This window comes from Telmatherina bonti (genome assembly GCF_933228915.1).
Source record: "Telmatherina bonti genome assembly, chromosome: 4".
In the NCBI taxonomy this organism is placed as follows: domain Eukaryota; kingdom Metazoa; phylum Chordata; class Actinopteri; order Atheriniformes; family Telmatherinidae; genus Telmatherina; species Telmatherina bonti.
The window spans coordinates 32077371-32221549 of record NC_136622.1 but is presented as its reverse complement, the minus strand read 5'-3'; the positions used below and the strand labels follow the sequence as shown (position 1 = coordinate 32221549).

At 40.6% G+C, this 144179-nt stretch overlaps 8 protein-coding genes across 12 annotated transcripts; 4 read left to right on the top strand and 4 right to left on the bottom strand.

Moving 5' to 3' along the window:
• Positions 1–26397: 26397 nt before the first annotated feature.
• slc52a3-1 (solute carrier family 52 member 3-1) lies at positions 26398–28132 on the bottom strand (the record flags this gene model as incomplete). Its single annotated transcript, XM_079238639.1, has 3 exons — positions 26398–26610; positions 26842–26965; positions 27126–28132. The coding sequence occupies 3 exons, from the start codon at positions 28130–28132 to the stop codon at positions 26398–26400; spliced, it is 1344 nt and encodes a 447-aa protein (XP_079094765.1).
• A 9761-nt stretch (positions 28133–37893) lies between these two features.
• On the bottom strand, positions 37894–40152 carry LOC306755316 (ubiquitin-conjugating enzyme E2 variant 1-like). 2 transcript variants are annotated; one of them, XM_079239661.1, is made up of 4 exons: positions 40107–40152; positions 39055–39203; positions 38617–38742; positions 37894–38204 (listed from the first exon to the last, which is right to left on the bottom strand). In XM_079239661.1, the coding sequence occupies exons 1-4, from the start codon at positions 40126–40128 to the stop codon at positions 38058–38060; spliced, it is 444 nt and encodes a 147-aa protein (XP_079095787.1). In that variant the 5' UTR covers positions 40129–40152; the 3' UTR covers positions 37894–38057. The 2 variants fall into 2 exon arrangements, with proteins under 2 accessions (XP_079095787.1, XP_079095786.1); XM_079239660.1 differs by having other exon boundaries at positions 39055–40124.
• Positions 40153–41306: 1154 nt separating this feature from the next.
• peds1 (plasmanylethanolamine desaturase 1) lies at positions 41307–48157 on the bottom strand. Its single transcript, XM_079239659.1, has 6 exons — positions 48005–48157; positions 45364–45483; positions 45196–45287; positions 44972–45116; positions 44660–44872; positions 41307–44559 (listed from the first exon to the last, which is right to left on the bottom strand). The coding sequence occupies exons 1-6, from the start codon at positions 48138–48140 to the stop codon at positions 44438–44440; spliced, it is 828 nt and encodes a 275-aa protein (XP_079095785.1). The 5' UTR covers positions 48141–48157; the 3' UTR covers positions 41307–44437.
• Positions 48158–54847: 6690 nt separating this feature from the next.
• On the top strand, positions 54848–56209 carry cebpb (CCAAT enhancer binding protein beta). The gene has a single exon (XM_079239870.1). The coding sequence runs from the start codon at positions 55002–55004 to the stop codon at positions 55887–55889; it is 888 nt and encodes a 295-aa protein (XP_079095996.1). The 5' UTR covers positions 54848–55001; the 3' UTR covers positions 55890–56209.
• A 21085-nt stretch (positions 56210–77294) lies between these two features.
• Positions 77295–86672, bottom strand: ptpn1 (protein tyrosine phosphatase non-receptor type 1). Its single transcript, XM_079239930.1, has 9 exons — positions 86472–86672; positions 85658–85748; positions 84837–84937; positions 83317–83415; positions 83062–83199; positions 82029–82238; positions 81720–81881; positions 81431–81591; positions 77295–78993 (listed from the first exon to the last, which is right to left on the bottom strand). Exons 1-9 carry the CDS (start codon positions 86526–86528, stop codon positions 78696–78698), a joined length of 1317 nt encoding a protein of 438 aa, XP_079096056.1. The 5' UTR covers positions 86529–86672; the 3' UTR covers positions 77295–78695.
• Positions 86673–88919: 2247 nt separating this feature from the next.
• Positions 88920–102959, top strand: klhl12 (kelch-like family member 12). Its single transcript, XM_079238886.1, has 12 exons — positions 88920–89393; positions 90642–90868; positions 92037–92190; positions 93685–93902; positions 96087–96236; positions 96348–96462; positions 96555–96661; positions 96748–96943; positions 97033–97191; positions 99204–99302; positions 99374–99560; positions 101995–102959. The coding sequence occupies exons 1-12, from the start codon at positions 89336–89338 to the stop codon at positions 102119–102121; spliced, it is 1797 nt and encodes a 598-aa protein (XP_079095012.1). The 5' UTR covers positions 88920–89335; the 3' UTR covers positions 102122–102959.
• Positions 102390–109825, top strand: tuba5 (tubulin alpha 5; the record flags this gene model as incomplete). Its single annotated transcript, XM_079238573.1, has 5 exons — positions 102390–102425; positions 106387–106612; positions 108120–108268; positions 108780–109460; positions 109532–109825. 5 exons carry the CDS (start codon positions 102390–102392, stop codon positions 109823–109825), a joined length of 1386 nt encoding a protein of 461 aa, XP_079094699.1.
• Positions 109826–112716: 2891 nt separating this feature from the next.
• Positions 112717–136242, top strand: kdm5bb (lysine demethylase 5Bb). 4 transcript variants are annotated; one of them, XM_079239504.1, is made up of 28 exons: positions 112717–113014; positions 114410–114487; positions 114879–115001; positions 115099–115269; positions 115654–115710; positions 116552–116689; positions 116783–116876; positions 117213–117331; positions 117561–117719; positions 120203–120322; positions 120419–120577; positions 120748–120929; positions 121039–121201; positions 121293–121412; positions 121755–121949; positions 122181–122362; positions 122984–123108; positions 124159–124309; positions 124396–124510; positions 125387–125742; positions 126275–126413; positions 126514–126693; positions 127861–128022; positions 129905–130390; positions 130468–130552; positions 130624–130832; positions 130900–131166; positions 135322–136242. In XM_079239504.1, the coding sequence occupies exons 1-28, from the start codon at positions 112829–112831 to the stop codon at positions 135457–135459; spliced, it is 4659 nt and encodes a 1552-aa protein (XP_079095630.1). In that variant the 5' UTR covers positions 112717–112828; the 3' UTR covers positions 135460–136242. The 4 variants fall into 4 exon arrangements, with proteins under 4 accessions (XP_079095630.1, XP_079095629.1, XP_079095632.1 ...); XM_079239503.1 differs by having other exon boundaries at positions 117561–117737; XM_079239506.1 differs by lacking the exon at positions 115654–115710.
• Positions 136243–144179: the final 7937 nt, after the last annotated feature.

Genomic DNA, 144179 nt, shown 5'->3' with positions numbered 1-144179 from the left:
TGTACTCAATTTAAGATTTTTAATAATTACTTAGATTTCAGTTTTTGCAGTGTACACTGTGCGCGTAAAGGGATGGATATAATCAGCAGCGATGCAAGGCAGGATGGATCCGTGCTTTCATGTTGTTTGGACCAAATTGTGATCCTACTATCTGAATGTGGAGCTGAAATAGAAAATCATCAGACTAGACAATGTTTCTCCATCTTCTATTGTCCAGTTCTGCTGAGTCTGTGTGAATAGTAGCCCCAGTTTCCTTTTCTTACTGACAGGAGGGAACCCGGTGTGGTCTTCTGCTGCTGGAGACCATCTGCTTCATGGTTGGACATGTTGTGCATTCAGAGATGCTACTCTGCATATCTTGGTTGGAAAATCATCCAAACTGCACTTTCTTTTTAACATAAGTTTACAAACTTGATTTTGTTTAAATGACGACAACTTTTCATTATGAAATCAGATCAGAAGCCATACCATAAAAATACTGCATTATTAATAAATGTCATTAATGCACTGATAATATTCTCTTTAAGCACTCATCAAAACAAACCGTTCCATCTGTAGAGCTGGTTTTTCTGATTTAAGGTTTAATGATCTCAAACAGTGACGCTAAATTATGCTATTGAAACAAAAGTCATAAAAACATTGTGTTTTGCTTTCCCTGTGTCTGCTGCCCTTCTTTGTAGTTGTCTTTAGTAGTTTGTGGGACAAAAGCCTAAATATTTCATCACAATTAAATAATTCAACACCTGTGTATTCCTCTGTGGTTCTCTACCAGCTCTGATCCAGTCACTTCAAGACATCTTTTGTCGATGGAGAGCCCCTCAGCCTAAATGACACTTGGCCAAATAGCACTTAAGTACATGCTCAATATTTTAACAGGGTCATGCAAGGAAGCTGTGGAGTGGCTGAGCTGTTCCTGTTACACAGAACAGGTGGATTGTTTCGCCTGTTAGTGATCGAGGAGCTTCTCCGCCGGGTCTAATGATTGACTGGGAAGTGATTGTTGTATAATTACAGTCTGAAAGTCAGTGGATTTGACAGAATTGGACATTTAGCTGTTTGTCTGAGGAAAAAAAGAAAAGCTAATAATAGTCAGGGTTCAATAAAAGGAAAATATTCACTTTATGCAAATATGTTTATCCCAGCACAGTGTCTACTGTCATTGTATGGTTTATTATGTGCAACAGCGCGTTACACCCTTAAAGGTCATATTATTCCTTTTACTTTTTATTGTTTAAGGTAAAGTAGATTTACTTTTATGCTGAGTTAAGGCGGTTAAAGCTACTTTACTAGGTAAAATATTTGACGACCCATTCTCATTTGTAAACAGGACCAAGAGACACCAGTAAAGAGACAAAAGACAAAATACGGAAACACATCAGATCATATGATAAAAACAGATATTGTACAACAGCGCTTCTTAAATCAAATCTGTTGGGTTGGGTGTGTAAAAATAAACACCTGCTGATGCAGCTTGTTGCCTTCTATTCTGATCTGAAGAGATGAAGGAAAAAGACTTCAAAACTTCATCCGACTGCTCATTCTCTTGCATGTTATTTATAATTTAATTAAAATATATGCCTCCGAAAAGACAACAGTACATAAACTAAATATAATCAATCAACTCCTGTGGCAGAGAGTAATAAATCAAAGTCCTCTGTTTAATAAACCGGACAGCTTTTGGGAGGATGAGCCCATTGTCAGTTTTGGTCTTATCGTAGGATTTGTTGACGGTATAAAATTATTAGATGTCTCCAAACATCTGAACATGTAGCCCTAAAGTCAAAGACTATATAAGTTAATAGATTTTCTAGAAAGTACAGTTTATGCCTGTGGTTCTTGTAATCAAATTTACTGAAGCAGCCCCCGGAATAAGCGTCGAAATGGCCATTTAAGAAGCCCTGATTAACGCTTTGTTGATGTGAAAATGAACTTATATACACTTCATTATAAACCCGGCAGACCTCAAGGACCCAGACTTTTATGAAGCTTAGACCAGATGTCATCCAGCCACAGCCCCAATTAATCTCTGGGCCTTGTAACACGCCCTAAGAAACAAAAAAAAACTGATTGGGTATGGAGGGCAGAGACAGTGAGTAGAAAGCGAGGGTGAGAGATGCTATCCGAGGAGCAGCCGGCCCTGGCGAGTCTGCAGAGGGTGAGATAAGAGGGGGGGTGGCTGCGGTGGAGCCTGGGTCTCAGAGTGGAGGCTGAGGTTATTCATTGCTTTGCCGTGAAAGCTTGAGAAGATTACCCAGAGCCTGGTTGGCAGTGATACAAGGGGGACAGGCAGAGGAGGCCCCCTCTCACCCCTTTGTTCCCCATCCATCTGCTTGAATCTCACAATGGCTCATCAGGACCAAGTAGGGTGGAGGGGTGGAGCAGAATGGGAGGCTTGCAGAATGGGAGGAAGTGAGCGGGTGGGGTGGAGCTGAAGCAGCGGCCGGGTGGTTGTGTGTGGGGGGGGGCAAGCAACCTGCAAGACACTGGGAGGTAATGTGAGGCAGCGGAGGGAGATGGAGGCTAAGAGGAGGGAGAGATAGTGCAGGACAAGGAATGAATCCGCTTGTTGAGATTGAATGAATGGTGCTGCAGCTGACAAGCTCTGACAGACTACATTGGGAAAGGCCGGGGAGGCGGGTGTTCACATTGTTATTTTCTGGGAGGTAATGGGCTGGCTGCTGCTCTTCACTCTGAATAATCAGTACTTTGGTTAGACTCAGACACCACTTCAAACCATGATAAATACACCACTCAAAACCCCTTGTCACCAAGAGGATGGCATTTGTCTCTAAATGCCTTGACCACCATATTTATCTTGTTGAGGAATGATCAGATGATGAAGGGTGTTTCCTTCCATTACACAGGTAATTATAGGTGTTTTTACATGGGGGGAAAAACACTAGTCGCTACTTACCTTTGCAGCAGGGGGCTTTACAGTTCATCATGCTGCTGATGGTGAGTAATGGTTGTAAACTGAGATGAATCCAGTTTATGCTCATGATGTGTGCCAAGGAAAGGCTCGTGCACAGATTCAGCAAAAATCCACTCAGCTGTTTGGTTATTTTACACATTTATTTATTCTGTATAATAACACTTCTACTGAACCTGCTACTGCTATTGATGATTCGGTGCATGCATTTCAGAGTGCAGGGTTGCTACATGCCTTTCTCATGGAAAACAGGGCAGATTTTCTTCTTTATTCCATCTGCAGTTGTTTTAATGACACTTCATCATGATGCAAGATTTCCCTGACTGATGCATCTCAGTTTTTTCATCTTTATTTGGACCAATTTTGAACAATCCAACACCATTTTTGGGATAAAGCTGCTAAATGCTGCAGACTGAAATCCTAATGATTTATAGATTCAATCAGGGTTTTCCCGTATTTTTCCATATGCATCCAATCAAAGCAGGTTTAGATTCTGTCACCGTCTTGTCTCGGCAACCCCTCCTGAAAAACTGACACTCAGGTCAAACCATCTTTTGATTGTTCTCAGTGTAACTAGTTCATGTGTGACTGTATGAATAGCTAGAGGCCATTACACTGCTGAATATGAATAGCAGACCAATTACTCTGGCCCAGATGGAGCTGTGTGCTCCGCGGAGAACACCCTATCCTTGGCGTGCACCCATGCACATGCACTCAGAGAACCTGCACTCTCTTGGTACTAAATGCAGCAGCGACATGATGATGGCTAACAAGGTGCAAAAGATGGATTTGATGTCACTTTTTGGAAATTGATGCTTCCTCGTTGTGTTTAAAAATAGTTTCTTGTCGTGTTTTTATGATTTGCTTTGTGACGACAGATAACACTCAGCCTCAGAGGAGAAAACCACACACTTTCAGCATTTCCTTCAACCAAAATTGAGTAAATGGATGTTGCATTTGATTCTCCCTTCATCCCAGAGGAGCTTTTACTGGGACGTTCCCAAAAGAATCCAATCTCAAACCAAGCCAGTGTAGCTGGCACTCTCACACACACACACACACACACACACACACACACACACACACACACACACACACACACACACACACACACACACACACTCCCACAGTGGACATATGGCCAATCTCCCATCGTCTGCTGTGCTATTTACGGCTCAGTAGTCTGTCATTTGCTTTGCCTCTCAGAAACCAGTATGACACCTGTTTGAATTCTCAATAAAAGGCTTTTTTATGTCTGGGAGAAGGCTGTTGTCGCTTAATCTTGCTCTGTACATCACTGCTGATTGGCACTGTGCCTTTCTTGTGACTGACAGCAATGTGTTTGTTTTTGCTGATGACAAATTGTGCTCACGACTGTCAAGTCATCTATCAGAAGTCAAAGAATCAGAGAATCGTGGAAGCATCCATGTGCATCTGGACATGAATTAAAGCAGCACTCCATTTCCCCTTTATGCACAAACAACACAACTCAGATGTATCATTTAGTGAGAACAGCGGGGGAATCAGCAATGTGCGGTCCAGCCTCTCATCTTTTTTTAAAACTGCACATTAAATTTGTGAAGAATATTCAGACAAACTTGTTAAACTAAAGGAAAGTTTCCTGCTTGGATCAGAATTCTCCAGTTATATGAGTTATGTAAGTAGTAGTAAATCGCCTCCAAGTGACCAAACAAGTGTCAGCATGACATTAGATTATATTTATTGTGCTATAATATCCTGCCTGTGATAGCTTGGGCTTTGTTCAGGGTGTAATCTACATATGATAAGCAGGTATGTGAAATTTATGGATGGGCAGAGGGAAGATTAACTTCAGCTGATAATCACTTCCAGCGCTGGATTTTTTTAAATAAAAAAACTGGCATTTCATTGTAATCAGTTTGAATAAAAACAGGAAATAATGTTGTTTTAAAGGTATTATCCTTCTAGTTAGTAAATATAACTTGGAAAGATTCAGAGCAATAGTTTATTCAAAGCACATAGCAGCACTGTCACTCCTGAAGGAGATTTTTTTTGCCTCAATCAGCAAAGACTGCAAAGGCTTTACAACAGGTTTTAATTAGTACACAATCAATAACGGCATGCAGATTTTTAGTCTAAGGTGATTACTTCATGCCTTCCTGCTTAACCGTGGGCCTTTTTTAAGATTTAAAAAAAGAAAAAAGCCAGCTGTGCAGAGTTTAAACTGAAAGGTCATGACTTTATTGCACATTTTGACCTGAAAACCAGGAAAAACTTTCTTTTACATTTCTGGAGCTTCCTTTTTATTTTTTTAGGGGCTGGAAAATGGATTCAGTAAAATGAAAATCATGATTTTTTTGCTTCACAATTTTAAAATAGATTGTTTTGTTTAAAAAAAAAAATCAATTTTTTAAAATAAATAAAAATAATTCATTATTTATTTTTATTTATTTTTTTACTTGTATACTTGGGCACAGTAGCTGCAAATTGATGACTACTGTGCTGTTTTTTCCTTAAAGTCAAGTAAAATGATCTGCAAAAAAAATCTTTTTACATTTTTGTTTTGTTTTTAATCTACAAAAATCAGCAATACTGAAGAATTGTAAGAATCGCAATTTAAATCAAATCGACACCCAAAAAAGAATCTAATCGAATCGGCACAAAAGCATTTCGTCACAGCTCTATTATTTTTACTAAAGATATTCTTAAGAGTTAATAGTTTCTGAGACACATTAGCTGCCTTTTAGTCATAGATTTTACAGCTAAACATCAGATAACCTTCCTGTTATTTGTAAACTGCTGACTAGAGAATGCATTGTTTATACATGTAAACAGTTTTTCAATGTGATAAAGTTTAATGGACTCACAGAGGGCAGCATTTCCCCTGCAATGCTCACTCAGAGGCTGAAGACATGAATAATCCTTAACCTCACACTTATGCAGCTGATCAATAACAAGAAAACAGTTTCAGTCTCTTTATTTGCAATGATACATTTCTTCATTAATTTGACAGCAAGTCTTCATCCTGAGATCAAAGGTTGTTTCCAGAGAAAAACAGATGTCGGCTTAGAGCTCTGTGGACCACAGGGGGGCCAAATGCACAAGGCCCAGGGGGGTTCGTTTGCCCTGGATGTGGAATCATCTTTTGTGAATGTGCTGAAATGCCTCCTTCCTCCACCAGTGTTTAATCTCAAAGACAGCCACAGGAATGATGCACAAACAGAAAATAAATGAAAAATGCAAATGGAAGCTGCGGAATAAAGCTCGTTGTTAGAAGAGAGTTACAAGATGAAAGGAAATATTTGTCTGAGTTCAAAAGATGTTGATGGAAGAAACAAACCATTTTGTTATTGCCAGCTCTATTCTGCATGTTCAGATTGTTGTAAGCCTTTATTAATGATTTCTGAGCTAAATGCTAACAAATCATGCGAACATGTTTGCAACGACAGAACCAACAGGCTGATTTTAGCAGGTCTGATGCTTATTATGATAATTCAGTGGGTTTCTGGCATTCAAACGTGCTAATTCATACTAAAAATGTCAAACAACCAAGCTTGATCCAGAAATGTGTCCGGAGCAGCACAAGCCTTTTCTGATCCAATGGCCTCATCAGCTAATCTGTATAAACAGGAAAGGACAATATTTTGCTACTGGAAGCTTCCTGGTTTCCATTTGTTGTTTGTTTGCAGTCTGTGTGGTACAGACGAATGCTGTTTGACTGCTTTTTGGTTGCCAAAAAGGTGTTTGGAGCAAAATACAAGGAGCCTACCAGCTAATGTAGATTGTTATAGTTAGCTGTTATCATATAATTTATCCTTTACAGGTTTATTTTCCCGCATACAGTGACCCAGGAGTGTCCACACACACACACACACACACACACACACACACACACACACACACACACACACACATACACATACACACACACACAATGACAACATTTAAAGCCTGTACCTGGCACATTTCCCATTGAACATCATTTTAAATATATAGGACAGAGTGTTGCATTAATTTAAAAAAAAAAAAAAAAAAAAAAAAAAAAAAAAGGCAAATAAATAAATATCATTTACAAAATATGTTTTGAGTTAAGAAATTAATTTAACAAAAGATGTTCTCTTAAAAAAAAAAAAAAAGCAACCTCAACCAGACCCTGGTAAGTCTGGATGATGCCTTGCTGACACATTTCATCCCAAAACTGTCACGAAGGGGTGGTGGAGGTGGACCCAAAAGCAGGATCTGGAGGCAGGAAGGCTGAATGTAGATGTTTATTTCCAAAGAAAAAGACGACACAGGAATGCAGGAAGCTAACAAAATGAACCAGCAATGAGGAACAGAAACCAAGGGGTATAAATCCACAGGAACAAAACGAAACACAGGTGAAGTGAATGAACTAAAGGAGACCAGGTGAACTAATAAACAGGAAACAAGACATGAGAGAACTAAACAAGAAAAGCTACAAACAAAAACAGGAAACCAGATCTAAGATACAAAACACACATCATGACAGAAACCTTTAATTTAGTAAATCCAGAAAGAAATCCAGGCTATTACATGTATTTACATGTAAAATGACATGTACATATATTTGTAATACATGTCTTAATTTTACAGAAACAATCTTTAAATAAAGAAACACTGACTTTTAAAATATTAAAATCTACCTAATGAAAATATTATTACCAATACTACTGCGAGCATTTTAAAATGAACCAATAATAATATTAATTTTAGCTTTTTATAGTTGTTTCTAAGTACAAGAAAAGTGCTCATTTGAATTTTGTTCTTTCTGTGACTCATGTTTCCGTTATACATGTTTCTATTGATTCCTGCCAGTGTTGTCTCATAAAAAAGTAATGATTAGTGTAAACTACAGGAAGATGACCTTGAAGATGCACATCACCATCATGCTTCCTCAGTTAGCTATTTTAGTGCTGCTGTATTACTTTTATTTTTAGGTTAAATTTGCCAAGTTTTTACTTAAAGGGACATCGTGTGAGAATGATTCCTGTTGTGTATCGCGTTCAAACTAATAATGCAATCGAGCACCTTGCCTTTTCGAACAGGTATCGCCTCGGCAACACTGATGAAGCAGTGTCCTCCCACACCTTCATTGAGTGTTCACTCAGGTGAAGAGGTTTAAACACTGGCTTTCAGTAGCGCTAAAGCCTGACTAAAAGCCCGGTGGGAAGACTTTTTAAGCTGCATTTCCTGTGACAGAAAGCTGCTGTTTACCGTGACTTTAAGAACTACTAAAACCACGTAAACATACACTTCTGTACCAACAAAGCTGGTGTTTTAGCGGCTATTTTATGAGCAACACTGTCTAATAAAACCAATGAAAAAAAGTTAGCTTTTTGGCTAATTTAGGCAATATGCATGATTTACTTGAGGAGAAAAAAGCTGCAGCTTCCTCATCCCTTTTAAAATCTTTCTCCTTTTTGAGTTCCTTTCATCTGAGGAAGACTAGCATCACTTTAATCCTCTTTTTTGGCCATGCTGCCTTTCAATTGTCCTTTATCTCTTTATATGCATTCAAAAACATGACTCCTGCATAGCTGCTGCATATGCATGCTCCTGCATTTACTGTACGCTGGCTCACAGGGAAACAATTCTTATTCTATTGGGGATATTTGTCCCTTAATGGCGGCTGTAGTTTTAAGGTAACAGACTGTCATGGTGCTGCCCTACTGGTTTACCCATCGTATGTATAAACAAATGTAAAATTCTTTGCTGAAGAATGTGTCAGGTTATTCACAGAGGTCATAATACACCAATGATATCACATATAGAAATGCAGACATCACTTATGGCCCATAAACAACAGAAGATGTTGCACACCTTCAGCTGCATGGGCTGACTCACCTTTTCAGTAAAACAAAAGGATCTCCTTGTTTTGAAACATCTTTTATCTGCCATCTCTTCACCTACACTGGCGTCCTTTTCTGAGACATGATTGGTCAGAGGCTGATTATCAATCACTGCAGCGGTGTGTGCAGTGTCATAAACGAAAGATATGAGACCTCCTCTTCCTCCATCCCTTTCTAATTCATTCAGCATGTGTTGGCTTACACAGTCGACACTGCAGCAAATATACTTATGTGGCATTTCTGCACAGAATGAGAGTCCCGTTGCATCATTAGGCCCTGCACACAGTGCGTCCACTGTGCTTAGGCCTTTAAAAAGCTTTAAAATGACCAGTGCACAGAGATATAAGTCCTGTCTCACATATTCATTATCTGGATATCCGCTGGGTCCACTAGAGGCAGAGAAATATCAGCCATTTTCCTCGGATGCATGGTCATTACATTATAGCCGTTGGGCTCCCAGACTGCTATAAACAAGAAAAGCCTGTCTGCTCTCCAACTTACAAGTCACCCTTTGGAAAAAATTGATCTTTGAGTCTTAAATGAAGCTTCGTGATGTGGATCCAGAGCATGCAGCAGTGAAAAGCCACAGTCTGAGCAGGACACAGGAGGACTGAAACTGAGCTGGTGCACCATGGTGTGTTTGGAGCAGAAAGCAGTGGTGTCAAAAGTATTCACATTCATTACTCATGTAGAAGTATAGATACTCAGGTTTAAAAAGACTTCTGTAGAAGTAAAAGTACCAACTCAATGTTTTTACTTAAGTAAAAGTGTAAAAGGACTGATTTAAAAAAAAATACTTAAAGTATAAAAGTAAAAGTAATGTTTGTTTGCTAGTGTGAAAAATACCATTAAAATACCATTAAAAAGTAACTCTTAAACTGTGGCGCAGTTAACATTATTTTAAAAGTTATAATGACTATAATGTTATATCAGAATGTTAATACTGAAAAAGCTGGGAAGCGCTACATGCTTTTAGCCACATAAATTCTGATGAAAAATTAATGCAATGCAAAATACATATGTATATATATATATATATATATATATATATATATATATATATATATATATATATATATAACTACTTTTATTTGTATTTTTAATTGTAAGAAGTAGAAAGTACAGATAATTGTGCAAAAATGTAAGAAGTAGAAGTAGAAAGTCGTCTAAAAAATAATTATTACATTAAAGTATAGAAACCCAAATTTCTACTTAAGTAAGGTAAGGAAGTGATTGTACTTTATTACTTGACACCTCTGGCAGAAAGGGAGGAAACAAGCTGTCAGGTTATGAGCGTGTAGACAGGACAGACAGAGTGTGTATTACATGGGTAATCCCTGGGTTAGGTGGCTAGTTAAGTGAAATGCAACACAGCGTGGATGTAAGATTATTATCTGCATGCTGCACCAGCTGATTGGTCTCGGGCATGCAGGTAAAACTGACCAGAAGGCCATGATGTTGTCAAGTATTTAAAAAAAGGGAGGGGGAAAAGCATAAGTTTAACCAAAAAAACCTGTGGGAAATGTTACTACACCTGCGTTTCCATGACAGTTTTTTGCCAAATTAACTTGAAATTTGTAAAATGTCTACATACTTCAGTTGTAATTTGCAGGTGTTTCTATTGAATGGTGTTTAGCAAATAAGCCGCAGTTCTTATAAAATCTTGTTGCGTTGAAGAAATTTTACAAGAATTGTGGCTTGTAGATGGTAGCCACGTAGTGTCATTTATTTATTAATTTTTATTTAATTTGCACAATCTCACATCACAACAAATCTGAAAAAAAAAAAAAAAAAAAACACCTTAATGCACCACCATGATAGAAAAGTAGCAGGAAGAAGTAAAGTCTTACAATACCTGCCCCCTTTTTCAAAAAAGCAAAAAAAAAAAAAAAAAACAATAAAACACACATATAACTGGTCAGTCAGGCAATTACTTGACAATCAATCCCCATACTTTAAGAAAAAAATATACATCATCATCAAGTCATTGATAAATAATCACACTCTTTAATAAATAGCATAATAGAGTGTTTCCATTGCTGTTATTTCTTGGAATATTTTGGTTTTGCACAATTCTCAGGGTAATGGAAGCGCAGCGAATGTGGAACAGTTTTATAGTGATTCGTCCCATACTTGCAGAGTTTATTCTACCTGCAGATAACAGCTAAAGAAGGAGTGAATGATCTTAAGGTATTTCACAGGAAACATGACTATTTGAGCCACTGGTGGCCTTTGAGGTGATGTTGGAAACACCAGTCATTTCATGGGAATGTTTATGCAAACTGTAATTGTTATAGTTTCTGTGATTTTTCACAGTTGTAAAAACTGATAGACAATCCATCAGACTTCGTCATCTACAATCACAGTGCTGAAGTGCAATTTAGTAGCTGCTGCTTTAACTATTTTCTTATATCAAGCTGTAGTTAATATTTTAATCTCTGCTTGAATCATTGAGATTTTTGCAAACAAAATACATGAATACAATTAACCCTTTATGGGGCAAGTGACTATTTTTGATCACTTCGTTTTCTTTCATATTCAGTATGAAACTTTTTTTTTTGTTATTCTAACAACAGAATGGAGGTCTTGCATACATACCAGAAGGACAATTTAAGGTTAAAATTTCTAATTTCAAGGTATTTCATTGAGTTCCCTTTAAAGGGTTAACAAGCATACACAGTAAAGGATAATTGGTGTTTTGTGTTACAATATACAACAGTCACAACTGCTACTTATGTAAAAACATGATTTCGACATTACTTTGAGTGTCTTTTTTAAAGAAATGTCATATTTTCATTTAATAATGTTGCATACGTTATTGATAGGACTGTGATAAGATGATAAATTGGTCAGGAACTATTTTGACAGGTTTATAATGTTTTTAATGATAAATACACAAGTGTTAAAAGATAAACTGTACAATGAGGTTGACGGGGTGAAAGTAGACTGACTCCACGAGAAGCGAAAACTTTTTTTCTTTTTCGCAACGCTTTGAGAAGATATTTACGTTGTTTTGTTTCTTGCGGACGTGATTTGAAGACAGTCTCGACACATCAGGCTTGCAGAAGTTTTTTTTAATTGTGCGGCTTCGAGAAGTATCGTGTGATTGGTTGGACATTTGAGGTGGGCGTGGTTAACACGGAAAACGCATGAAGCGGAAAGCTGTCGCTGCTGCTTTTTTTTCTGTTGCAGTAAAGACGGATTGTTTTGACAAAACAGCTGATCAAGGTGATGAACATTTTTACAACATGTGGCATTAAAACCCACGGACCCAGTCGCATCCACAAGCCGCTCTGCTGAGGATGAAGTTGCTTGTTAAACATGATGTAACCGGGTTTATTACACATAGAGCGCACATCGCCGCCCACAGTGATCCCTCCCCGTTGCAGACAAAGCTTCTCGTGGCCTCAAGAGCAAGAATGAAGCTTTCGCTTCTCATGGAGGATGTAACAAGCTCTAGCCATGGGATTTTTTTTCATGTGTTACATCTATCGATCTATCAAGATATCTAGAAGGAAAAGTATAAAAGCAAGTTGCAAATAATAAATAAAATAGCGATAAAAGCAGGAAGGCCATGCTGTAAAACCTTTATTGCTTGTTGCATAATGTTTCCACAGTGTGAAATTAGTGCTTAAAAACCTCTTGCATCAGCATAACAGGGTAAAACTAAACAAAACAAAAAAAGAAAAAAAATCAAGGTGACATTGCAGCAACTTTTCCTTGACCTCGATGATGAGTAGATCCGCAGCTTCCTCTCCATTGTATTGCATTTGGAAGATTGTGTGGCCACCAACACAGGACACTGTAGTACTGCAACCTATTATGAAGGGTACGGGAAGCAATTCTCAGGTTTAGTGTCACCCTCAGGCCACAGAGTGCTGAGTCAGTCGCCAGTGACAAGGTCTCCTCGCCCTGCTTTCACCCTGACAGCTGAATTATTCATTAAAGGAGAGGAAAGCACAGGGGACCCTGCTAATTTCTCAATGGGGTTGTTGGCCGTCCTCACAGCGCGCTGTGCAACAAAAAGACAGGTTCCAGTTTGAAATGATCTGTGAGTATTTTATTCAATATATTTATGAAATGGACATCCGCCGCCATCCACACAATTAGAAGTGCTCTCAGTGACTCATTGACTTGAGGCAGAGCAGATGGATCTTGTGTTTCCTGAACAGTTATGGCGTTAGCTGCTTTCAAGGACACTGAATGGCGATGTGTGGGAGTCTGAATCAGACCAGCACAGATTTATTGAGTGCACTCACACCATCGCGTACATCCAGCAGCAGCTCGAGCTGTTTTAAAGGTTGGGGACTTTGCCAGTTGTCGTCATCAAAGAGAGTGTGTCTATGTTGGTGTCCTTTCACAAATGGCAGTGAGCCAGTGAGGCATGCAGAGGTTAACTTAGCATATGACATTCTCTCTAGAAAACAGGTCCCCATAACGAACTAAATCAGGATAAACTGGAAGTGCTCAAAGAAAGGGGGGTCTGGGAGGCGGAGACACTGTGAATACGCTGTCAAAATCCAAAAAAAGCTGATAGCAATTAGAAGAAACTACTCGAGCCAAACATCACACTGACCTAATGCACCACAAGTTGAAAAACACAAAGCATCCAAACAAAGCAACAACGCAACACATGCTTCTCTTCCTTTTCCAATTAAATATTTATCACCACCTTATCTATTATGTACATCAAATATGACAGATTCAACACAGAACAACCCTGGATCGGGTTATATATCACACATCTATCAGCAAGGTTCAATATTGGCAAGGTCAATGGTATCAAAAAACACATTCCTAAGAGCTCTTTGGAGGCAGATGTTCTTCACTGTAATGCACAGCTCGGATACATTATGACCCATCAAAGTCACCCGATATAAGGAAAACTTTCCATCCTTTCAGATAAAGCTTGATTCAAAGCATTTGTTTGAATGAAAAACACTTTGCTGCTATTCTTGCAGAATATATAGCTTTAATGTGTGTTTTTTTAATTTGTTTGTTAAGTTTGATTTTAAAAATGTATTCTGTGCTGTTAGAGGTCCAACACTTTCTCCTAAACATGTCAAGATATTCAGCAGCTTTGAAAATGGCAACACTTTACTGCACAGTGACATTTTGTTGCATGAATAGAGTACAGAAAGGATTGTTGTAGTTTAACAACAGAGCTTAAATGGAGGAGAAATAGCTGAAAAGAAGGAAGGATCAAAGAACAATTTATCTGGTCTTCCCTGCAGCTGCTGCCCCTCCAAACCCACCACAGAAAAGTGGGAGAAAATGGGGGGTAAATGTCTTTATTTGTGTTTTTTTCATGCTGCTGTAATTTGCAGCTGTGATCACACATTTCTGATTCCATTTCATCATTTTCAGGAGCATAAACCCCTCCCGACATTTATTATTACAACAAATTATTTCCCTTTCTCTTCTATCTATCTATCTATCTATCTATCTATCTATCTATCTATCTATCTATCTATCTATCTATCTATCTATCTATCTATCTATCTTATTAACACCTAAAACAGGAAAAATAATACACAAAGATAAAGAAAATAGGAAAACTTTATAACAATTAAAAGATAAATAATTGAAATAAAAAATAAATAATAAATAACCAATATTAAAATAAATACATAAAATAAGAGTAAGTAAAAGCAAATCGATAAGTAGAAAAAACCAGTTTGATGAATAATAAATAAATAAACATATAGGAGGGGTTTGTTTCCTGCCAAATATGCCAAATTTTTATCCTTTCCTTTTTAATGTCTTTCTTTTAGTGTTCTTTTTAAGTTTTTGGGTATTTTTGCTGCATTTATTTTTTCTGTTTGTATTTTTCCTCTTTAATGTCTTTCTTCCTCTCCTGTACCCTGCAGGCTCCATCTTCCATTAAAAAAAAAAAAAAGGGAATAAATATTAGAATAAATATTAGTTTTATTGCCCATATCTTTCCAAACCTTGCACCCTACATGGAAGCAGTGAGTATTTTCCAAACTACTTTATCACCTTTGTGCAAGTGTCTTGCTATTTGGTCTTCTTACCCACCTTTCCTTCTTCACCGTGGGTCATGTAAACCCATCACACGTGTTTATTACATTTTTCTAACAGGCTCATTCCCATTACTCTTCCTTTTAGAGGTCTTCTTTGAATTTCCATGTAATAAGACACTGAATAAAATATCTTTCACTCTCACACATACAGATGGATTCGTTGCTGGAGGCTTGCATGCTAACCATCAAAAGCTTTTCTTCCTGCTGGTAATCTGGATCAGCCATTTTCTGCAGACTCAGCGGAAATTAAAATCTACACAGTGTCTTCCAACATGTTAGAAAAAACATCTTTTCGGTCTTTTTAGATTTCTACATCTGGTTAAAGAGAAGATCAAAGCCATGATATGCTAATTTTTTTTTTTACAGTGTGCATGACTGATGCACCCCCCTCGTGCTCTAATACTACCTCTGGTGGTACTAATTGCACGTCCAGATTCCTGTCACATTTGTTTGTCACCTTTTTCTACTTTAAATATCAGTTCCATCGATGCAGAGAAAGTGAGAGACCCAGACCTCTGGGAGCAGACGTGTCAACAGGCGCAAAGCTGCTAATCACATATTTTCTGCAGCCTCCCACTTCCAACACACACGTGCACAGGAATAGATGCGGACCTGTAACCAAGCACACTCACCCGCAGCCGCACTTCCTCACAGCAACAGATGGACTGCCTTGAGGCAGAGCCTGGGAGACTTGTGTGAGCGCGGAGATGCCAACTGATTGCTAAGATCAGGTGTGCGTCTACACAAAGGCACCTTCTGCTCTTTTCAAGTTTCGTGGTTAGCTAGCCTTGGGACAAACACAGACACAAAACAACAGTGGCATCTGTGGCAGGTAATGATCCCCTCACCAAAAATCTGGATAATGACATACCACGACCATTTGTTGCAGTTAAAATCACTGTTGCTCATTCGGAGCTCCACATGTGTCCTGCAGCAACATGTGCCGAGGCTGTGTGAGAGGCTCGGTCGGGTTACAGCCATACATCAGCAGTCAGCCGGTGTTGGATGGGAGCCAGAGAGAGCAGAGCCAGATGAAACGCTTTCAGCTTTTATCTGCTGCATCCATAAACTGGGCAGCGCACATTGCAGCAGGTCAAAGGTAGATTAGAGCATGCAGCATTTCCTAATGAGCATATTACTGCTTTATTAGCAGTTTCTGTTCATTATCTGAAACGCTGTTACAAAAGGTTACACAACAGCACATTTTTATACAAACATTCTTCCTAGAAAAGGCATCATTTCTTTCTAAAATGTTGTCTCAATAAATGTGTTTATGTTTGTACCGCTGTATATGCTCATTGTATTCAACAGTCGTAAAAATCACCTAAATTCTCCTCAAAAACAAAAACATCTCTTACGCTTCAGAGATGGACACTGAGGCTCTCTGGGTGTCTTGTGGTATTTTGCATCAGGATTTAGGACACCACCATTGTGTCTGGATTGGTACGAAACAGTTCATTTTGCTTTTTTTTTTTTTTTTTTCATTTCCACAACCAAGTCATGGGCTGGATGTCAGAATATGTGATCCAGCCTTGCATACTTTTTTGTAACCTTTCTAATCTTCTCAGTCAGACCCAAAAGGGTGAAGCTTGAATCACTGTTGACTAGTCAAATGAGTCATTGCTTCATGTGCAACTCGGCACTAAGAACAAAGTAGCAACAGCACCATGTTTAAATATACTGTGGATTTTTGTGTTGTTTGGAGCCATATTTCTTTAAAAATATGACACAGACTGCTGGATGTCCACCATTCTCACCCTTTGTTTCTGTTTCGCTGCTGTGATAACAGGCTGTAATGTGGCTGATGCTCCAACCAACACCTATTCCAGCAGGTAAGGGTTTGGTTGGCTGTGGAAACACAACATAGATCCAGATTTAGCGAACCAAGCTGTCCCGCTGTGACTCTGACCTGTTGGTGAAAACATGGCTTTTAATTCCAGATTTTTGGCAAGTTTCCCCCGGACAGCTTTTTGCAGTGTCTAGGGAATGGCTTGCAGCAGGAAATGCTGCTGCTGGTGATTACTTGCTCAAATGGGAGCATTTGCTTACACTTGACTTTTACGGTTATTGTCAAGCTTTCAAAGTGTCCTCCTCCCTTGCACATGTCCTAAGACACTCACAAACAATGCCGTCAACAAAAGTGTCTTTCTTTAAAGGCGTTGAATAAACTGAGTAACAAACATACTGACCAGTTCAAGACAATGACACGGCTGTAGATCAAAACAGAATAGTGTTGGTTTTAAGATAATCCTGCCTCACTTAAAGGCCACAGTCAGATTCATTTCATTGTTACAGGAAGGTACAACAAATCAAATACATTCACCTTCTCCAACAGCAGGCAGCAATCAATCACTTGGATTGAAGGGGATTGAAATAATCAGATTTGAATATGTTACATGTAAGCTCTACGGTGAATGCTGATGTGCATGAAACACATTGTTAAGATTAGAGTGTCAGCAGTTGATGTAGCACAAATAATCTGAATTATGCACCAAAACAGATACATTAGGCTGAATGGGAAAGATCAGAGGAAGTCATTTATAAACATGTGTTATGACACCAGAACATATGTAATAGGGAATTATGTTGTTTTTTTTTTTTTATCTTACATATAGATGAGAAATTGGAAGTCTACTATACTAAAGTACCTTTTTTTAAAAGTTTTTCTTGAGTAAATGTTATTGCAGCTCCACCACTGTGTCCACTTTCAGTGTCATTGTGAAAAAGCACCTGCTTTTATATGTATATGTATGTGTGTGCCTGTATGTGTGTGTATGTATAAATCTGTAGGTTGTCTTTCTCTTTGTTTTTGGGTTATTTTTTAGTTTTGTTTTTTTTTCTCTCCCTTTTCTCTCCCTTTATCTCTTTCACTTTTCTTATGAGATGTTTTTTCTCCTTTCTCTTTCTGTCTTTCGTCTGTCCTCTCTGGTCCAGCAGTACAAACTCTACAATTCAAACAACAACACAAAATAAATATAGAAATAAAATAAAAATTCAGAAAGTCAAGGGGATCATTATATCTATAAAGCTTCCCTTGGCAGAGAAAATTTGCTCAGCAGAACACAGCATCCAGACCATCATTCTGCTTGCCTAAATGCTGGACAAGACAAAAAAAAAAGAAAAAAGTAAAAGCACCTGCTTGCATTAAACAGCACACTGACAGTTAGCCACCAGCTCACCGGTGTAGTGGAGCAAATGGGAGCCACATATTTCCCCTGAGATGCTGGTAGAAACCGAAGCAGAGCTAAAAGATAGCACTACTGCAGGTGGCTTCATGCATGATTGAACTAATAAGCTACAAAATCACTGTTTGATCAGTTGCAGGTGTGTTGTTACATCAATAGCTATGTTAACATTCAAAAAGCTTCATGTAAACAGAGAGAACTGATCAGATTAAACTCATTCGGACCCATTTTCTTTCTGATTGAGACGGCTGTGTTGTGTATAAATAATCCTTACTGCATATGCCTCTTACATCAGCTGTATTGCACTATTTGCTTTACTTAAGAAAGTTGTTTTTTTAAACAGTGAGGTATCGTAGACGACAAGACAACACTAAAACAGAACTTGACATTGACATGGTTGTAAAGCCCAACCAAAACGAACTGCTGAAAAGTCCATTTTTTATTCCGTCTTTATTTGGTCCTTTAAAGAATTTTTTTTTTTTAAAAAAACAAAAAAAACAAAACTATTTATTTGTTGGTATATTTACCATTTATTACCGTGTGGTAGGTCAAAATAATTGTAATGTGGTCCTTTGCTTTCTGGTGTCCACCAGAGGAGAGGAGATTCGTATCAAATGGTGTACAAGAGGGTTGTGAGTCAAGTCTCTATAATAAATGATGCAAATTATCTCCAAAACTGTAGGTATCAAATATGATACAGTTGGGTTTACAGGGTTAAAGCTGGGGTAGGTAATCTTGCTCAGAGACATTTTAGTTTTACTTTGGGTGAAGTGGCTCCTCGTCCTGATAGTCTGTACATTTTGTAATCATGAACAATAAGAAATATAGTTAGACCCCTCAGTTTACTGTAAATTTGTAAAAATTCTGACCAATCTAAACGTTCAGACCGAATTGAAATAGTTCATTTCTTATATTTTGTAAGCTTCTTTTCCCGGCTCCCCTCCTCCCCCTCTAGCAGCACATACCTGATAGCCACACCCTGCATATAAACAGCGTGTTAGGATGAAAATACAAAGTAGTGAAGAAAAAACTCGGAAGGCAAACATGGCTGAGAAAATGCAGGAAGGATTTCCCGACCCGGATCGGTTTATTTGCCTCCTCCTGCTAAACAGCCGAGAAAGAGAAAATCGTTGGTGGAAAAAGCTGCAAATTAAAAAAGCCTTGGATCACGCAAGGAGCAAAACCAGAGGGGGAGGAACCAAGATAGGATGCTACTTTTACATCTTTCTCGCTCCCCGACATTACCTGCAGCTTTAAAGGATGTTTAATTATGAAGGGGGAGGAACTGACAAATTGTACGATGGCAGTAGGAGTGTGTTTGTTTGTAAACTCATGCCGTGAACAGAATAACGGTGCACGTCTGGTCAGAACTGGAACCCGACAGAAGAAATGTTGTGTGTGTAAACATGGCTGGTGTTACTTTCCCATAGAAAGTCTAATCTTCGTGGATTAAGTCAGATGTCGGTGGATCTGTGTCAGATGAAGCAGTTGTTCTTCTACTTGCACGTTAAAGCAACAACAGGTGCATGAACTGTTGATTTTCACCATTTTTTTTCCCCCAAAGCAAATGAGAAAAGCTGTTCCATGCAGGAGTTATTTCAGCTGCAGGATCTGACTGAATCTGGAACGTAGATGATGGTAATCACGTTGCTACCAGAGAAGAGCACAATGCGAACAACACACACACACACACACACACACACACACACACACAGAACAACCTGCTCAGTAAAAGCTTTGCTGACGTGTTGGAATACGATCTCCACCTGGCTGTGAGTGATCCCATGTCATGTTTTCCCACAATGCCGCTGCGGCAGGGCTCAGAAGAGATTCCCTGGATTCAAACATCAACCAACAGGGTCTCCCACCGAACCCCTCTCCTCTTCTTTTGCTTTAGTAAACACGATAATAGCAGTGCTGTGTTGGTGCGGGCTCGGTGTTAACACTGTGGCTGTCAAAGGCCATCATGCCCCTTCAAAGGATGATGGCTCTCTAAAGTGGGCTCTCTCAGTGGCAGCCATTTTCCACTTGACTGGCCCCACACATGAAGGGGGACTGGTAGCCCCTAGCAGCTGGGCTAGACTGGTCTTTGGGGGTGGGGAGAAGGAGATGAATAGGTTGGTGTAAGAGCAGGGAGCTAATGACAAGATAAGATGGGCGTCTATATGCATCAAGAGGTGTGTTTGGCATTTTTTTCTCTGAAATAAACCATCTAGTTTTCTATCCGAAACGCTCCTAGTGATGTCCATGTGTGGCTTCACATTTCAGCTGACCCTCTCTTTGTTGCTTTTCATCACATAACCGACTCACTGGCATCAACATAAAGCGTTATTTTGCAAGATGGCTGAATTTTTGTCGCTCTTTGGAAAACCTGGCAAAAATCTCTTGCACTCCTTAATGAGAAGCAGGCTGCCAAAATGTCATCAGCATCTGGGAACCAAAGCCCACTGAGCTGCTGTAATATGAATGATTATTCAGGGAGCGCGTTCGCGCGGCCATATGGGCTTTGTGTCAACACCCAGAGTCCAGTCAAGTCTCACTCAAGACTGAGGGAGCAGGATGCATTTTCATAAATCACTTCTTGACACCACATCAAGGTGATGTGGTTTGCAGTCTGTTGCCTGTAGACGCTGTTTGCATTGACAAAGCAAAAAAAACAAAAACTCCAACAGGATATAAGTCACTCAGTTGCTCTTAATGGTTTAAAAAAAATTGGAAGCTCATTTCCAAAGCTTTAATGATGAGCCAAGAGAAACGTATGCAATCATATACTCATAGTATTTATCCAGAATATGATGTAGAGGACCCTGCCTTTGTTACCCCACCCCTAACACGCCGGCTTTATGTATGCACGGTGTTGAGGTAATAATTAGCTCACTGCAGCAGGGTAACAAGTTTGCACCCCCGTCCTGCTGCGCTGCTCTGTAATTGGTCCCCTCATGTGGCACTGTCGGCCCCCCAGAACAAAGGGTTCCCAGAGGGAGAATCTATGCTGACCCATGCTGAACCCACCACAACAATGACAGGCAGGAAGCATTTACATATGCTGACAGACTTGTCTCTTCCTAGGGTGGAGTGCTAGGCACTTCATTAAAGCAACATCAATACCTGCTGATAGAAAACGAGGAGTGGGCCTGTGTGCATCACTGTCTGCTCCTAGACACTGTAGTGAAATGACATAGAGCTGTCACATCTAATTTCAAATAAATGGATGGCATTTATTAAAGCGAGTATGTGTGGAAATTGATGGGTGAGAGGCAGTGAGATGTTGTCTGAGCCATGCCTGTCTGCATGCATCAGCAAATGGTTTGCCCACAAGCTGTTCACCTGCACATCAGCTGCCAAAATCTGTGAGCCCCCCAAGCAAATTTCCATTTTTCGCCAGCTGCTTTTTGTTATTTTAGATTAAAAAAATTTTTAAAAAGGCTTTGCTCTCTCTGTGTTTTAAATGTTGTGTCAAAGGATAACATGCTCCTGGGTGAACCCTGCATTCATGCTTTAGAGAGAGAGAATCATGCAAAGTCAGACACAGGTGACTTATTTGTCGATTCAGCAGCCGTGGTGCAGGAGTGCAGGTGGGTTCATCCATTCATTGCATCACGCTGCTGTGAATTCATTCGCTTATCCAGTTAAAGGAAGGGTAAATCCTCCTTCCATTTGACACGCTGCTCATTTAGCTGAGAGGCACAGTGGCTGGAGGGAGGGGAGGGGGAGCTGTGTTGATGTTTGGGAGAGAGAGAAGGGGGGGGGGGGTGCTCTTTGGGAGGTGTTGACCTGAGCAGATGGACTTCTCAGTGCCGTAGTAAGTGAAGTCTTCACATGGCAGAGGAGACTGCAGGATCTCACAGGACCGGGACACAGCATCCAGGTGGCCGTGGCCCCTCCTGACCAGCTGGAGGAGCGATGGGACCATCTGACACTCGAAGGAAAATTATACACTTTTTCTTTGCTGCTTTGTTATGTCTCGACACAAAAGCCCAGAGCCAATCAAGGAATTTAGCTAATCAAGCGTGGAGAAAATCCTTCGGATTGCACACAAGTAGTCAAGGTCATGATCACACCAGAAGAATAACACTGACAGTCCGAAGGCTTTACACTCGCATATCAATTTCAGAACATAAATGAGGAATATGTTTGATCATACTCTGAATCTGCGTCAGCAACGTGTGCAGTGATTTCTGCATGACTTCCACGTATTGCAATGCGGATTCAGCAAATCCAAGTGAGAAAGTCCCATCTGTGCTTCTCCTCCACTGATCCTGAGCCCTGGAGGCTACATAGGGCTAATTGTGGCCCCATTTTTCCTTCCCTGTCTTTTTGTTTTTACTCAGTGTTGGGGTCAGGAAGCTCCCTAGTGACCAGCGGAAGGAGCAACAGCCATCGGCCCCCGCTGAGCCAAAGTAATTAGAGCCCTCCTCCTCCCTGTGCTTCCCCACAGACCTGAGCTGGGGAACCTCTCCCTCTCCTTCTGAAGGGCGCGGAGGCCAGAGAGGAGCAACATCTGCTGGCAGGAAACCTCTCTCTGGTTCCCAGAGATGACCTCTGTCCTCCTCGGAGGATGTGCAGCAGCATCTTTAATAGGGATGATGGGAGCTTTGAACAGACAGTTCTTGGGACCATTGTGGCTTTTTTCCTCTTGTATAACTTTGTTTCAGTCTGTTCTTTACTATTTCCACTTTCCAGTGTTGATTTGTGAACATATGTGTCTGTAATGTAGTGCTCAGCAACTTATCATTATTTTTTGATTGATTATTATTAGTATGCATTTTGAATGATCTAAGCAGATTGTTACTGTGGTGGTGTTGATGACGTAGTTCATCTTCTTTTCATCTTCATACATTTTGGTATTTCTGTCCAGCTGCTACCAGCCTCAGGATGAGGCCCTGTCAGCTGGTAATAAGTCAAAGCTGGGGGATGGCGTGATTAATTGGAAAAAAGAAGGAAATAGATATTTACTTCTCTCTGAGAATAGATACTTCTGTTTCTTCAAACTCAGTTTCATCTGAGAAGTTTGGAAGGGAAATTGACTTGAAACAGCTTTTTCTAAGGGGATCACAAGTGGTTGTAAATTCTGACAATATTGTCTTTTTTTAAGCTCATTACATGGATTCTCTGCACAGTGTCTGTAGATGGGTGAAATAGTATCATTAAGTAGTGTCATCCATACCGAGTTGCAGTTGTAATATTTAGCATGCAGGGAGGAATATATTTAAACTCCTTCATCTGTTTTCATCTCCACAATGTGCACTTTATGTTTCATGAGCAATACCAGTACATGCAGCGTGCTGATGTTTCAGAAGTGTGCTTGTGACATCTAGTGGCCAAAGGACTTTACAAATTGATCTATTTGACACAATGAAGTATTAAAATAACAAAGGTATAAGATGAAACACTTATACATATCATGATGGAGTTTGAAAATACAATTATAATTTAAAATCATGATACTTTGCAGCAGAAATAAATAAATAAATAGAACTAAACTGCCTGTCCAAAAAAAAATTAATAAAATTCACCAACTGAATTTAGCTGATTAAATGGGTAAATGGCTCCCAATGGTTAATGACTGCAGGGATGATGATGTTTCAAGTTATTTAACCCCAACTGATGCAGTGAGGAGCTTCTCATTTATGAGACACGTGTTGTGATCATGGAAAAGATGTCCGTTTCAGAAGGGTCAAATCACTGGCATCAAGTAAAGAAGATGCTGAAACTTCTCAAAACTGTCCAATACTTGATTAAAATCTGGAAGGTGAAGAGGGAACCATCGTCTCCCAGAACGAAATGTGAAATCGTGAATAATTGAGATCTGCCACCTGGTGAACATTTGGTGATGTCGTTTTGCAAAATAGCAACAATAGGACTTCCGACTTTGTTCAAAGCTGGGGTAGGTAATGATGGGGAGCTACAAAGATGTGAAAGTAGCGCCCGTCTTGGCTCCTCCCCCTCTGGTTTTGCTCTTTGCGTGATCCAAGGCTTTTTTTCTCACCTCTGCGAAGGAGGTTATGTTTTTACCGCCGTTTATCTGTTTGTGTTCAAGATAACTCAAAAACTTATGAACAGATTTTAATTAAATTTTCGCGAGTTGTTGGAAATGTGAAAGGAAGAACTGATTTAGTTCTGATGGTGATCCAGATCACTGTTTGGATCCAGGAAGTTTTTAAATGCTGTGGCGGAGGTTTGCGCTCTCCGAGTGCTTTCCTAGTTCGCAGCTTTTTCCACCAACGATTTTCTCTTTCTCGGCTGTTTAGCGGGAGGAGGTAAATAAACCGAGCCGGGTCGGGGAAATCCTTCCTGCATTTTCTCAGCCATGTTTGCCTTCTGAGTTTCTTCTTCACTACTTTGTATTTTCATCCTAACACGCTGTTTATATGCAGGGTGTGGCTATCAGGTATGCACTGCTGGAGGGGGAGGAGGGGAGCCGGGAGAAGAAGCTTACAAAATATAAGAAATGAACAACTCCATTTCGGTCTGAATGTTTGGATTTGTTAGTTTTTACAGATTTACAGTAGACTGAGGGGTCTAACAATATTTCTTATTGTTCATGATTACAAAATGTACAGACTACTATCAGCATGAGGAAAAACTTCAACCAGAGTAAAATAAAATGTTTCTGAGCAAGATTACCTACCCCAGCTTTAATAGTAAACTTAGGAGAATTTCCATACAAGCAATGTAACGGGAACTTGAAAGATAGGAACTAAAAAACTGTTTAGCCTTAAGAAAAAACACTTATAAATTCGGATAATCTGGTGGGAAAAAAGCTTCAGGTAGGATGAGACATCATTTTCACACGTGGAGACCAGACAATACCCCGTTGAGAATCTTTGGGATGTGCTGGAATAGACTTTGCTCAACAACCGACTCTCCCATCATCCCTACAAGATCATGAAGGAAAATTCATTTATGTAACTTAATGTTATGCAAAGAGCAGTTTGATTGCTGTCTCATGTACATGAACTGAATTTTGAACATGTAAACATGAAGGAAAAGACCAGATCAAGTTGTCCACACATTCTTCATGAAATGTTCTGTCTTCATTTTCATGCGCTGGTTTAGACAGTTTCCCTTCCTTAAATTCTTAAATTCCCATTTCTTGTCATCGAGGCAGATTTCCACACTTCCCAAATCTGGTTTTGCAGGAGGTTTGTCCTTCCTGTTAAAAGGGAGTTTTTCATCTCACTGTTCAGCTGTGCCTGCTCAGTGGAGGATTGTGTCCAAAAGAATATTCAATACAACCTGTAGGCTTGTTTAGCCTTTTTTTTAAAAAATCAAATCAAACTTTACTTACAAGCCTTACTTATATAGTTTTTGTGATACACTTTTTGTATGCATTTCAAAGTGTTTTAAAACATTAAAAAATTTCCCACTTAAGCACACACACACGCGCGCAACCATATACGTAGCCCAAACACACAACCCCAAAATAAAATCTACCAAAATAAAACCACCTTCAGGTTTCTGTCTCAGGATCTGGCTTGACATTGCTGTGAGGAAATAATATCTGGGAATTTCTCCACATCAGGAGCCGTCTCATAAATGACCACCAGTTAACATGAAATGCCAGGCCGAGATGGGCCGGGGCCCACACCACAGCCAAAAGGCTGCAGTGCAGAAAAATAATTGAGTTGTATTAGCTGGATTATAATTGGGCAACAATTAATTCCAATTTTGTGTATCTTTAAAACTGCTTCGAATTGCTTTTATTGTAAATTTATTAAGCAGAAATAGATTTAACTGAATCTAACGCTAACAGATTATTATCTTAAAGGTGCAGCATGTAACCAAATCAAAGGACAATGAGAGAAAAATTTAAAATATCATGAAAAAGTATTTTTCAGCTGTTATCTAATCACTTTACTTCAATAACTTATATTTTTATTCTCTTTGAATGACTCTTTAATATCTACTCGCTGTGGGTTACCGGCACGGTAACCGGTGTTTATGTTCAACATTATGAAGTTGTTTTCTGTGATGAAGTCTTTGCTGTACCTGAGGCAACTGGATCCACTCATAGATGAAAACATGTTTATGTATGGAAGAATTTTGGCTACTTACAGCCACCATACATGCACAACTGTGCTAGGCATTCGCAGTGAATGCTATGCCCATATTTACCACTAGATGTCAGTAATTCTTACACACTGTACCTTCAATGTCAAACACAAGCTCAGTTATTAATTGGACTTTGGACAGAGCAAGACCGTCTGTTTATCTTTGTTTCTGGTCCTTATGCGACAGAAAGATAAGCTTTTTGAAGACAGACTTTATGGTGGAAATATTTTTTTTTATTTAACTTTTATCACAAAATTAAATAAGCATACAACCCAAAATGTAAAAACGTTTTTCTTCAGCTCCTCCCCAGTGACAAGCGGTTCCTATATCGGCTGTCATGATGGACACTGGGTGTTACAGAAGTCTCCTGACTTAAACAGCTTGTAGATGTTAACCAGCGGGAACATGGTGAGGGATCCAACCAGTGAACCCATCTGCCCAGCAGCTCCACACCAGACCAGAGCACTGTGGCTTTGGTCTCTGAGAATAACACCCACCATTACCTTGATGTAAGACAGCGTTCCGGTAAAGAAGAGCCATGACAGCACCTGGTGAGGACAAAGGAACAACGTGGACTCACTTCACACACTTATCTCACTGATAATCTGGGAACATTATGATGTAATTAAAGTCTAAAAACAAGTCAGGATCTCACACTAACAGCCCAAATAAGTTACCTCATCATCAGTTACAAAAGCTAACACTAGGGAGTTGTACTTTGCCACGTCTCTGATAAAAATCACAAAGAAATAACAGGACACAGTTTGTGCTTGACTCACTATAATCGCCTCTCCCGCTGCAGACCCGTGAAGCAAAGGACACGGACTCATCGCTGCCATAGCCATGTTATAGCTCCCAAAGCCCGTCCCCATTACAGTCAGCACACCAAGAAAGATCAGGGACCTGAACACAGAAAAGGTCTGTAAGTCACAGTCTCCTCATGCTGTTATGAATAAAAGATAACAGGAAACCTCTCTGTCCTGCAAGTAACAGTGAAAAACCTTGTGAATTTATTGTTTTCAGAGAAGCACACCATTTAAAGACAGGTCTACAATTTCTTTACCTGTTCTGGAAGAACATTGCAATCGTGCAGGCCACTGGGTTGGCCACCGAGGCCAGAGCTGCAGAAAGGTGATAAGCAAGGTTTCCGTAAGGAATGCAGGAGAATGTCTGTACAGAGGGCAGCAGGCCGTTAGTCGCAGCATTGACCCACACCACCAGAACGTAGATGAAGGTCAGCTGGTACATGGAGTGTTTTGGGCCAGCCAGCAGATGGCCGCTCTTAGCCGCTTCTTCCTCCTGGCTTTTCTGACCTCCTATGTCGGTCTCTAATCCTGCGTTGTCCAACCCGGAGCTGGCGGACGCTGCGACATCTGGAACTAGGTTTTCTGTGGACAGCTCGAACGTCCGAGGAATTCTGTTCAGCGCAACAAAAGCAGCCAGGCTTATGCACATCATGATTGCTAGAAAGAAAAAAAACACTTCTGTGGAGAAGTTTGGAGGGAGATATTCTGTTTGTAACAACCACGTGTCCGTGCCTGTGTGGTTTCCTGCAGGCTGGGAGGAGTTGACACATTTGGCCATGCCAACACCTTGTGCCAAGGCGACCACACCAGGGATGAAACCGCTCAGACCCTCTCCGATGAAATAGGTTGTGACGTATTTTGCCGGAAGCTGCATCATAAAAGGGAGGAAGGTAACTGAAGATGTGCAGTCCACTAGCGATAGGAAGAACGTGATGATGAAGAAGGCTGTACTATGTGGCGCCCCGGCTACAACGGTAGTCTTGTCCCAGAAGAAGGCGAGGAAGATGCAGGCGAGGATGCCGATGGAAAGGATGGAGTAAATGACGACGTGCTCATTGAGACGACCTGGGCACAGTTTGTGCATGAGGGTGACCATCAAAGGTCCCAAGTTGGCCAGCTGGATGATGACTGTCAGGTACGAAGGCAACTCCCAGCCTTCAGGGAGAGCGTTGACAATGAGTGGAAGTTCCACCCAGAGACCGTTAACTGCCACCCAGGAGCCGAGGCCAAAGGCGCAGGCCAGCATGTGCACAAGCAGAGCCATACTGCAGCAGGTCCGTCTGAAGGGATAGTCACACCTCTGCTGTGGGTCATACCTGCACAAACACACAAGCTAAGTGTTAAGTTAAGTCTGAGGGTCTTAAAACAATCACTTCAAGGAAAAGGAAAAGCAGAATAAGCTGTTTGATTATTCACAAGTTTTTAGCTTCATCCAACATAAAATCAGGACTGTTAATTAACTCTGAAATAAACTGTCTGAGGTATTTATGCACCTAGAAGTGCTTTAGTAACAAATGAACCTATTATTGTTCTTATTATATGTGGAATTATGTATACAGCTCTTTCCTTAGGGCATCATCACAAACTCATTATGAAGCAGATTTGTGGGGTTTCCCTGCAGTTACTTTCTTTTAATGGAGCTGGGTGAGGGGTCATTGGGTTTTTGGCAATTATTCCTGAATCTGTGTTAACTCTTAGTTACCCAGTCCTGTCTTTTTACTGGAGTGTACAGACAGCGAGCTAAAGGAGAACAAGGAAAACATGCTACAATGCAAGTAAAAGGCATTAGTACATCAAGTTATTCTTTACATTTTATAATAATTTAACCTCATGGGAAGTTTATATGTTGATATTTTGAAAACTTAAGCAGCTGTCAAATAAAGAGAGCTGCTGGAAACAAATGATAAACCAGAAAACTGGTAATTTTGTTTTGATAGTTCAACATGTTTGCCTTTAAAGTGCTGCTTATTGCAAAGCAAACAAGTTCCTGAGTCATTTCAGTTCACACCCGCTTCATGTTAGTCATATTCAGCCGGTTTCACATCCCTTCATTCCTTCTTGGGGAATTCAACAAACCGTTGCGGATCTGTGACTATCTCCGCATGACTTTTTGGATTGTCTCGCCTCAAAACATTATGTGGTGATAGTAACTTCAAGAAACAGACTCAATAGCTGCTCAGATAACAACGCAGTTGGCTCGTCTAATGAAATGAACCTTCAGAGGAGCAGAAACCTTTACATTTACAAGGACGTGGGATTTATTAGAAGTGGAAATGTACTTACAAGTTGCTTCAGTTCCTGAAGGCGCTGAGCAGGACTCACTGTCATCGTACATACACGCTGGCGACACAGCTCTTCTTCAGCTCCTGTTGCACAAACACATAATGAGACTCACAAGGCCACTGCTGGGTGGGTCAGAGTCCAATGATCCGCTGTGGGCAGTCTTCACCTCGTTTCTCTGCAGTCTAGGTCAAGTCTAATTTGACAACAACTGGAGGTGGTCTTGACATTTTGCCTCGCTCACATCAGACAGTACATGTTCTGTTTGCTTTATTTTGACTAACTTAATTTGAACTATCAGAAAACCACTTCATAGTCTCTGTTGTGTGTGTGTGTGTGGGGGGGGGGGGGGGGGGGGGGGGTAATGTATCAGGACAAAGCCAAAAGGCTCACCTTCATAGATACAGCTCTGCTTAGGGGTCAAAAATTGTATCCCATCTTTCTACATTGCAACACACTTATGTGAAGCATGTGATGATGAATTTAGTTTACTTTTTTTGACACATAATTAAATAAAATGTTCACATTAAAGGTGGAGTATGTAAGATTTTCAATATTAAAACAAAAAACAACTAAAAAAATAACTACAATTATAATTAGATAGTTTTTTTAACATATAGGTTCCAGTCTGTCCATATTTGATGCGTTATTAAATTACAAGTTTAATTAATGACAAATGACAAAAAGCACTTTTTTTTTACTGGTAGGCAAACATTTAAGAAGGGTCTTTGTCATTAATTAAACTTGTAATTTAATAACGCATCAAATATGGACAGACCTACATGTTTTTAAAAAAAACTATCTAATTATGATTGTAGTTATTTTTTAAGTTATTTTTTTTTTAAAATATTGAAAATCTTACATACTCCACCTTTAAGCAAATACACTTAAAAATCTTCACCACAAATGAACAAAAAACCTTTCAGAGCTCATCCTAGACTTCGCAGAGTCAAACCTTTTCTTTTAAACTTGAGTAATTTTTTTCCACATCTATATAATATGGTGGAAAATTGTAATGTTAAATTGCTAAAAATATAAATAACTACAGGATAAACAAAGTTTATAAGTAATCACCAAACTGCAGTTTGAGTTTTGTTACTTACAAGTTTTCCTCTTCCTGTCATTTTTTATATGAGATGTGAGGTATCTTCACTTCCTCTGTGGTCTCAGCTTTCACATCATAAACATACGGTCTATGTTTCACACAGAGCAGATCCAGTTCAGAAGATGCTTAACCTGCACTGCCCCCTATCGGCTGCAGGGGGAATCCACAGCAGCAACTTCTAGAAAGCGTCACTTGAACACATCCAGCAATGAACACACGCATTGATATTGCTGTTTTCACATCTTCTGAATCATTCTTGCTCAGCAATAATCATAATATGTCCTGATTTACACCTTCTAGTTGACTGTATCAAACCCAGTAAGACACTTTCATACATACCCACTTCCAAAAAAGTTGGGACACTATGTGAAACGTAAATAAAAACTAAATGCAACGATTTGCAAATCTTATAAAATCTTATTTTAATCACAAATTAACATAAACAACACATCATATGCTGAAACTGAGACATTCTTAAATTTCATGGAACATGTTTTAATTTGATGCAGCAACACTGAAAAAAGTTGGAACTGGGGAAACAAAACGCTGTAAAATGAACTGGCACCAGTAGATAACAACTGGAGGACTGAACGACATGTAATTAGGTCAACTGGCATCGGGTCAGTAACATGGCTGAGTAGGAAAACCGTTTATGACCCTGTGGTGGCATCAGGCAGTTTTTTATGGAGCAGTAGCATATCAGCTGTGGACAAGGAGAGACTAGATGGATTGATAGGAAGTCGGCTCTGTACTAGGACGCACTTTGAACACAACTGAGGAGGCGGCAGAGAGGAGGAAGTTGGCTAAGGTGTCATCCATGTAGGACAGGGGTCCTCAGTCCTGGTGTCATGCGAGTTTTAGACGTTTCCCTGATGCAAGACGACTGATTCAAGCTAGTTACACGTTGATTCGAGTCGGTTTGTTGGAGAAAGAACAACCTGAAGGACTCCAGCTCTTAAGAACCAGGATTGAGCTCCTTCAGGGACAGACTTCTTCACCTGTTTGAAGGTGCACGACTGGAGATCCTTCCTGCAGTTAGGCCGTATAACAAGCACTACTCCTTGCAGACCACACATACACATATTGACACAATAAGAAGTCAATAGAATTCATTCTTGTCCATATTGTGAATGGAAATTTTTTTTAATATTATTCTGTATTTTCTTACTTTTTAATCTTTATTTTAATATTTTCAAGGCTTCGCTGTTTCTGTTCTGTTACTGTTTTGCTGCTATAATGTCCCAAATAAAGTTTATCTCATCACTTCTCCTAAATGCAGCATTTCAGAGAAGCGGAGCCTCTCGGATGTAAAGATGGGCAGAATTTCATCAGTCTGTGAAAAACTGCATTAAAATATGAAGGCACCAATACTTAACAACATTCCCCAATGTAAAATTGTGACAACGATGAAGATCCCACCATCTGCACTTTATGATATATCAAAAGGAATCTCTGTGTGCAGGGGGACATGGTTGAGGTTCAACCTTGTGTGGTAATGCATTAAAAGCAGGGATGACTCTTGTGGAAATCATCGCAGGGACTCAGGAACACCTGCAGAAATCCGTCTGTGATCACAGCTCACATTGCGACCCACAAATGCAGGTTAAAAGTTCTGTCATGCACAAAAAAAGCCACATGGGAACATGATTCAGGAAGGCTGCAGCTCATTTAAAATGGTCTGAGGCAAAGTGGAAAACTGTTCTGTGGTCAGATGAATTAAAACTTTAAATGATATTTGGAAAGCAGACTAAAGGGGAGAGGAAGCATCCAGCTTGTTGTCGGGGGAATATATAAAAGCCTGCATCTCTGCTGGTATGAGATGGCATCACTGCCTGTGACGTGGGCACCTTCCATATCTCTGATGCTCTGGCTGGAAGCAACATTAAAATTTTACACAACATCCCAACTTTGTTGGATTTGGACTTGTCCTTTCTTCATGGAAGAGATGTGGGCTTCATGTAAAAAATTAAACAGTATCTTAAACTGGATGCATCTTACTGAGAGCAGCTAATAAAGTGAAGCTTCATACATGCAGATACACCTGAAAGTAAACACCACAGTCAGTAAAAGGCAATGTCTTTTGGACATAATGATTTATACATCTTTCATTTCTAATGAATCTGCATTATGAACATTGCAGGTTGTGTTATTTAAAAGAAACATATTCTTTCATATGAACAAGGATCTAATAATCACTTCTGGGAGAAAAAAATTCACTATAATGAAAACATTTCTCTTATATTCCAATTTAGTGCTGATGAGTAACTTTGCAAGATCTTTGCCTGTCAGTTTTTCTTGTTTTAATACAGGATCATGTGACTTTTAGATCAAAAATAGAACGTACTGAATCAACCAGAATCAAAACCAAGTTCAAAGAAAACTGATTTTCTAAATTTAGCAACAATCCTTAAAGTCCTTCTCCAGCCGTTATTTTTTGCTGCAGCTGAGAGGCACAACTGAAGCTGATAGGGACACCGACAGTTTCACAAACCTGAGTCAACCGGATGATGATATTCGTTTACAAATGACTCAAGTTCGAGATCAAAATCAGTCTTAAAACGGACGTTTTTGTCTGTAGTTTCAAGCCAGTTAAACACATTCTTTTAGAAACATTTTACACTCTGCAGTCAAAACAGCAAAACCACAAGGCGTCATCCTCTGCTGAGCTGTGTGTATAAATAGACGCATTTCATCCACGTAAAGTGGTGCACTGACTGCCAGACTGGGGGAAGCAACACAGGTTGCTCTGCTGTTAAAGCTGAGCTGCATTACACGCATGGATGGCCATTTTCAGAAGGGACATTTTAAACTTAAAGTCTGACATAATAAATAAAAATAAAGTTTTATTATATCTTTTATTGTTGCTCTTTATCATAAAAAAAGAGAAAAATGTTGGATTTGAACTTTTTGATTTTACTTTGCACAATAATCGGAACAGTTCATGAGACCCAAACCAAGGAGTAGAGAAGACTCAGCTAGATTTACTTCCACTAATTTTCATAAAATTTATTAGTAAGTGAAAGAATTACTCAATCAAATGGTAGATCAGGGAGTTAAAGCGCTGAAAAACATATTTGATCAGGAGCAAAAACTGACGTAAATGAATAAGAAAAGATGTCAGCAGCATTAGCCTCTTCCTGCTATTCAGAGAACAGAAGTCCTGACATGAAACATAAACTCTGCCCTTTAGCCTCTACCCTCCCCATCAGATCAGAGGTTATAAAAATGTATTTGGTAGGGAAACTTACAAGCCTTTTACAAAACAAAACATAAAACATGAACACAGTAGCAAAAAAAATAATTAAAAGAAGACCGATGTGGTTTATGATGCCTGGAAGTACAGCAGCTGCAGGAATGTTTGAACTGAGACATTTTCACCCTTTTTAGATGTTATAACTCTACTTGTGGGCTCGTAGCTCAGGTGGAGAAGCAGTCGTCTTGAGCCGGAAGCTTCTTGCTTTGACAACAGGCTTCCAAAGTGTCCTTGGTCAAGTCACTGAACCCTGCATTTCCCTATGAGTGTGTGTGTGAATGAGTGATATGTACTGCAAAGCGCTTTGAGTGAACATGACTGGAAAAGGGCTGTATAGAAGCAAGTAGGGCTGTGATGATAAGTTTTCATCCCGATTCGATTCCGATTGTTTTGGGTGCCAATTCTATTTAAATTGAGATTCTCACAATTCTTCGATATTGACGTTTTTTGGGTTTTTTTTAAATAAAAAACAAAAAACTCGTCATTTTTCTAGTTTTTAATGAGGAACACAGTAGCCAAACCATCATTCTGCTGCTATAATGCCCAAAAAGACAAGTAAAAAGATCAATAAAAATGACAAAAATTTCATAATAGATTATTTTTATTTATTTAAAAAAGATAAATTTTTTAACAAAAAAAACATTTTTAAAATTGTGAAGCAATAAATACCAATTTCCGATTAGATTTTCCCACCCCTAAAAACAAGACCACTGAGTGACATGTATAGAGTGAAAATGAGCAGAGTGTGTGACTCTGCAGTCGCTATGAAAACACCGGCATTATGTAAGGATGCTTTATAGACTATTTTTATGCAGCCCCCTGAATTAAACCTAATATCTGCTTTTCAATTAAATCTCTTTTTTTCCCCCATCGAATCCAATGAAGTGATATGCAAATCATGAAAATTATGTTACTGTCTAAATATTTCTGGGCCGAACTGCGAAGGAGAGGAGTAGCCCTGAGAGCGTCCTGTCACTGGAAGCTGCAGGAATTTCTGATTGAAGACATACGTGCATTATGTTGAATTAAGTGTACAATAACTGCTCTATGCCTGTCATCTGGATGTGGTGTTTGAGTACTTTAATCTGTGAACCTGGATCAAAGATGTCAAAGCAATCCCTGCCTTTGTTTTTATCTGTGCATGTCTGAAATCTGCCTCTACTTCTGTTCCTGGATCTGGTTGGGTCTAAATGAGGATGAATCACACTTCCATGTAAAATACAACATGACAACATTCTCCATGTAAATTTCTCATTCCCTCCACATGTGTTGAGACTCACAAAAATAGAAACAGTGTCATGTGCAGCTACTTTGAATTCCTGTACATGGAGTCTGCACCTTACCCCTCAATCACAGACCCCACAGAATAATAATGTATTCAATCTTCATTCATATGGCTATGTCTCTCTCTCTCTCTCTCTCTCTCTCTCTCTCTGATGGGGGAGCTGAGGAATGGATTTGCTGATAAAATGTTGATATAAATGTTATATAAAATGTTATTTTATTGGCCAATCAGGTGGACAAAAGGAAAGAAGTTGACCTTAACAAGCCAGTCCGACAGACTCAGGAAGGTCTTCCTGGAATTTCCTTTGGAGCCTTTTTTTACATAAATGAGAATTTGATTTGTTTTAATTTAATCTAAATGAAAGTGATGAGACATATGTTTCATTTGCCTTTCCCCCCCCCATTTTACTGAGAGTGATGCAAGCTCATAAGTCTCACTGGTGGAACTGGGTTTCTGTTTCTGTCACACCACACCTTACAGTTAGTAGCCTCAGTTACCATGGTTACTGAGTGGGGACTTATAAAACCCACACTGATGTAACACAACTCTGATGTGCCCGACATGACAGTGTAGTGAAGACAAAGCTAGTGCCTTGTAGATCTCCTCAGACTTGGAGGATTACTCCATCCAGCCGGATTATTTTTGATGTTTCCAGAAGCGCCGGTGCTGTGAGAGCTGCCTCGACTTACCTGCAAAGCGCTCAGGAGCAGATCGTCAGGACTTCTTTACAACTCCCCTGTTCCACTTGGCCAGATGTGCAGCTAAATTCACGCTTGCATGACTTTCAGGTGGCTCTTTTACAGGCAATGTGGGGCATTAAGTACAACTTTTTACCTTGTTATAGTTGAATAGGAGGAAGAAAGATCAGAAAGAGCAGGTGGTGAGCTGAGTCTGTCTGGGTGATCGTCATAAAGCAGGTTTCTCTCCACGACCTCACCACTTTTATAAGTCTCAATACATATGGAGGGTTTGTGTTATTTGTCGTGAACCCAAATAAATTCATTCCATAAATTTATTTATGGAAACCCTCTTGAGATGTGACATCTCGTTCTCGAGGGGGACCAACACAACATAACAATAACAAAGTTACACATAAAATAACAAAGATTGTGACACAGGACATATTACAAACAATACACTAAAGACTAACACCTAACACAAGACAATCATGATAGAAATTGATTCAGTTCACACAACCCTTCCAACTCACTCCTCTCACCTCCCCATATTATAATATAAGGAATAAATATTATGAACAGTTAGATATTGAACATAAGGAAAATTACAGACACAGTGTTTAAATAGCTTTAAATCAGGTGTCCACTTCCAGTCCTCGAGGGCTTCAATCCTGCAAGTTTTAGATGTGTCCATGATACAAAACATCTGATTGAAACTAAATTTCTCTCCTCAACAGCTTGTTCAGTTATATACAGTCATGTTGAGCAAAAAACCTAATACAGGTGTGCTGCGTCAGGATACACCTTGAAGCTGCAGGACAGCGGCCCTCGAGGGCCGAATTTGGACACCTTTGCTTTAAACTCCTCGGTTGAGAAACCAAGTGCAGCAACATACCACCCTAAATGTCACCCACCTTGCATATGAGCGCAGCGGTGGGCCAAATGCAGGAGATCTGGATATAATGTGGGCTCATATTGGCTGCGTAGGTTCTAAGGTAACGCTCGGTTGGAGTAGCACTGACGGCACATTCTGGAGCCAGTCTGGTGCTGAAACTGCAGAAATTTATTCCTGTTTTTTCCTTCAAAACTTTTCTGTCAGATTTTTAATGCCGCCAGCCTTGGTAGATGTACGCAGTCTTGGACTGTTCCCATCGCTGTTTTATTTTTCTGGTCAGTTTGTGTCATTTTATTGTAATTAAACTCATTTTTTGTCATTTCCATTGATCCATTTTATATTTATTTTTTATGTTTATTGTAGTTAGTTTGCACATCAGTAGTTTTTCTTCATAGTTTGGTTTCTTAGTTGTCTGCCCTTTACTTTTTCCTCTTCATTTTTATTGAACATTGTTTTAAGACATTTAACATACAGCAACATGTCTTTAGATCTGTTCAAATCAGTTGTAAATCTTTAGTTAAGTGTTGTTTTTCAGTCTTCTAGTCTTCATAAAGTTGCCTTTCACTTAAAACAGTCTATATCAACAATCCTTCCCTGAAATATTCCGTTTACCATTTCACTTCGATATGCTGCGTCTTATTCACCTGCAAAACCAATTTCACATCATGATCAGAACTTCCTGAGTAGTTCTGCATGCGTGACATGCTGTGTATTTGCTGAGGGCAGCGGATAACTGCAGGTGTTTATATAAACACTGATCTTTTCTTCAAACTTGCGTGACAAGCAACATGCGAGCACCAACACAGATTGATCTACACCACCAGTGCATGAATAAAGATTTATGAAAGAAGTGAAGAGAGTAAAACAATCCATGACTGTCACATAAAGTTGCAAAGACAGTTTCACAAGTCAGGAAGCTGCTCTGGTATACACAGGACTGAAAGAGGTAGTGGGTTTCACTTCTCTCTTCAAGCAAGGTATAAATGCAGACCTACAGTAGATATGCATCTTAAGATACAGTTGTACACATTTACGACCATTTATGAGATGGTTTGGGAGGGAAAAAGCTGCAAGCCCATGTCAACACAGAAGAAAATCTTTCATCTGGTCACATGACAAGACATACTTATTGCCACATCATTAAAAATCTTCTGGAAACGGGGTTCACAAGTTCACCATGGCGGAGAATTGTCTTTAAACCATACATTTTGTGAGCTATGCAAAATAAAGTGGGAATTTTCTATGATACAAAAAGGCAGCACACAAAGAGAAACACTCAATAAGATCATTTATGGTTTGTTTTTTTGTTTTGTTTTTTTACAATCTGCATTTTTTTTCACAAATAATAATTTTTAAAAAAAAAGAGAGATAAGATGTACAGTATTCAAATTATCATCTCTGGTGTGAACTGACGAGTCAAGCTCAACCAGAGCTCCAGTGATAGAAGAGGGAAGAGGGTCAGGGGCTGGAATGACTTTCATCAAAGTATTTGTGTGCATGTTTGGATGGAGATATGCATTTTCATGTATGTCCAAATCTATCTGCTTCTGTACTTTTAGGTTTTCTGCTGTGCGTGTCGGCAAGATGCGGAATGTCACATGGTGGGGGGTTGGGGAGGGGGCGGAAGCTGAACAGAAAGAGGAGAAATTTGGGGAAGGAGGATGGGGGGAAATGGAGGCAGAAGTTGTAGAAGCTCAGTTGGTGTAGATCTGGCCCTCAGGCGGCTGAGGAAGCTTCATGTTTTCCTTGCATGTCATGAGGCGTCGCAGCTCCAGCAGCACCATCCGGATACTGTAGGAGTTCTGCCACTTGGCCAATGCAGTCACCGCGTGCATGTCAACCTGCAGGACAGGAGCACGGGTTACACTCTGAAAAGCTCATTTAACCTGCCATGTAGGCTTTAAGACTACGTCCACACATAGAAGCTTGGATTAAATATCTTTTATACCCGTTTTAAACAAAGCACCTAATTCTTTTTTTCTTTTTTTTTTTAGAAATATTATATAAATAATACAGTAACTATATTGTTATCCATCTAGCTTTAACCTTGTCCTTCAGGAATTTGCTGATCTGGACTAATCAGACAACAAAACACACATCATGCAAAAAAAGAAACCTCTTTTTGTGCCACATTCCGGTTTAACGCAATGTCATCTTTACTCAATGTATGTATTTACAAATTATGTGAAAATTTTCCAAAACAAGACATTCAAATCCAGATAAAAGAGGAAGTGTTTTAGAAGAGTTACGTACCACACCGCTGGAAGTGTGCACGCCATTCAAGTTTATCTTTGTCACAAATCTGACAAACGGTGGTGACTCGGGATAACCTGGCCCACATTCAACTTTCAGATTGTACATCCTGTTTTCATAGCTTGTCTGTGGGCAGAGAGGTGTGAAAAAGGAAACAATGAGCGAATAGCACACAGTGTTCATTATATACAACAGTGTCATGATACCTCAGATAAACTCAGTTAAAAGATTGTTTAAACTCCAGGTGAGATTGAAAAATAAATAAATGACCCCTGAAAAAGAGTCTCTGAAGTCCTTTTCATCAGATGGACAACATGTCTGATCACTGACAGAATGCATGTACAGATCAAACCTGTGCTCTCAGTCACATAACAGCTTGGCTTAACTTCTTAAAGGCTTACAGTTTTCTTATTGAAGTGTTAAAATGGCATCACTGACCCTGGGAGGACCAAGGATCACTCCTCTCCATCGTGTTAAGGTCATGTCCTCGTCATCCTCCAAACCCCAGCTCACCGTCCCATCTCCAACACCTTTCTGACCTTCCTCCAGCTCCTCCAGGAGCCGGAAATTGCGTGGGACTTTAACGCCTGTTTGTGGACAAAAAAAACACACACACACACACAAAGCAAAGCGCTGACATTCAGACATGGCAGATCTAATCAGGTGTTTCCAATCTAAACAAAAAGTTTGCCTCCTTCGGAGCAGTGATTTGCAGAGATGATGCTGGATAACAGGAGAGGATGAGCACCACCTTTTGTTACTGGTGTCCTCTGGCTGCGGCGATGCTGCTGCATCATTTGGCCTCTGCAGTAAGATACGTCGAGGCTGCGCCTTTAATAAAGCAATCTAAACAAAACAGCCACACTTGCAGCTCATGTCCACACCTCCATGTCAGGGTTTCTCTATTACTGACAATCAGCAAAGCCAGAAAACGTACAGTCATTGTTGACATTTAGCATCTATGCAGGAAGTACGAACACGGACCCACAATGCCATCTGAAAAAATGCCACTTACGTATGTTTTTCCTCCCCTTTCTTCTTAATATACTTATATATAATATATAGTTAAAACTAATGTTGCCAATAAGCTAAGGTTATAGCAGGGTGGTGGTGTTGTGGTTCACCAGCGTAAAATATAATAAATTACATGTTAAAATAAGATCCGTCAACTTCAGCGGAACCATACGTCCACATAAAGACGAATAAATTATCACGCGGCTTTTAAAAAGGTTAAATATTTTGGTTATTTTGTGCAGAATTTCGCGTTTTATTTATTAACTTAACTTAGGTTAGCTTAGCTGTTAGCTTCGCTTCCTATTCATTCTCCCCAGTTTGGCTTTTTGTTTTAACCCTTTTTCACGCACACAGCACGTCGCAGGGAAAATACTCCCCCTCTCTGTTAAACTTTCAAACTGAATGTATACATTTCACAAAAAATCGCTCAATCAATGAGCGGTTCGTCTGCAGTTGAATGAGCCTCAATCATTTACCTGATCCGGCGGCGACCGCCATCTTGTCGCTACACAGCGGGAGCGCGCACGTGCTTTTGCCGTTGTAGCCAGCTGTGCGTGCGCGAGAGGGCGGGAGGGGGTCGCACGGAAATGATCGTTTTCTTTGTTGTCTCCTAAAACCATAAAAGTGTGTACCACGGACTGCTTAATGCTTTCAGAAACATGTTAAATTACCTTGACGATCCTAAGAGTTGAACTAAAGACAACTAGACTTCTGGTTCTTGGTTTAAAGAACAAAGAACAACCAACTGCCTCAAACTCAGGGTTATCATGGTCTGGTTGGCGTGAGAATCTACATTCGGCATACGAGTCCAGTTTAATTCAATTTCAATTAAAATTTTCATCAATTGAACTGACTTGCACTAAAATGTAAATTGGCATTTGCGTGTAGACCTCTCTTTATATACAGTCTATGGTGTAGACTATATTTTGCTAGCTGAAGTGTACTATACCCAGGGACGGATTAAAAATCCACAGGCCAATGGGCCCAGTGTGTCCCACGGGCCCCCTTTCCCCACTGCAACATTGGAAAAATTGTGAATGATACACTGTGAAACATGTCTAACATCTCTCAGCCAATGGTACCAATAGCAATACACTAGACACTGTGGTGTAACTATCTGGCTTTTATTTACATTTTGTTTCATGTCCAAACTGCTGATGTATGGCCAATATGGGCGCCACTAGTCTCCAAATGGGCCCCTGGGCCCGTGCCCATAGTACCCATTGGAAAAAGGCTGAAGGCTGAAGTTACTTTAATTGGCATGGTGGTGCATGGCATTGTGCATAATATGATATCAAGGAATTTATGCAGAAATGTGTGCCTAAATTTTTAGGCACTTTATATTATACATAAATATTCCATTTCTTTAACTCTGATTGATACTGGCTGCTAAGATGATTCATTTCTGAGATTTAACATGAAAGTGAGAATTAAAGAGCAAAACATCCTTGAGCACACTAGATTAAATCAGGGCCAAAGCAACTTCAAACATGCTCTGCTTGTTAGTAACTTGGTGGCAGCTCTACATCTTTGCAGCACATTGAAATAGAAATTTATAAGTATACGTTTCACTTCCAACACGGCATTGTTGTGTACTTAGTCATAACTTAGGCTGTTCAAGCAGATGAAGTAATAAGATAGCAGCTTTAAAGCAAAGAATAAGAAAAAAACACTGGTATCTGTTTATTAGTTTATTTATAAATACAGTTTAATATATACATTGTAAGCCTCCCCAAAGGAAGACAACATAAAAGGCATCAAGGCATTATTCTGATATCTAAACTCCATCACCACTGGCATATATAACCAACAACATCCATGTGAGTCTTGCCTCAGAAGAAGTGGGCACATAAAGGGCAATTTCCAGTCAATAAACTGTTTTCCCACATCGCTGGCAAGATTTTCAGCAAAATCAATCAATCGGCATAAGGCAATTCAATTAATAGGATCATTTCAAGAGTGTTTTCAATCCTCTACAGCAAACATACCGCCAACTGGCCACCACACTTCCCAACAAAATTGTTTTGTTTTTTTTTTTCAAAAATGTGAGAAAAGGTTTAGTTAACTCATTACCCTCATACACTAGCCTTCAAACCCACCAATGAAAGCGCAGCACATTGAAGCAGGAAAACCGAACATAGCTCAACTCTCAAATTCTGCCTTAGTAACAAGAGGCAAACATAACCATTGCGATTTATGGCTACAATACAACATATGATGCAGGAGTCATTTGACTGCTTTGACTAACCAAATCTGACTAAACTGAGTGATTAAACATCTTTTATATAGCAAATATTTAGCCTTAACCAATGAAGTCCTTTTTCCCCCCATTAAACTACTTAAATCATCCCAACACCAGTCCTGAGATCATCTGGAGAATAATTTTCTCTGTGTTAGATCCATAACCAGAAAATCGTTCACAACAGCCATAAACAGCGCTAAGAAAAAGTGAAAGATGGTTTGGATTCCTTCTCTGAACTCACCAAATCGCTTCAACGCAAAGTCGGTTGTTTGAAGCTTCAAGTCTTTGTCCGTCCAACTAATTTACATCACATCTATGTTTCTCATGAACAAAAGCACCAAACGTCCTTAAAACTGTTGTCGTCTTTCTAAGATAGCACAGCACGGTTCACTGAAACGCCGAAACATCCAGCAAAGCCAAAATTATTATTTTTCTCCAGAAACTCGTCTGTCAAAGTTCAAACATGTCTAAACATCATTTTATCAAATACTGATCACAAAGAGCTACATGAAGAACCTCTGCAGGCCATGATGCGGTAACACGCAACACCATCCATTTATCAGCTTATATTACACCATGAAGCGCACAAAAAAACGGCCTCTCAATACTCTACAAGCACGATACGATCTGCAGTGAACTCCTGCTGTTGACCTATAGTGAATAATCAGATGTGACCAAGTATGAAGGATTAAATAAACTGGAACATTACTTAACATAAAGCTGAACCTTGGCTGCAAAATTAACTATTATTATTATTAAACCGTCTACTTTATAACACCAGAAGCCTTTAACATGGCCACCCAAACTCAACACCAAGGTTTAAACGTGAAACCAGGATTTCCTTGGAACGAAGGTGGGATTTGGATGGTTTAAACCTGGGACCACATGGGCAAAGTCTGGGTCCTTTATTGAAGGCAACTCCATCTTTAGCTGAGCACAGCACTCCTTGCGGTGTCTGCTTTCCCCAAAGGAGCACTGGTGACCCAAGTTATCGCTTGCACAAGCCAACATGCTGATGCTGTGGGCATGCATGCACTCTTACGTCTGAGCAAATGACATCTTAACCAGTAAAATTAATTTTAACATGCGATTTCTTATACAGCCTTTTCTTTTTTTTTTTTTTTTTGCTCCAGTTACCCAATTTAGTAAATAAGTGTAAAATATTAGAAAAAAGAAAGGCATTAACTCTAACCAGATTAGTTAAGACATATACTTAAGGGCCTCTTATTACACTGCATAGTTACTAGCTGTACAACAAATTTACAAATAACTGGCTAAAGCATTTCTTTTAAAAATGAAACTAATTAATCTTATCTATAGAAGTGAGGAAATTCCTATGACTGCAGCCCTTAAAATATCACCAAGTCTGCTTGTCACAGATACGGAGAGAGTACGCACAGTGGTGAGATTAATGGGGGGGAATGTTGCGCTCTGAAACGGACGGTTCCCTTCCCAGAATAAAGAAAAATAGCAACATGGCTGGCACGTAACTTTGGAGCACCTGTGTCTCATTACCTGGGACACAAAGCCCAGAGTGACAGACATGCCACCACAGCACCACCAAAGTGCTGCAGAAGAAGCAAGAGACACACATGTACTGCATCAGCGGCGCGTAAGGCAGCTTAACTAAACCGCACGTTTAAGTCAGCCCAATGTGCATGTGTGTGATCGTCCAAAGACGCTGCTTCATAAAGAAAAACGGTGCAACCCAGCAGATCCAACAGCAGGATGACAGTGTTTTCACCCAGATCTTCTAATAACCAACATCAACGCTGGTGACAGCAGTGAATGAAGCGAATATTACAAATTCAAATCCATACTGTGAAATTATGATTTTTTTTTTTTAGCATCTTTATGTTAGCGTCAATTCTTCCTCTGCAACTATTGAGTATGGCTGTGTTTTAGAAACAATGGGAAAAATATCTATATTTTTAAACGCAGAATGTCTCTGTCTCGCTTAAAAAAGTATCAAAAGTGTGCAGAGGTGAACCCAGATGTGCAAGTAGACAATAAATGTAACAGTAATCGTTTTGATCTTCAGCTATCAAAATTAGTAAAGCATGATCCAAATCTAATTTTTACTACATATATCACTTAAACCTTTGAGAAGATGGAGATGACTGATCCACAGAAAATGAAGCAAAGCTCTGTGTAATGTGAATGATCAGCTCCTCTAATCAGCAGCTGTGGCTTTGCAGGAGGAAAAAAGGAAACTTCTCATTCTTCCAAGTGCTCTTTCTTGTGTTTGTTTGAAATTGATTTCAAGTGATTTAGCAAAAACCTTAAAAAGTAACGCGTTGTGTCTAAAATACAAAAGATATATTGCAGTTTGGAAACATTATCTCCATGAATAATGAAAAATTCCATCGATAAAGCCGTCCTTTTGAGAAAAAGACAAAGAAAAATGTGCAAGACTTAAAGCTATGGCATCAGAAACGTTTAGTTTTTCATCCTGTAGATTCGAGTCTAAGTGAGGCAAAAATAAAAAAAGAAAAGAAGAAGGGGGGATGAGAAGCCCAGGCAGAGCCGGAGTCTTCTGAGGTAGAGTGAAGTTTGCTTGCGATGCTACTTCACTTTTTTAGCCCATTTCAGGTCGTCCGCCCTCGGCTTCTCGCCCGTCACACCCTGGATGAGATCCTCCAAGTTCCTCCAGAAACCCAGCTTCTCCAGAGGGTAGTTCAGCCAACCTGGAGAAAAAAAATAAACAAACAGCTCCAGTTTCAGACCAGTATTGCTCAGATGTCCCTGTCAAAACGCTGTATTTTCATCTGAAATCACAAAACGAACCCGTGGTGATGCAGAAGTAGGTTTCATGTGGCGAGACGTGATGGATGCGGTGGTGCTTGCGAGGGAGGATGATGTGGCAGTCTTGCAGGAAGACCACCCAGCCGGGAAGGCCGAAGTACGTGTGAGACCACTTGTGAATCTGGTTGGTGAGGGTCACAAATATGGCCAGTGCAAACAAGTAGCAGTACCAGGGGTAAATGTGGTAGATCTCCGCTGCAATTACATTAAAAAAAAAAAAAAAAAAAAAACATTATGCATTTGTTGTTTGATTCAAGATGGAGAAAATGTCTGTTATGTGGATGCAAAACTGACCAGGAGAGAAGGTGAGAAAGTTGAAGGCCATGTTTGCCAGAGGGACTATTGTCAGCATGCAGTTGTCACCGTTGGTCTCAATGAAGTCGTGACGGGTGATGGCTGTGGGGTCAATGTGGTGTTCTCTGAATGGACGGATAAACGCCTGCAGGATGGAAAATAGGGAACAAATTAGTAAATATTCTCCCTTTAAAAACCACAATAGCATCATATGGACAACGTACCTTTCCAACGATGGGTAGATCCACTGATCCCCACGTATCTGCCCCCCAGTGAACAAGTCCTGATGCAAAGTCAGCGGTGAGTATTCCCGCCACTGAAAAGGAGTTTAAGTGTCACCAATGAGGCAATATAACATCAGGACAGGAGAATATTGTGGATTCAGTGCTTACCAATGCCTAACAGGATGGACCACAAGTGTCCAAAATGGAAATTGGCAAGAAGGTGAATGAAGTTGAAGGCCATGAGAGAAAAGCAGAGGACGACACTTATCCATTCCTGACATCTTTTGCCTAAAAGGGAGAAAAGGTGGAGAGGAGTTTGTGGAAATGATATAAGGAAGGATTTGGAAACATTTCTGCTAAGACTATCAGTTGCATTGTGTCAAGTTCCACGACTGTGATAAGCAGCTGGACTTTAAATTCCTGTCTACATCTTCAACCTAAAAAAAATAAACCTGATTTTTATTTAAAGTTTAACAAACTGGAAGGAAAAGTACTCCTCACTTCTAGCTGTCAGTCAAAGCAGTCAGCTGGTAAGCTGTTGGGAGGAGGAAAAAAAAATCTAGTATTTGTATTAAGGGAGGATTTACTTTGGATCTGCAAGTTCTATCTGCATTCATAATGTTTGAAAAAAATATCAAACATTTGAGTTTTTTCTCAGAGTTGCAGTCTTGGGGCTGACTTGTGCCCGGTTTACACGAGACGCTGAGACAGGGAACGTTTTGACCTCTCGTTCGCATGTTAGCAGAGTTTCGGGTGGACACAACAGCAAAGGTTTAAGAACAAGCCCCGGAGGGACATTTCAGAAAGCCAATCCAGTCCAAGCGAACACAAACAGAAACTTTTGGCAACAATGACATCTTGTACATCATCAGGCCCGGGTTACACCCATGAACAACACAACAACGGACCTCCATGTTCCATTTGTGCCACTGATTTTAAAGCTATTTCTGTGAATAAAAGGCTTGAAAATGGTCAAATTCTTCACAAATAAGGAGGGTAAAGTTAAGGGTTATATAATCAGCTTCCACAAAAACACCCACGTCAAAAAAAAAAAAAAAAAGATCATGTTTTATTACATGTTTGAACCAAATCTGATTTATTTAAAAACAACAAAAAAAAAAACAACCTTTTGCTGCTATTAGGTTGGTAGTTTTCTATAATTAACTTGTGGGCTGGTCTGAGTCTTGGGGGTCCCATGGTCTGCTTTCGATCTTTTCAGGCTCCTGATGTTGTGCCCCCACATTTACTGACCTGCCCACTGACACAGTCACTGTGTGGTCTTGTGTGTTAAATCAGCAACTACAGTTATGCTCATGTTTCTTCTGTGTTGCTGATGTTTTGCTGTGATTCATGCTGTTTTCTCCAGCTTTTCTAATAATCTGATAATTGTCTGCTTTGTTCTCTTGAATGTGTTCCAGTTTTGTTTAGTTTTTTTGGTTTTGTTTGTTTGTTCCCTAGCAGGTGAAGCAACTGGTTAGTTTTTCCTGTTAAGCTTGAACAGATGTCTCTTCTTCACTTCATTCTACTTTTCACTTCTGTTCACTCTACTGTCCTTTGACCCCACCCTTCTTGACAGGCGCAGCATTAATGTGTAAATTCAAGAGTACACACATTTTAAAAGTAAAGAATACTTTATTATCAAGAGAGGGTTTATATCCATAAAGCTCACTTAAAACTTCAGCAAGACCACCATTCTGCTGCCATGATGCTGCACAGGACAATAACTTTATTTCTGGACACCTGATTATAGCAAATATCAGAATCAGAAACACTTTTATTGCCATTGTCTTTGAACAATTCACAGACTAGGAACTTGTTTCAGTGATGAGGTGCTGAATAATAAAAAATAATAATAAAAACACTGAATAATATAAAATTAGAAATACAGCTATTTTACAACTATTTTACAAATATGGGAACGCATGCAGAGAAATGAACATATATGCAAACTTTTTTTTTTTTTTAAATATATAATAAAAGTAAAGGTAAAAGTAATTGTGTATGTATGTAGACATGCAGATATGTACAGTATGAACAGTACCATCAGGCTATTAATAGTAAATGTAAGGCTCAAAAAATATCTGAAACTTCATAAATAAGGTGAATAAAATGGTCTTTTGTGGATTTGGATCACCACTGTATCAAAGAGGCTTCATATTCAAATAATGCATGACTAATAACTTTGCTTTTTTTAATGCTTTTTTTTTTTTCTTTTTCATTTTGCATTAACTTGTTCATTTTTGACAGAGTTAATAAAAATCCTAAATGTGCTTGATGAATGGAGGCAACTTTTGGGGGGGAGGGAAATTGGTTTGGGGTTTTTTTTGTTTGTTTGTTTGTTTGCTCGTTTTTTTTTTGTTTGTTTGTTTGTTTTGTTTTGTTTTTTTTTGCGTGGAAACGTTGTCGTATAAACACAGTCAGAGGAGAAGTCATGTTAGGTCACAACAGTTCCTGTTCAGAAAAAGGTCACAACAGTTCCGTGGCCAAAAAGAGGCTTGAACCTCCGTGGATTCTTCTAACCTCGTCTCGATGGTCAAAATGTCAAAGCAGCAACTCCAACCCAAATTCAGCCAGTCTCACATGATTCCTATTGTGTAACAACAGCATTGTAACAAACCCACAACAGCTGTTGGCTTTTCAATATCGATAGAATCCTCGCAGTTAAGAGACATTCTGGTGACATTTTCACCAGATCGTTCAGTTTGTTTGCTTTTAACTAAGTAAAACCAGTCGTTATGTCACATCACTCATGGCCACTTGAGCCGGTGGGACAAACCCCAACAAAGAGCTACAGAGAGGATCGACTCACCTGGCGAGTACAAACTGGCCAGTTCTCGGGCACCGGCATGTTGAGGACCCCATCTGGCGGTGCCCCGGTCCGATCCCTGCGGCTGTGTGGTTTCTGTTGCCAGTCCACACCCGTTCTCGCTACCTGCACTCGCCATTTCTCTGCTGTGGGCCCGGCCCCTTCAATCTTTCTACTCACAGCCAGGAACCAACGAAATCATCAACTTCTCAGCCCACAGACGGCATTGCGTTTTTAACCAATCAAAAGCAAGTCGGTGAGCGCTGCAGCCAATCAACGCTCAGGGTAATTGTCCATGTAGAGCGGAGTGACCAATTATAAAGAGGCTTGCGAGCGGGTAGCTTGCACTTCCTGGCCCCACCCGAGAGCATAGACATTAGATATACATAGAAGCCGCATTGTAACACGTCGCTGACGTCTCATCGCGCCGCCATCTTGGATGGGTCTCCCGTGCGCCTCCAATGCTTTTATTTGTAAGGTGTAGGCCCAATCACAACAAGAACTGCACGAATTTTTCCAAGATTTTTCTCACAGTTTGATTTGTTACAAAGGACAGAGATATTGTTATGATACAGATCATTGTAAATTATTAAAAACAATTTACTTTGATGCTAAAATATTTTTATATGCTATTTAATTAAGACATAAAGTAGCTACAATATAGATGAATGTATAAATGAGTTTGATACTAACGTGGTTGATTGTTTATTGATGCATTTGGATTTATCTTTTTTCATTTGGTCAAATAAATTATTATTTAACCTTGTGAAGTGTAATTCCACACCATCTACTTTCAATATTTCACCGGTTATTGCAACCATATGATGAACAAAATACGGGTATAGTTGCTGGCTTTCTGTTGACTACGGTTCACTCTTTCTTTTTTTTACATTTATTAATTTATCAATATAGAGACACAGTTTTACAAAGTCTGAAAATAAAGTATTGTAACAAAACTTTGCAATTCAAAAGTTACCCAGAAAAACACTTGGAGAGTTCCTTGATCCAAACGGTGATCTGGATCACCACCAAAAGTAAATCAGTTTTTCCTTTTCACATTTCCAACAAGTCCTGAAAAGTTTTATGAAAATCCATCCATAACTTTAGTTATCTTAAACACAAACAAACAGATTAAGCCTGTAAAAACATAACCTCCTTGGTGGAGGTAAATATGCTGCCATGTAAAACTCTCTTTGTGAAGCATCAATATCATATTTTTCCATAAACCCCTCATAGGAGTCAAATTTATCATTTGCATTTAGTAGAGTATTCACTGTGTTACCATTATTTATAAACCAGTTATATAGAAAAGTATTTTGTTTGTGTGTATATATACTCTGCAGCCAGACTCGAAAGCGGCGACCCATCCAATATGGCGGCGACGCTGGTTCACTCTCCAGCGCTCAATGAGGCATCCATATATGATGTCTATGTATATAATGTCTATGTCCGGGAGTCTACAGCTTGTTGTGCTGTCTGCTGAACTCTAGGTGGCGCTGTAGGGACACGGAATCAAAACAGGTGCAACAGCGACATCTGTCCCTTATTATTAGATTTTGTGTTGCTTAACATCCAGATGTCGCATAAAATAACTAAAAATGGGTTTAAAGAGGTATAAATAAACAAGAATTACAAATCTCCAAAAGCATATAAAATGTTTTCTTCTTAAGAAAGAAACAAAAGCAAACCGTACGTGTTTAGTGTAGCTAATGCTAACGGAGCTTAGCATAAACAATTTGCTGTTATTTAAAATTTTTACTCCTAAAGACCCAAATCATATTAAAATGTTTAGAAAAGTCAAAATATTGTAGTATGACGTCTTTATTTGTCCCTTTAACAAAATGTTTAAAAAAAAAAAAAAAAATCTTTTAGGAATTTTTACCATTTATTGAAATGTGATATGTGAAGATTATTAAAATTAAATTAATGTTCTGCTTCCCGGTGTCCAATAGGGGCGGAAGACAAAAATCTGAGTGTTTTACAAGATTTTGAACTTTTTCAAACCATGAAGTGATTTAAAATGTCTCAGAAACTGCATGTATCATACATGTTATGCAGGGCTATTATGGGTTAACCCTTCCCCCTAACTGTTTATAAAACTGTAAACTGACTTTTAACTACAAAAATACCAAAACCTCTAAAAGGAATTGCTCCAAACAGACTAAAAGTTATTGTCAGAAAGTAAGAAATTATGCTGAATAAATGCAAATGAAATTCATAATAAGTTGCTGAATAGTTGCAGAACATGAGCCAAATTCTGTGTAAAATATAAATTACAGATGTTTCTTTTCGCTGCCTGACAGTTTCTGCCTCTGTGAAGGAGCTAACTGATCTTATGATTTCATCACTCCTTTGATACATTCAGTAACAGGAGGCAACAAAGAAGCACCTCGGCACATTGAAGCACCACCATCTTTCAGGCTGCATGCGATGGCAGCTGGAAACTCAGAATTCTTGTCATTTTATTATGGAAAAAGTGAAGGAAAGTGATCATACAATAAAATAAATGTTCCGGTAAATGTGCCTTTATAGTCTTGTCTAGGTTTAAAAAAACCACTTTACAAATGTTTCTTATTCACAAAGACATTCAGAAAGTTACATACAGTATGTACCCTATATACAGACTTTCACACGCTGATGAATATATCTGAGGAATATCACTGAAGATGAAGACCAACTAGTCTAACATTACCCCTTATTGTCTTTTGCTATGAGATAAGGGAAATTGAATCATTAAGAAGGATTTTAGTGATGCTATTTGTATACAAGCACCTACATGAAGCTGTGAAGTGGGTGTTGTTCTAGTGAAAAAGCCTTTTCCAACATGTCAAATGTACTTTAATATAAATAAATTACAGGCAAATCAACAGTTGTTAATGAGATAGAAAGTTAAACATTTTTTATTGTTTTTTAGTTTGGTTGATCAAAAAGGTGTAAAGAAGAATACATAATGAAAGCTACTATTGCTACAGGTAGTCCACCGTCTCTGTCTCCTTTCATAAGACATGCTCCAGTGTTTGACATACGGAAGGACTGGAACTTTTGCATAATGCTACAGTATAAACATTCAGCCATTGGTTTGCACTGAATGCAATCCCTGATTTTAACAACTTATTTTCTTTTTACAAGAATGTTTTTGCATATATTTTTCTAATAAGAGTTTTATGCAAAACAGACATATGAAAGTAACTGTGACTGTAAAACAATCATAGCTGTGAAAACGTTCTTTCCTCTGAAACAGCATGAAGTGAAAGTGTCATGGGCGAGTGCTGAGAGGTGTGGACCCAAACACAGAGTAGTCAGTCCAGGGGTGCAGAGTCAAGCAGATTTTATTTACCCGGAAGAACACAGGACACGGGGAACTAAGCAATGCATTGAACCCACAAAACACAACTGAACTGAGGGCTAGAAATACTGACAGAACTAAACAAGACACAAGTGTAAAGAATGAACTAACAAGACCAGGTAATCTAAGTGTTTTTCAACCTATTTTAAGCCAAGGCACACTATTTTACTGAAAATTCACAAGGCACACCACAAACCCAAATGTTTTTTGGGTTTTTTTTTTTTATAAAAAAGACCATATTATTAATATAAAATCATCTTGTCAAAGTGTCTTGAATAGAAACAAGATAAACACAAGAAAAAGGAATTTTATTATCTTTGACCTGGGCCTCTTTGGATGAACACAGAGCTGCTTCTTAGACCAACTATGAGAAATTGGATCATTTCTCAGGGCACACCTGATGATCTCTCATGGCACACTAGTGTGCCACGGCACAGTGGTTGAAAAACACTGATCTAACTAACAAGAACAAAGGCTACACTCATTGATTCATTCATTTTCTAAACCGCTTATTCCAATTCAGGGTCGCGGGGAAGCTGGAGCCTATCCCAGCTGGCTTTGGGCGACAGGCAGGGTACACCCTGGACAGCTCGCCAGTCCATCGCAGGGCCACAAAGGCTACACTGGAAACAGGGAAAAACTACTAAATAAAACAGGAACCTGGAACATGGAAAACATCACATCATAACTGTAAATATATTATATTACATATAGGTATGTAAATATTAGGGCTTTGACGATATGCTTTCATCCCAATTTAATCCGATTCCGATTTTTTTGGGTGCCGATTTGATTTAAATTGCGATTCTCATGATTCCTCGATATTGCTGATTATTGTAGACTTTAAAAACAAAAGAAAATATACAAACCTGTTTTTCTCGTCATTTTTCTTGATTATAATTAGGAAAAAACAACACAGTATGCACACCATCATTCTGCTGCGATAAAGCCCAAGAAGACAAGTTAAAAAGATCAATAAAAACAATAAAAATTACAAAAAATTTATAATGGATTATTTTTATTGATTTGAAAAAAAAAATTTAACAAAAAGATTTATTTTAAAATTATGAAGCAAGACATCCCGATATTCAATTTTTCGATTCCATTTTTCCCTCCCCTAGTAAACATGCTGCATGTGTGGTAATTATGACTGTGGCGTCACAACAAGAAGGTGGCTGGTTTGAGCCTCGGTTGAGGGGGAGGCGTGTATGCGTGGCTTCTCTCCGGGTACTCCGGCTTCCTCCCACCATCCAAACACATGCATGTTGTGTTAGTTGTTTACTCTAAATTGTCCCTTGCAGTGATTGTGGGTGTGAATGCTTGTTTGGACCGGTGGCATGTCCAGGATGTACTCTGCCTCTTGCCCAGTGATTGCTGGGATAGACTCCAGCTTCCTATAACCTTTAATTGTACAAACAGCTCAGGAATATTAATGAATGTCAATTACTTACATGAAGTATGAAGGCCGTAAGACAGCAATCAGGTCCAGTATTTTAGTCCACATACTGGACATGTATTTCACTATTTCTATTCTACAACACCATAAACTTCAACTGCTGTTTGTACATTTTGCCGTCATCTGACTGTTTGTGTCATCTGACACACGTGCAGATTATGTGACAATCTTTAAGTGATATGATGACAGATCGTATAACAGTTTGAATAAAAGCAACTGGACTCACATTGCTTGGGTTTTGTAGATGTTTCACCACATGTCTGAAAGGCTTCTTTAGTTCACAACTGAGGAAGCGCTTACCTTGACCTGAGCTACTCAGTTAGGTCCAACACATGTTATTCCTGCAGGTTTTCAATGTTTTTCTGCTCCAACACATCTGACTCAAATGATTAAGTTATTGCAGAACTTCACAGGCTGTTGGGTCCATTTATTGTGGTTGTTTTTAAGGAGATAATCATTTAAATGAATGTGCTGTTTCAGATAAATTTAATCTAAATTTACTTTTCAAAGACCAAAATTACCCATTTTAACTTTTGTAGTTGTCAAAATATACCTCATTTATTTTAGACATGTCACTTCAGATGCAGATGGGATGCAGAATTAACAGACCTCATCAGGAAGAGATTAATGTTGAGAGAAAACCATGGCACAGTCGTTTTATAGAAGCGTGTCAGCAAATTAAAAAGCCTGAGTGTCTGGGTGTCTGTTGCAAGTCTTGGTTGCAGTACACGCACAAACACAGACACACAAATGCATCAAAATTTCCCCAGAAAGACACAGAATTAGGTGGAACACTGCGAATTTAAGTATGTCCTGGAAATGATGGAAATGTAGTGGTGAATCAGTCCCAAAAGACAAGCTGGAGTAATAAAGCTCACCCCCAGGTGGCAGTGTGGCTTATTAGTTAGTTTTTAGTGGTCATCTGAACTGAACATTTGATATGTTGCTCTTTTTGCATTCTTGTTTAACTTGCTGGCTTCCAGCCATTGTTTAAGCAAATGTCTTGGCAGCCAGTGAGTTACAGATTATTTATCAAAAGCTGTCTTCCATCTGAATCACTGTTTTAAGGCACAGTAATATAAATCCTCTATAAATTGTAAAGCTTATTGTAACTGATACATTATTATATATAGCTATATAGGAGAAATAAACAGATCTACAAGGTGGTTTTCTCTAAATAAGAGTTGATTGCCAGTTTATTAATAGCCTGTATATATATTTTTCTACAAATATGACACATAAACTTGGTTTTTATACTTGATGCAAGCAACTGTGTCCTATTTTTATGGAGTTTTTTTGGTTTTAAATACCATGTTGTGGGAGAAACAGACAATCACAAAAGTTGTCAAACACTCATTTAATTATTTCAGACATAAAACAGACAGACTGAATTACAGACATGACACCTACACTGACCTTTATACAGCCTTGGAGTGTGTGCATCATTGTATATAGGTCTACCACAAACACACACTTGAAAAAGCGTAAATTCGCGTGGAGGTTGTGGAGTTCCAGCTGTCTCGAGATGAGCTCGTGGCTGTTGTTTTAAGGTTATTACGCATTAACTTAGAACAATGTAAACATGTTATGATGGTATTTTTCCGTTGCTGTGGGGTTTATAGCAGTGGTGTCCTGTCAACAAAACACTAGTTTGAAACAACAAAAGAACAACTTAGCCCATGTTTTATGGCTGTGTATGTCAGATGGCGGGTTTTTTGGTTTGGCTGTAGCCTATTTTCACTTTTTATTCCTGTTTTAGATCAGTTTCATTTTAGAGTAAGTGAATAAAAAGTCACTGAGACGACGTGGTGCTGCTGCTGCACCTCATTAAACACTGGAAATAAATAAAAAAAATAATGAGAAAATCTTTTTTTTATTTTTGTGCTGAAAGACAAACAACTGAAAAGTTGTAAAGTAACACAGGTTGTTCCTCCGACTCGGATCTGCGCGTGACACACCTGCCTGGATAGGCTAAGCCCCGCCCCCACGTCTTTATAAAAAAACCCCACGAGACAGGAAGATCTGTCAAATCCATGAACCCAGAGAAGTAGTCAGTGCATGTTTCTGACAGCAGTGACACGGGAGGTTTAAAGTCACCACATCCAGACACATTTCTCCTGCAGGCGGCGGAACCTCCAGCACCCAGGGCGTCTCACCTCGGCCCTACATCCCCCTGCAACCGGCGGGTGTTAAGATCCATGGAAGTGGCCGGCTTGTACGAGGAGGGCAGCTTTGCTATCCACGGTAGAGACAACATCCTCGGTCCCATCGGCGGCAGCTCGTACTGGAGGCTCGGCGACTCGATGACGGAGCTGGGCATCGAAGAGCGCGAGAGAGCCATCGACTTCAGCGTTTACCTGGACTCCGCTTTGCACTGCCCGCAGCTGGCGGCGCAGACGCAACACCAGGGGGACGTTTTGTCAGAGTTCCTGGCGGAAAACAAGATCAAGAGAGTCACGGCTTTGCAGAACTATCGGAACTACGGGCTGCTGAACGAGCTGGAGACGAGTCAGTGCGACAACCTGAGGGACCCCAGGGAGCCGTACGCGCTGGGTTACGCTGAGCTGCAGGAGACCCGCGTGGACAGCGTGCTCAGTCCCGAACTCGTGGGGTTCCGCTACAGAGCCGCCGCCGCCGCCCCCGAAGCAGCCGAGAGAGACGACAGCCAGGAAGACGCAAAGATGGAGAACGGCTCCTCTGGGTTTGACATGAGGTCTTACCTTCATTATCAGTCCACTAGCGGCAGTTTGGGGAACATCTCCACGGCGTCCTCGACTTGCTCCAGCCCGCCTGGCACACCTGCTCCGTCAGGTAAAGGCAGGTCACCGTCACACGGAGGCAAAACGTCCAGCGGGAAAGCAAAGAAGCGCCTGGACAAGGACAGTGAAGAGTACAGGCTGAGGAGGGAGAGGAACAACCTGGCCGTGAGGAAGAGCCGGGACAAAGCCAAACTGCGCAACTTGGAGACTCAACACAAAGTGTTGGAACTGGCTGCAGAAAACGATCGTTTACAGAAGCGCGTGGAGCAGCTGTCCAGAGAGCTGGCCACCCTGCGCAACCTGCTCTCTGCCACCGGACAATGTTAGAGCCTCCTCCGCTGCAGATGGACTTTAGAGCAGGAGGTGATTTCACTGTGCTGAAAATGGGACGCTTCACAGGTGAACACGGCGACCACCAGTTTACAAGGACACTGAATGAGACTGAAACAAGTGGGTGCATGGATTGCGCAACCATTCACCAGTCTTCACATGTCACCTTAGCTTTATTCTCTGATGTAATGTTGATGTATGCAGTATTTCTGTGCAAGTTTTACATACATACCAGTGAATTGCTACATTTTGTGTATCTGCAGCAATGGCTGTCAAGGGAAGAGTTGTGCTGCAGTGAAATGATGCAACTCTCTGTAATAGTGATGGCAATGAATGAAATAAGTCTAATAATTTAATATTCAAAGGTGAAATGTTTTAATTGTACTTGATATTTTATTGAATTAAATAGATTTATACTTTGTTTAAACAATTTCACTTGTTCTTTCATTCTTTTCTGCGCTTTTCTTTTTTCCCAGCTGGTGCAAGCACAGGCAGGCAGACATGGGCGTTATGCTTGCCTAATATTCACACTGGTCCCAGACTGTGTAATACCATATTTTTCTTCTTTGGTTGCAACATATTGCAGACAGGATATCAGCACACCAATAAGGCTTTTTTTTAGTCTGGCTAATATCAAATACATTAAAACATACTGCAGGAACTTGGTGCGTTAAATGACTATTAAGGCCAGACTTGAACCAAATTTGATCAATTATTATGTAATTAATGTGTCTTTATGAAGCAGAAACTGACATAAAAAGGATTGAACAACTGATACATACATATACATAGTACAATAACAGGAGATGGGCATGTCAAACTGCATGCTAAAATTGGCTGAATTCCTCTAAAATCTGGTTTAAATTTTGATAAATTGAGGTGAAAAATAGACACTTCACATGACTGGTGTGTGAGTCTCAACCACAGCCTCATTTAATATTTAATAATGTGACAAAAAGTCCTCAGATCCTGAAATAAATCAAGCCAAACTATGCTGAAATGAAACTGCTGAGAGCAGCAGAAAAAAAAAGAGACTTGGTCAGTCTGCACGCAGCACAGAAATGTTTTATCTTTAGCACACTGCTCTGTCAATAGTCTGCTGGGTCCACTGGCCCAGAGAGGGGTTCAAGGTTACTGGGAAATTAATCAGCAACTAACCCAGTCACACCACCTCATGTCACCCTTTAGCAGCCGAGTCCTGCCTGCACGGTGAGCACAGGTGAGACGTTTGTTGATCCTGAGCAAACCTTTAAGACTTCAATTGGGATAACATTTAGCAGAAAATTCACAACTTAAGAACAGGAGTGGGAAAAAAAAGAGTGTTACACCAGACAGGATAGATAAGTTGACAAATGGTTTAGCAGAGGAATTTACCAAGCCCTCGGACTGCATTGCACCGCATGCGCAACATGAATCATATCTGTCACAAGCCAGCACAACCCAGACAGGGCAGATAAACAAAAGGAGCGTGGTGTGATTTGCAGGTGATGCTTACAATCCAGGGCGGGGAAGTCAAGTTTGCCACACTGACTGTGAAAAGTCATGTTGTGTTCCTTTAATGGAGCATAAAAGCTGTATGTGCAGCGAGGAATGACATTTTGGATGTTTCAACACACTCAGTGATGAACTGTTTAGCTTTTAACAGTTGCGCAACATCCTCCCTTTCCAACACATCACCACCAGAAGAATGCTACACCCACATTTTAAATAAGACATTGTTATCCTCTGTGCATGACAATGGATGCAAGAAGTTGTGGTTTGGCTTTGAGCTTCATTCGAGTTAAAATCAGTGGGGTAGAATAACATTAATCTGTCTTCAGAAATAGATTTCTAAAACTGGTACAGTCACAGAGGAAAAGCAGCGTGTCAGAAAGGCATTTCATTGTTTAGCTCTTAAAGTTTCCTCACAGACGCAGTCAGAATTGGCTCGGATTCATTCAAACATACTGCAAATTCCTTCTTCGATGACCCCCGGTGTCCTGTCAGAGCCACATGCGGTCCTTCTCTGCTCCTGGCTCACATGCTGACCAGCCAGAGGGAAATTCCCACACGGGACGACCTCTTTTTTTTTTTCATCCTCTTCTTCTTTTTTTCTTTTTTTTTCAAAATTTAGCCCGGCCCCTTTTCCACATTTTACCGGCATGGGCAGTGTCTGTCGGTAAACTCCTTGTTGCATCACAGTCCCTCTAACTGGGCTGCTGAAAAACTCCTCTGACAGAGCAGTACAAATACACACACAAACACACACACACAAACACACCTGTCTTCTCATTGTCTACTTTGTGTCAGTTGTGAAATTGAAGAAACTTTTTCCTCCAGTGAGTCATGTTAAAATGTTGGAAGCTGTTCCTCAAAACATTGTTCACACTCTGTTGTCTGTTGTTCTGATTTAGGTACTGAGTGTCCAAATAAATCACACATAACCTTCACCAAACTATATTTATGATTGGATATGCATTTCTTGTCATTTTTAGGCAAATGTATCCTATTTTTGTTCCTATTATCTTCATAAATGCGAGGATTTATGTTGAATAGAAACAGAAAGTTTTTGGATTGATCAAATAAAACTAAATTTACCCCCCAAACCTTTGGAAAGACACAATGTTCATGTGCAGCAACACTTAGCTGTTGTTGTTTTAATAAATGCGGTGAAGGCTGTTGCCTCATATAAGCCACCATGATTGGCGTTTTTATGAAGTTACAAAACATCACAACATAACAATGATGACACGATAATGACTGTACTTTAAAAAAAATCTTTCTGAATATTTGCTGTAAAGCTACAAATAGGAGGCAGATTAAAAGAAGAACCTAAACCTTTGAACCTAACACTCCGCAGCAGCTTTCCCATTGGGGGCCACAGAGAAATGTTAAGGGTGCAGCTCAGCTCAATAAAAGGTTTAGGTTTTTAACTATCTGTAAAACATGGGCATTTCTGTACATCAAAGTCCAAATGGGCAAATGATGACGAATGAAAGAGCAAACAATTAGAAAAAAAAACAAACTAAACTAGAAAAGCACTTGAGAGCATAGACCAAGCCGCTTATTTCCACCTATGTAGTGACTTCCAGCCTATGTTCTAGTTCTACATTCATTCTATATGTAAACATAAACATAATGAAGCCACTGTGTCTTTGTTATATTGTTGTGTTTGTTGCATGTTTATATCTAAATTTGTTCTTCTGAAGTGGTGAAATTTCCAAGAATCTTCAATTTTTTCTGTTCTGGAGAACAGTAACCTGATCTATCTTTGATATGTTTTAAAACCTGTTGGAAATTTTGGGATGTTTTAGCCAAGCATCCTGTTATTTTCATATTTATGGAATATGGTCCTATCTCCCAATGAATGTTCTTCGATCCAGATGGTGATCCGACTCCCTCCCAACATTTAATGGAATCTAAGTTAAACCAAGACCCATTCTCAGAGAAAAAAATTATAAAAATCTGTCCAGTAGCTTTTGCATAAAGTTGCTGACAAAAAAAAATCCCCCAAAAAAAACCAGACAGATCAACACAAGGCATTTCTTCTCCTGGTTTGGCCAGGTGGATGATGAAGAGAGACCACAATGTGTCGTATGTTGAAGAATATTAGCATCTGACACATTTTATCACACCTTGGGGACTTCTCAACCGGAACACAAATAAAAGTGTAAGTTTGTTTGTTAGCTGCTCTGTTTGTTTGTTAGTTGCTTTACTAAAGCAGAATCTATCTCGTTAAATGTGCAGCTTACCTCATATGAAGTAGTGTGGAGAGTTTTTCTTACTTTTCATTTCCCCTCACTAATAAGCCCTTCACTAATATAAATGAAATAACAGTCAATAAACCAAAGATTTATTTTTACGTTTAATTATAAGTATTGAGCTGCATATAAGTGGCAACAAGTGAAGCCAATGCGTTAGTGCCAAAAATTGCAGTTCACCCCTCATCCACTAGGGGCTTTAAAACAGCAAATCCCATAAATCGCATATGAAAGATAGATGGAGCCTTCGGGAGTTAAAAGTGAAGCCTATGCGGAAGTGCAGAAAACTGCAGTTCCCCCTTTATCCACTAGGGGCTCCAAAACAGAACAAATCCCCATAGACTCCCATGTTAAAAAGACCAAATTCACGGCAGAAATAAACATGTTTACAGCCTGGTTCAAAAATCCATTTTAGGTTTAATAGGTCAAGTTTAACTTCATGACAACTGTGGGGGGAGTGATTTTTTTTCTAACTCGCCTGTTTAAAGTAATTTAATCTCAAAGTTCGGCATATTTAGGGGCGTGTCCTTTAGATTGACAGGTACCAATCTTCCGCTTCAAGTCAGAAGAACGTAGAACAACAGCGGTTTTTAGCCGGTTAACAACGTGACTTAGCTTTAGCTCGCTTACCTCCGTTAGCTGGTTAGCTCCTGAAATCTCCAAGTTAGCTCGGTTAGCTCTTAGCTACAGGCAGCTCGGAGCTCGCTAGATATCAATCATCCACTATGACGCTCACAGCCCCTTTCTCAGCTCCACCTCTTTGCCCATATTTGTATATGGCAAGATGGCGATGGTGGGAACCGCTCAACGAGCTTCAATTCAGTTCTTCAGAAACCTATGGGTGACATCACGAGGGCTATGTCCATCTCTATATACAGTCTATGGCAAATCCCCATGTTCAAAAGACCAACTTCACAATGGAAATAAATGGTAAATGGACTTGTACTTCTATAGCGCTTTTCTAGTCATACAGACTACTCAAAGCGCTTTACACTACTTGTCACATTCACCCATTCGCACACACACTCATACCCCGATAGGCACATCGGGGGGCAGTTTGGGGTTCAGTGTCTTGCCCTAGGACACTTTGGCATTTCAGGGGAAGCCTGGAATCGATCCCCCAACTTACCAGTTGAAGGACAACTGCTCTTCCTCCTGAGCTACAGCCGCCCATATCTGTCCAATAAATAAACATGTTTACAGAACCAACTGTATGGTACGGAAGCCAAGAGCGGTCGTTTTCCCTTATTATTTTTTCTTTTTCAGTGGTTAATAACTTAATTTTCTTGTTATCTCAAGATAACGAGGAGCGTTTTTTCACGAGCACAGGATAATTATCTTGTTATAACGTTATAACCACCTTTGTTTTCTCAATATAATAAGATCCCGAGATCTTATTATCTCGAGATAATAAGATCAGCTCATTATCACAACATAACAAGTTTGTCTTCTTGAGATCACAAGATAAATATCTCATTCTCACGGGATAACCAACTTTTGTTTTGTTGTGATAACGAGATAATTATCTCATGATATTATGAAAACAAAGTTGGTTATAACGTGATAACAAGGTAATTATCCCTATAATGATGAGATAACGGTGTCAAAAAAAATGCAACCATGACCTTCCATTAGCTTCCATAGTTTGGTACAAAAACATTTTAGGTTCAGTAGGTCAGGTTTTCCTTCATGGCAACGGTGGGGGGAGTGATTGTTTTGTATAACTCATTATAACCATTTAGAAGTTATTTAAACCTGAAATTTAGCATAATTGAGGGTGTGTGCTTTTTATTACAAGGTACAAGACACCACACTACAAGAAGGCACTGTAGCATAACCGTGGTTTTTAGTTGGTTAACAGACTTAGCTTTAGCCCGCCTAAATCTGTTAGCTGGTTAGCACATGTTAGCTCCAGGCTAGCTTAGTTAGCTCCATAGACTGTTAGCTTGTAGCTACAGTCCGATTGTTTTGTGTACCTCAACATAACCATTTAGAAGTTATTTAATCTTGAAATTCGGCATAATTAAGGGTGTGTGCAATTTATTGCCATGTACAAGACATTCCACTACAAGAAGGCAGAGTGTAGCACAACCATAGTTTTTAGCCGGTTAACAGCATGACTTAGCTTTAGCCCACCTAGCTCTGTTAGCTGGTTAACACATGTTAGCTCCAGGCTAGCTTAGTTAGCTCCATAGACTGTTAGCCCTTAGCTACAGGAAGGTTGGAGTTTGATAGATGTCAATCACCCACACATTCACAGCGACCGTGGGAACCGCCCAACCGCCCTATGAGGCTCACTTCATCTTTTCAGAAAGCTCCAGGTGAAAAGAAGGAGGCTTTGTCCATGTTTATATACAGTCTATGGTTGCATGTGAAAGTGGTGGTTGGATGGGGGAGGCTTGACATTGTTTTGTCAGCAAATCCACTCAGTTGCTATGAGTTACACCAGTTGCTATGATGGAGGGCGTTTTGCTTGCGATCGCTTTCATTTTGATCACAGCGGCCTCCTGCAGGGTCACAGTGCCTCAATTTGTTAAACTTAAGAAGCCAAGTGGTTCTTAGAGAAATTGGATATGCCAAACACATGCGTTCTTCTTCTTTTACTTTATTTTTCCTTGCTAAAGACCAAGTTAGGACCGAACCCAGCAGGATGCTGTAGGTTTTATCAAATGCCACACAGCTGTGTAATCAGTAAGAAGTAAAAATTAGACCAGAAATTATCGTTTAAGTTTCTGTTTTAAAATTTGTTGTTCGTTATTTGTCTCTGAATCAGTCTGGACTGTTAAAAAATATCACTTTGCTTCAATGACTTTGCTAAAGTTAATGATCACAACTTCCTCTTTAGTGAACTTTCTTTCACTTGCAGCGGATGAACTGAGTCACTGTCAGGTCCTGAAGGACTGTCAGACACAGAGCAGAAATGTTTGAAATGTAGTTTATTTATAAAGTATGTCTTCATGTTTTATTGCCTGCAGTTTAACATGATTGTAGAAAAACACACTATTTGCATGCACCCACTGTTTCTGAACACATTGTGTAAAATATTAATTTCAACAGAAAGCAATAATTTCCTAATCATTTATTAGATTCTGAATAGAGTTGAGACATTATGAAAAATATGAATGATCATTAAACGATTTACAAATATCATAAACCCATATTATTTTCATAAATCATGAAAAAATGTTCATTTAAAAAAATGCTGAAAGTGACATACACACAAGAATTGTAAAAAAAAAAAAAAAAAAAAAACTTCGCTCAGTAACGTTAGGTTCCCCTGGAGGGTTCAGATGGGGCAACAAATGGCTGGAAAATAGTGGTATTACAAAGAAGCACATGCAGGAACATAAATTAGTTTGAGAATGGTAAAGAGCACCTTAGAAAAGCAGAGTCTCTTTGGGAATCTGCAAAAACTGTTGTGGTTCCTGCTCTGACCTGTGCTGCAGTGGGTGTGCCTGTTTCCCTGGCAATCAAGTCCACACCAGGTTCTCATCAGGTAATCAGCAGCAGCAGCAAGATAAAAGGCCAGCTCAGTTCACCAGTCATCGCCTGATTGTTGTTTCATCTGTGGTAACAGCTCTCGGCCATTGCAGCATTTCTGCTTAAGAATTTAAACTGCTTGTTTCACAACTTGCTGTTCTGTCACCAGTGCATGATTCTTGCCTGCCTGCCCGCCAACCAGCCTGCCTGCCCGCCAACCTGCCTGCCTGGCCACCTACCATTCTGCCCAGGAGAACAATAAACCTGTCCTAGTATCCACATCCAATCTGCACTTGGGTCCTTGTTTGTCCTACACTACAACAGAACAATCAGGCCATCAGGTATGGATCCAGCAGATTCTAACCCAGAAGGCGCCGCCGGACAACTTCAGCAAGCCCTATCCGGTCAGAATGCTCACTTAGCTCGACATGAGCAGATGCTTCTAACTTTGGACCAGAATTACCACACCATCCTTACGCAGTTGTCTCAACTCACCAGTCATGTGGCTGGTCTGGTACAGCCTGCTCCCGATCAGCAACAGGTTCCTGACTCATCCAGGCATCCTACCGCTTCTGCCACCCCGGTAAGAGAGACACACATCCCGGACCCCAAACCTTATGCTGGGGATCTGGGTAAATGTAGAGGGTTCTTACTCCAATGCTCACTTGTGTTTGACCAGAAGCCCATCACTTATGCCAGTGACAAATCCAAGATCTCCTACGTCATCGGACTTCTGGAGGGCAAGGCTTTGTCATGGGCAGAAGCAGCGTTTGAACGGCAGGGTTTCAGGCACATGTCTTATCCAGCTTTTATGGATGAGATGAAGAAGGTGTTTGACCATCCAGTGAGAGGGGGCGATGCCGTTAAGCGGCTGATTAATCTCCGACAAGGAAAAATGAGTGTTGCTGAGTTTGCTGTGGATTTCAGGACTGCGGCTGCGGATTCAGGCTGGAATGATCAGGCTTTGTGGAATCTTCACAAATGGTTTAAGCAGCCGGCTTAAGGATGAGCTTGCCACCCGTGATGCATCAGATTCCCTGGACGACCTGGTTTCCCTCTCAATAAGGCTGGACAACCGCTTACGGGAGAGAGACAGAGAGCGGCAGACTCGTTCTGAGCTGTATTTTCCCGGCTCCACCATCGGAGCGGTCCGCCCTTCCCTTCCTAGCACAACACAGTCCGAGGAGCCCATGCAGCTGGGCCGAGCTCATCTGTCCACGGAGGAACGACAGAGGGGGAGGGACACCGGCGTTTGTTTTTATTGTGGAAGACCAGGACACCGGAGAGCTGTCTGCACAGAACGGCCAAAAGATCTGGGTCGTCAGTAGCTGTGGGAGTACTGACGACCACCACTCCAAAGGTAATTCCCCACACAAAGACACTCATTCCAGCGGTGCTATATGTCAAGGGTTTCTCTCATCCAGTACAGGCTTTAGTGGATTCTGGAGCTGAAGCAAACTTTATTGACAAGGAATGGGCTGCAAGGATTAATCTAGACCTGGAGTCTCTCTTCCCTCCTGTTTCTGCCCGGGCTCTGGATGGTAGCATTCTTTACTCCATCACCCAAGAGTCTGTTCCGGTTAAACAAATTGTTTCGGGAAATCACCAGGAGTTTATCAGTTTCTTTGTTGTAAACTCACCAAATTCACCCCTGGTTTTAGGACACCCCTGGTTATCGTTACACAATCCCCATCTGGATTGGACTACTGGGAGGATTATTAACTGGAGTTCTTATTGTCATGCAACTTGTCTTCACTCTGCCGTCCCATCTGGTATAACCACTACCAGTCATTGTCCCACTTCTAAGGATTTGTCAGACATTCCTCTAGCCTACCATGACCTCGCTGAGGTGTTCAGTAAAGAGAGGGCCCTTTCTCTTCCTCCTCACCGACCATATGACTGCGCCATAGACTTGTTACCTGGGGCTCCGTTGCCAGCCAGTCGTCTGTACAATCTTTCTAAGCCAGAGACTGAGGCCATGGAGAAATATATTTCGGATTCGCTGGCTGCTGGTTTAATTAGACCTTCTTCTTCCCCTGTTGGCGCAGGTTTTTTCTTTGTCTCTAAGAAGGATGGTTCTCTTCGGCCTTGTATTGACTACCGGAGATTAAATGCTATAACCATAAAGAATAAGTATCCTCTGCCACTTGAGTCTGCCTTCAACTCTCTCCATGGCTCAACAATCTTCACAAAGTTAGATCTCCGCAACGCATATCATCTGGTCAGGATAAAAGAGGGAGATGAGTGGAAGACAGCCTTCAAGACCCCACTCGGCCATTTTGAGTATCGAGTCATGCCTTTTGGACTTTGTAATGCCCCTGCTGTTTTCCAAGCCTTAGTTAATGATGTGCTGAGAGACTTCCTGAACCGTTTTGTTTTCGTCTATTTAGATGATATCCTCATCTTTTCCCACAACCTCACCGAACATATACAACATGTCCGACAAGTCCTGCAGAGACTTCTGGAGAATCGCCTATTCGTTAAGGCCGAGAAGTGTGATTTTCATAAGAACACTTTCTTTTCTCGGATACATTTTTGAGAGTGGGCAGGTCCGAGCAGATCCTGAGAAGGTCAAAGCTGTTACCGAATGGCCAGTCCCAACTTCTGTCAAGCAGCTGCAACGTTTCTTGGGTTTTGCTAATTTTTATCGCAGATTCATTCGCAATTATAGCCGCATCGCAGCTCCCCTGACAAGACTTACATCGCCTACAGTCCCATTTGTCTGGTCTGAGCCGGCGGCTCAGGCTTTTGTCAAGTTAAAGGATCTATTCACCACTGCTCCTGTCCTCCTCCACCCTGATCTCAACCATCAATTTGTGGTGGAGGTTGATGCTTCAGATGTCGGCGTTGGAGCTGTCTTGTCCCAACGATCCCCAGAGTCTCAGAAGTTACATCCTTGTGCCTTTTTCTCTCGACGTCTAACACCAGCAGAGCAGAACTACCATGTCGGTGATAGGGAACTCTTAGCCATCAAACTCGCCCTGGAGCAGTGGCGCCATTGGTTGGAGGGATCCAAAGTGCCATTCCTCATCTGGACTGACCATAAGAACCTGGAATACCTACAGTCTGCTAGACAAATGAATCCCCGACAGGCCCGTTGGTCTCTTTTCTTCAATCGATTCCACTTCACGCTGTCATACAGACCTGGGTCCAAAAACCAGAAACCGGACTCTCTCGCTCGCCAATTTCCACCCAAGACTGCAGTTTCACCTGATACCATCTTACCTGCAACCTGTGTTGTAGCCGCTGTTTCCTGGAAGGTGGAGGACAGGGTTAGAGAGGCCCAACAGCAACAGCCTGACCCTGGCACAGGTCCCCGTAACCGCCTTTATGTCCCCAATTCTGTACGTTCCCAAGTCCTCCAGTGGGGACATTCCTCCCGCCTAGCATGCCACCCTGGTTCTGTGCGAACACTTTCTTTTCTGAGACGCAGATTCTGGTGGCCCACAATGGATAAAGATGTCCGGGAGTTTGTTGCAGCCTGTACGACGTGTGCACGCAGTAAGTCATCGCATCAGCCACCTGCGGGATTTCTTCGTCCATTACCTGTTCCAAGCAGACCCTGGTCGCACATTGCTCTGGACTTCGTCACTGGTCTTCCAGCCTCAAGAGGTAACACCACCATCCTCACAGTTGTTAATCGCTTTTCCAAAGCTGTTCACTTTATTGCCCTTCCCAAACTTCCTACTGCCAAGGAGACAGCCAACTTACTTGTTCATCATGTCTTTCGGCTCCATGGTCTGCCCACAGACATAGTATCAGACAGAGGACCCCAATTTACATCCCAGGTATGGAAGTCGTTTTGTCACTCACTCGGGGCCACTGAGCCTGTCGTCTGGTTTCCATCCCCAGACCAATGGCCAGGCTGAGAGGTCTAATCAGGATCTGGAAACTGCCCTGAGATGTGTGGCTGAGTCCAACCCCTCCTCCTGGTGTGACCATCTGGACTGGGTAGAGTATGCTCACAACTCCCTTACCTCTTCTGCTTCAGGCTTATCACCTTTCGAATGCTCCCTGGGATATCAGCCGCCCCTGTTTCCAGCACAGGAGGTGGAGGTTTCTGTGCCGTCGGTCCAGCTACACATCCGCCGCTGCCGACGGATTTGGAGGAAGGCTCGAACTGCGCTCCTTCATGCCTCCATACGTACCCGCCGCATGGCGGATCGTCATCGGACTCCTGGACCCCATTACGCACCTGGCCAAAAGGTTTGGTTATCAGCAACGAACATTCCATTGCGTACTGATGCCAAGAAGTTGGCCCCCTGCTTTTTGGGTCCTTTTGAGGTTGAGCGGATCATTAATCCCACCGTGATCAAACTGAAACTCCCCAGTTCCATGAGAGTCCACCCTTCTTTCCATGTCTCCCAACTCAAGCCTGTTTCCTCTAGTCCTCTCGTCCCTCCTTCCAGACCCCCTCCTCCCGCCCGGCTTGTGGCGGGTCGCCCTGCCTATTCTGTCCGGCGTCTCCTGGATGTGCGGCGTCGGGGTCGTGGCTTCCAGTTTCTGGTGGACTGGGAGGGGTATGGTCCTGAGGAGCGTGCCTGGGTTCCGCGCTCATTTATTCTGGATGCCTCCCTGGTCCGGGATTTTCGTCGTGCTCATCCGGAGAAGTTTCGGTCGCCCGGTGGCTCCCGTGGAGGGGGGGGTACTGTTGTGGTTCCTGCTCTGACCTGTGCTGCAGTGGGTGTGCCTGTTTCCCTGGCAATCAAGTCCACACCAGGTTCTCATCGGGTAATCAGCAGCAAGATAAAAGGCCAGCTCAGTTCACCAGTCATCGCCTGATTGTTGTTTCATCTGTGGTAACAGCTCTCGGCCATTGCAGCATTTCTGCTTAAGAATTTAAACTGCTTGTTTCACAACTTGCTGTTCTGTCACCAGTGCATGATTCTTGCCTGCCTGCCCGCCAACCTGCCATTCTGCCCAGGAGAACAATAAACCTGTCCTAGTATCCACATCCAATCTGCACTTGGGTCCTTGTTTGTCCTACACTACAACAAAAACTCTTTGAAAAGTCTGTTCGGAACGACAATTTTAATACTTTACAGTTCATAAAATCACTAAAGATTCTGTCATTATCTTTGGTTTTTAGTTTTGTTTTTTTGTAGTTCTTGATTGGTTTCTGTTTTTTTATTCAGTTGTTAGCTTTTGTTTTTTAGTTAGCTTTCTTTTCCTACTCACATCACACCGGACTCTCATTGTTAATAGTCACAAATGCTTATTTGTCAATTCTCCCCCAGTAATTACGCGCCAAGGTTTCCATGTTCGGTGCCAGATTATTCTTGCGTTGCATGGTCTATGTGCGTCATTGCAGCTTCAATAAGATTAGTCAGTCAGTCATAAGTTTTTGGGAGTTTTGCTTTCATTCTTTATTCATCCTGCCTGTGAAATGCTTATTTGACAATAAAATCTTGTGCTAATTGTCACCTGCCTGCCTCTCGTCTCGCAGCCCTGGATATGAGCCCAGCTCCTCATCTCACTTCACTAACAGACAGATTCAGAGAAACCCGAGACCTCTCTGTATGCAGAGGACAAGATGAAAATCAGAACTGGATCTTCAGGCCCCTCGGGTAGCACCGCTCTAAAAGCACACACACTTCTGTCATGGAAGCTACTGTATAGCTTCAGGAACATGTCCATAAATTGTCTGTGAACAAAGTTCATCGAGCTATCCATAAATTCAGTTTATTAAAGAAACGTAAATATAAAAAAAAAACTAGAAGAGATGCACTTGCTCCCATTCAGATGGGATCTTTTCCAGACAAGGTTTTGGATATTCCCACCAGACAGTCTTTGTACGAGAGGAGTCTGGGTGCTGGACTGACCTATCTGCATTCCAGGTCTTTCCTCTTGTGAAAATATTTGACCCATCATGTGAAGAAAAGTAAGAAGACTGACATAAGAATGGGACAAAATGCCTTTTGTTAGACATGCAGCCATTAGTTTCCTCAGTTCCTTAACGTTTACTGACTGATGCTAAAAGAAGGCATGGAAGACAATAGTAAACGTGACGCCGTCTTCATTTTTAGAAGTCTTGCAGAATTAAAGTTGAACTAATATTCACGGAAAAGCAAAAAGTCTCAGACATTTTTGTTTTCTAGGTTCTACAAATTGCATAAAACAAAATTTTGTTGACAAGTTTTTCTTACAAAATAGTTTAAGTCATATAGTATTAAAGAGAAAGAAAAGTGTCTCTGTACATGTCTGTAGAAGTAAAATATTCTATGTGAAAAAACGTGGAATTGTTTTTAATAGTTCATTTATCAGAGCAGGGATCCCCAATCCTGGTCCTGGAGCGCCGGTGTCCGGCGGGTTTTCCATGTGTAATTAGCAGACGTGCAGAGCTTGTCTGAGTCTGAGTCAGGTGTGTTCCAGAAGGAACAACCTGCAGGACACCGGTTCTTCATGACCAGGGTCGGGGATCCCTGCATCAAAGGGTTAAATGCACTGAGTTGCAGCCATGTGATTGGCTGGTCAGATATTTGGATTCCCAAGCAAAAGAACAGGTGTACCTAACAAAGTGTTAAAGGAGAAGGAAAGCATCAAATACTGTCTTTATCAGCAGAAACTCATAACAAAAAGTAATTTTTCAAAAACAAATTTTTTTAATTTTTTTTTTTTTTTTTTAGATTTTAAAAAAGTTTGCAACGTTTACTTCTGGGCTGCGTGAACTTTTCTTCTGTTATCAGTCACCTTTGGGAGTTAAGGGGGCGACAAACTTCCCCAATTTCAGCTGAAATTAGGATCTGACCTCCTGTCTCTATTTTTTCTCTAAAGTTGTACTTTTTTAAAGAATCTGTGGCTCGTCTGCACTGCAGGCAGTTTAGTGTGACTCCCTCAATGAGCTGGTTGTGGTTTGGCATCGTGTGTCTGAAATGAGTACGATTTTCTTGTTAAAAAGACACCACCTGGATAACAGCACTATTGCTCCATAACCTCCGTAAGCTGGTAAGCATTACTAGTTGAAGTTAGCAATACCATGCACACGTCTGTTAATTTAAGGCCTTCATAGCTTGAAGATCCTGGCCATTTATTTATCTGTCCAATTTTGTGCCTTAACTACATTTTTCTTTGAATATTTAATGAAAAATTGTGCTGTAGATGCTGAAGTTCCCACATTCATTGCAGTTCAGAGTTCAAGTTACTCCAGAGTTACTCAAGTAGCCACGCCCGTGTCATCCTTTTAGTTCTATTTGAAACAGAGAAGTAAAATCCAAGTACAGATGATTTTAACCCTCTGATTTTTCTTGTTTTATTCCAGATACCTTGCCAAGTGAAAGGCACCCCGGATATCCGGCCCATGGGTTGTAACGGGAAGCCAGACTGCCTGAGATACGGTAAACCTAGAACATGATCTGTCTTTAAGTGAACCAAGATTTCAACATCTTGGTTCACTTCTGCTATTTTGCTTGCAGATGACTGTGAAAACACAAAACTGACGTGCACAAGTGACTTGCGGTCACTACACAGCAAGTGTCACTGCCCAGATCTTGTGTAACAGCTGGCCATCCTTACACAACAAATGTTGAGTTAATTAGCAGAGCATCATCTGTGCCTGAGTGGAGTTTGATGCGGAGCAAGGTGGAAGGATGCAGGAGATGTTCTAAAGCACACGTGTCAAACTGCAGTCCTGGAGGGCCGGTATCCTGCAGGTTTTTGTTGTCTCCATGCTTCCAACACACCTGATCATAAATAGGTTGACAAGAAGCTGCTGGATCCATTTGATTTGAATCATCTGTGTTGGTAGAGGGAAACAACAAATACCTGTTGGATACTGGCCCTTGAGGAGTGGAGTTTGACACCCCTGTTCTAAAGGCTCAACACTGCTTGTAAAATGTTCATTTGAAACGCTGAAGCTTGTTTCTATGTTTGTTTCGATGCAAACAATCATAAATTTAATCACTGTTAGAAAATAAATTCCTCTTCAGGTTAAAAATAAAATAATCCTTAAAGAATGACAACCCACCCCCACCCCTCCCCGTAATCTTCAGATTGTATTAAAAATTACGAGTTTACATTTTCAGCCACTTTCTGTTATAATTTGACAATATTAAGATGAACGTTTATCTTTAAAACCCTTCAAGGTTTACAACAAGAGACATAAATGGCAATTTTGTGTTTGCATTTTTTTCTCGGAGCAATAACACTAAGAATCAGGGGTTTTTAATCCCTTCATATTAATATTAGAATATTTATAATAAAATAAATACATGGAGAAATCATGGAAAAACAAAAAAAGATTGAAACAACAAAGTACAATTTAATATGGCATAAATTAAGAACAATAATTAAATTATTAATAAATAAATAGAAACAATGCATTAATAAGACTGAATAAATAAATTAATAAACTGATTAACTAGATATAAATTTAATCAAAAATTTAAAAAAAAGAAAGACTAGAAGAATTTTGATGCAAATTTGAGACACCAGGTGTTAAGGGGTTAACAAGTTGGTGAGATAATGATTGATAATAGTCAAAATAGAAATAAATTTAATAAGATCACAATAATAATAATAATAATAATGATAATAATAATAATAATAATAATAATAATAATAATAATAAACCTTTACTTTGAGTATCACACATCCAAACCAAGTGGCAGAGCAGATTCAGGCAGAGTTTCAGTGAGAGTCAGAGAGTCAGTGGTTAAACAGTGTTAGTTTGTGTCTGTCAGATGATTGAATTTATTTCTAACCAAAAATGTTTTGCAGTGTAGTTTAAATCTGATCTCTCTCCTTTTTTGTTTTCATCATTATCAACATTTATTTATATTTCAGCTTGTTCTGTGCAGCACCACCGCAAGCGGAATAAATGTCTGGCTGCTGCGTTGTACCAAACAAATGTGTTTTGTAATGCTCACCTTGCTTGGTTATGGTGGCGTTAATGTACAAATTTATGCTGGATCTGACACAGGAAGACTGAGACTAAGGCAAAAGAGAAGAAACATAGAACAGAGTGAGAGCAACAGCAACAAGTGAAACAAAGACGCCAGACAATCAGCTGCTTCCCCTGAAACAGAGGTGTATAAAGTTGAAGTAGAAAGTAGAAAGTAGAAGTCCTGTCTGGCAGCTGTTCCAACCAGTAACTAAAGCAGGTGAAATTAATTTGCTCCACTGCAAGGTACATGAAAGACCTGTTCTAAATGCATCGGTACATCCAAAAACATGGCAGGACTTCTACTTTATTTCTATTTCTACTTCTACTTCATACACCTCAGCTCTGGAAAGGCACGTAAGAGAAAACAACCATAATCAGATGCAAGAATGCAAAGCAAACAATCAGCAGGAGCACCTAGGGAAAGACAAACTTGGAATATAATAAATAGGAAGTTAACAAATAGTTTGTAGAGAATAAATTCTAACTGGCAACGTGAGGTGAACCACAGTAGGCCCATGAGGAAGGCCATCAACCCCCAGCTTCTCCCCAAAATATGACTGCTCTCTAGGAAATCTGCTAGAAATAGGTCAAATGTAAAGCTTAAATTGATGATTAATAGATTAAAGTTTATTATGAACGTTTGCTGGAAGATCAACTTGTATGTAAAATGTATTTCTCCATGTTTAATGTAAAACTGTAGCTGTCTGATAATGTGGCTGAGTAAAAAGCAAAGCTGTTTCCAAGCTGTAATGGAGCCTTAAAGCATGAAAGCACATTAACACTTTGTAAAAACTGTTTGCTTAGAGAGAAAACATTATTAGGATAGTTTTTATTATAGAACGGGTTGACCGAAGCCAGCTCCTCCGAAGGCCTTTTTCCTAGAATATAACCCTCATTACATGAAAAAAGAAGACTTCCTCCAAGTCCTTTGAGGTGCCAAAGATTTATCAAGATTGAAAGTTTAACTCACTACACCGTTCCTCAAAGCTCAGCTCCAAAACTTTCCTAGATTACCATACTTGCGATTTAATGTGCAGTAGAACCAACATCCTGTTTTATGTTGACTGCGAGGCCATAAAATATTATGAATATTATGGAAGTGAAAATTTACCTCGTGCTGCCCAATAATGTCAAGAAAACTGTCAAGCATCAGGATGATTGTCATAAGTTATGTTAACCTCATAAAGGATTTATGAGCATCTTTCATTTATTGGGGGCCAAAATATGCAGCTGGCAATGACTCTATGTAGATTAATATGGGCACGGTTATGAAATAAAACCAGGATTGAGACTGTGGGAACATTGTTTCCATCTAATTTTGTGACTGTATGCAAGAGCCTGTGGGAGAATATTTTTAAGATGACACAGATTTGAATGTGATTTACTGTAGCAGAAAGAACATACAGTAAAATTTCAGCTGTACGCTCATAACATCACAGACGGCAGCTTGGAATGATGGTAGTGATGTGGAGGCTTTGACATGTACAGATTACTCAACAGGAAGCAGGGTGTGTTGATGCGGGTGGCATCCGTGAAGATATTCACACCCCCACAAGTTAAAAAATGTGACCATCCTCACGTTCAGTGAGCTTTACCCTTCACCTAATTACTACCTCTGGTTAGATCAAACACACTTCTCTGATTTTGCACCACATCAATAAATCAAGCTCTTAATCATCCCATCATAAGCAATGATTAGCAGACCTGAGTCTTTTGAAAACTTGACCAAAACGTCATCAACACGGCAAAAGAACATAATGTTGATATCTGCGGTTAAGCAGGGAGGCCAGCTTTGTTTACATGGGGACCATATGTCGACGTCAGCATCGTCGGTCCATGCGGTGTGCAGCCAGGATGCGACTGCTGTGAAAGGGGGAAACACCGTCTCCAACCTCTGAGTATTTACATCCTGACCTACATGCATGAACGTAGCTTTTGACAGGCGACGGCGTACGCTGCAGCTATGTGTTTGTGTGACGGTTGGTTTTTAACAGCAAGCAACCAGGGGGAAGGTGGCGGGTGCAGGAACAGGAAGTCCTCAAGAGTGAATGTCTCAACAAACATAACCAAAGACATCAGCCCCTGACAAGGAGGCTGGAGCTCAATGACAGCAACAACACGGTGATTTTCTATTTGTGTTACAGAAAAGAAATAAATCCAGCTGCTTGTTTTGCAGAAAAAAGGTCTGAAAGATCATCAGATTGTTCCTGTCTGGGTTACATGTTTGGTAGTTTTATGTGGCTCAGGTGGTCAAACTTTATTCACCGTGGTGATTCATGCATGCAACATTTTTCGCTCTTCGCGGCGAGCACATTCCTCTGCACAACGATGAGTCTCTTGGACTGGGAGAGCTTCTTATCAGTCGCTTCTTATCAGGAAGCGATAAACCCAACAAGCCAGGGATCACTGGGTTAGTCTTAGAGGGAATAGAACTGCACATTAAACATGAAGGAAAAGCTGGTTGGGAATAGAAGAACAACTTGCAGTCAGATTTGCCTCTGAAACAGCTGAAAAAAACCTTTACAATCTGAGTAAAGGTGTTGATTACTTTTTATCACAGGTTGATACCGACAGTTGAGCTCATCCGCTGATTTTTTACAGTGTTGAAATGAAAAGGCATGAAGAGACACGGTGCAGCTGACGACATGCCAACAGGCTTCAGTTTGTTGAGTTTCCATTGTACAGCACTGCAGCGAGTTGACTCAGACTCTGCAGAGTCACACTTGGAAAGACCTGACTCTCCTCGTATTCAGGAATTTCCTGATCCCTGAAGGCCTTCCAGTGAAAATCATCTACAGGCTACTAGCAGGCTTACAGGCAACGATGGGCCCACCCCCTCACACACTGGGCCAGCAACTGGGAAGTTCCAGGTTAATAACTAAACTGAGGACACAAGCAGGGCAGGGCAGATGTCCCGACTGAATGTGGACTCAGCATTTGTACGTACAGCCGGAGTCGGGAGCCGGTGGAGACTAACTCAAAGTGCATGCAGAGAAATTTCTCCAAGCCATGTTTGTGTTTTCGAAAATGTCACATACATTCACATGTGTAGGCCTGCTAGATGACATACATAGATTCAAACCTTCAAAAAATTTCACTTTTACCATCTTTACATTCTCATATTTAGAAAATATGGGCGCTTCTTTTGAACCACAAGCCACATGAATCAGGACATCTTCGTCACTTGAGGAGTTTCAGTAGAAACAACTGCGGCTTTGAAGTGACTTCCGGTTGCTGGTCACACCTTGATTGTAGTTTTCAGAAGCATGTTCTGTCTTGCTTCTAGGCTTGACGTCAGCACAACGTTAGTTGGGAGTGCTATTACTCACTTGGCTTGAGCTACATTCTTGTACAGCACGTACCAGTGCCTCCTTCTTATTTCCCAAACAGGAAGTTCTAGCCAAGACTCTTGCCAAATCATCTGCACTACACCCGTGTGGTGGTGTTTTTTTTTTTTTGTGTGTGTTTTGTTTTTTGAAGCAACACATGTGTCTCCAGACATGTTCATCCTTCTTTTAGAGTTCAATGATCCACAATGTAAAGTCTTTTAAACGAGCATTAACCCAGTAGTTTGGAAATCAAACCTACATGTGTTTGTTTATACAAACTTTGTAAGAAAAAAAAGTGTTGCTCAGTATTGGCTGTTTTAAGAGAAGCCAGAATAAATATTGGAACTTAAAGTCCAGATTTAGAGAGCAAGGGGCATTTCCAGCCATGTAGATTAGAACAAAAAGACATCTGTAGAATGCAGCATCGTTATAAGCTTTAAATCTGAAAGTAGTGCATGTTAAAGTAATAAAGCTAATATTGTTGAACTGCTTCCCAATAAACATTAAAAAAAAAAAAACCTGATGTGTAAAGCCAGATAGAATAGAGAAAACAGGAAAGAGTGGGCTGCTACAGAATGCAGAAGCTTAATGTTCACTTGAAGCCACACAGCGCCTCCTTGTGGTATTTTCCCAACATTACACCCCAGATTGGGAATTCTTAGAAACCCATAAAACTATCCTAGAACCAGCCTGAACTCGTCTCATCTCACACATTCTTGCTCAATTAGCCCCCAAAAGTAAATGTAAAGTGCCTCGACTCTTACTTCAGTTGGAAAGCTGCGTTGCAGGAGGTGGCACTCATGCATAATAACCCTTCTGTGATGTGGAAATGTGCTTATCGCATGGCAAAATCTAGCCTTAGAGAGTATTCACAAACCAGTTTGACACACCAACCTGCCTGTGTGGGTTTGTTTGCCATCCCCACCTTTTAGTTCACTGGTAAAGCTTGCTTCCAGGCTTCGGTGTTCTCGAAAGTAGCTGCGATCTCGCCTGAAAAAGTAGCTTTCTGATTTAGATTATACATACAGTAGTTACACATGAGCTTCCCGAGATCAGCTTATAGTAAGCAGGATTTATTAATGAAGCCCTTCATGTTAATATCTGTAATAAAATCAAACATCCAGACACACTGAATTGTTGCAAGTTGCAGAAAACCACCAGTTTGATTAATTTGATTAATCTGATTATCTCATCTCGTCTAAGATAGAAAGGTCTGACTTCTGGCCGATCTGGTGAGATAAAAATACAATATGACCTTTTTATTTACCCTTTAATATTCACATTAAGAAAAAGGCCAGGAAAAAATGCTTTTCTGTATTTTTCTAGTTTTGTATAAAATTAATTAGAATAAGTGTTTTGTAGCAAATAAATGATTTAAGTTTATAATAACATGAAAGTGAAATGGGCAAAATTTGAAACAGTAGTTTAGTTTGGATTTAACATACGCAAAAACCAACAGGTTGACGTGGCTCAGGCAGGCTAATTTCCACTATTATTCAAAGAAATTCATCATAGTCATTTCAAGTTTACCTCTGCCAGGTGGCAGACCAGGAACTTAGAGGGTTAAAAGAAGAATTAAATACTCAACTCTGTTCTATAAACCAGAACAGAATTTTTTTCTTTATTTCAAAAGGAAAACAAATTTAAAATAAAAGAAAACATTTTTTCAAGCTCAGCAGAAGTATAGAAAAACCAGGAAAACTTGGTGCATTCGCTGCACGTGTTGAGTTTTCATGTTACCAGAGCAGAAAAACAACTCAGCACACTTAAACCTGATTTGAAAAAAAAAAAAAAAAAAAAATATATATATATATATATATATATATATATATATATATATATTTTATAAATTCAATAAATTCAATAAGGGTTGTGTCCCCGGAGGGGACATTCATACATTCTAAAGAAAAGGTACAGCTGTCAGACAAAGTCATGAACTTCGCCATATCCCAAAGGTAAACGAGTGGTAGCAGCTCAACTAATCTCTCTGCTGATTCACAACTGCAGCATGCTAAAAAACAAACAAACAGAAAAAACAGTCATACAAAACAAAACTACCAGCTCAGGGCCATACCATGATTTAATGGAGAATTAATACAGTGTATTGTTTCCATCCCTGTGCTGGTGTTGAATTTTTTTTCTTTTTTTTTTGGTTTGATCAAAATCCCTGCTCAGTCTCATAAAGGGTGACACACCGTTTTTTGTTTTTTTGTTTTTTTTTATTGCTGGCAAAGAGTTTGGTGTAAGCTACTTTGTCTCGGGTCATTTTCCTGGCAGTCGGGTTCATGACTGCGCAAACTGAACACCTTTCACATGCGTTATAGCAGGTATCAGCCGCCTTCCAGTTAGGTTAAGACAATTTATCTGCTGCGACTGAGGGCGGGAGTTAAAGTCGGCTGTTCTGACCTTTCACAAATATTGATTTGAGAACGGCAACTGACTGGCGGAGACGTGTCACCGCATCCCTGCACCGCTTCGTTTCACGTGTCACCGCCGAGCCACCCGCTCTGCATCTCACATCTGTGACTTATTGTAAATGTTGCATTAATATTTCCTCACTGAGCAGTTTCAACTCACGTACAAGTAGATAAGCAAATGTACAGATATGCTAAAACACACATACCATCATATGCTCAACCTGCCAAACACAAGGCGCCAGTGGGGACCGATGACTATCCAGTCCCCACACCTGAATGCATTTAGTGGGCACAAAGTTGCTTCCCTCCCAGTTTCACACACCTCCCCTTATTACTGGGTTGAAGATCCACCTTATGACGAAAGAACATAGTTTCTCCCTTAAAACAGCATGTTTACAGACCAGCTGGTCAAAAAAGAAAAGAAAGAAAAATCAGTATTCATGATTTCTTAATAAAAAAAAAAAATAAAAAAAAAGGGAAATTCTGATGGACACAAGACAAGGATACAAATGAAGAAAAAGGAAAAAAAACACATTCAGATGTCATTTTGGTAAATAATACAGGATCAACATCTAAAACGGGCAGAGAGAACGTTCATCCTGGTTCACGGACCAGCGGGGCTGATGCAGAACTCTCCTCCTTTACAGACCAATGTGCGTTCTATGTTTAGTCTCTGTTGAAGTCAGCACACACGTTTGGGAAGTGGCACCTGGAAAACTGAGGCCCTGAGCATCAAAAATGGCATACGGAAGGAAAGTTTGGGTGGGTGATGAGGGGCGACCGACCACCGCTCGCACTGCATTCATTAAATCATAACGGATGAACCTGAATCTGCTGAATAATGAACAATCCACTCACCTACAGAGTCAAAAGCAGGCTGACTGGCCCGCCAAGTCCACTTTGCAACGTCAGTGGAGAAACAGGAAATAAAAGAAAAGGAAGAGGAAGGATAAACATCAGTGGAAACAGGCTCGATAACAGACGTAAGCACTGAGAGCCAGCGCGGTGCACAGGCACACGTTGGTTAGTAGGGGGGACCAGGTCCCCGGCACAGGAGCGCTTTCCTTTGGCTGCTCTGCTGCCTCAGGCAGCTCCAGCTCCTCCACCTCTTCCTGCTGCTGCTGCTGGGATTTGTTCAGAGCTTCAGAGGTAAGATCCTGGATTCCCACGTTCCCATCCAACTGATCAGCCCTGTCAGGCGGAGGCTGATGAGCAGCTATGTTCCTCTTTCGCAGCTCTGTGTCCTGTGAGGACCTGAAAGAGAAAATGATGTCAGAGTAAAGAAGAGTAAAGCTCGCTGGAGCGGTTTGTTATGCTTCACAGAGCATGAGAGGAATGGTTGTAGTTCAGTCTCTCTTCTGTAACCAGCAGAGACACACGATCACAGCCTGCTGGAACACAGTCATTTAGTTTGTTGTTCAATCCGCTCAGACGCAGTTTAACAAAACTTCCTTAGAATGGATCCCATACTGAACTTAGCTGCAGCTACTTTCAGTTATCTATCAATGAGGCTTAGTCCAGTTCAGACTCGTGCTGTGGTGAAAGTGAGAACAACTGAAGGTTTACATAACCGTGTCTGCAGTGAGGATGCCTGAAGGCGTTCAGTCTTACAGGAGGACCAGGCAGGAACTGCTAGTGTGAGTACAGGCGAGTAAGAACTGCAGGTCTTAAATGAACCACAGAAGCATGTGGTTAACTCTGATGCTGGCACCGTTTGGTCCGTTTCCACGGATTGTCCGGCATTTGGACCCTGGTGGAGACCACAGAAGGTAACGCAGACTGAGACTGCTTGCAAATGAACTCTGGTCCGGTGCGTTGACGGTGACGTTGTTTACATGACGCCAGAATCAGATAACTGGGATTAATCCGAACGTTTTAAAAATCGGATCTACAGTCATTTCTGAAAAGTTCATAAAATCCACAGAACAGATTCTAAAACCTGCTGATGGTTTACAAACCGCAGAGATCCGACCCAGAATACGTCTGATAGGATCCGAGGATTTAACCTGCAGAACTCTGAGATCCACAGACTCAGGCCAACCAGTCCAGGCCAGAGTCCAGGCGAGACTCCAGGCGAGACTCCAGACCAGAGTCCAGACCAGAGTCAAGGCCAGACTCCAGGCCAGACTCCAGGCCAGACTCCAGGCCAGAGTCCAGGCCAGAGTCCAGGCCAGACTCCAGGCCAGACTCCAGGCCAGAGTCCAGGCCAGAGTCCAGGCCAGACTCCAGGCCAGAGTCCAGGCCAGAGTCCAGGCCAGACTCCAGGCCAGAGTCCAGGCCAGACTCCAGGCCAGAGTCCAGGCCAGAGTCCAGGCCAGAGTCAAGATCAGACTCCAGGCCAGACTCCAGGCCAGACTCCAGGCCAGACTCCAGGCCAGACTCCAGGCCAGAGTCCAGATCAGACTCCAGGCCAGAGTCCAGATCAGACTCCAGGCCAGACTCCAGGCCAGACTCCAGGCCAGACTCCAGGCCAGACTCCAGGCCAGAGTTCAGGCCAGAGTTCAGGCCAGACTCCAGGCCAGACTCCAGGCCAGACTCCAGGCCAGACTCCAGGCCAGAGTTCAGGCCAGAGTTCAGGCCAGAGTTCAGGCCAGAGTTCAGGCCAGAGTTCAGGCCAGACTCCAGGCCAGACTCCAGGCCAGACTCCAGGCCAGACTCCAGGCCAGACTCCAGGCCAGACTCCAGGCCAGACTCCAGGCCAGACTCCAGGCCAGAGTTCAGACTAAACATGGAGACGCAGCATTTAGCCGTCACGTCACGCTGTAAACAAGTGGAACAAACTTGCAGGGGGATTAAACCCTTACTGAATGTAGACACTTCATCCAGGTTAAAAGATTTTATTTCTCATGCGCCTGCATGAAATCTGCACGCTAACTTAACTAATCTTGCTCCTAATTATTTTTATTTATTAGTTTAGTGTGATTTTTGCTATTTTTATTGTCTCTTATGTTTCTCTGCACCATCTGTAAAGCTTTTAATCTTTTATGTAAAGCACGTTGAATTGTCTCGTACGTGAAAGGTGCCATAAAAAAAAACTGTCCTTGCCTTCAGCAGTTCTCGAACATTTCCATCCCAGAAATGAGAGTTATCTGATAAATAATATCAGACTTTGCTGTCTACATGACCACTTCAGGTATCGGACATCTCCAGAAATGGAGAAGCCAACGGGCTCGGTGAGAAAGCAAAGACCCATCCAGCCGATCAAAGACAGGAAGTAAGGTACAACAGAAACCTCGCTACCTCTCCTGAAGCCACAAGACTGAATAAATTTACTTTCCCCCCATTGTTTACGTGCAGTAAACAAGCCAGTTTCATTACTGGTCAACAATGAGCCAGATTTTCTTCTTAGTCTCCCTTTCAGGCAAATCCCACGCGACATGTTTGAGGCGGTTTGGTCCGTTTGAGTACAGTGCAGAGGAAGCAAACCCATTGAAGGTGTAAAAATGTTCGGAAGTCTCTTCCTAATCAAACCAGATCTGCCGGATTATCCTGATATAAACACACCAGAATATCTGCAGCGAAGCTCACACCTGACAGACTCAGTGTTTCAGGTCATCTGCTGCAGAATTTGTGCATTTTCCAGCAATTTTTCCAAAACAATCCTGAAACTTCTGTTGTTAACGCTTTTACAAACAGTTCTGCAGCCTGATGATGTCGAATGCATTTAAATAATCATGATTTGGATAATTACCCGAGACTGCAGACCTCCACCTGATGGATGAGCTCCACATTATCAGGGAAAAAGGAGGGCTCAGCTCTGCCATTGTGAGGGTCTCTCGGAGGAGGAAGAGGAGGGGGAGGGGTGAACTCAGGTGGGTCATCTTCCTCATTTGAAAGCTCTTTCCATGACTCCTTATGAGAAAATTGGTCTTTTTATGAAAAGGATCAACAGTTTTGCAAGTTCTTTTTGTTTTGCAACCAATTTTATCTGTAAAGTTTTAATCTGAAAGATAAAAAACTGGAACAGAGAAGGAACATACCTGCAGACTTGTGTCTCCCTTGATGTACTTTGCACCTTCGATGACAGCCAGGTAGGAGAAGCGAAGCTGATCTGCAGTCTGTATCAAGCCCATTCGATGGCGTCGCATCTCCAGCAGCACGTCACGAATACGCACAGAGGATGGGTCCTTACGAAGGGACATCTGCGTATGACCGTGTAAACATTCAGTACGTACTGCCTCGAGAGTTTTACCTTTCAATATTATCACAAGAATGGCCTGCGTTTCCTGTGCAAAGTAAAAATCACAGGAAGGAAACGTTCATCATGGATAGCAGTGTTCCGTACGAACCAGCAAAAGGCAGGTGTCCACGAGACAAAAGGTCCCAGAGCGTCCGATGCCAGCACTGCAATGCACCACCACCGGTCCCTGGTCTGAACTCAGACAACCCGATTCTCGCACCTTGAAGAGGAAGTTAAGGAAGGAGGCCGGGGACTCCGGTACCCCGAAGTCAGGCCAGGTGGTGTAGTGAAAGTGTAAAATTTCACGTGTCTCCTGAGTCTGTAGGAAGGAGAAAAAAGTGAGAAATACATGAGTCATAAAAGAGGCAACAACTGTGAAAAGAATTAAAAAAAAAAAAAACCTGAGAATCAGAAGTTGATCCTGCTGGAGAAAGGAGAAATGAAAGGCGTCGTATTTGATGTCTCAGATCTGTATTCATGACAAAGTAAACTAGTAGAGATGATTCATTTTGTAGGTTCACAGCGAAGCAGCCCAGCAGAAAGAATAAAAATCAGTAAATAATAATCTTGATATGCTGCTTTCACAGCCCCCCTATATACACACACACACACACACACCACCTGAACTGAGATAGCACTATTACTGAGGATAAACTAAAATTAAGGTTTAAAATATATATATATATATATATATATATATATATATATATAAACCTAAAACAGGATAAAAAAAATTAGATAAAATACATTAGAACATCAAAATATATAAAAATGCAACTCAAAGCTGAATAAAAAATATTAATTCTAAATTAAGATGGAAATAAATGTTAATTTAAATTTAAAAAAAAAAAAAAAAAAAAAAAAAAACAGGTAAAAAAAAAAAGTGCATGACATGCAGCTTTAGTCATTTATGGCACCCAGCTAAGAAATAAATACATACTGAATGAATGAATAAATAAATAAAGGGAAGACTGAGTGCTTATCTATTAATAAGGAACCATCTGAGTTATTGTTATTGCTTGTTTCACATGTTTTCGTCAGGTCTCCCTTCAAAACAAGATCCTGTAATCTCAATGTTTCATTAAACAAGAAGAAATCACATATTTAAAAAAAAAAAAAAAGAAAAAGAAAAAGCAACTTACAGACAGGTTTTCCAACTCCAGCTGACGGACTGTGTAGTAAGATTTGATGTCCTCTGAAACAAGGGTAAGCTTGAAATTGGTATCTTCAAACACGGCATCTTTCTCCTCCCTCTGTGGCCAGTACTGGGCGCATTTAACCTAAAACCCAAGGAAGGTTGTGTTATTACAACGCAAAATGTAAAAGAAAAGGGCGGTGAGATTAATAAAGCGTGATGACACAGTGTTGCATTCAGAGGAAAGGGAAGCGGTGCTTACAGATCCTTTCTCTATGACTCTGTTCAGCATTACTACACCACGGCTCCTCTGCTCCCACACCATCTCCCAGAAATGGCCACATGTACTTGGAAGGGGTCCCTTCAAAGGAATGACAACAGAGTTATCATTCAACAGAGAGGGGCGGCTGTAGCTCAGGAGGAAGAGCAGTTGTCCTTCAGCTGGTAAGTTGGGGGATCGATTCCCCTGAAACGCCGAAGTGTCCTAGGGCAAGACACTGAACCCCAAACTGCCCCCCGATGTGCCTATCGGGGTATGAGTGTGTGTGCGAATGGGTGAATGTGACAAGTAGTGTAAAGCGCTTTGAGTGGTCTGCATGACTAGAAAAGCGCTATAGAAGTACAAGTCCATTTACCATTTATTTAAAGGCTTTTTTTCTTCATATTAAAAACATAATAAGAATAATACATCTCTTAAGAGATGCTCCAAACATACTTTGTTATGTTTAAAAACAGTGATCTTATAGTAGTCCTAATATTGTCCTGAGAAGGATATATTTACAAATAAAAAGAGGCTGGAAATGCACATTAAACAATGACAAGTCATGTTACAGTACTGCTTGTTTAAAGGTAGAAATACAATATTATTAATAAGAAATGGTTTGTAGCAAACAGCAACCCTTCAGAGAGTCAAAATGCACGACCACCCCTGTCTAAAAACAAAATAGCATGGCCACTACAAGACCTCTGAGGGTGCTTTGTGGTATCTGGCACCAAGACGCTGGCAGGAGATCCTTTAAATCCCACGGATCAAGACTGGCTCCAGCTCAACCCCCACCAGTGTCTCTAGTTCATGGTTAATGAAGCAACCCGAAAGCCCTGCCACCTCTGAAATGCTGTGACCCAGTCAACTAGCCATGAAAAAACAGGCTTCCTCATTCAGCCACATGCAGAAAATGCAAACCAGAGCTGCTTTAACTCATGCACTGCAACCCTGCAACTTTCTAAACATGCTCCAGAAGAGCTGCTTGGAAGAATGTAGAGGTTGTAACGCCATTTTACTCCCTCGCTGTGTTTCCTCAAAATTGGTAAAATGAGTCTGTGTGTGATTACAACAGGGAATCTTCCAGAAAGTTTACAGTAAATGTGTGTTTTGACAACAATCTTTCCTGTTTGCCTGCAAGAGGCCTTCCCCCTTGCTCGTCAATATCACAAATACACCCAGTTATATATGCTATAAATAGGAATATGGAAATAGCTATGCTCTCCCCAGATGCCAACCAGATTTTCTAAACATTTCTAGTAGTCATCATGTATTAAAATTACTTTTTTTTTAACCATCTACTACATGCAACATTGTTCAAGTGTTTGAAACAAAGTGTTTCCACATTCTCCATAATAACTTTGAATTTGACTGGAAAATTTCCATCCCAGGAACTAAGTTTTTGTTAACCACATACTTCCATCCTGGTTGTGCACAAAAACAAAAATTGCTCTAAATCTTACAAAAAAAAACCAAAAACCTGTTTCTGTCAGAAGGTCTCTCGAGTGTGTTCGAGTTACCTGAGTGAGAATATAGTTCCTTTGGGCCTCTTCTACTGTAATTAGACTGGCGTTAATGTAGTCGTTCGTACCCAGCTGCAGGCATATTCTGCTGTGATCAACTGTGGGAAGGGGGGAAAAAAGATACGTGAAAACATACAGCACCAAAAATGAAAAGTTTGGAAACATTAACCATTAAAAATGGATGAGCAGATGTGTGTGTTTGTTTTAATGTGCAGTGACTCCCTCAAAATACATGAAAAAATAAAAATGCAACTCGCAGGCCTACAGAAAAAGAGTGGCTGAACAAGCTAAAGGCGTCATGATTCGGCTTTAACACTAAGTGGTGAACTGCATTGCATTAACAAGTTTCAGGTTCCTTGTTTTCACATCTTGTTATATGTGAATAAGAAAAACAGTAAGTATTTGCAACTTGGGCTGTCCAATTTGCATAGCCTATTCAGTGTGAAAAAGAGGAAACCCCCGAAAGGTTCAGCTGTTGGACTGTTTTTTTTTCTCTTTTATTAAATAAAACAATTCCTTCAATACTGCGTTTTAATGTCTCCAATTACTCCTACATGGGAATATATAGAAATGAAAGTTTAAAGCAGTGTTTCTGCACATAACTACATTTTTTGTGCTGATAAAATGCTAAGATATAGAAAGCATGCAATCGTCTGTGGTTTAACAACTTCTGCTACTTTTAACTTGATTATGTTAATGCACAAACACTAAGGTTAGACACCCACCGCACATGTGAGTGAAGCAGCAAGCAAGGTCTCTGAAATGTGATGAATTTATGTAGTTTTCAGGGTTAAAACTACTTGCAAAGAGTAACTTACATGGGCTGACATCTCGATAACGGTTCCGAGTCTTGTTTTCGGGTCTTTTGGAAAACTTGCAAGGGAGTTCACAAGACTGCTGGCGAATATCCTGCAAGAAAAGTAAAGAAAGTGATGCTTTATGTTTGCAACATGTTAAAGGTTGTTTGTGTGGTTGTTGTGATTGCAAAGACTCAAGAGAGGAAGAGATCTCACTTCCTAATCTGCATTCTGCAGAAATACAATCAAACAACTGTCTCCTTTCACTGATGGGACCATATTTTATAAAACTGTAAATGATGGTAATAAATTACTCAGTTCAATTCTTTATTATTATTAAACTTTATTTATATAGCGTCAAATCACGGCAATGCCATCTCAAGACGCTTTACAGAGAAAAAAAACAAAACAGTGAAAGCCGATTCATAATAGCCTATATGAGGAAACCAACAGATTGAGATGGAAAAATTATGATATAGTAAACGACTGGTCAGTAATTAATTACAATAGCTAAAATGATAATGAGGAAATGTTTAAGTCAAAGTAATCAGCAAGTATGTGTTCAGAAGGCTACATGGTATCAGACTGATGAAACGGCTCTGTGATGGGACGTGCTGCAGGCGTGAAATCCGGAGAAACACACGAATCATCGGATAGATCCGAGCAGCAAGAACATGGATCAAATTAATCAAATTCAAAGCTGATGTATGTCTTAAAAAACAATTATATATATGTTAATTTCATCTCATTGTGAATGGTCTTTTTCTAACTTAAAAAAAAAAAAAGACAGCTTAGCTTTCTATTCTTTCCACCTTGATCTACGGAGAGTTCCTACCTGATAAATGGCGTGCCAACTCCCGTTTTCATCCAATTCCAAAAACTCGGCTTCCATCGCTTACAGGCCAGCTGCCACTCTTCCTTCTCCCCACCCCGACACGGTTAACCACAGATCGATTAAAACAAATGGTGGTTAAACAGTTTTCTGTAGTAGCTGCCAACTGTTCGGCTGCTGTATTTGTCGGTACGGCTGAACAGGTTCCCGTCTCGGCCTGCTCTCAGCGGAAACATGCCGCCAGCTCCGCCTACGCGCGGTGCGTGTCGTCCTTGAGTGGCTAAAAAACAGCAGTGTATTTTTAAAGGACAACACGCTCATGTGTTGTTGTTTGTTTTTTTTTTGTTTTTTTTAGTATCAAACTGTGTTTTATAAGTCCTCTACAGATCCAAAATGTAACTCTGTTATTATTATTTTTTTATTTTTTTATATATATATATATATATATAATAATAGTCACTTTACCATTCCTAGAGCAGAAGCAGATATAGTTTGGCGAGGGCGTGCTGGATACATCTTTTTTTTATTCATTTTTTTTAAATTATTATTATTTAATTTAATTCAATTTAATTTTATGCTTTATTTCAACTCACAATATGCCTTACAGTTCATAGTGAATGACATTTCAACTATAGACATCATATGTACATAGACGCCGCATTGTATCACAGTCTTCGAGCTGACGTCTCCATCTTGGATGGGTCTTCAATGCATTTATTTGTAAGGTTTAGGTCCAATCACAACAATAATTTCACGAATTTCCCCTGATTTTTCTCAGTTTAGTTTGTTACAAATGACAGATATATTGTTATAATAATTATCATTGTAATTTTTTTTTTTAAAAATACAACAACGTGCTTTTATGCTAAAATATTTTTATATGCCATTTAACAAAGACATAAGATAACTACAATATAAGTAAATGTATAAATTAATTCCATACTAAACTGTTTGATTGTTTATTTATGCATTTGGATTTGTCTATCTTTTTTGTCTGGTCAAATGAATAATTATTCAACCTCGTGAAACGTGATACCACACCATCTGCTTTTAATATTACGCTGGTTATTGCAACCGTACAGACAACAAATAGAGACAAACAATTAAAGCCGGTAAAAACATTAATATGCTACCATGTAAAACTCTCTGTGAAGCATAAATGTCATATTTTTCCATATACGCCTCATAGGAGTCAAAGTTATCATTTGCATTTAGTAGGTTACTCTCTGCGTTAGCATTATTTATTAACTAGTTATGTAGAAAAGTGTTTTGTTTGTGTGTAATATATACGCGTTGTTCCACGGAAAACATTTATGTGGGGAAACTACGTTGATTCTGCAGCAAGACTCGAAAGCGGAGACCCATCCAATATGGCGGCGACGCTGGTTCGCCAGCGCTCAATGAGGCGTCTCTGTAAATATTATGTCTATGATTTCAACACTTAACAAAAGAACTCAATTGAGGAAAACAAACCCCCCAAAAAAGTCATTGTTTGTATTTAAGACATTATTATATCTTTTTTAAATTCTTAAAACAACAGAATAAAAAAATAGAATTTTGTTCAAGGGTTATTTTAAATAAAATGTTTAACCATGTTCAAAGGCATAGGATCTGAATTTAAAAGACAAGAGACTCCGACATTGTTTTGTATAGCTCAAGTATTGACTGATTTTCCTCTACTAATACTTTCAGGGATGTTGTGTAGTTTTTCATTTCAATTTTAAAACTGTTTATGTTGGGTATCATCACTTGCTCTCAGTATTTAACCACCTGTAAACATCTTTCCAAAACATAGTTGTGATTGAGCAAGAAAAGAAAAGGTGTTCAATGTTTCATTTTTTGTCATACAAAAACATACATGGATTGACTTCACAATTGAACCTTTTTCTTATAGTTTCAGCAGCACCAAGGCCGGATTATCCAATGGGCATTATGGGCACAGGCCCAGGGGCCCACGCCCACTTGGGGCCCACATAGGGAAAACACCAGCAGTTTGGACATGAAACAAAATGTACATTAAAAGCCAGATATTACACCATAGTGTCCAGTGTATTGCTATTGGTACCACTGGCTGAGAGATATTACAAATGTCTCTTCACACTGTATCATTCACAATTTTCACAATGTTGCAGAGAGGAAGAAGGGGGGGCCCGGAACACTCTGGGCCCAGGGGCCTGTGCACTTTTAATCCTGCCCTGCCCAGCAGGATAAATATTATTTATCAATTTGAATTGAATTTCTTTTACCTTTTGGGAAATTGGCCGTTGAATATAGGTACAATAGGTCATTTTTAAAATAACTTCATTTTCTGTTATCTTTATTTTGTTGGCTTATTGACATTGCGGAACAGCTAACGGGAGTCATCTTGTTTCTGAAAAGAAACGCGCCCGGCTTGTCAGGGAGCGCGCACGTACAGTCACGTACTTGTTTACGTCCAATCCGAGGAGTTTGCGCTGCTGCTGCAGTTTAGTCAACCAAACACTGTTGCTGGATAAAGATCGTTTACAGAGATGCCATGGCGTCGTGTTGACATTTAACACATTTATGTCCTAAAGGAGGCCGAGTAAAGTCTGACCTGACAGAAGCTATGATGGATTTGCTTTAACTGAGTGATATTATTCAGACACCAAGAACTGGGACTTTGGTGCTTCTCACGTTAGCTAGCACAGCAACTTAGCTAGACGTTTTGAGTCGACCTTACTGCTGCGACAGGTATTATGCAAATTCTTCACAAGTTCTTCTGTGTGTGTCGCTTCATGTGTTGTCTTCCTCTGGCCATCAGTCCTCTTAATATAGCTGTGCTTTCTTAAGTTGTTGTCTGGCGTCGGCGTTAGCCGTCAGCTGTGGTTGGCTGCTGCTGTTAGCTCATGTGTAGCTACACTTATTGCCTCCCAGTGGTGGAAAAAGTATTCAGGTCTTTTAACGGTAAGTTGCTTTATATCACGTTTTTTTTTTTTTTTTTTTTAAATTAATTAAACATAATTCAATTTAATATAAACACCTGACAGTGCACACAAAATAGAAGTTAACTAGTTATACCTGCTGCTTTCTTTCTTATTTCTTTCTTTGTTAATATTTCTTTCTTTGTTAAATTTATTTAGTTTGTAATGTAGAAAATGTTTAGTTCCTCACCATAACCACAAAACCAAATACCAGGATTAATACTGAAAAACAGTGCAGTTAAACTCACAGATTAGTAGGGCTGTGACATCTACTTTTCTCCCGATTTGATTCAATTCCAATTTATTTGGGTGCCGATTCGATTTAAATTGTGATTATCACAATTCTTTTAATATTGCTGATTTTTGTAGATTAAAAACAAATTAGATGTAATACTTTTTTTTTCTTTTTTTTTTTTGCTTGTCATTTTTCTTGATTTCAAATAGGAAAGAACAACACAGCAGCCAGATCATCATTCTGCTGCTGTAATGCCCAAGAAGACAAATAATAAGGTCAATAATAAAAATGACAAAAATATTATAATCAATTATTTTTATTTATCTGGGGAAAAAAATCAATTTTTAACAAAAATAAAAATAGATTTTTCAATTCGATTTTCCCACCCCTACAGATTAGGCATACTCAAAGTACTGGACTACCAACCTCTACTGAAGTAAATATACTATTATGTTACTGATTGTTTGTTCTATTTGGGGTCTTTGTAAATATTTTAATTCTTAGTGATTATCCAAGTAGGATACATACATTTTACCACACAACTCAGTATGTAAACAGCTCCACCGCTGCCATTGCCAAACAAAAAACAGTGTCAGTGCAGCAGATCTGTGTGACAGCTTGGTCTCAGCCAAAACAATAATGACCATGAGACATAATCAGAAGAGTCATTGTTGAGCACCTGCTAGATCGCAAGTAGTGGGTCATTAGCAGTATTTCTTCAACGAATCAATTTCTCTGTACAGTATTCAAAAGAGTGAAAGTACTTAATTTCACACAGACAAATAAAACATTATCAGATGCTTTATTTTTATGACCAGCAGTTCAAATTCTACACTAAAACTCATAATTCACACATATTTCACACAGTAGTCATATTGACTACTGACTGGACAGCTGCTAAAGATGTTGTACAATAATCATGACAGTCTGGCTTTTGGTAGGGTAGGTGTGTAAAAATGACAAAACTGTGAAATGCTGTTGTTGTTTCATTTTTAGATTCTTGTGGTAGTTTGAGATCCTTTAGAGGTTCTCAAAGCAGCATGGCTCCCAAAGACATCATGACCAATTCCCATGCCAAATCCATCCTCAATGCAATGAACTCACTTCGCAAGAGTAACACGCTGTGTGACATCACTCTGAGGGTGGAAAACACAGATTTTCCAGCTCACCGGATTGTCTTGGCTGCCTGCAGTGACTATTTTTGTGCCATGTTCACCAGCGAGGTAAAAAAAATGTCTGATATTTGGTGCCTTGAAAAAAGTCCTTTTTTTTCGATGTTTTTGGATGATCACCTGTAATTTACTTGGATATGTTTTGAGATGTTATGTTAGTTACCCATGCAGAAATTCCAATTCAGGGATCCAGCATCGTACTTTATACACTTTGCACCGGCACTTCACACGAATGCAGATCTATATGTTGTAACATGTTGCTGTCACTTGGGGGCAGTCACAGAAGCATGTGGAACAACCTTGTTGGAGGTTACTTTAACTTGAGTTGGTGCAGTTGTTCATCTTTTAGTTTTTTTCCTGCCACCAACCTGACCAAATTCACAGTGGACAAAGGTTTGTTATGGAGTGAAACAAGCCTAAAAAGTAGCAATTGTCAGTATTGCTGTTGCATTTGATTTTCACTTGTGTGTCTTTATATTCAACATATGAAACTCTTTTTATAAAAGTAGTTAACTTCGCTTAATGTTATCCTTGATGGACAAGGGCTGCTAACTTTTGAAGGAAGTTTTAATGAACTCATTTGTAATATCCAAAATCTTTCACTTAGTATTAATAACAGCACAGACAAATCAACAGTGCTGCCATGGATTGTGCATAAATGCCATGTAATCTCAGCACATGTACACTTATTATGGGTCTCGGAGATTCTTTAAAAGGATAGAAAAAGGTTCTATAGTTAGCTGAGACTAAATATTAACCTACAGTCAGGCATGGTGACAGCATCACGCTTGTGTGGGTGATTTACATCAGGTAAATCCTGAAGCATACTGAAGTGGTTTGTGGGGAATCATTTTGATATCTTGTAAAAGCCCAGATCAGAATAAGGTTGATATGATTTTTATTTAAAAGACGATGTGCATCTGAATGTTCAAGTTTTCGTTTTTGTCTTGCTAATTTAAGAGTTTATAATATTTTAGACTTCTAAAGTGGAAAATTTTCTGTGCTGAGCAAATACCTTGAAAATATATATGTTAAGTCCAGATTGTCTGGAAGGACAAAAGGAAAAATGCGAAGGGAGGATGGATACGTTTTCAAGGCACTTATATAGTTTTTCCTTATTTGGCCTCTTAACGCAGTGGTAGATTGAACTAAATGACAAGATAATACTTAAAGCTTTTAAGTGACTTTTTAATTATATGCTTCTGTTGTGGCCCCACAGCTTGCAGAAAAGGGGAAATCTTTTGTTGACATTCAGGGCCTCACTGCATCAACTATGGAGATCTTGTTGGACTTTGTCTACACAGAGACTGTGCTTGTCACAGTGGAAAATGTACAAGAACTTCTCCCTGCGGCCTGTTTGCTGCAGCTTAAAGGTAAGATTTGAGGGGGTTAAAACTTCATTTAGAAAGTGCTCACTTAAGCTAACTGGCCTTTTGAGTGTTTGCAGAAAATGTCTGCAAGTGTCCTGCTGATTCTTGATAAACGTCATTTCCCAGTACCTGCATTTCCATGTGATGACAAATGCATGGTCTGCAGTGTGTAGGTGGGACACCACCAAGCATGCCAGGATGCAAGACTTCCCAGATAAACATTGCATTCTAACAAAATGAATAACTTATGTAGTTACCTGTCTGTGATTTTAATCAGTAAAAACTATTAATGTTATTGATGTATTTTAGCAAATTCTTTTACTGCAAACTTCAGTCGTCTGGACACTTATTTCCTGATTATGAACAAATCTAAACAAAATAATGATCATCTAATAGGGCTGTGACGATACACATTTGTCCCGATTCGAATCGACTCAGATTTTTTTGGGTGCTGATTTGATTTAAATTGCAATTCTCACAATTCTTTGATAGTGCTGATTTTTGTAGACTAAAAACAAAAATTATTGTAAAGAAAACGTTTTTTGGGCCATTTTTCTTTAATTCAATTAGGAAAAAACAACACAGTAGCCAGACTATCATTCTGCTGCTATAATGCCCAAGAAGACAAGTAAAAACATGAATAAAAATTACACAAATTTTAAAATGCATTAATTTTATTATTTGGAAAAAAATTGATTTTTAACAAAAAAAAAATCCATTTTAAAATTGTAAAGCAAAAAATCTTGATATTCGATTTTTTTCAATTTGATTTCCCAGCCCTGTCATCTAATGAATGAATACTTGTTGAATAATGAGTTTAGTCATGCACTTTTAGCCTTACTGAGTATAATTTATCACTTCAGGTTTTAAACGCAAAAATAGTTTTTATTATAAAAAGTCATTTGTGCTCCTTTTTTATATATAAAAAGTAATTTATAAAAAAGATTTTGATTAAAGAAAGTGATTTAATTATGAAAAATAATTAATCCCGGTAGCAGCCAGTTTTATTATACTTGCCAAAAAAAATTCAGTGATTTTTGCCATTTTAAATGTAATAAAGCCAATCATGTAATAAGTTATTATGGTAGTGGTTCTTTATTAATTTTGACATGAAACAAAAAAAATCCACTGAGAATGTAAGAACTGGAGCTTGTAATGTAAAAGTTCATAAGACTGCATTTCTAAGAACAATTATTTTCCTTTTTTGTGTAGTTTGCACATATGAAACAGGTGTTATTATTTTATTATCAAATTCTTATGTTATTGGCTTTATTACATTGACTAAAATGATTATTGTTTTTGGCTGTTTCTACATTATTGGTTGCCACAGACCAAAAACTTAACAAGCAACTATTGAGTTATGTCTGTTAATCATAAGTGGGAGGTCTTAAATGAACTTCCACAGAAAGCGTTGAGGCGATGATTGTAAGTCCTGTTTTTCAGGAATTTGATTGGCATGGACTCGAGTTTAAACAAACACGTTTCCATTTTCCTCAGGGGTGAAGAGAGCATGCTGTGATTTTTTGGAAAGCCAGCTCGATCCTTCCAACTGCCTCGGTATCCGTGACTTTGCCGAAACTCACAATTGCCTTGACCTGATGCAGGCCGCCGAGCTCTTTTCCCAGAAGCATTTCTCCGAGGTGGTTCAGCATGAGGAGTTCATGCTGCTGAGCCAGACAGAAGTTGAAAAGCTTATAAAATGTGATGAAATCCAGGTAGGAAAACTGCATGTGTGCAGCTGAACTGTGGATGCTTCTCACTTTCTTTATTATTTAGTTTGGTATTTGTTACACCACAAAAAGCTGCCATTTATAGCAAGAAATGCTGATATGACACAAGAATAAACTGATTATTTATGTAGTCGGCCTGAAAATTGGTTGGAAATGTAGCTTCACTTTCACAGCTTTCTTATTGTCTGTCAGACATCTGAGCTGGAAAAGAGAAAAGCAAGTACCAACCTGCTGTAATCTCAGCTAGTGCACCCCCCTCCCAACCCCAAGCTCCCCTCAGTTTTTGTGGATTGGCCTGACAATGAAATTGCAGAGAAGTGAACCTGATTTAAGTTTGCCTTTGTGCTCAGGAAATTCCTGTTTCCCAACCACATGCTTGCTTTGTGAAAACACAGTTATTATCACATGATGATTTATATATCATCAATTGTGTTAAATTGTTCTTCCTGTCATTTCTGTTGTTTTTAAAATAAAACTAGACTATACATGTGAAACACAGTCACGCATAATTTGCCCTCAGTTAAGGCATTCTCTGTCATCTGAGGATTTCTAGGTGCAAATGTAGTGCTTGTTCCACCAAAGCAGACCTGTTTGCTTTGGACATTGTGTTTTTGCAGATGCAAAAACAGTTAAATTGTTTTGTTAGAAGGATCACAACCCTGTTTATACTTTTTTTTTTTTTTTTTTAAAAACACTGTAGACTCTGTTCATTTAAAAATAATTAATTACTTTTAATAAGTCTTCTAAATATATGTTTATATGGAATTTAATAGCAACAACACCAAGTTGGTACTTGGTGTGTTCTCCAGATCAGGGATCCTCAATCCTGGTCCTCGAGGACCGATGTCCTGCAGGTTTTCCAAGTCTCCCAGGTGCAACACGCCTGATTCAAATCAATGTGTGTTTAGCAGACATATGCAGAGCTTGTCTGAGTCAGTCTGGTGTGTTCCTGCAGGGGCATTGGGAAAACCTGCAGGACACTGGGTCTTGAGGACCAAGATTGAGGACCACTGCTCCAGAGAACAGGATTAGACTGCAGGCAGACCAGAGGCCTGTATTATGAAGCTCAATGGACATATCTGGGATATTTCTCCATCACCTGGGTTAACTTATCTTGTCACTGGCAGTCCTGATAGTCGATACTACAGAGCTGGTTATCATGTCAGTAATTCAGCCCAGGGTTTTGTCATCTTGATCAATCCAAGCTCGCATAAAATTGTTGGAGTTGTTGGAGTTTTTGCAGCATCTGAGCAATCAGAGACATGAAAAAAACCTGGCTGCGACCTCCGGCGGTTAAAAGTGAAGCCTCATCCACTAACGGCATCAAAAGGGAGTCAGTGCCCATCGAGTCCAATGTTTAAAACGATCAACTTCACAGCAGAAATAAACGTGTTCACAGCCTGGAACAAAAACATTTTCAGTTTAATAGGTCAGGTTTGCCTTTATGACAACTGTGGGGTGAGGGAACGGTATAGAAGTTATTTCATCTCGAAATTCAACCTAATTGGGGGCGTGTCCTTTTCATTGACAAGCGCCCAATATCCGGCTGCAAGAAGGCAGAGTAGCAAAATTGCAGTGTTTAGTTAACTTGGCTTTAACCTGCCTACCTTTATTAGCTGGTTAGCTCAGTTAGTTCTTAGCTGCAGTCAGGTTGGAGATCGATAATGTAAATCATCCACCCCCAAGCTCACAGTCCCCCTCTGAGCTCTACTACTTTACGTATTTTTGTATTTTCTAGGAGAAATTTCATGCATAGTGTTGCCAAGACGATGATTGTGAGAACAGCTTTTCAGAAACCTACGGGTGACGTCACAGAGGCTCCATCCATCTCACACACACGTAACCCTTGCAGCACATCAGTCTAATAAAACATGTTCATTCATCCTCAGACTTTAATCAGGATGAACTGATTCAATTAGTTTATCCCCAACTTTCCCTGCTTTAAATGAATTTTCACGTTCTTACAAGCTGGCTTGTGATGATAAATGGAATTTTTTTTTATCTCTAATTCACCGAGCTTGTATTTTTGTCTGTAAAGCAAGCGGCTGCTCTTTGGCTGCTTTCTCACAGGGCTTTTGTCCCATCTTGTCAGCATCTGTTTAAGTAATCGATTCATTGAATTCATTTCTGTCTCATTGTCATTCTTGTTCATGTGTTGTGTGTGTGCAGGTGGACTCGGAGGAGCCTGTGTTTGAAGCCGTATTAAACTGGGTGAAACACAACCGAAAAGAAAGAGAGCCCTACCTGCCTGACATGCTCGAGTTTGTTCGCATGCCGCTCCTTACCCCCCGATACATTACAGATGTCATTGATGCTGAGGTGAGCCAGGCGACGCGCAACAAGTTGTAATCACGCAGCGAGATTCACATGACAGATTGCCTTCTGGAGTATTTATCACACCATAATTAAGCGAGTTTTTACACGTTTTAGCCTCTCATTCGGTGTAGTCTGCCATGTCGAGACCTCGTTGATGAAGCCAAAAAATTCCACTTAAGACCAGAGCTGAGGAGTGAGATGCAGGGCCCTCGCACACAAGCCAGATTAGGTAGGAAACCCTGTGTTCAACTGCAATTTAACTAAATGCATGTCTCTGATAGAGCAGCCTTGTAATCCAAGCTGTTTGTTTTTTTTTCACAGGTGCCAAAGAAGTCCTGCTGGTTATAGGCGGGTTTGGCAGCCAGCAGTCTCCAATCGACATAGTTGAGAAGTATGACCCCAAAACTCAAGAATGGAGCTTTCTCCCTGTGAGTATTGAATTTTTTAAGTAGATCTTTGTGGTTTTTAACCTGTCAGATGGCCTGGCTGATACGGATCGGTATGTCCTGAACAGAATATCGCACGGAAAAGGCGCTACGTGGCTACAGTGTCTCTGCACGACCGAGTTTATGTAATTGGAGGCTACGACGGGCGCTCCAGGCTCAGCTCTGTGGAGTGCCTGGACTACACAGCGGATGAGGACGGAGTTTGGTACACCGTCGCCACCATGAATGTGCGCCGTGGCCTTGCTGGAGCCACAACACTCGGAGGTGGGCTTCTGTGTAATCCCCGGTAAATTTTTCTTCTCTCCCATAAAAATAGATATTCCAGTGTGATGATGATGTTTCACTTTGAACAGACATGATCTATGTGGCTGGGGGCTTTGATGGAAGCCGACGTCACACCAGCATGGAGCGATATGATCCCAACATTGACCAGTGGAGCATGCTGGGAGATATGCAAACAGCCAGAGAGGGAGCCGGTCTGGTGGTGGCAAGTGGACTGATATACTGTCTAGGTAAGATGTTGACATGTTGGGACTAATCCAATGAGGATGGTCTCAACCAGTGAGCAGCGGTTAAGGCCGGACTATCCAATGGGCATTATGGGCACAGGCCCAGGGGCCCACTCAAAAACCAGCATTGTGGACATGAAACAAAATGTACATAAAAGCCAGATAGTTACACTACAGTGTCTAGTGTATTGCTACTGGTATCACTGGCTGAGAGATGTTAGAAATGTTTCACAGTGTATCATTCCCACTTTTCACAATTTTGCTGTGGGGAAGCGGGCCCCTGGAACATTCTGGGCCCAGGGGTTTGTGCACTTTTAATCCAGCCCTGGCTGCATATAATAATGAAGATAATGAAGATATTTCTGCTTTTCCTTTCATATCTCTCGTTTATAACCTTGCAACGGGAATCATGCAGCTTCCTATGGTCACAGCTGAGCCATAAAAAGATAAGAAATAAGCACCCACCACTTAATTAGGCCCTGCTTTTTATTTGCTTGTTGACACAAATATCTAATCAGCCAATTACATGCCAGCAAAGCAACATATGTAGTCATGTAAACGTGATCAAGAGGACTTGCTGAAGTTCAGACTGAGGGACTTTGAATGTTGGATCGTCATTTGACTGTTTCAGAAACTGCTGATCTGGGATTTTCACACACAGCCATCTCTAGAGTTTACAGACAATGGTGTGAGGAAAAGAAAACATATTGTGAGCAGCAGCCTGGAACAGAATACTTTGTTAATGTCAGAGGAGAATGGGAAGACTGGTTGGAGATGGTAGAGAGGCAAGAAGAACTCAAATAATCGCTGACTTCAACCAAGGTATCCATAATAGCATCTCTGAACACAACCTGGAAGCAGATGGTCTCCAGCAGCAGAAGACCACACCGGGTTCCCTCCTGTCAGTAAGAACAGGAAACTGAGGCTACAATTCCCACAGACTCACCAGAACTGGACAATAGAAGATGGAGAAACGTGGCTGGTCTGATGAGTCTCCAGTTCAGCTCCACACTCGCATGGTAGGATCAGAATCTGCTGGAAACATCATGACAACATGGATCCATCCTGCCATCAGGATCAGCACTTCAAACTGCTGCTGGTGTGGGGGGGATGTTTTCCTGGGACATTTTGAACCTCTTAATACCAGTGTAACATAGTTTAACCAGCACAGCAGTGTTGCTGCTGACCATGTCCATCCCTTAAGGAGCACAGTGTAGCATCTTCTGATGGAAACTTCCAGCAGGAGAATTCACCATGTCACAAAGCTCACATCACCCCAAACTGGTTTCTTAAACATGAAGATTTGTTCAGTGTACTTAAATCCACAGTCACCAGATCTCATGTTTGATTCAGACTGCAGGCAAAAGTATCTGAATTCCAACTTTTTTTCCGATGTGTGTCCCACATCTGTTGTATCACAGTCCAAGCAACACAAATCTTTTTTTAAATCAACTCAGGCCACATTCTTATGTTGTACTAAACCTTATGCATAAAAGGTCTTTCAAAGAGACCTCAGTCTGAGCAGTTGTGTCAGATTTCATCCAACTTTTACGTCATTGAAGTGAGACAGACATCAGAAATCTGCGCTTTGTTCCAACGATGCATCTACAGGTACAGCAGTAGCAGCCACCGCTGCTCAGAAGACCTTTGTGATCTGTGCTCTTATTTCTGAATCTCCTTTCTTTTATCAGACTGCACATGAATTTCTAAATTTATACACAAACACGTAGCATCCATGTCCCTGTGTCTTCTGCACATGTGGGTCACTTCAGGGCCGTGCACAGCTTACACTGCGGTGTGCTTCTCAGCTTGCTTACAATTGTTTAAATTGGAAAAGAATTAGATTTATTACTCCAAAAGACTAAGATAAATGAATAAAAATGGTTGAAAAGAAGTTACAAACTGGAAATGTTTGACATTATGGTTTAAAGCGCGTAAGAAATATTTATTAAACTTGTTTTTTTTTTCTTGTGCTGAAGCCACGGCAACTTTAACCTTTCTCCTTCACGCCGTAGGTGGATATGATGGCCTTAATATCTTGAATTCAGTGGAGCGGTACGACCCACACACAGGACACTGGACCAGTGTCACACCCATGGCTACGAAGCGATCAGGTCGGTAAAACAACAGCGCAGAATGTCAGATGTGTGTCGCCATTTGTCTCAATATCCAACGCTGTCTTAAGGGGCGGGCGTGGCGTTACTCAATGACCACATCTATGTGGTGGGAGGGTTTGATGGTGTTTCACACCTGGACTCGGTGGAGGTGTACAACATCAGGACGGACTACTGGACAACTGTCGCCAGTATGACGACACCTCGGTGTTACGTAGGAGCAACTGTTCTCAGAGGACGACTGTATGCCATTGCCGGGTAAGAAAAATGTTTCCTCCATGTTTGTTTAAAAGCAGGAATACACACAGCTGTGTGAGGGACTTTTTCTTTTCCCTTTTTCTGGTCTTCGTAAAGACCAGACGAGCTGCAGCAATTTTGTGATTGATCCCGTCTGTTTTTATCAGAATGAGCTTTAAAAACTCTATTCCAGTAGTGAAGCCTGCTGAAAACATGCATGAAGTTTATCTAAATCCTGTTAATCCATCAGTCTCCATGTCGTAGATATAATAAAATCCCAAGTGGTTAATCGTCCAAAATGACACCAAGATTTCTGGCTACATCTGCTGATTTTTAACTTCGCACTAATTTTGGTACTAATTTTTGTTTCTAAACAATGGTTCATTCTGTTTCTACACCGCTTTGTCACATCGAGGGTCGCCAGGAAGCTGGAGCTCATCGCAGCAATGAGATCAGTTTCATCTTCTGTTTAGCTGAAGAAAGTTCTGAGAAATCCAAGTATTAGTTGATAGTTCTGCTGGTCGCTGTCTCTTCACTGCAGATTGCACCACCCCCCCCCCCCCCCACCCCCACCCCCCCCCCCCCCCCAAGTAGTCTGAAAAGTCTCCTTCATGCATGCTGTTGTATCAGGAAGGAAATATGTGGATCAAGCTAGTTTACGACGATTAAGAGATGGAAGCTGGACGGGTTTTGTTTAGAAGAAAAAACATCAGCTCGCAGTGGTTTGGGTTTTAAAGCCATTGCTATAAAAGGCAGCAACACCTGCTGGTGCAGCGCTACAAATTAGCTTTCCTACCTGCATCCAACAGCCACAACTCCCAGGATAATACACACTGGTGTTTTAACCTGATACATTTATCCATGGAGTGTGTAAAAGGTGGACAGAACCTCTGAAAACTTCTCGTAGGTTTCTGTAAAGCTGAACTGAAGTGTGCGCGTTGTTGCTCCTGGAGCTGAGGGGCGGCTGTGAGCTGATTGATCCATCAAACTTCGAGCTAACCTGGAGCAAAAAAGATAAACCGTCTAACAGAGATGAATCCAGCAGATCCATCCATCGGATCCAGCATTAATATGTAAAATCAGCAATACACCAATTTTCGAAATCATTAATAAATATTTAAGCGTCAAGATGAGCCTTTTATCGATAATACTAATGTATTTGGTACAACACGTCATTCAGAGCGTCATGATGCATCACAAGAAAAGGTTTGTTTTAAATTTAAAAAAAAAAAAAAAATCAATGCAGATCCTTCTTTTTTTTTAAATAATAAAGACTAAATTACCCCCTTTGACAGAGTTGACAATCATTCCACAAGTCTTTTTTATGTATTATCTTTCAGAAGGAAACATTTTCAATGTTTTAAGAAGAGATTTCAAAATATCAACATAAAGAACAAAAACATTGTGCTATTAGTTCCAGGTCATATGACCCATCCCTCACCCTGTGTAAAGAGTTTCTTCCTGCTTCTCCTCACCTCCAATTTAGCAAGAGAATAACCAGTCATTCTCATTTAGAAAAGAAAAAACCTTAAAACGTTCAAATGTGTCCTTTTCTATGGAATTATTTCTACACGTTATGTTTTAATAGTTTTAGTAATTTCACCTATAAAACATAACAATGTAGTCACAGGTTTCTGATCAGCCTGCCTTGGCACCGATCGGCCTGCCTTGGCACCGATCGGCCTGCCTTGGCACCGATCGGCCTGCCTTGGCACCGATCGGCCTGCCTTGGCACCGATCGGCCTGCCTTGGCACCGATCGGCCTGCCTTGGCACCGATCGGCCTGCCTTGGCGCCGATCGGCCTGCCTTGGCGCCGATCGGCCTGCCTTGGTGCCGATCGGCCTGCCTTGGCGCCGATCGGCCTGCCTTCGCACCGACCTTGGCCCTGCTTGGAACAAAAAGATCCTACATTAATGTAAACAACAGCAGCAGGAGTTCAGATCCAAGCAGCTTTGGCTCGTGTGCAGATTTGTTTTACATTAGTTCAGCTTTTGCTGCACCACAAAGGAGAATCATGTCAGCTAATATAAACATGAGTACAACAGCATCCCATAAGCCTTTATGCTCCCTGAACCATTGCTGTGCTAAGGCGTGTTGGGTTGTGTGTTTCACCTGTACATGCATCAACACGCCTCTGCCAACACACAGCTTGGAAACGGTTGAACAAAGGACAAATTTAATCATTTTTATTAATCATTTAGGCTACAGGTTTTCTGTCTGTTCAGTTAGAAACGGTTCACACACATTTCCAAAGCCTGCATGCAGCTTTGGTGTAAGACCACAAATAGATTTTTATCTCGCAAATGTTTAAACTGGTATCACATGCAGCAGCAAGCAAATCCCAGCAGAGGAATATGATGGTAATTTTAAGTCCTGCTTTTGTTCAGCTCTGTCGGCACACACAGGCGTGTTCGCCGCTTTGGTTCAAACTCTCCGTCTCGTCTTTTTCCCCAGATACGACGGGAACTCTCTCCTCAGCAGTATTGAATGTTACGACCCGGTTATCGACTCCTGGGAGGTCGTCACTTCCATGGCGACCCAGCGGTGCGACGCAGGCGTCTGCGTTCTGAGAGAAAAGTGACGCTCAGCAGTGGAAGAGCGAGCAGGACAGGCAGCTAGACTTTGCTAATATGCCACTAAAGCAGAACCATAAAGGGAGATGTTTGTTTGCCAGTATGCAAATGAGTTCGCTGGAAAGAGGAAAGAAAGGAGAAAAAAAAAAGTTGTGCAGCCGCTGGGCTTCCTCCTCGTTCGGATGGTTCAGCCGCCGCCACTCAGACTGTACTACAGAGATTCAGCCTTGCCATGGTAGACTTCACTTCACCTCCAAGGAGCCCATCACCACTTGCATGACTCTTCGGTGGTACTTGTGTCTGTCGTTACCTGTGAGATTATTTTTTCAGTTCGTCTTCAAAGTGCAATATATTTTTATTCATCAGAAGTAAAGAAAGGAGCTGGTTGAGACTCCACTTGCTGCTATTTGCCTTATCACTTCAGCCTGAATCAAACAGTGAACATGTTGCCTCCCATTTCACTGATAGTTAAACAACATTAGCTCATTATCAAGTGAACGCTTTCGGCATTTACCAGGTTGTAAAGGTGTCAGATCATTTGACACCTTTCTGTGTTTTTATATTCAAATCACAAAAGGTTTATTACTTTTTGGCTTTCTCAGAATATATGTGTAAAGATGAATATTGTATAAGAAAATAACTGAATTGTACCACTTCATTCTTTTGTTCTTCAATTTGGTCAAAAATTGAGCAATGAAAGTATAAAGTATGAGGTGCATGTGATTTTTTTTTTTTTTTTTTCCCGTTATGTTTTTGTTCCTCCTCAGCACATTGATGTGGATGTTCATGTGTGGGAGACTAAGTCCTAACATCACTGTTGCTTGAGAAGTAAATAAAAACACTGAGAAATTACGTGTTTTGTCTGTGGTGTGTTAAATCGCTGTGACTCAGCAGACTTTCTGTTCATCTCACACCGTCAGCTGGGTCGGTGGCATCGCAGGTGAGTCGAGTCGTGATTCACAACTATACAAAGTTTATCAAAGCAGATTCATGTCTCATCTAAAACTACACGGATTATTCATCCTTATCACAGCTCTATACAAATAAAAGTCTGTTTAAATGGTCATAAATTGTACAAATAATCTCATCATCCAATATCTAGTTTTTCTTACTGGCTACAATATTGCTCACCAGAGGCGGTAAAAGCAAGTTAAATACTTTATTTGTATATATTACTATAATATTACATACGTGGGTGTTTAGCACCGGTTCTAGAGCGCCACAATCCTGCAGGTTTTTCTATGAATACCTGCTCAAACACACCTGATCCAAATTAATGTCATTGTGCTGAAGTTCATAGGTTGTTAAATCTGTTTTATTTGAGTCAGGTGTATTGAAGCAGGAATACATCGAACACGCTGCGCTAGAGGACCGACTTTGGACATGTAGCTGTTAGGATATTCTTTTAATAATAGAAAAATAGTAGTAGACTCATAATAATAAATCAAATTACACATAAGGCTTAAATTAAGTACAAAGGATGGCAAGTGGAATCATTACTAATTAACTCTGTTATAGACACACCTGAGGTACACCTTCCTAGTGCCGGGTTGGACCCCTTTTTGCTTTCAAAACTTGCTATAATTCCTGGTGTGACACACTCAACAAGATGTTTGAATCATTCCTCAGAGATGTTGCTAAACATTGACATGATGGCATCACATAGTTGCTGCAGATTTGTTGCCTGCACAAATGTATGTCAGCCAGCAGACACACAATTGTTTTAATCAGAGGTGCGTTGATCAAAATGAAGTGTTGCTTAGGAAGAAGTGACAACAATGAAGTCATAGATTTGAAGAAATAAAATAAAGTTTTGCACTTAAAAAAAGAAAGTCCACTCAGGAGTTGTTTGCTTTGTCCTTTCTGGCCACATTAAAAAATCTTTGACCTGTCTTAAAATGCATGTTTTTCTGCTAAGTTGATTCTACAGTAGATGTTATGCCACATTGTGCTTTGAGTTATTTATGTTCATTTACACACATTAGCCATTTTTACCATACAGAAATCACCTTCACAATCATGCTTTTATGGTCATACTGTAACTCTAAAATGATTCCTGAGTATTTTCAGGAGCTTGAGCTGGGATTGTAAAATGATGTCAGGAATCCATCAGTCCTGCATTTATTTGTGATTTTAAACTATTTTCTTGGCATCACAATTGAATTAATCACCATGCGGGCTATTTACCCAACTCTATATGTCCTGTCCTCCACGAAAATTCAAACATTTGAGCTACTTTCTTTAGCCAAATTAAACGAAAGCTAAAAGCAGTAACAGTGGCAGCCACAGGGATCAGTGAGTATTAATCACAAGACGAGGATCCTGTCCCGACGTGCAGCCCGGCATCACCCACCTGGAACTTTTACTTGCTGAGTGCTGAGGGAGAATTTTAGATAATACCAAAAAGAGGCTTTAATAATCCAGACATGTTTTGTTTATCTAATAACAGGGATCACGTACAACAGCATTAAACACAGAAGGAAACCCACTCCATACCAGATTGTAGCTCTGAGGTCATTTCCATCTGCAGTCCCCGAGACTCACAGAAACAATACAAAGCACATATACAGATAGTAGTAGATAAAAAGTATTGTACATAGTAAAAAGTAAGCAAAACAGTAGAGAAAATACCATCTGAAAAAAACTGTTTGCAGAGATGTGTGTTTCCAACTTTGGCTCTCTGGCTTTAATTAAAACTTATAACCAGGATAAACCAACAGATCTAAACTAGTTAATATAATATCCTTATAATAACAAGTCGATTCATTTATGGTTTTTTTAAACTTCTATTAGAAGTGAAAGGCTTGGTAAAAGCGTAGTAGAACAACATGTTTTATCCTAATAATTAGCAAAAGCTGTGTGTGATTCTGCAGAGAAAAGGGAAAGATTAGAAGAATCCCGTCACACTCCTCTGTGCAGACCACAAAATATAAACAAAAGCATGAAAAATGACAACGATGACAGAAAACTATCCAGATGTTCACTCCTCTAGTGCATGCAAGTGACAGCAAGCCTAAAACATGTTAAAAACAACACTTTTTGTAAGAACTGGCTTTATGTGGAGGGAAAGTTACCATCCTTCCCTCCCTCCATCTGCCAGCTCCCTCCTCTTGAAGTCCTGAATCAGCACCGTCAGATAGACGTACATATAAATAGAAGCACACAAAGCACCGCGGTGTTGGTGCAGACACGTCCCAGGACTCTGCAGAGGAGTTAAGCTGTCTACCTGGAGCCTTACTGCCAGAAAATACACTTTAGATAGTCTGCAACAAAAACTTCTACTTCTAGCATCTGGATCAACATGGTAAGAGAATGTTCTGAAACATAATATTGATCATAATCTCCATAATGATACAACTTTCATTGTTTCTTTACTTAACTGTTTTACCTGCATGTGCAGATTTCAATGCATCCTTGAAACATCTCTAAGACTGCTCAGAACTTATTTGTACTGTGCATTTTGCACTTTTATGTGACATAAACCCTAATTTTATTAAAATATCTCAGTGATTGTTGACTCAGCATGCCAGCATCTTCAGCTTGAGAGACACTTATCTGGTGAAAGCTCCAAGTTTGTTTAACTTTTATTCATGCTCTGTTCAGTGCTCACGTATGCCCTCCAAATATCTTTCAACAATGAAAAATCATCTAAGGGGATGTCTTCCCTGCTGGAAAAACAAGATAAAATCCTCAGCATGTTGAAACAAGACGGCAGAAACTGCATGAGAAATGCAACAACACACAAGCACTGGGATAAGCTGGTTTTCACATTGTTCACTGAACAACCGGAGGAGATGAGAAAATGGGAAAAACTATGAGCGTTTTTTCTTTAATTTCACCAGAAATTCAGAAGAATTATAAAACCTGAGCATAACACTGAATTGCTTTAACTACCATTTAAATTGATCAGATTATAATTTTTTTTTACCAAACGTAGCTGGTTAACATATTTCCTAAATATATTTCTTTGCATTTGTGTTTGAGCTTTTTGGTCTGACTGACTGTTTTTTTATTTTTTATTTTGTAATCAGAATTTGACAATCTGAATGTAAAAAAAAAAAAAAACCTCAAAGGAAATGAAAAGAAAGTCCTGTTTACCATCCATGCCTCGCTTCTAGAAATACAGTTTTAAATGTTGGATACCTGTGGGTCTTTGTGAAGTCATAGTATTATTTTTTTTCTAAAAGGCTAAAAAAAAAAAATTAACTAAATCTAAAACTGTACTTATTGCTTTGTTAGAGAAAAGCCAACTGCATGATGTTTTTCTGCACAGAGAGAGTGCATCTCCATCCATGTGGGCCAGGCTGGTGTCCAGACTGGGAATGCGTGCTGGGAGCTCTTCTGCCTCGAGCACGGTGTCGGCCCTGATGGCGTCTTCCTGGAGGGTCCTACAGAACCAAACTCTCGTGAAGATCCATTCAACACTTTTTTCAACACTGGGAGCTTCGGCCGTCACGTTCCCAGAGCAATATTTGTTGACCTGGAGCCCACAGTTATTGGTGAGGAGTCTTATGTTTTATTTGATTTCAGAAAGGAAAAAGAAACATTTTCTTTCAATTTGTACTGAACATTTTGGCTTAAGAACCCCTGAACCTGGTCAAAGAATCCTATTTTTTCTTATATTTAATAGACGGTCTTTTTGTGAGCTCCTTACAGAAGTCAGACCTGTGAATTTTTCATGTTGATTCTTTTCTGTAAAGACTGAGATAGAAATCATGCGGTTTCCAAATAAATCCAATAACTGGATTTGTAAATCTTGTGATGTGACGTGATATAATATAATATAATATAATATAATATAATATAATATAATATAATATAATATAATATAATATAATATAATATAATATAATTGATGTGATGTGATGTGATGTGATGTGATATGGCTGGGAAATTGAATCGAAAAATTGAATATTGGGATATTTTGCCTCACAATTTTAAAATCAATTTTATGTGAAAAATTCTTTTCTTTTTTTTTTCGAAATGAAAATAATCCATTATAAAATCTAGTCATTTTTATGGTTTTTATTAATAATTTTACTCGTCTTTTTTGATATTACAATATAATATAATATAATATAATATAATATAATATAATATAATATAATATAATATAATATAATATAATATAATATAATCTGGAGAGCTATATACATACCTTTGAAAAGTAATATGTTTTACATTATTATTAAATTATAACATTCTGGATCACAGGTAAATTGATTAGAATAGGTGAATCTCACTGATACTATTGACTAGTTTTATTGTTTTATTTTTAATCACCCCTAGTCTACCTGTGATCCCCCCAACCCCCTCAAAATATGATGAAAATAACTGATTTTTTTTTCTTTGGTTTTTTTTAAACATTTTGTATAAGCCTCCCTTTGGACAGCAGATGATGCCTCTTCATGTTTTCTTTTCTGAGAATCCAATCTGTTTTTTAACTGTGTAACTGTGTTACAATGTGAGGTTTAGCAGATTTGTCCCTCTGGGTTTGTTTTGTTTATACTGTACATTTCTTATTGCAGCAATGATTCTAGCACTTATCTGGTTTAATGTGAGTAGTTGCAGATTTTTTTTTTTCTTGCTTTCTGACTTACCGCCACTCATCACTATGTGAAGAGTTGAGCTGAGGTTTTACAGGCTAACCCTGACGTTATGCAGTCATCTGGAACAGCGATTCTGACCTATTTTCCTTGATGACCACCTTCATCTACATACTTTAAACGTCATAAACCCCCCCACCATGCTTCTCCCCATACATATGCATTCTGCCTGAGCTAAACTTAAATTAACAACATATAGTCTTACTTATTTTCTTAAAATATTTTTAAGGACACATAAATGAGACCCACCCCAGATTTCACCACATTTTTCACGTCCAGATAATTTGAGCATCTTTCACTTTTCTCTGGAAATCTTCAGACATGTTTATTGTTGCACAGACAGAAAAGATGAAAAGAAAGTTTATATTTACATCTGAGTTAAAGAAATGTTTCTCTCCAGATGAAGTGAGAGTTGGAAGATACAAAGCGCTCTTCCACCCCGAGCAGCTGATCTCTGGGAAGGAAGATGCTGCCAATAACTACGCTCGAGGCCATTACACCATCGGCAAAGAGATCATTGATGGAGTCATGGAGCGGATTCGGAAAATGGTCAGTAAACCTGTAATGTCATTCCCACTTTTACCACTTCCACTATTCTTCTCCATGCTTCATATTTTTTCAACTCAAAGAGGTTCTTGAACGACCTGGATGTTGCAGTTTTAACACACTTGCATCCATTCTCATCTCTTTACAGAGTTAGAACTCCAAAACAACCTCAGTTTAACTCTCTGAAGTGTTCATTGTTGAAAACAGTAAAACAAAGACAAAAACCACTTAAATTGCTCCCTCTCTTATCGTGTGTCCTGGTGAATAAATATTTTGCTCAGGTTTTTGTCTCTAGTGGTGAATATTTGGTCTTTTGTCTGCTAGATGCACCAGTGGTTGTTGGACTTGTGAAATGCTGGCGCTTGGTTTGGACACGCAGACGATGAGCAGACTGGCTGAGAAGCACTAGAAAAATGCAGATTGTTGCAGTTCGCTGAGTTTCTCATTTGATAGGCTGTAAAACTACAGATTTAAACTTCTTCAAACTTATGGATTCTTGGTTTATTCTCTTCAGACGGATCAATGCACAGCCCTGCAGGGGTTCCTGGTCTTCCACAGCTTTGGAGGAGGCACTGGCTCCGGCTTCACCTCTCTTCTGATGGAGCGTCTCTCGTTAGACTACGGCAAGAAATCCAAGCTGGAGTTTGCCGTCTACCCAGCACCTCAGGTGTCCACCGCTGTGGTGGAGCCCTACAACGCCATCCTGACCACCCACACCACCTTAGAGCACTCTGACTGTGCCTTCATGGTGGACAACGAGGCCATCTACGACATATGTCGTCGCAACATGGACATCGAGAGGCCAGGTTACATCAACCTCAACAGACTGATCGGTCAGATCGTCTCTTCAATCACCGCCTCCCTTCGCTTTGATGGCGCCCTCAATGTTGATCTGATGGAGTTCCAGACCAACCTTGTACCATTTCCGCGTATCCACTTCCCACTGGTTACCTACTCACCCATCATCTCTGCAGAGAAGGCTTACCATGAGCAGCTGACTGTGTCTGAGATCACCAGCGCTTGCTTCGAACCAACCAATCAGATGGTCAAATGTGACCCTCGTCAGGGCAAATACATGGCGTGCTGCATGCTATACAGAGGAGACGTTGTGCCAAAGGATGTAAACGCTGCCATAGCGAGTATAAAGACCAGACGCTCCATCCAGTTTGTTGACTGGTGCCCAACTGGTTTCAAGGTGAGTAACTTAAAGCAAAGCGTGCAGTCTAGGATGCTTTAGCCTTCTGATAGTTGTTTTTACTTCACCAGGTTGGCATCAACTACCAGCCTCCGACTGCAGTCCCTGGTGGAGACCTGGCCAAAGTCCAGAGGGCTGTGTGCATGTTGAGCAACACCACTGCCATCGCTGAGGCTTGGTCTCGTCTGGACCACAAGTTTGACCTCATGTATGCTAAGCGTGCATTCGTCCACTGGTATGTGGGTGAAGGCATGGAGGAGGGGGAGTTTGCAGAGGCCAGAGAGGACCTGGCCTGTCTGGAAAAGGATTATGAAGAGCTGGGCCGAATGAGCCCTGATTCAGAAAATGACGATGACGAAGTCTGATTCTTAGCAGTGATCACAAAGTAGCTGTTGTTTTTGCTTGTTTTGTCATTGTTTTCCAAGCTAGAGCTAACCAAAATGACAGCTTTTTGTCACTCTCTTAAAAAAAAAAAGTTTATTTCAGATTTGTAAACGAACACACATGATGAACTTTGCTTTGAAATAAACTTAATCTTGGCCTTTTGCATGTGAAACTAGATAAAAGACAGTAACCTATTGCTCAAGGGTGATACTGCAGACACCACGATCTCATTACAAACCCAATGTCTGCATGCCTTTTAATATGCAGGGAAAATGATATCATAGCCAGGAAACCTCATTGTTTTTCCTCTGAAGCTATAATAACCTGATAATTATACAAATTTACCCTGCCTTCTCCACAAACTGCTAATGAATGTGAAATAAAGAAGCATTTTTATAGGAAATCCTTTTATACGTTAGCTTTTAATTGTATGAACACTATTTTTTAAACCAGAAATTTTAATACTGATATGTAAAAGTCTGTGTCTTTTATGCCACTCACAAAAATGTGATGTGCTGTCATCCTGCATATCACACTCCATGTTTATTGTTAGCTATCTGAAATCATTTGTCATCATTAAACGGTTGTAAAGAACAAGAAAATCAATTTTTATTTAGTATGTTTCACACATGGACTTCGGAGGATAATTTGAAATAGATGTTATAAATGTTCTTAAGGTGATAGACTTAATGGAAAAAATGTGCAGAAAACTGTAAATTTCTATTGTATGTATCATAATACCATCTTTTGCTATATCAAGACTATCGTAGAAGTAACACAGTTGGAGGAATTATTACAAAAAGTAAAATTGTAAGTTTGTTTTTCTTTTTATTCAGTGTAAATTTGTTTGACATGAATCTTTATTTTCTGATTAAACTAACACCAAAACAAAAACATCTCATCTTAGTTTATTTGTTTGTGATTGAATAAAAATCTCAATTATAAACTTTAAAGATTGATTTAGTCGTTGTGCTTGAGGTAAGAATGTGTCAAAAAGTATAACCAAATTCCTTTTAACTGTGGTGGTACTGCATCCACTTTGAGTTTGAGTAGATGTGCATTAATGTGTAACTCTGACCCATTGAGCAGGCATCTAACAAGCAACCTCAGGGGGCCGAGGCAGGGCATTCGCCCAGGGTGTCAAACAAGCCAGTACCGCCACTGATAATAAGAAAAACAATGAGCAGCAGATGGTGTGGCTCCCACAGAGCTCTGATCCCAACGCCATGGTGTTGGTCTGGGAGCACAAGAAGGGATTGTCCAAGTTCACTGAAGAACTGGGCCAAGTTTTCTCACTCCAATAATAGTCAAATTAATAATTAATCTATTCGTGGCGTTTTATTATTGTTATTATCATTATTATTAATAATAATAATAATTTTAAAAAAAAAGAATCGTCACATCTATCAGTTTCTGTTCCGTCGCAGATGTTTGGAAATGTTTGTGAGAAACATCCAATCAAACTTGTCATCTGGCTATTTAAATAACAAGATCCGGTAGCCAGCGAGGAGTCACCTGCACGTATCCATCCGCGCAAGTGTAAACATAAAACAGTGCAATAATAAGAGGATTTATTTACAAAATACAATCATTTAACACGATGCGACAATAAATCCTGGTGTAACCCACAGTTAGGAGGAGACAGGTCATGACGAAGTGGGGGAACAGTGCTGATGTTTGACACAGATTTTTATAATGCAGCCTGTTGAGGAGGAATCGTGGTCTCCCATTGATTGTGTGTGATTCTGTCATCATGAGACTTGTCAGCTTTAGTAACACAAAAGACACACTGTAGCTTTATAAATTGTGATCTAGAAAATGTACCAAAGGTTATTCAAGATCGTCATCATCATTATTGTTCGCTTATGCTGTAAGATTAGAAATAATACCCAATGATTTGTAAATGTTCACAGCTGTTAAATTTACAGTCAATGTCAAGTTTGATCAATAACAAAAATAAATGAAAATCATATGTAAAGTTAATTTAATTTATAAAAAAAAATAAATAAATAAAAAAAAATATCAAGAATTTATTCTATAAACACTGTCAGAGTTGGTGAGTATACAACCCTCTACCAGTAGAGAAGCAGGCCTATTACATGATAATGCTCTACTATTACTGGTACATTTATGTGCTGAAAAATACTCCACTTTAATGTTGCAAGTGGGGGGGGGGGGGGGGGGGGGGGGGGGTTATGGCTTAAATAATTTAATGAAGTTTTAGTTTCTTTGTGCAATAAACATTGAATGTTAAGCTTTTTTAATGTCATTAGTAAAATCTGAACAGTAAGGATTGGTGCTGAAGCATAAAAATGTAATAAAGCAGAAAGAGAAGTGCCTCCTAATTACATACAGAAGGTTCCCAACTTTGAAAACACTTTTGTATTTATCTAACATCTATAATTTCAGCCTATGCAACCTTATCTGTTGTTATGGGAATTTTCAGGTTAGGCTGTTATATGTTGCCAGCTAAATCCTTTGCTTCACATTGGACAACAGGGATGTTTGCTCCTCTAAACAGCTTAACTATATATTGGACTTTATCCTATTCCACGAAGACTATTGAATAGTCACAAAGCATAAAGACACGGAAATTAAAAATAGAAAAGCGTTATGTAACAAAAAACCATTGATAGCTGCTTTATTACATGACAAAATTGAAAGCCTATAAAGCAGCAGTAACTGTGTTATACGCTAATTTGACGACAAACGCGGTAGATAGTGACGTATCTCATAATCATTAATGAGAACCGTGTGGTGTCTAGTTTTTCTGGCGGACGTGCTCACTGCCTTGGAACATTCTCTTCACTGTGCGTGGATGTGTGTGTGTGTGTGTGTGTATGTGTGTAGATTATATGTGTGTAATCTGCCTCCACTCGTGTTGATGTCGACTTGCAGCAACCGACATTGGCGGTGAATAGACAGGAGGGGAAAAAAACACACACTCCAGTTAAAAGCTGTAACACGCCAGTACGAAGGCTGACATGACCAGTCCGGGTTTCCACCGGGTCGAAACGATGAGCCAGCCTCGGCCGGATGAGTTCAAGCCTCCTCCGGAGTGCCCGGTCTTCGAGCCCAGCTGGGAAGAATTTCAAGATCCTTATGCTTTTATTAATAAAATCCGTCCCATCGCGGAGAAAACGGGGATTTGCAAAGTCCGACCACCTCCGGTGAGTGTGAAGAATCGCTGCACGACATTTCTGAGGCGCGGATGCTGAATTAGTTCGGCTGGAAATTAACCGAACGTTTGGATTTAAAGGGACTCTTCAACATGGCGGACGCACCGTCGTGTTCGGTCTTTGTGCTGCCACCGCTAGCTACCTCCTAAATTCTGTGACTTTAATTTTGTTTAGTTTTTTTTTTCTACATCTTTAAGATAACAAGCAGTCAGATAAATGAGTTAATGAGTTTGAAGCGGATTACAGCGGTTGTTCAACAAAGCCTCGGTGGTCATTGAGCCTCTCGGCTAACAGGCTAACTAGTTAGCAGCTCACCAAGCAACCTGTCATAATGTGGATCACCGCTTTGACATGAGTAGCAATGCGGAAGCCATTCGGCTGCATACTACTAAAACATGATAAATGAAGAGATTAAAAGATTGACTTAGGTTGTATTTACCTTCTTTGTCCATAAAATGTCCCTAAAGCTTTGAAGGTGACATAAATGAAAGACTATTTGTTGAGGAACATCTTGGAGCAACTGGGTCACTCAGTGTGTGAAAGCATCAGTTTTAGTCACTTTCAAATGAACACATGAAGAAAATTACATTTAATTTGATCCAAAGTAAACTATCATGGTTTTTTACCCCCCATTTTGTTGAAGTGAGAATTTGAGCAATAAATGGAGCAAAAAGTACACAGCTGAATTCATTATTAAAGGATTACTAATGTGGTATAAGTTAATATGGGCTATGAAGTTGTGATTAAATCTGATATGGTAAAGTAACATTATAATTGTGGTGCACTTTATCATGATGGTAGCTTGTTTTCACCCACTGGTCATGCAGGAGCCTGTGTTGTAGGGTGTTGTCCTCCATGTTGGCTTTGTGGTAAGCTGGGCTTGTGAGTGAGTCTTCCATCTGGCCATTTTGTGTGCCAGTAGGGGGATATTGGCTACTGACTTTAAACAAAATCTTGGGCACCTTTTAGTGTTGTTGGGTTTTTTTTTTTTTGGTTTTTTTTTTGCTCATTGTGAATTAAGTTTTGTATTGGCGTGATTATTGATTGGTGATATAAGTTTGCAAACAGGGAAGGAGCAGTGTGTTCTTGCAGGATGAGCAGGCCTCACTTTTGAGCCAAACTTGATTCAAACATCAGTTTACAAGCCTGCCATCTTTTTGCCATAGTAATGCTTTCTAGTGTGTTAAGTCATTGTGATTGAAGGATTTTAATACTTTTATCATTTTGAATGTTTTTAAGAAACGCCTTGAAAGGATGTAGCTGCATTTGATGTTTTTGTTCAAGGATGGAAGTCATAAGAAGTGCTTTTGCTACATAAAAATGTACTTGGACTACATGATTTGACTTTCTTCCTGTTCTATTATGAGTAATATTGTTGCTTTTCAGGACTGGCAGCCTCCATTTGCCTGTGATGTCGACAAACTCCACTTTGTTCCTCGGATTCAGAGGCTCAATGAACTGGAGGTGAGTTTTGTTAGTCAGATCATGCTGGTGCTTATTTGAATTTTATCTATTTATACATTTATATTTAAAAGTAATGTATATTTTCTTTTCTTTTACATAAATAATGTAGTTACATCTCCTACTTAACAAGAAGTTCCAAAATAAAAGAGGAGTGTTATGAATGCACTGTAACAATGATTTTTAACATGGACATTTTGCACATTTGGTCAGGATTTTACAATATTACTTCTCTAAATGATGAAAAATAAAATGAAAGTGCGCTTTATTATTATTTTATTAAACAAGAATAAAATAAAAAAAAGCTTTTCATTAAAGATTTATTTTTAATGTTTTCCTTTATGACTGTCCTGCTAAACGTCTAATGTCTTCTCTTTGCTGGTTTGTGTCTCAGGCTCAGACCAGAGTCAAGCTCAACTTTTTGGACCAGATTGCAAAATTCTGGGATTTGCAGGGATGTTCCCTGAAGATTCCTCATGTGGAGAGGAAAATTTTGGATTTATATAAGCTAAATAAGGTTGATTGTTATTTCCAGAAGCATTCCTCATGCATAGACTATTTATGTATTTTTCTTTAAACATCCAATTGAACGGATCTGTCTAATTTTTTTTCAGCTGGTAGCAGATGAGGGTGGATTTGAAATTGTTTGTCAGGAGCGGCGTTGGACCAAGATTGCACTACAAATGGGTTTCGCCCCCGGCAAAGCCGTCGGCTCGCACCTACGAGGGCATTATGAGAGAATCCTCTATCCTTACAATCTGTTTCTGAGCGGAGCTAACCTGCTGGTAAGTTGTATGCATGCATCTACATGGCAGTATATCTTGTGCCTGATGATTGTGGTTTTTGTGCAATTAAAAATCTAATAATGAAGTTAATTCATTTGTCATCAAATTGGATATTTCTTCTAAAATATTTGTTTCGTTTGTATAAAAAGCCCCATGAATGTCTCCTGCATGTGTTTTCTGTTATTCTGTGTGGAGATCAGTGGGAATTCTGCAGTAATTCTTAAGTCAGTTCTGTTGTCTGAGTGGGAATTTGATATCTTGTGTCATTTAATTGCATTTGCATTTAACAAGAGAGCTTATCCAAGATCATTGAATTGGTTCTGTGTGGCCTCTTGGATGGGTCACTCTAAATTGAATAATTACCAAAGCTGTCTCTTGCCTCAGGCACCAGATCCAGCTTCCAAACTGATGCGTTTGGAGGCTGATCCTGAACTTGAAAAGGTATGTTTGTGTCATGATTATGAAGATATTCTGCCTCAAAATGAACTAAATGCATGTATATTTGTGACGGGAATTTCCAGCTTACTGGGGTTTAATGTGCAGACATGACACCGAGACTTTCCTCCATCTCACAGCAGGTTTATTTTAATGTTCACATCAGCTGTAGCGTCGACATCCAGCAGGTATCTCTGAAGAACATCTAAAAATAAAGTTTGTAATTTTCTGTCAAGCACCAATTGGTTGAAATGTTACCAGCTGTACAGTTCTGCATCACAAAAAGTCCGTCAATATTAAGATATAGAGTCTGCCTGGTACAGCCATTAAACTGCTCTACATCTTAGCACGTACCTTTTATTTGTTAATTTAGTACAAATGTGATGACATCAAAGGCATTTGAGCGCTTAACCTTAGAGTTTTAATTGCATCATGTAAAATAGAAAACAAAGTGAGAGGAAAGGTGATCCAGCCTCACTTAAAGTTGTTTGGCATGTTTCTTAACTGCTCATTTGTGGCGACAAACTTTTAACTAACCACATCCTTCCCACCAACCTTTGTCTCATGGCTGTAAAACCAGACAGTGTATTAACATTTCCATCTTTTAGTCACATTTTCTAGCTGCTGTTGTTGTTACATTAGATATTTCTGACACAGAGGTCATCAATATTGACCTCTTTTAAAGCATAATGCTACCTTACTCTCCCACTTCCTGTCTAAATACTTTCATTTAAACCTGTTGTTTTCTCCTGATCACTGCTTCTGTGTGTTTTCAGGTATTTCCAGCAAGGCACATAAGTGTGTTGTATCTTTGTGGTTGTAACTGGCTGCTTTTTTACTCCTTCAGTGTGTTCAGAAGCCTGTCCAGCCGGCGGAGAGTGCAGACGAGAAGGAGGAGAAGCTGCTGGACCAGGCTCAGAGGCAGCCTCCCCCGCCGCCTGACTCTTGCCCCAGTGCTCGCAGAGCCAAGCGCATGAAGTGTGAGGTGGGAGCTTCAAACGTCCGCACACACACACACACCTCAGAGTTGCAGCTTCGTTTAAGTTGGTACCAGTTTCACGCCCCTCTTTCTCATCAGGCCACCAACGTGAAGACTGAACCAGGCGAGGCAGGAGACAACCGGCCGAACCTGAGGCGGAGGATGGGCTCTTTTGTCGCCAAGCCAGAACCAGGTCAGAATTCTTGTTTACAGTATGAATAATAACACTTTAAATCTAACACTCCCTTTTGTAACCTGCTGGTCCTGACACAGGCAGTTTATAACTCATCATAATGTAAGATGAAATGGGAACTTAAAAGTTAACAGATAATTATCAAATTCATGTCAGAACTCAGTTATAATCGCATGTACACGTATATTTCCTTATATCTGTCCAGAACTATATTTATGTCCTAATATGTTGTTTGTAAATATGGAGTTTGAAATCAAGGTTTTCCAAATTACCAGTTAAAGTCTGAAAGCACAAGTGCTGCTTTTAGTAATAATGATGTTTCCTGGTTTCTTACAGAAAAGCTGATTCCCATTCCAGTGAAACAGGAACCAGTTGAGAGTAAGGAACCAATAATTGAAGCCGAGAAACCCAAGTCACGGTACAAGAAGATGATTCCTCCTCTTCCTCCAAGCCCGGTTTGTAGAAACATCTTCTGTCTGCTCCATGACTGGTTTTACTGGTGCGACATACACTTTCTTTACCCCCACATCAGCTAATCTCTCACATATTCCCAGCTATTATGATACATAAAAGATGACATTACGTATTGACAAGAAGAGAATTTATTTCACATCCTTGTTGGTAAAAGTTTCATTTTATTTATATAGACATGAATTATTCCCGTCCCCTGTCTGTGTTGTGCAGGTGGATCTGGTTGTGTGTCTGGTGTGTGGCAGTGGGGGAGATGAAGACCGACTGTTGCTGTGTGACGGCTGTGACGACAGCTACCACACCTTCTGTCTGATCCCTCCTCTGCACGACATCCCCAAAGGAGACTGGAGATGTCCAAAGTGTCTGGCTCAGGTGATGACAAACAACAAGGTCTGATTAAAGCCATTTTACTTCATTACTCAATTACTGATGCATTAACAGGGACATTTACTTATTTCCAGGTTAAAACTTTTTATTCTTGTTCTCCTGTGGGATTGTGTTGCATAAGTATAATACAGCTCCTCAGTTCAGCCTCTTTTTTTCTTAAATAATGTACCTTTAGCTTTTCGAAGGCTGTTTTCTTTTCTAGCACTGCTTTGAAGGAATAATGTGTGCCAGCCAGATTGCTCAGTGTGACCTGATTCACACAGAGATTATCATAATCAGATAATGATCAGTGTGTGCAGGTGTATTCAGCTCAAGTCAGTTAGATAGCAGCTGTAGATAAAATACAAAATAATAGCAACATGACTTAAAATCTGCTGAAGCCATGAAGGAGCCACTGTTGATAGTTTTGTATCAGTGGCTCCTTTAGTTTTTCATTCAGACATTTGCTCCAAGTAGAAAGAAAAAGGCTTATGAGGGTTTGTGGACAAACAAAACACACAGCAGTCAGTTTCAGTTTCAGACATGCAACAGCAGAGGACGAAGTAACTGAGCAGTTACAAAGACAGACAAAGACAGCTCTGGAGTTCAGCTTGGCATTGGACTAATGCTTGATGACCATTTCATTTATCATGTTTGAGGCACCCTTCGCACATGTTTGAGCTTTCTATCAAGTCTAGATGGTTTAAAGCCTGTCTGCATGACAAACACCAGGAAGTCTGCGCGGAAAGTTGGTCAGGACAGAATAGGTGAAAGTTTCACAAGTCTTTGGGGGAAACCACAAATAGTCTAAAGGTGGCCCTGAAAAACAGCTCTCGGGTCAGACAGAGCTTTAAACATCCGGGGAGCTTAAAGCTGGTGTAGGTAATCTTGCTGAGAGACATTTTATTTTTACTCTGGGTGAAGTGGTTCCTCGTTCTGATAGTAGTCTGTACATGTTGTCATAATGAACAATAAGAAATATAGTTAGACCCCTCAGTTTACTGTAAATCTGTAAAAACTCTGACCAATCAAAACGCTTGGACCGAAATGGAGTTGTTCATTTCTTATATTTCTTCTCCCGGCTCCCCTCCTCCCCCTCCAGCAGCGCATACCTGATAGCCACACCCTGCATATAAACAGCATGTTAGGATGAAAATACAAAGTAGAGAAGAAGAAACTCGGAAGGCAAACATGGCTGAGAAAATGCAGGAAGGATTTCTCCGATCGGTTTATTTGCCTCCTCCTGCTAAACAGCCGAGAAAGAGAAAATCGTTGGTGGAAAAAGCTGCGAACTAGAAAAACCTCCGCCATGAACTGTAAAAGTTTCTGCATCCGGATCACCACCAAAATTAAATCTGTTCTTCCTTTTCACATTTACAAAAACTCCTGAGAAATTAAATAAAATCTGTCCATAACTTTTTGAGATGGGCTGCACGGTGGCCTCACAGCGAGAAGGTCGCTGGTTTGATCCTCAGCTAGGGCGAGGTTAGGATGGCGGTCTTTCTGTGTAAAGTTTGCATGTTTTCTCCGGGTACTCCAGCTTCCTGTAAGGTTAATTGGTTACTCTAAATCACCCATAGGAGTGAGTGTGAGCGTTAGTGGTTGTTTGTCTCTGTGTGGCCCTGCGATGGACTGGCAAGCCATCCAGGGTGTACCCTGCCTTTCTCCCAAAGGGCTGCTGGGATAGGCTCCAGCTTCCCCGCGACCCTTCATCGGGTTAGGCGGTTGAGATGATGAATGAATGAACTTTTTGAGTTATCTTGAACACAAACAAACAGATAAATCCCAGTAAAAACATGACCTCCTTGGTGGAGGTAAGAAAAGATAAACTTTATTTATATAGCGCTTTTCATCGACACAAGGTCACAAAGTGCTTCACAACAATAAACATAGAAAACCTGCAATGTGTGGGAAAAAAAAATTAAAAATAAATACAGTATGAATACACAGCAGTGTCACCGAGTCTTTTTGGAGCTAAAATGCCTGAACAAATATGTTTTTAAGAGGTTTTTAAAAACTTCTACTGAATCCAGAGAGCGCAGATCCTGGGGAATCTCATTCCAGAGGCGGGGAGCGACAGCTTAGAACGATCTCCCCGGGTTTTAAAACGAGTTTGTTGGACCATCAACAAGTGTCATCAACATTGTGCCGACCTTAGACTCTGAGCCGGACTGTAGGGCTTAACTAAGTCCTCAATGTAACTAGGGCCCTGTCCATGTAGGGCTCAGAAAGTAAGTACCAGGAACAAGCCTTGGATCACGCAAGGAGCAAAACCAGAAGGGGAGGAGCCAAGACAGGGCGCCACTTTCACATCTTGCTAGCTCCCCAACATTACCTACCCCAGCTTTACTGACAAACCCCCTAACCCAACACATGCCTCTACAGAAGTGGTGCGAAATTATGCAATTAAAAAATAGTAAAACTGAAATGTTGATGAGAGCTGTCAAGTCGCTGCGCATCATTAAATCAGTTTTTAATGCAACCCACAGGAATGCAACAAACCTCATGAGGCGTTCGGGTTTGAACAAGCGTACAGAGACTATTCTCTACGTGCGTTTGGCCAAATGGCAGATGCTTTCAAATCAGATTACTTCAACATGCCGGTTCATGTAAGTCGTTCAGCTCCCACCTTAAATGTCTTTCTTCCTCTTTGTCTCAGTGTTTTAATGAAAATATTGAGAATATCTTTCATCTCTTTGTTACAGATGGTCCCCACAGAGCTGGTAGAGAAAGAGTTCTGGCGTTTGGTTGGCGCCATCGAGGAAGACGTTACTGTAGAATACGGAGCCGATATCGCCTCTAAGGAGTTTGGGAGTGGATTCCCCATCCCTAATGGGAAGTTTAAGGTTTCCCCGGCAGATGAGGTGAAGCTCTCATTAAAGCTGTCAAAGCCTTGCCTGTCAGTGGAATTTTGTTGCGACAGCTTTGTGTTTTTACTGTGTTTTATTGCATTGATTAAACATAATACGACCAGGTAGATTTATTGTGCAATAAGTTCATGTTTAATTAATGTGAGTTTGTTATTCTTATTCAGAAATACCTCCAATGTGGTTGGAACCTCAACAACCTGGCCATGATGAACCCGTCGGTGCTGACTCACGTAACAGCCGACATCTGTGGGATGACGCTGCCGTGGCTTTATGTTGGTATGTGCTTCTCCTCCTTCTGCTGGCACATTGAGGATCATTGGAGCTACTCCATCAACTACCTGCACTGGTATGACTTGATATTTATGTCATTTCCATCTGGCTTTAAGTCATTTACCTTCCATCAGAAAACGTGAACAGATCAGATTTGAGATTCCTGTGTTTTTACACTCCAAAAGGGGAGAACCCAAAACCTGGTATGGAGCTCCGGGTTTTGCTGCGGAGCAGCTGGAGGAGGTGATGAAGAAATTGGCTCCAGAGCTGTTTGAGTCTCAGCCCGATCTGTTACACCAGCTAGTCACCATCATGAACCCCAACACCCTGATGGCCTACGGTGTCCCAGTACGTATTCAAGAGGCTGCTTTCATCATTTCCTTTTCACAGCGGCATGGAGCTAATGTATGCTGCTGCTAACTGAATCTGTCTGTTTCAGATTTACAGAACAAACCAGTGTGCTGGTGAGTTCGTCATTACGTTTCCCAGAGCATATCACAGTGGTTTCAATCAGGGCTTTAACTTTGCGGAGGCGGTCAACTTCTGCACTGTGGACTGGGTACGTGTCGCTTTAAATGAAGACGTCAGTCTCTCTTATCAGACAAAGATTCCCACAGTTTTTTTATGAACATCTTCTCTCAGTCAAAATACATTCAGGTGAAATGATTATTATTCATATGAAAAAGTTCAGACTACTAATATATGACATGTTTAAGAAGTCATTTAAACTGGTTTTTGATCAATAACTTGATTCTTTGTTGATAACTTTCCCTTCACCATCTGTACATCTGTGTACGACACATCATGTGATGGAGTTGCTGTTAACAGCCATCAGGTGAAATGTCTTTTAGGATTGTGTTTCACTCATTACGAACCATTTATTTCCTCTCGGTGCCACTAGATGCCTCTGGGCAGACAGTGTGTTGAACACTACCGCATGCTGCACCGATACAATGTGTTCTCCCATGATGAGATGGTGTGCAACATGGCCTCAAAAGCAGACAGGCTCAACATGGTCCTGGCCTCAGCGGTGCACAAGGACATGGTCCTCATGATCCAAGAAGAAAAGGAACTCAGAGATAAAGTGAAGAAAATGGTACGAAACTCTTTATTTTCATTACAACACACCGTCTGTTGGTTCTTTTGAGCGAGTGTGTGAAGTGGATTTAGACGTGTCATACACTCGCTCATCTGTCTGGAAAACTGAAGAAACTTAACGATGTGTCGTGTCTTTTAGATAATTGATGTCTTTTCTCTGACCTATTGCCCTCTGTTAGAGTTCGCTTTTAAACCATTAGCTGTTTTCTCACGCCTCCCCCCCCCTCAGGGTGTGCTGCACTGCATGGAGGCAAAATACGATCACCTCCAAGATGACGAGCGGCAGTGTGCCAAGTGCAGGACCACCTGCTACCTGTCCGCCATCACCTGTCCCTGCAGCCCAGGAGTCCTGGTCTGTCTGTACCACATCAACGACCTCTGCTCCTGCCCCATCACCAACTACACTCTGAAGTAAGTCCTGCCAGAACTGATCCAGCAGCAGCACTGGGGCAGACGTTTAGGTTTTACTATTTAAAGCTGTACTTATGTAGGACATGATGAAAGCATCTTGTAAAAGTCTGTTTTATTTATTACTTTCAACTTATTTTATGACTTTTTATGTTATGACTAGGGATGTTTGGTATCGGCTTCTTTACTGATATCCGATGTAATAATTTTGTTAAACTCTTCATTTCCAACACCGATATAAACCGATACTGATATTTTGGAGCTAATTGTGCCAAACAAACAAAAATATCTAGAAGAATAAACATGCCATCACTTGTATTTTGTCATTTTGAGTTAAAGGAGACATAGCTGAAGAGTTTGATATATTTTATATGCGTGTTGTGTAAAAGTTATGCCATTAAAATGTAAAAACTGAGATCAATAATTCCTTATATTGCATTTTAATGTCGATATCGACCGATAACATCATACATCTCTACTTTCTACTTATCCTAATACTTCCACTAAGGCGACAACATCTGCCAGCAAAAACATCTCTATGTGTTCATAGTTGGTGAAAAAAGCTGACTCTGTTTCTTCCTGTGTGCCGTGTAAATTTAGTTTGTGTTGTGTTTGCTGCTGCAGTTACAGATACACACTGGACGACCTGCTCCCCATGATGAACGCTGTGAAGCAGCGAGCCGAGCTGTACGATGAATGGGCCTGCCGAGTGACAGAGACTCTGGAGGCTAAATTGGAAAAGAAAAAAGGTGTGTAGCATTAAAACGAACCCTTAAAGATGCATATTATGACTTTTCTTTTGTCCTTTTTTACAAGTTGATGCAATTTACTTAAGGAAATATCTGACATTGTTGGGATGAAATACAACAGGTTAACAGTACAACAGCATTTTCAATCTTGCGTTTAGAGCTCTTTTCATAGAGGTTAGTTCTTCCTTTTTCTCCATTTTCCTTCTTATAGAAGGACTAACTCTGGGAATATGCCATGATCCTGGAAGAGAAAACCTTACACCTGATCTGAACGCTCACTCTAGCATATCAAACAAAACCAGGATGTAGAGCATTAGAGGAATTACTGGATAAATGGAAGTTCATCTTAGTGATGAGAAAACTGAAGACAGATTTAAAATTGAAATATTCTGAGTATTATGTCACCTCGTAGTTGACTCATCTACATTGCGGAGTAAATTTAAATGTTTTGTTTTAACATATAAAACATCTTCTGCAGTCATGTGTCCCCAGCAAGTCCCTGAGGTCATGTGATCTGTTGTTTCGGACCCTGTGACCGCTTTTAAAAAGCAGCTACAAACACATCTTTAAAAACTTGCTTTTGGTTGGCTTCTCTTGTTGTATTTACTGTTTTTTTTTGTTTCTTGTGCCTTTTGTGAAGAGTTTTAACTTCTCATTTCTAAGGAGTTGACATGATTTAAACATGAGGTTGTATGGAAATAAAGACTGGTTTCAGCACAGTTCTACTCTGTGTTGGGAGTTCATCAGGCTAACTCAGTGGCAGATTTGCAGGTGTAGGCAGTGCCAAAAAGTGTCATCATTGTGCCATATTCTGTTGGAATTTAAGATGCTCAAACCTTTTTCAGTGATAATTTTTTTTACATTTGTTTCGTACGTTCATGAAATTGAAAATAGTCCTTGCTAAACATGTTTTTAGCTAAATGAATTTGAGCTCAGACATCCTCAGCAGAAGTGGCGAATAAATCAAACAGCCCAGGAAAGTGTTGGGTTGTTTCATCTGTGACTTTTCATTTCACGTCATACGGTGACTAACTGGTGTGCTCTCTGCAGGCCTGCCGGTCTTTCGCTCCCTTCTCGCTGAGTCAGAGTCCAAGCTGTTCCCCGACAACGACCTGCTTCGCCGGCTGCGTCTGGTCACACAAGATGCAGAGAAATGCGCCTCTGTGGCGCAGCAGCTGTTGAACGGCAAGAAGCAGACCAGGTGACTTTTATGTGCTTGAACCTTTATAATGAAAATTTCCTCATATTGGTGAATCATATCAATAGGATTGATGCCTTAATTACCAGGTATCGGTGTGGCAGCGGGAAGTCACGGAGCCAGCTGACAGTAGAGGAGCTCAGCTCGTTTGTGAGGCAGCTATATAACCTCTCCTGCAGCCTCCCTCAGGCGCCCATGTTGAAGGTAAGGAGAGGAAGACGGACGTGTTCAGTTTAAACTCCAAAACTCCAAGACTTAAAACAGCCACAACCGTAAGAGATGAAGACAATGTTGGCTGTTAGACATCATGGATGTCCGTCCATCCATCCATGCATCCATCCATCCATCCATGCATCCATCCATCCATCCATCCATGCATCCATCCATCCATCCATCCATCCATCCATCCATTCATGCAACCATCCATCCATCCATCCATGCAACCATGCAACCATCCATCCATCTGTCCATGCATCCACCCATCCATCCATTCACCATCCATCTATCCATTCACCCACCCATTCATCCAACCATGCATTCATCCATCCATCCATGCAACCATCCATGCATCCATCCATCCATCCATCCATCCATTCATTCATCCATCCATCTATCCGTCCGTCCATCCATCCATCCATCCATCTATTCACCCGCCCATTCATCCATCCATCCATCCATCCACCCATACAACCATCCATCCATCCATCCATCCACCCATACAACCATCCATCCATACAATCATCCATCCATCCATCCATCCGTCCATCCATTTCCTTAACAGCTTCATCTAATTCAGAGTCGCTGGGATATGGAGTCTGTACCAGCAATCACTGGGTGAGAGGCAGGTACACCCTGGACAGGTCGCCAGTCCAACACAAAGAGACAAACAACCATTCACACTCACTCCTAGGGACCGTTTATAGTAACCAATTAGTGTAACATACATGTCTTTAGACGGTGAGAGGAAGCTGGAATACCTGGAGAGAACGCGGGGAGAACATGTAAACTCATATCATGGAGGTCATTTAGAAAAAAAAAACTGGAATTTTGATGTGCTTTGCGTTGAATGTTTTTCTCCAGGAACTCTTGAATCGCATTGAAGACTTCCAGCAGCACAGCGAGAAGGTCCTTGCAGACGAAGCTCCCAGCGTCGTTGAGATCCAGAGCCTGTTAGATGTCAGCTTTGACTTTGACGTGGACCTGCCGGAGCTGCCCCAACTGAGAGTGAGGCTGGAACAAGCGCGGTGGCTGGAGGGGGTGCAGCAGGCCAGTGTCCAGCCCGCCACCCTCACTCTGGAGACCATGAGGAGGCTCATCGACCAGGGAGTCGGTCTGGCACCTCATCCGTCTGTGGAGAAAGCCATGGCGCGTCTTCAGGAGCAGCTCACTCTGTCTGAGCACTGGGAGGATAAAGCGAGCAGCCTCCTGAAGGCCAGGTGAGGACAGCAGACTGAGCGTGAACATCAACAAAAGCACAGTACAAATGCTGCTGCTAGAATATCCAACATGACCAACAAAAAGTGAGCATCACATCCGGTTCCGCCCTCATTCCATCGGTGCTTTTCAGTATTAACAGTCATCCGTGCTTTGTAAACACTTTTAATGGCATGACTATGAGGAATGTGCTTCATTTCTCTGCATCATCAGATAAATTCATGTCAAGCAGGCAACAAACAACAGTTTGTTTTGTTCTTATTTTATATTCATTGTTTTTTGGCAAATATTTTAAATATTTAGAAAGACTGAATGAAGTAGACCCTGTGACAGACTGGCGAGCTGTCCTGGGTGTAACTCACCTTTCGCCCAAAGACTGCTGGGATAGGCTCCAGCTTCCCCGTGACCCTTAATCGGACTAAGCGGTTAGGATAATGAATGAATGAATGAAGTATAATGACAGGTTAGGGGACACAGAATTCATGCTAAAATCATGTGCCAAAGTTTAGATTTGTGTGATTTTCTGCCCACCAGGCCCCCACACTCCATAGAGACTCTCAGCACGGCGGCTGAGAAGGCCTCCGGGATCCCCGCTTACCTCCCAAACTGTCTCCTCCTAAAAGACACCATCAGAAAAGCTCGCGAGTGGCTTCAGGAAGACGAGGAGCTGCAGGTTCGGATGCACTAATTTGACCAACTTTCACTCGGTTTGATTCTGTGTGAAACACTTCATTTCAGAACAAACACAGAGTGAAATAATCGTCTCATTTCAGGCCAGCGGCTGCATGCCGACGGTGGACCGCCTCTCTGACATGGTGCTACGAGGACAAGCCATTCAGGTCCACCTGGACCCTTTAGAGAGGCTGGAGTCTTTACTGCTGGATGTGCAGAAATGGAAAGAATCTGCAGCAGTAACTTTCCTTGAAAAAGATTCAAACCTCACTTTGCTGGAGGTAAAATCTCACGGATTTACGAAGATTATTACCATTTTCTTTCAGCTCAGCTAAGTTATCAGCTTCTGCTGGATCCAGTTTTAGTTTGTCAGCTGAAAATTGATCCTAATTTGATGTAAACCTCATCACAACAGCTCAGCCATGACTTTACCTTCACAATAGTTTATCTGATTAGCAATAAAGTAAATTTAATGCTCATTTATAATTAAGTTTGTTAATGGCGGCAACAAATTAAATTAGGCTGCATCAAAACCACATGAATTGAGTCTGTAAGGAATTATATATGTCTCCAAATCACATTTTAAGTCAACTTCAGTTCTATAAGTAATTTAGCTCATCAATCAACATTGTTCTATTGATTTTTTTAAAATAAAAAAGTAAATTATTTGCAGTTTTTGAAGACAGACAACAGCCACAGGGGAAATGAATCGGCATCCAGGTGAAAGCCAACACTCAGGACGCAACAAACAGCAGCGGCTCTGTTGCGCATCAAGCTCTCGCATCGCTTGTCTTTCAAAAAGTTGATTGGTTGCGATATTGGAGGGAATTTTGGCATTTTCTAAGTAGTGCGTTCCAGATAAAGCATAAATGATGAAGAGCTGGGAGAATTTGCTGGGATTGACAGACTCTACTTTAGAAAAAAAGAAAACTGCCTGGTTTGTCCTGTTTTTAAAACAAAGACACATCCTGGTGAGTTTCATCATTTAATGGCCAACTTCAAGGCTGATCCAGAAAAATTTCTCTTCCACTTCAGCAGTCTGTGAAATCTTCCCTGATTGGTTGTAAAGCCACGCGACAGCGATAAAAGCTGAACATTTTCTAACTCTTTTGTGTCACATCGCCAGTGCATGTCTATATGAATGAGGGCGAAATGTCGCACAAATGTCGCCTGTCGCTTGTCTGGGGAAGGGCAGTGCATTCGCCTCGTCACACACGTTCAATAGGAAATGAATGGAGAAGAAGCAACTGCCCCCCCTCCCCGTGTGTCGAGCCCTTAAATCATCTGATGGCAAAATGAACATCTTTGAGTTTTAATATAGTTGAATTAATAAACTCTGTAATATGTTTATGTTTTTATATTAATCTGTAGCGAAAGCCAAAGTCATTTGTCTTTAAGTAGATTCTCCATTAGATCCAAATCTTACCTCCACTTTTGTTTCATTGCAGGTTCTGTGTCCGAGACTGGAAGTTGGAAATGTGGCGTCTCCAAAGAGGAAGGCCAAGAAAGGGAAAGAATCGCCCAAGAATAACAAAAAGAAAACTGCGCGGCTCAACACTCTCTGTGATGTGGAAAATGCTCTTTCACAGAGCAAAGACGCTACCTCTGCAGTGAGTAAACTGGTAGAAATTAGAGATATCCTTTATTAGGAGTTGATATCAACATTAAAATGCAATATTGTTTATCATTGGTATCGGTTTTACTTTTTTGATGACTTAACTTTTACACAACTTGGACACGTCAAACTCTTCAGCTAAGTCTCTTCCAACTCAAAATGACAAAATATAAGAGATGTCACAAATATTTTCCAGATATTTTTGTTTTTTTGGCACAACTTGCTTAAAAAATATCGGGATTGGTTATTAAGAGTTGGACAAAATCAATAGGGGTAGGAAATTGAATTGAAAAAAATCAAATATTGGGAGTTTTTGGCTTCAAAATTTTAAAATTGATTTTTGTTTATAAAAAAAAATCGATTTTATTTTTCAAATAAATAAAAATAATCAATGATAAAAAATTTTTTTGTCATTTTTATTGTTTTTATTAATCTTTTTACTTTTCTTATTGGGCATTAATTAAGAAAATTAAGAAAATTTACTTGCATAAAAAAGTTTTGTACATTAATTTTTTGTTTTTAGTGTACAAAAATCAGCAATATCAAAGAATCGTGAGAATCGCAATTTAAATCGGAATCAAACTGGTTCAAAAGCATATCGTCGCATCCTGTATCTATCTTATACACCTAAAAACCTCAATATCGAACATCCTTATAAGAAATAATTGGAAGCGCCGGGATTTTTACGTACACAATAAGAAAGACGAAGAAGAAGATGATTTTATGTTCGCTGACTAAATGTAGAAGGTTTGATGATTTGCTCTTTATAAAAGGAAACATTGTTTAGCAGCATGTCGGCCATTTCCACCATTCCTGTTAATGCGTGCGAATGCCTGCAGTGAAGTTCAGATCGAGGTTATCCTCCACCAAATACATCACATTCTTTCACTAAAAAGCCTCCAACAAAGACGGGGATGTCCTCTTTGGTTTTCCCAACATAGTAAACTCTGTAAGATGCCTGGTGGGGGTGCTTCTAAGTTTTACTTTTGGTTTCTGGTCTGTTTGTTTTGGAGACAGTCATGATTTTTTTTAAAGAGCACTGATGTGTTCTGATTGCATGAAAATGTGCAGATGACAACAAGTAGAGGAGACAGGAATGCCAAATACCCAGTCATGTGTTGGGCCCTCTGGTTTCTGAAAATCTGGACTGAATGACAGAATTTAAGAGTAAAAATTGCTGTAAAACATCATGGAATGTTTTCAGACCATGCAAACCTTTCTGCTACTTATCTAGGAGTTTTTCATGTCTCTGAACCAAATGAACAAGAAAACATGATGAAAGTCAAACCGCTGCAGCTCCCTGTCTGAGAAAGTCTCCCCCAGAAAGTCAGTGACGGCTTAAAGACCAACAGAAACACCAAAGTTGTCCAAGAAATATAAAATATGCCACCTAAATCGTGCACTTTCTCTGAATTTTTTGGTAGAGCGATACAAACAAGGAAGAGCGTTGTCAGAAAACCAGATCAGCTTCTATCACCTCGAGTGTTGGAGCTGCAGCTTGAGGCTGTCCTGAAGAAGATCTGAAGGAAAAATACCAGTCCATGACCATAAAACTGCTGTGTATTAAACATAAACAAGTCTTTTGTTAAAAAAAAAAAAAAGCAGACGGCTCATATAGGCTACAGAGGTTACAGCAAGCCTTTAGAAAGAAGGTTTTCCTTTTGAAGTGTCTATACATCCCCCCACATGATCCGACATGTGAGGTTACAGAGTAAAAGGCAGATTTCAGAGTGAAAAACACAGAATCTGAAACAAAATAAAACATGACCTACATAAGGAATCAAAGGAACATGAAGGAGCAGATCTTCCTCATTAATGTTTGATGATTTCCAAACTTTGACTGTAAAGAAATGTTCTTATTGTATTTTATTCACCAGACGGCAACTCTGGAGGAGCTGCGTGTGAGGGAGATGGAAACTTTCTCGAATCTCAGGGCAGCAAACGAGTCAAAGCTCCTTCCCACTGCAGACTGCATGGATCTCAAGGTGTGTTTGTGCCAGAAGGCCCCCATGGGTGCTATGCTGCAGTGTGAACTCTGCAGGGACGCCTTCCACAGCGTGTGCGTCAGAGACCCGTCAGACTGCTGCGAGGCACAGCCGTGGCTCTGTCCGCACTGCCAGCGATCAGAAAAACCCCCACAGAACCAAGTCCTCTCCCTGCTAGCGTCCCTGCAGCGCATCGAGGTGCGTCTGCCGGAGGGCGACGCTCTGAACTATCTGGTAGAGAGGACACTAAACTGGCAGCAGCGAACGCAGCAGATTTTACAGGCATGTAATCTACCAGATCTAGAAGAGAGACCAGGAACCCCTCCCACACTAACCCACTGGGTGTCAGGCTGCGACACTCAGGTCAGCAACTCTCAGGTCAGTCTTTATCTCTTTGTGTCATTTGTTTTTACTCTTTACTGGTGTTAATTTACACTTTGATGCTGTTGATGCAGGCTCCATGTTTGACTCCAGAGTGGAATAGGACAAGCCATGCTCAGACTGTCTTCTACACCGAGCAGAGATGCATCCCGCTGCAGGGTCAGTGTTGTCCCTCTGCACTCTCTTAAAACATGAGGCGTGGTTATTTATATGTTGGGTGTGATTTACAGGGCTGAGTCACGAGCTGGAGGAGCTGATGGTGGAGGGGCTCCTGCTGCAGGTGTCTCTGCCACAAGTCCAGAGCCTCTACCACGTTTTACTGGACAGAGCCAGCAGCCAGCACACAAGCAGATGCATGTCGCCACCGCAGGAGGAGGCCTCAGACTCGGACAAACACATGCAGTTCATCACTCAGGGAACAAATATGCCACTGACCCAGGTAGAAACCATCCTAAAGAGCACGTTAAAATGGTCAGAGCTGTTTCTGATCATGGCTTTTCTTTCAGGATGGTACCAGCAGCACAAGAGACACCGTGACCGGCTCGGAGAGGAAAACCAAGAGGCATCTGGAGAGGGAAGGCTTAGATGCAGAGCGCAAGGGGAAGGACAAAAAGCACTCTCACAAAAGACAGAAGATGAATAAAAAGAAGGCTCAACGGCGGGCAGCCTCCACCTCATCCTCACCGCGCTCTGATTTCTCCCAGTCTGATGACTCCGACGAGGAGATGGCTGTGTGTCCAGCGGAGAGCTGTCAGCTGCCAGAAGGAGATGAGGTGAGAAAAATAAAAGCCTGAAAGACATTTATTCTGTGCAGGGAAGCTCGGAGAGCATCTATGTAGGGGAGAAGGAATCCTTTTGTTTGTTTTGCCCAAACAAAGCTGGAACTTTTAGCCTCTGCTCAGACGTTCAGGCTCGTCTTTGATAGGTGATACTCCTCCTTTCACCAAATTCCTCAGTCAGTTTCCTCCCAACAACATGCCATATTGTCAGAACAGGTATGGAGCGGTTATGTGAAGCAGTGATGGAGGAAGGAAACAGCAGAATTATAGTTTTAGTCAGGATATTGGCAGGCAGGAGGGACACAAGTCCTACATCGTTATAAAGGACAGTTTTCACACAGTAACGTGTTGTTTTTGCCATAAAACTCATATCAAGCCAACAAGCACACAGAAGCGACATTTGGAATCATTTAATACGTTTGTAATGCTTTTGATGAGCGTGATGGGAATAATTCAGAAGAAGGTGATGCGGATAAAAGTTAATTCTTTTCATTTGAACTGTTTCAGTGTGAAAATGCTCAGCAGTCCGTTTAATCTTTCAGGTTCTACTGAAACTTGTCTGCTGCCGTTTATTTCTGTTCCACTGTCGCCATTTGTTTAAATCTGAAGCTTGTATCAGCGAACCCACACGTGGTTCAAGCATGCGCAGAAACCACAGAAAGAGCAAATACGTGCTAGATAGACAAATAGACACGTTCATCCAAACTTACACGTGATAAATGATCAATTTACCGAACACGCATGTCTTGTTGATGGAACGAAGCTGGACACTCGGAGAGAACACACACACACTGTGCTAACCACTATGCAGCCGTGTGATAAAGGTTGATTGGGACAGCTGAGGTGTTCTCACAACACGTCTCTATTCTGATTGGATTGTGGAAGGCGAAGTAAACTGAAAGATCAAAAGCTTTTAAGCACAATTTCTCTTTTATTTTATATTTAGATGATGAGAAAACAGCTCGATGTTGAAACTGATCATCTCTCAGATTCCTCAGTTAAACTCCTGCTGCTACACACATCTATTAATCTAATTACAAGTTCAGACTTCATCTGTAAAGGTTTTCTTCTGCTCCAACTCAGCCAGGTTGCCGTTGTGAAGCAGCCATGTTTACATGAGTGGCTGTCATTCTGAATAAAAGTGAAATCCTCTTCAAACAGATGAAAAATATGTGATATGGTTTCTCCGAGGACTCGGAAATGCAGCCACACACAGATCACAACCAGATATGGTTTATTGAAGCCGGGGGGCCCGGAGGAAAACCAGGGAACAGTCTGACAGAGTGGCAGGAGGATCCTGAAAAGGGCTCCAGATACAAGGAAATGTGGATCCAGAGTCCAAAGGTGTCGTGATTAAACAGGCAACGGTCAAAATCCTAAAACAGGCCATGGGCAGGAAAAAGTCAGGTGAGGGGTCCGGCACAAGGAGATCCGAGGGACGTAACTGGGTCATTGGCAGGACAAGAGAAAACACTGGACACAACAAGGGGAGTATAGCTGACCATCTGGCAGGGAGGCTGAAACAGGAGATGGTTTAAGTCGGGTGGAGAGCAGGTGAAGATGGTGTGCGATCAGTAGGGCTGAAGCTTTTGCCCCGATTCGATTTGATTCCCATTTTTTGGGTGGCAATTCGATTTAAATCGCGATTCTCACAATTCTTCCATATTGCTGATTTTTGTAGATTAAAAATAAAAAAAATTTATAAAACTTTTTTTTGCGCTGCCTTCAGACGGTCTCGCTGCCTTCAGACGGTCTCGCTGCCTTCAGACGGTCTCGCTGCTGTCAGGCGGTCTCGCTGCCTTCAGACGGCCTCGCTGCCGTCAGGCGGTCTCGCTGCCTTCAGACGGTCTCGCTGCTGTCAGACGGTCTCGCTGCCTTCAGACGGTCCTGCTGCTGTCAGACGGTCTCGCTGCCTTCAGACGGTCCTGCTGCTGTCAGACGGTCTCGCTGCCTTCAGACGGTCTTGCTGCCTTCAGACAGTCTCGCTGCCTTCAGACAGTCTCGCTGCTGTCAGACGGTCTCGCTGCTGTCAGACGGTCTCGCTGCCTTCAGACGGTCTCGCTGCCGTCAGACGGTCTCGCTGCCTTCAGACGGTCTCGCTGCCTTCAGACGGTCTCGCTGCCTTCAGACGGTCTCGCTGCCTTCAGACGGTCTCGCTGCTGTCAGACGGTCTCGCTGCTGTCAGACGGTCTCGCTGCCTTCAGACGGTCTCGCTGCTGTCAGACGGTCTCGCTGCCGTCAGACGGTCTCGCTGCCTTCAGACGGTCTCGCTGCCTTCAGACGGTCTCGCTGCCGTCAGACGGTCTCGCTGCCTTCAGACGGTCTCGCTGCCTTCAGACGGTCTCGCTGCCTTCAGACGGTCTCGCTGCCGTCAGACGGTCTCGCTGCCGTCAGACGGTCTCGCTGCCTTCAGACGGTCTCGCTGCCGTCAGACGGTCTCGCTGCCTTCAGACGGTCTCGCTGCCTTCAGACGGTCTCGCTGCCGTCAGACGGTCTCGCTGCCTTCAGACGGTCTCGCTGCCTTCAGACGGTCTCGCTGCCGTCAGGCGGTCTCGCTGCCGTCAGACGGTCTCGCTGCCTTCAGACGGTCTCGCTGCCTTCAGACGGTCTCGCTGCCTTCAGACGGTCTCGCTGCCGTCAGACGGTCTCGCTGCCTTCAGATGGTCTTGCTGCCTTCAGACAGTCTCGCTGCCGTCAGGCGGTCTCGCTGCCGTCAGGCGGTCTCGCTGCCGTCAGACGGTCTCGCTGCCTTCAGGCGGTCTCGCTGCCTTCAGACGGTCTCGCTGCCTTCAGACGGTCTCGCTGCCTTCAGACGGTCTCGCTGCCTTCAGACGGTCTCGCTGCCTTCAGACGGTCCTGCTGCTGTCAGACGGTCTCGCTGCCTTCAGGCGGTCTCGCTGCCTTCAGATGGTCTCGCTGCCTTCAGACGGTCTCGCTGCTGTCAGACGGTCTCGCTGCCTTCAGACGGTCTCGCTGCTGTCAGACGGTCTCGCTGCCTTCAGACGGTCTCGCTGCCTTCAGACGGTCTCGCTGCCTTCAGACGGTCTCGCTGCCTTCAGACGGTCTCGCTGCTGTCAGACGGTCTCGCTGCTGTCAGACGGTCTCGCTGCCTTCAGGCGGTCTCGCTGCCGTCAGACGGTCTCGCTGCTGTCAGACGGTCTCGCTGCCTTCAGACGGTCTCGCTGCCTTCAGACGGTCTCGCTGCCTTCAGACGGTCTCGCTGCCGTCAGACGGTCTCGCTGCCTTCAGACGGTCTCGCTGCCTTCAGACGGTCTCGCTGCTGTCAGACGGTCTCGCTGCCTTCAGACGGTCTCGCTGCCGTCAGACGGTCTCGCTGCCTTCAGACGGTCTCGCTGCCTTCAGACGGTCTCGCTGCCTTCAGACGGTCCTGCTGCCGTCAGGCGGTCTCGCTGCCTTCAGACGGTCTCGCTGCCTTCAGACGGTCTCGCTGCCTTCAGACGGTCCTGCTGCCTTCAGATGGTCTCGCTGCCTTCAGGCGGTCTCGCTGCCTTCAGACGGTCTCGCTGCCTTCAGACGGTCTCGCTGCCTTCAGACGGTCTCGCTGCCTTCAGACGGTCCTGCTGCCGTCAGGCGGTCTCGCTGCCTTCAGGCGGTCTCGCTGCCTTCAGGCGGTCTAGCTGCCTTCAGACGGTCCTGCTGCTGTCAGACGGTCTCGCTGCCTTCAGATGGTCTCGCTGCCTTCAGGCGGTCTCGCTGCCTTCAGACGGTCTCGCTGCCTTCAGACGGTCCTGCTGCTGTCAGACGGTCTCGCTGCCTTCAGGCGGTCCTGCTGCTTTCAGGCGGTCCTGCTGCTGTCAGGCGGTCTCGCTGCCGTCAGACGGTCTCGCTGCCGTCAGGCGGTCTCGCTGCCGCCAGACGGTCTCGCTGCCGTCAGGCGGTCTCGCTGCCTTCAGGCGGTCTCGCTGCCTTCAGGCGGTCTCGCTGCCTTCAGGCGGTCTCGCTGCCTTCGTTGGGTGATTTTCAGCTGCAGTCCCACAGTCTACCACCCACTGCAAAACCACTCTGGAGACAAAAAAAAAACAAGTGAATATTACAAGAAAAACTTCTGTTATTGTCAATGGTGTCTTTGTTCATTGCAGCTTTGTTTTGTGTGTGTGTGTGTGTGTGTGTGTGTGTGTGTGTGCGCAGGTGGATTGGGTCCAGTGTGACGGCAGCTGTAATCAGTGGTTTCACCAAGTGTGCGTTGGCGTCACAGCGGAGATGGCTGAGAAGGAGGACTACGTTTGTGTGACATGTACACTGAACGACGGACACATGAGAAAATGAAAAGACTGCCGAGGTTTTCCTGAAGTCTGCGTGTCCCCGATCCGTTACTGGAGCCTCCAGTCTGGATGTGTCACTGATCCTGCTCCCCTCCTCACCCCACCTCCACCCCCGTTTGTCTCACCCTTTTGTAACAACGGTGCTATCTCCTCTTCAACTTGTCGTCCGAAACTATAATGTTTAGTTATTTTTTTGTATTTTTACATATATATTATATATATTTCTTTCTTCTGATGAATTGTTTGTGGTTGTCTAAATGGGAAAAAAAAAACAGGATGTGAAGTGTGCTGCATGGGATTCTGTTTCATCGGCGCAGAGGAGTCTTACACCATGATACCCCGATTAAAGAGAGTTAAGAGTTAAAATTACCTTCTTTGCATGTTAAACCAGATCTACGGGGACAGAAGTTGAGGTTTTCACCCCCTGAACCCCTTCAAGAAGTAACTATTGCATTTTTTTTTTCGTTGAAATCCAGTGTTTAGTACATGCATCTTAATATAATTATTCCTCTTTTTTTTTGTAGAATAGTTTTATTTATCTGAGCAATAATTTTTGTCTGAATTGACTTAAATGGCTTGATCTCCGCGGCGTTGTGTTTTAGCGATGATGGTGTGATGTACAGAAAGTTACGTAGATGGATGGGTTACAGCTGTGGAGATGCACCCGAGCAGGCCGAAGGAAAAACACACTGCTAACGGCAGACCCACAGACTGGAAGCCAGCATATGAAACAGAGGGAAAGATTTGGAAAAGGTGAAGATGTTACAAGTTTATATTGTGGAATAAAGCCCGTTTGTTCTATGTAGAAGTCTGGTCTTTTCACTTGGTGGAAGGAAAACGATGAACGACGTCCTCGTAAACCACATACATACTTCACAAACAGCTACTGCCTTTATGTCTGGCGCCTATTTATGAGTCTTTTTATTTGTTTTTAGATAATAAAAAAGAATAAAAAATTATGCGTGCATTTATAAATGCTAACTTTCTATAAAGTCCTTATATAGTTCAGAATTTCTAGTGTTTCACAGCGTTGAAGTCAAACTAATAAAATAACTGATCAAACTCTTGCTGCCATAAGAACTCATGCAGTTCTTTTCTATATATATATTAGATGAAGGTCTTAAATTATAAAGATGAACAAGAAGACCCAGTAGCTAAATTATACTTTTTAAACTAATAACCCAAAATAAAAATGTGAACCACGAAGAAAGCTGCTGACACAGCTGATGTGAGAACATTTTATAGCTTCTGTTCAGAGATGATAAGATCTGCTGCACACCTGCTACAGCCTCCGTGCTTTAACTAACTAGATAGATAGATAGATATTCCCATCTCTGTGACGCAACTCAAATCTTCATAATAGAATATTTTCAATAATAAATCCCATATCATTTTGAACTTAATGTAATAATGATGCCATTTTATCTCATTATCATGACTAATAACTTTCTGTCTCATAATTATGATTTTTTTTAACTTACATAATGACTTTTTATTGTATAATTACTTAGAATTCATAATTATGACTTTTAATCTCATAACTATGAGTAACTGTCTCAGAAATCTGATTTTTTTTATTTCATAATTATGACTTTTTGAATTTCTGTAATCTCATAATTGTTATTTTTATTTTATAATTGTTAACATTTGTATCTAATAGTTATTACTCTTATACCATAATATTGACATTATCTCATAATAATGACTTCCTATCTAAATATTATGACTTTATATCTTGTAATAACTTTTTTTTTAACAAAATTACTTTAAATAATTTTGACTTTTAATCTCATAAGTGTAACTGTATCTCATAATTTTGATTTTTGATTTTATAATTACATAACTGACTTTCATCTCATAATTATTAATGTTATCTAATAATAAGCATGACTTTAAATCTCCTTATTTTCAGATACTTTATCAATATTTTTTATTTAAAAGTGGTGGGAATGGACTTTCGCAGTGATCAGCTCCAAAAGGTGCTGGAGGAAACGTGTCTGTACGAAGGTGTTACCTGTGAACTGGTTCTGTACAAACAGGTAGAAGCAAACACCAGCAGAGGGAGCCACAGCGAGACAAACATGGACGAGTTTGACAGATTGCTGAAGCAAAACACCAGAAAGCAAAAATCAAGGTGGTATTAATGTTTTGCATTGCATCGACTACCTGTTTAAGTAATTCTCCTCATGGTTCTCACATCATGTCTGGCCTGGAGAGTTTTCTGGTTTGACTACAGATTATCCACAACAGGATCAGGCAGACTCAAAAGCATCAAAAGACACAGAATAATAATGAAGAAGACCTTTTGGTAGTTCTCGTCCAACAGAGGCCTCCACACAGCTCCGTACAGCAGCCTTCTGATGAAAACAATCAGCCAGATCATCCATTCAGAATGTGAAGCACGTTTTGTCTTCAGCAGCACTGCAGGGTTACTGTGTCAGAGATACTAACCAATGTGTTCCTCTTAATGCCATGGTAACCAGATAATCTGATGCCACGGCAGAAAACCTTCCACTCCCACAGCAGCATGTCTTCGGCACGAGGCTCGGACCCGACGGATGCCGCTTGCAGCTTTAATTCTGTTTATTATTGTCCAAAACAAACAGGAAAACACAGACAAACATTTTTCTCTCCCTTTTTGTTAGTGTGAAAGTTAAAGGGTTAAGCTGCACTGGATCTCAAACTAAACCAGTAAATGCAATGGTTCTATTCTATTCTATTCTATTCTACAGTCATTTAGCAGACACTTTTCTCCAAAGCGACTTACATGTGAGAGTGAGAGCAACACAAGGAAGAAATTAACAATAGGGGACATCATAGATAAGTGGATGCAGGTGTAGAATTGCATTGTTGGAGGTAGTGCCATTCTGGTTTTTTTTGGTTTTTTTTTATTAAAGTTTTTGTTCCTTTTTCTCCCTGCAATCGTCCCTTAAAAGATGAGGTAACACATGATTCCACAACATCATCCTTGGTGCTTCTTAATCAGTTCTGCATTGTTGCAGAGAACTGGACAAAGTTCTTCAACTTGGTACAAGAGTTAAACTAAGTGCAGAAATGTTCCTTTAACAGCTGAGTCTGTAGTTTGCTCTTAAAAGTAGATAAGGACTCTGTGGATTGGTCAGAATTTGGTAAGTCTTTCCACTACCAGTGGTTACCGCGTACTACTCCTGTAAAATTATATACATTCTTCTAAGGATAGATTATCCAATGGGCATTATGGATATGGGTCCATGGGCCCATGGCCACGCCCAGGCCCACTTGGGACCCACTTGGGACCCACTTAGAGATAAGTGGGGCCCACATAGGCCACACACCAGCAGTTTGGACATGAAACAAAACGTACATAAAAGCCAGATAGTTACACTACAGTGTCTAGCGTACTGCTATTGATACCACTGGCTGAAAGATGTTAGAAATGTCGTTTCACAGTGTATCATTCACAATTTTCACAATGTCGCACTGGGGAAGGGGGCCTGAGGGACACTCTGGGCCCAGGGGCCTGCACACTTTTAATCCGGCCCTGCAATTTTTAGGGTCTCTGGCAGCGCAGTAAAATGCAAACTCACTGGCATAAGGTTAAGACAGTGATGGAAAAGACGATCTCTAAGCAAATCCCATGGACCCAACACCCCCCAACCCTCGCATTTTTAAATCAATTTAAATTTAGTACATTTATATAAAATCTGTAAGAGCTTTGTTGGATGTTTGTTCATTCATTTTCCCAAACTCTTTAGTTTGATTAAGGTTTGCGGGGAAGCTGGAGCCTATCCCAGCAATCACTGGGCAAGAGGCGGGTACATCCTGGATGGGTCACCAGTCCATTGCAGGACCACACAGAGAGACAAACAACCACTCACGCTCACACTCACTCAATTTAGAGTAACCAGTTAAACTAACATACAAGTCTTTGGCTGGTGGGAGGAAGCCGGAGTCCCCAGGGAGAACCCACACATACAAAGGGAGAGAACATGCAAACTCCACACAGAAAGGTTCCTCCCAGCTGAGGCTCAAACCAGCGACCATTTTCCTGTGAGGTAACAGTACAAACCACTACGCCACCATGCAGCCCTCAATGTTTGTTTGCATGCTAAAAAAGTGATTTATTTGCTTTGGAAAAGCACAGAAAAATACAAAGTAAGACTATAAATCAGGCAAATGTTCCTTTAGAGAACCTGACCTGTGTCCTGAAAGGGAAGAAGGAGGAGTCTGAAAAGACTTGGTGGTCATTTACAGCTGCTGGGAAATGCATGGCCCTTTCAGAGGATGAAGAGGTGTCATCATAACCATTTTTTGTAAACAATGATCTATGCTAAATGAGCACACCTAATTTGTCAAACCATGAACTTGCTGGATGTGAATAATAATTAATGTCTAAGACGATGTTCTATGAGGTGTTTGGGTTCTGTTTTGTAGATGCACTCTATTTTTTCCCATTTTAAGTGACAACACAGACGTGATGCCATGCAAGGAAATAGTTAGGTAAAGTCTTAAAACTCCAACATTTTAACCTATAATTTCAGCAGCCATGAGCTCTAGATTTGGTCGCTGAATTCTTTCTTGCACAGTTTCTCAGACTTGAGTAACACTTCTTCTGTTCCTGCACACTGCAGACGATCGTTTCCTTAACACTTCCTTCTTATAGTGCTCTCACATGCTCCTCCGCCATAATGTTTCTGTTTTACATGAGTTTTGACTGATTTACTCTATTCTCCTTTTTATGCTGCTTTACGGGAGTTGCTTTAATGTTTTGATGTACTAAACTGTTTTTACATGAAGACTGAAGAAGACGGACGGCACAAGGAAAGGAAGTTTTATTTGTAGAGCGTAGTTCATGCACAAGACCACGCAAAGGACTTTACATAAAACTGTAAAAGCGTTACACCAGGATGCAGAAGGAGTATTAAACATACATTAAAAATAAACTTTAAAAAGTAATAAATGAAATTACATAATGACAGAAAAGTTAAAACAGAATAAAATGAACGAAATAAAAGTTATGTCTTCTCTAGTTAACCTGAAACTATTTTATCTTTGTTGTCATGGAGATAAATACAACGGCAACTCTAGGCTTTTAAAGATTTCATTAAACTTTTTTGCTTCAAGAACAGAATCAGATTTTCATGAAGAGCAAAGAAAAACAGCTGAATTTGATGGACAAGCCACCACAGGATCATGATTATGAAACCGTTTGTCTTTATGTTTGATTAGAAATTTCTGTGAGACTAGACCGGACACTGGTTTGACACTTGACCTCTTGAATTTCAAACAGAGTCTATATACCTTAGTTAGTGGAGCTTTGGATGTTAGAGGGTCATTCCGATGCTAAATGGTAACGCTGAGAGATTTTTTTCTTCTTTTTTTTTACACAAAGCTTTAAAATGTTTCTAAAGGGTCTTTGTCTCGCTTTAGTCAAATATCAAGCAGTTGGTTTAAGTTGTGTTACATAATTCTGTGATGGTCCTTTATTCCAATTTATGAGACCTCCACTGTTAGCAAAACAGCCCTGAGCATGACGCTACTACAGCCGTGCTTGAGAGTAGGTACACTGCTCTACGTGTTGAATACCTCAAATCCAACCCTCCAGGTGGCCTGTATCTTTCACTGTTGGCTTAACAAATCCAAGTTTGTTTCATCTGAGCATAAAATTTCCCCCATTTTCTTTGGATCAATCAAGCTTGATTTTTGAGCATTACTTTTTTTTATTCTCAATCTATTGCAACGTACTATCGACTTGACCTCAGATGGTGACGCTGGTGTTGGAGCAGATTTCAGTTTAAAGCAGACACGTCTTTTATTGGTTCTTGACTTGTTTCTTGACCGTCCAAACAATCCTCAGCTGATGTTGACGCAGTTGTTTGGATTTCTAATTGTCGCATCTGCAGTTGTTCAGCGGCAGCAAGAGATTTATATTTGACTCCCTGAAATCTTCAATCCTTTTTCTCAGATCTGCAGAGTAGTTCTGCAGCTTGCAGTGTTGGTCCTTCCAATAAAATCTGTCAAACAAACCTATTTTCATATTGGCACAGAAATACTACCAGCTGCAGTCAGTCATGACAGGAAAGCGAGAGGCCTCGCAGAGTTGAGCAACATTTTGGAACTCAAGCTCTGAATTCAGCTGTTTACATTTTTGACCCAATCATCTGTATGGCTTACTGAGAATGGTCTGAAAAAGAGAAAATATCCAGTGAGCAGCAGTTGTATGGACCAAAATGAGGTCAGAGGAGAATTGGCAGATTTATCTTTTTATGATAAGGCAACAGTAGCCCAAATAACCACTAGTTTTAACCATAGTATGCAGAATACCACAGAAGACCACACTGGAAGACTGGTTGGAGAAGACAGAAAGGTAAGAGGAACTTTATGAGCACAGTGTGGCATCTTCTGCTGGAAACTTCCAGCAGGATGATGCACCATGTCACAAAGCTCACATCATCTCCACCATGACGATGAGTTCACTGTCCTCCAACGGCTCCACAGTCACCAGATCTATCTGATACAGCAGCTTTGGTGGAACAGGAGATTCTCATCATGGATGTGCAGCAATTGTGTGATGCGTCATGACCATATGGAGCAAAAACTCTGAGAAATGCTTCCAACACCTTATTAAATGTTTGCTTCCCAGAATGAATGCAGTTCTGTAGCTCAGAGGAGCCCAACTCAGTAATAGGAGGCACTCTACTAAAGTGGCCAGTGAGTGTATTTATGTGAATGCAGTAGTTATTGCTTCTCACTGGAAGAGTTGTCAGAGGAAACTGATGAAATGTTGCCATGACATTCTTGTATGTACTGAGCATGTAAGCTTCAGTGTAAATATTACATCAAAAACAAGGAGATGCTGGAAATGAAAATAGCTTTTTCTGTAAGTGAAGCTTCATTAAAACAAAAGGGAATTATGTCCACTCATGAAGATACACACAGTTTGTTTTTAGGACAACAAAGCACCATACTGACGACGGTAATAATTCTAATTACCCTACTTACAATCTAAATTTGATTTAGTTACTCTGAACTGCCGTATCTACATTTTGTGAGACTGTTTGATAAAAGGCAGGAGCGGTGTTTTTGGGAAACACTGCATCACTCTTTGAGCAGTACATCAAGTGATGTTGAAGTGTTTGAAGTCATAAGTCATCTGATGGTGAGCAGCCTCTTGACTGTCATGAACTTAACATCCATTTTTAGCCAGTAGGAAGCGCAAAAATAACTCTTCTAATTTTAGTCACTGGCTCATCATGACAAACTCATCACATTTAGTTACTGGTTCACAACCATACAAGCGTTTTCTGGCTTCTTCGCATATGTTTTTGACTTTGCTGCGGTCACAAAGAAGTGAAAGACCAGCCAAAGCAAATATCTGGCAAAAATGTGAAACAGTGTTGTTAATCAACTGTGTGTCTGGAATGAATACTTTTCACTAAAACACCAAAGTCAATGAATAATAAGTCATGAAGAGTCTTTAATTACGGGTAGTATAAAGTATGTTATATATGAAAACATGTTGTTTTGTTCAGATTTGATTAGGTTTCTATAATACTGATGTGTTCTTTTTTCCTTTTTGTGTTGTTTTGACAAGATTATATTGACAAGTACAGTTTAACTACAGGACATATTTCACTGAAAAAATAAGCTAATTTGACCTCATAGTGGCTCTACAGGAAATGAATTATTATAATCAGCAGGATTCATCCTCTTAAAATTGCAAAGGTCTGAAAAATATCATTTTAAGTCCATCAAACAGTCGGAGCAAAAGACCATCAGAGCCCTGAAGAAGCCCTGGAAACGTTAGAAAATAAAGTGGATGCATTAATAAACTGACTGCATGCGGCTTCAAATTAAGTGTGCACGTTTTTACTCATTTTTAGCATCAAATATTTGGCTCATACACTCTCAGGACTTCTTGCATTGGGCCTTGGAATAGCTGCACTGTCCACACACAAGGTGAGTAAAGAGACATCATGGACACAGGTTTGTCTCCATTGTAATGTTTTATAATAATATCACACGCTGACAAGAACTATCTGCCATGTGTTCTAAAAGTACCGATTTATCAGATAAATGGCTCACATTCCAGTTTATGAGCCAGGCTGCACCAAAAGGTTACATCACACATTATACACAAGAACTTTAAACAGCTTCATGTTTCCAGGAGAAAGAGAATAAACTCATATGATTGCTACACAAAACACCAAAAGACAAAAAAGTAAAGACTTTTGTCACCAATAATTAAAAAAAACAAAACAAACCAACATGAACATTAATATTACAGTTGTGCTCATATTTATTCATACCCTTTCATTAAAGAAGGAAAAAAAAACATCTGCCTGTAAAATAAGCTGAAATGGACTAAAGTAATAATAAATTTTAAAAAAATGTATGAAAATCATTACATTATTTTCTAATTCTGGTTCAATAGAAATATTTTTTTTTCAAAAAGCAAACAAATAAGATAATTTTATCACATATTACATCACTCATAAGCTAATATTTAATTGAACAATCCTTTAATGTTTCCGCTCCAGTCAGGTGTTTTCTGTTCCTCTCAGTCAGACTTCTGCACCTGTTGACAGGTATTTTGTCCCACTGTTCAACAGAAAAGTGCTCTAATTTGTCCAGGACCATTTCTTTGTTTTTTGTTTTTTGCTTTTTTCTTTCTTCAACTCAATTAAATGAAAAAAAAAACAGTGTCTTATATTACTAAATTAGATTTTTGGAAGTTTTTAGTTA

Coding starts and splice junctions, on each gene's coding strand:
- kdm5bb (XM_079239503.1), top strand. CDS start 112,829: ATGACCAGTCCGGGTTTCCACCGGGTCGAAACGATGAGCCAGCCTCGG. Junction 122,363..122,983: donor ATCACCAACTACACTCTGAA/GTAAGTCCTGCC, acceptor TTGCTGCTGCAG/TTACAGATACACACTGGACG. Junction 125,743..126,274: donor AGCAGCCTCCTGAAGGCCAG/GTGAGGACAGCA, acceptor TCTGCCCACCAG/GCCCCCACACTCCATAGAGA.
- ptpn1 (XM_079239930.1), bottom strand. CDS start 86,528: ATGGAAGCCGAGTTTTTGGAATTGGATGAAAACGGGAGTTGGCACGCC. Junction 85,749..86,471: donor GTTGGCACGCCATTTATCAG/GTAGGAACTCTC, acceptor CTTTTCTTGCAG/GATATTCGCCAGCAGTCTTG. Junction 78,994..81,430: donor GTGGAGGTCTGCAGTCTCGG/GTAATTATCCAA, acceptor TTTCTCTTTCAG/GTCCTCACAGGACACAGAGC.
- klhl12 (XM_079238886.1), top strand. CDS start 89,336: ATGTGTAGCTACACTTATTGCCTCCCAGTGGTGGAAAAAGTATTCAGG. Junction 90,869..92,036: donor GTGCCATGTTCACCAGCGAG/GTAAAAAAAATG, acceptor GTGGCCCCACAG/CTTGCAGAAAAGGGGAAATC. Junction 99,561..101,994: donor CGACTGTATGCCATTGCCGG/GTAAGAAAAATG, acceptor CTTTTTCCCCAG/ATACGACGGGAACTCTCTCC.
- cebpb (XM_079239870.1), top strand. CDS start 55,002: ATGGAAGTGGCCGGCTTGTACGAGGAGGGCAGCTTTGCTATCCACGGT.
- peds1 (XM_079239659.1), bottom strand. CDS start 48,140: ATGGCGAGTGCAGGTAGCGAGAACGGGTGTGGACTGGCAACAGAAACC. Junction 45,288..45,363: donor GTCCATCCTGTTAGGCATTG/GTAAGCACTGAA, acceptor ACTCCTTTTCAG/TGGCGGGAATACTCACCGCT. Junction 44,560..44,659: donor CTACTTCTGCATCACCACGG/GTTCGTTTTGTG, acceptor TTTTTTCTCCAG/GTTGGCTGAACTACCCTCTG.
- LOC306755316 (XM_079239660.1), bottom strand. CDS start 39,264: ATGTCTGAATGTCAGCGCTTTGCTTTGTGTGTGTGTGTGTGTTTTTTT. Junction 38,743..39,054: donor TGATCCTTGGTCCTCCCAGG/GTCAGTGATGCC, acceptor CTCTGCCCACAG/ACAAGCTATGAAAACAGGAT. Junction 38,205..38,616: donor TGCACACTTCCAGCGGTGTG/GTACGTAACTCT, acceptor CCTGTCCTGCAG/GTTGACATGCACGCGGTGAC.